We start from the raw sequence: 144,179 nt of genomic DNA, 5'->3' as shown, positions 1-144,179 counted from the left end.
CATAGCTCACACAGGGATCATTCCTGGAACATTTGGAACTGGTGATGAGAGGGAATCACCCTGCTGGTCCTCAAAAGATGTCTCCTACATGAGGCCGCTTCTCCAAGATAAGGAGGTTTAGCTGACCCACCTAATACATAGATATATGCACAGAGAAAGAGGCAAAATGAGGAGGCAAAGCAGTACATTCCAAGCAAGAGAACAGGGCAAAATCCCAGAAAAAGGACTGCAAGAAACAGAAATAAACATTCTACCTGACAAAGAAATCAAGCAAAAGTCATAAAGATTCTCACTGATCTTGGCAGAAGAATAGGTGAGCACAGTGAGAACAACAAGAAAGAATAGGAAAATATAAAAGATAACCAATCAAAAATGAAGAATACAATACTGGAAATTAAAAATTCACTAAAGGGACTCAACAGCAGAGTGAATGATATAGAAGGATTGATCAGCAAGATAGACAAAACACTAGAGTAAATCACCCAAGCTTAAAGGCTAAAAGTGAAAAGAATTAAAAAGAATGAGGAAAGTCTAAGGGAACTCTATCACAACATCAAGCACATTAATATTAGTATTATTGGTCTCCCAGAAGGAGTTGAGAGAGACAAAGGGGCAGAGAATCTATTTGAAAAAAATAACAGCTGCAAACATCCTTTACCTAAGGAAGAAAGCACACATAACACCAGGAAGTACAGGAAGCACATAGATCACCGAACAAGATAAACCCAAAGAGGCCCACACCAAGACATGTTACAATTAAAATGTCCAAAATTAAAGACAAACAGAGAATCCTAAAAGCTGGAAGAGAAAGGCAACAAGTGACATACAAAGGAAACTCCAGAAGTCTATCAGCTGACTTCTCAGTAGAAACATTACAGGCTAGAAGTGAGTGGCATGATATAGTTGAAATGCTGAAAGAAAAAAACCTGCAGCTAAGAATACTCTACCTTGGAAAGTTATCATGCAGAATGTAAGGAAAGAGAAAGAGTTTACCAGACAAGCAAAAACTAAAAGGGGTTATCACCCAGAAACTAGTTTTACCAGAAATTCTAAAGGGACTTGTTTAAGTGGGAAAAGAAGACCACAAAAAGGAATAAGAAAATTACCCCAAAAAGCAATAAAATCACTGGTAAATGCAAAAATACAGTAAAGGTAGCAGATCAACCACCTACGAAGAGAATATTAACGTCAAAAGACAAAAGCACTAAAACTACCTATTTCCAAGATAGGAGGGTAATGGATAAATACAGACAAGATAAGTGGTTAGATATGATATCAAAAACATACAATGTGGGAGGAGAGGAGTAAAAGAGAATAGCTTTTAGAAAGAGGTTAAACTAAAGAGACCATCAACTCAATATAGATTTCTATATATGTAGACTATTATATTTGAAGCCCCTGGTAATCACAAACCAGAAACCTATAATAAATACAAAAATAAGCCAGAGAAAGGAACCCAAAGGTAATAATAAAGAAAGCCATCAAGCCACAAGAGAAGAGAGGAAGAGAAGAAGAAAGGAACAAAGAAGAACTACTAAAAGACCCGGAAGAAAAGTAATGAAATGGCAATAAGTACATATTTATCAATAGCTACTTTAAATGCTAATGACTACATGCTCCAATCAAAAGGCATAGGGTGACCGATTGGATAAAAAAAAAAAAAAGGCCCATATATATGCTGCATAAAAGACACTCACTTCAGACATAAAGACATTCACAAACTGAAAGTGAAGGGATGGAAAAAGATATACCGTGCAAATGGTAAAGAAAGGAAAGCTAGGGTAGCAATATTTATATCAGAAAAAAATAGACTATAAAACGAAAACTGTAACAAGAGCCAAAGAAAGACACTACATAATGATAAAGGGAATAATTCCAAAAGAAGATATAACACTTGTGAATATCTATGCAGATAACACAGGAGCACCTAAATTTATAAAGCAAGTAGTAACGGACACAAAAGGATTGATTGCATATTAGGCTACAAAACAAGTCTCAACAAATTTAAGAACATCGAAATAATATCGTGCAAATTTTCTGACCACAAGTGTATGAAACTGGAAATCAACTATAGGAAGAGAATCAGAAAAGCCACAAAAATGTGGAGATTAAAGAAAATGCTACTGAACAACGACTGGCTCAATGAAGAAATCAAAGGAGAAATAAAAAATTGCCTGGAGACAGATGAAAATGCAAATATGACATCCCAAAGTCTAGGGGATACAACAAAAGCAGTGCTAAGAGGGAAGTTTACAGCAATACAGGACTACTTCAACAAACAAGAAAAATCGAAACTGATGTAACAGTACACCTAAAGGAACTGGAAAAGGAAGAACAAAAAAACCCCTCAAAATCAATGGACGGAAGAAAGTAATAAAAATCAGAACAGAAACAAATGAAACAGAGACTAAAAAATCAATGAAATTAAGAGCTGGTTCTTTGAAAAGATAAAAAAATGGACAAAATTTTAGCTAGACTCACTAAGATAAAAAAAGAGAAGGCTCAAATAAATAAAATCAGAAATGAAAGAGGAGAAATTACAGTGAACAATTCAGAAATACAAAACATTATAAGAGAATACTACGAAAAACTATACACCAACAAATTACACAATCTGGAAGAAATAGACAAATTATTAGAACCATACAACTTCCCAAAACCGAATCAAGCAGCAATAGAGGGGCCGGCCTCATGGCCCAGTGGTTAAATTTGCACGCTTTGCATTGGTGGCCCAGTGTTTTGCCAGTTCAAATCCTGGGTGTGAACATTGGACCACTCATCACGCTATGCTGAGGCAGCATCCTACATGCTACAACTAGGACTCACAACTGAAAGTACACAACTAGGTACCAGGGGGCTTTGGGGAGAAAGAGGAAAAATAAAATCTTTAAAAATAAAAAGGATGAAATAGAGAATTTGAATAGAGCAATCACCAGCAGATATTGAAAAAATAATCAAAAACCTCCCAAAAATATAAGTCCTGGATCAGACACCTTTCCTGGTAAATTCTAACATTCAAATAAGACTTACTACCTATCCTTTTCAAATTCTTCCAAAATTGAAGAGGAGAACCTTCTTAACTCATTCTATGAAACCCACATTATCCTGATATCAAAACCACACAAGGAGAAAACAAAAGAAGAAAAGTACAGGCCAATATCACTGATGAACATTGATGCAAATATCCTCAACCAAATACTAGGAAACCAAATACAACAATACATTAAAAAGATTATATACCATGATCAAGTGGGATTTATTCAAGGGAAACAGGTATGGTTCAAAATCCACAAATCAATCAATGAGACACGCCACATTAACAAAATGAAGAATAAAGATCACATGATCATTTCAATAGATGCAGAGAAAGCATTTGAAAAGATACAGCATCCATTTATGATAAAAACTCTAGATAAAAATGGGTATAGAAGGAAAATAACTCCACATAATAAAGGCCATGTATGACAAACCCCCAGCTAACATGGAAGTCTTAGCCAGAGCATTCAGGGAGAAAAAGAAATAAAAGGGATCCAAATTGAAAGGAAGAGGTTAAACTGTCACTACTTGCAGATGTCATCATTTAATATACAGAACACCCTAACAGATCCTCCAAAAAACTTTTAGAAATAATAAATAAATACAGTCAAGTAACAGGACACAAAATCAACATAGAGAACATCAGTTGTGTTTCTATACACTAACAATGAACCAGCAGAAAGAGAATGAAATATATAGCAATAAACTTAGCCAAAGAGCTGAAAGATCTGTACAGTGAAAACTATAAAACATTGTTGAAAGAAAGTGAAGACAGAAAGAAATGGATAGATATTCTGTGTTCTTGGATTGGAAGAATTAACATAGTTAAAATGTGCTGTACTTTGTAAAGCAATCTATAGATTCAATGCAATCCCTACCAGAGCTCCAACAGCACTTTTCACAGAAACAGAACAAAAAATCCTAAAATTTATATGGAACAACAAAAGTCCCTGAGTAGCCACAGCAATCCTGAGAAAAAAAGAACGAAGTTGGAGTTATCACACTCCCTGAATTCAAAATATACTACAAAGCCATAGTAACCAAAACAGCATGGTACTGGCAAAAAGAACCCCAGACACACAGATCCATAGAACAGAATTGAGAGCCCACAAATAAACCCACACATCTTTGGACAGCTAATATTTGACAAGGAACACAAGAACATACAATGGAGAAAGGAAAATATCTTCAAGAAATAGTGATGGGAAACCTAGATAGCCAATGCAAAAGAATGATTGTAGACTACTGTCTTACACCATACCCAAAAACTAACTCAAAATAGATTAAAGACTTGAATGTAAGACCTTAAACCATGAAATTTCTAGAAGAAATCACATACAGTATGCTCTTCAACATTAGTCTTTGCAGCATATTTTCAAGTACCATGACTGACCAGGCAAGGGAAACAATGGAAAAAGTAAACAAATGAGACTACATCAAACTAAAAACCTTACGTACAGCAAAGAAAACCATCAACAAAATGAAAAGACAACCTAACAACTGGCAAAAGCTATTTGCAAACCATATAACTGATAAGGAGTTAATATCCAAAACATATGACGAACTCATACATCTCAAAAACAAAAAAATCTAACAAGCTGATTAAAAAATTGGCAAAACATCTGAACAGACGTTTCTCTGAAGAAGATATACACATTGCTAACAGGCACCTGAATACATGTTCAACATCATAAACTATCAAGGAAATGCAAATCAAAACTACAATGAGATATCACCTCCCTCCTGTCAGAATGGCTATAATTGACAAGATAGTAAACAATCAGTGTTGGAGAGGATGTGGAGGGAAGGGAACACTCATACACTACGGGTGGGAGTGCAAATTGGTGCAGCCACTATGGAAAACAGTATGGAGATTTCTCAAAAAATTAAGAATAAATCTACCATATGATCCAGCAATTTTACTCCTGGGTATTTATCCAAGGAACGTGAAAACATAAACGCATAATGATACATGCAACATTATATTCATAGCAGCATTATTCACAATAGCCAAAACTTGGAGTCAACCTACGTGCCCATCAAAGAATGAATGGATAAAGAAGATGTGGTATATATACACAGTGGAATACTACTCAGCCATAAGAAATGATGAAATACGGCTATTTGTGACAAGATGGATGGACCTTGGGTATTATAACAAGTGAAAAAAAGAAGAAGAAAGTCAGATTCCATATGCTCTCACTTATAAGTAGAAGATAAAAACAATGATGAACAAACACATAGAAACAGAGATTGGATTGGTGATTACTAGAGGGGAGGGGGGAAGGAGGAGGGCGAAAGGGGTGATTAGGCTCACATGTGAGCTGACGGATTGTAATTAGCCTTTGGGTGATGAACGTGTTGTAATCTACATATAAACCAAAATATATAACGATGTACTCCTGAAATTTATAAAATGAGTTAATTCAATTTTTCCATAAGAACAAAAGAAACCGATTATACAAAATACAGTTACATTTAAAAAAAAATTTTGAAGATGTTAATAAAAGTTCTTCAAAACAAAACTAGTCATAGCAGAAATTTAAACTAAAAAGGGTTAATGTATTAAAAAGAAAAATATTCCACAATGAAGAAGTAAATTCCCAAGCTAATTCTTTGACAAAATCAAACAAATAGATTAAATTAGATAGAAGTTTAATGAAAAGGATCAGAATTTAAAAAATAACAGAAATGCCTAAAATTAGGAATGAGAAAAAATAAGCAAAGATATAAGGAAGTATTCAACTTTGCAAGATAATATTACTTATTATTCCATGTTAAATGTTTGAAAGTCTCTAAGAAACAAATTTATCTCTGGGAAAATATGTGTCCAAAGTTGAATCAGAATGTAGGATAACAGCACAATAATTAAAGAAGAAATTAAATAAACATCAAAATTATCTCCAAAAATGCCCACATGAGACCCTGTGGCAGGAGTATTAGAAGGATCCCTCTTTATGTATTAAAGAAGAAAAGAACGTCCTCCATCAGCAATGTCATTTATCAACACCCTGGAAGATCCAACCAATGCAATAAAAGGAGAAAAAGAAATAAAGCATCTAAGTGTCATTGACCGAAGATGATGGATTGGCTGCAGATAAGGAACTGACAGCTGAAAACATCTTTTGACTGAATATGATTTCAATAAGTCAGTCAATACAAAATAAGTGTGTAAAAATTAGTTACCATTTTAAAGTGGCATTGAGGGGTATGAAGTATATTCACAATGTTTTGCAACCATCACTTCTATCTAGTTTCAAAACATTTTAGTAACTATGGGAACTCTCTGTACCATCTTTGTAACTTTTCTGTAAATCTAAAGTTATTCAAAGATAAAAATTTAAAAAGTGGGTGCAAGAGCAAAAAGACCAGTAGCGTTCATACATACAATTTAATCTCATAGGAAATAGATAACAATCATTTCACATGTTAAGAAAAATTTAAATCTCCCAGAACAGGGATTGGAAACTTGCAAAACACAATAAATGAGAGTGACAAATTTATTAAATATTCCAAATTTTTTTGCAGAACTTCATGTCTTAATGTTTTATATGTGCTATGTTTTATATGCCTTAGCTCATTTTGTTTTTTAGGTGATTAGCTCTGTGCTAACACCTGTTACCGATCTTCCTCTTTTTTAACTTGAGGAAGATTATCCCTGAGCTAACTTCTGTGCCACTCTTCCTCTATTTTGTATGTGGGTTGCTGCTACAGCATGGCTTGACGAGTAGTATAGGTCTGTGCCCAGGATCTAAACCCATGAACCTGGGCCACCAGAGCACAGCAGAGCAGCTGGAAGTTTAACCACTTGGTGGTGGTGCCAACCCCTGCCTTAGCTCATTTTATCATCATCACTATTCTTTTAATTTAACAAATAAATATTGTTTGCTGTAATGTGATGATAATAATTAACATGTATAGGTGCTCACTAGGTAATAGAGACAATTTGAAAACCACCAATGCATTATATCCTTCAATTTCATCCTCATACTAACCTTATGAAGAAGATATCACTATTATCCTCATTTTACTAATATGTATACTGAGACACACATTAAATAAATTAACATCACAAGATATATTAATGGATTTGTGAGTGCTAACTATGCAGAATCCCAGGAAATGCTTCTTGCTTGAATGAATGAATAATATTTTACAGATAAAAGAATACAGGAGCATCTTTGATAGAGGAAAATAGAGGCACTTGTGATGGCTCCTGAAAAATGCCTAAGATGGCTGGGTAAGAAACTCTGGAGAGATGTTGAGGGCTGAGAGAAAGTCAACTCTTATTAGGAAAGTGAGAGGTCCTCAGAATTGGGGTCCAGAAGAGAGAGGAATGAAGCTGAGAGGAAGAGAAATTGAAGGAGACACTGGAATTCAATTTTGTAGAATGTTTAAGTAAATAATTCATCACATTATCCCCATTTGTGCCACCAAAGTCTTTCCTCTAAGAGTTCTGCCTGTCTCAAAATCTTTCTCAAATGGGGAACTCTCATGGCATTGTGAAACCTCTGGTTCCCTGAGTCCTTTCTTCTCTGGGTGATAGATACTCAATTCAGCTCCAAGGAAGGGCAGAGACGTGGCATCAGGCATCTGTTCTCTGAAAGGGCACAGTTTTTTCCCTCTTTCTTGGGATAGTTGAGTTGTAGGTAAGCAGAGTAAGGAGAATATTTGCCATTTCTTTGGCCTCAGAAGTTGAATTCTTAGAAAAATACTCATTAAATCAATTATCCTATTGTTACTCTATCTCTGAGCAATTTGGTTCCCATGAATGAGAAAGCCAAAATAGAAATGAACTTCTTTTTTGCTAGTTTTGTACCCATGGGGGTATTTTGGATGCCAGCTTTGTGTATTCTCTCCACTGGGCCGCTTAGTCATGGTACTCTTTTCTCCATCACTCTGTCCTCCATTGTCCTCTTCCATGAACATTTCCTCAAGATTTGAGACGAATTTCATTGTCTATCAAGGGTGTGAGAATTTTTCAAGGAAAATTTTTCAAGATTATGTGAGTCCCAAGAACCTTGACTTGAAGCTGTGAACAAGGATCTAGACCGCACCTAACTCCCCCAAAAAACATTGCAATGACATTGGCAAAACTTCTATTCTTACTCTTGAAGGTTCAATCTAGAGAAAGTTTCAGGCATGCAGTGAGAAAAGTATGGTGAGAAGTGGATTGGCTGGTTGTGTAGTCAGGAATCTGTGGCTATTTATAGCTTTTTAGTGTCAAAGTCCATTGGATACTCCCCAGTATTCCAGTCCAGAGGGAATGGACTATGTTTATCAACTCACAAGGGAGTGAATTTTATAGCCCAAATCAAACAATATTCAAAGATTTCCAAATAATGAGAACAGTAGGATACTTACAGCATCCCCTTGAGAGACTGTTTTCAGCTTTAAGGGGTAATCAACAGAATGAGACCTTTTCCACTAGAAAGGCAGACTTACTGTGGGATTCACTATGCTCACATCATATTAAACATTGCCCCACCCACCTTATCAATGTTTTATTCCTGGATTAACCTCCCACTTCTCCACCCCACAGTACTGCCACTCCTGGATGATGTGTGGTATGAAGGTATAAGTCTCTACTAAAGCATGCTTCAAGAAAAAGCACTGTGAAATCCATTTTTCAATCCAAAGAAAGAAAAGTATTGTATATATCTCTCAGCACAACATGCAATGACTTCTGTGTGAGAATGACATGGCTAAGTGTCTTCTTTGTCTATGTACTATTTGAATAATTTATTTGTGTTTATTTTATCAGTGTCATGAATTGTGTAACTGATCCAGTCTCCCTTCCTTCTTATGGCCATTATGGAAAATAAAGTCATATCTGAGGCTTCACTTCTGTGTTTGTACAGGGATTTATGGTCCATTAGTATTATGTGTAAAAATATTTGGGAGGAGAGAAAGAGGAGATAAATCAGAGGGTAGAAGCAGGACCATCTCACATAGAGTCTTTTTGGGCACTGGGTATTCTGTGATTTTTATGGTTACTGATATTGGAAGCTATTAAGGCGTTTTTGAGTGGAGGAGTCATTAAACAGACATATTTTTTTAAAAAAATCATTCAGTTGTTAAGTTGAGAATTAACTGTGGGGGTGAGGCATCAAGGGAGAACATTGAAATTAACGGGACGGCTAGTGCAGTCTCCCAGAAAGGATGGTGAGCATATAACTTAGTGCTCAAACTGAATGAAATTTAAGCTGAAAATGTGGAAATGGAAAGAGGATGCTATTAATAATTATTTTGGGACAACAGATATATACCAGCAGAATCCCATGCAAATAGGTCACCTAATCAAGGAAAAATGATGGTGGCTTGGACCAGAGAGGTGGCTGTTGAGGTAGTGGTAGGCAGTTAGATACAGAATGTAGTTTGAAGGTACAGCTGATGGCTTTTGCTGAAGGATTTGATGTGGGGTGATAAAGGAAGAGAGGAGTCAAGGGCCTCTCAAAGTATTTTGGTCTGAGACATGGAATAGTGGAGTTTTGCTATTTACAGAGATAGGAAGCCAGTGAATGAAGCAGGTTTGGGAAATAATTTCTCAGGATTATGGTTTTGTACATGTCAAATTTTATACACATATTAAGCATCCAAGTGGACCTGTCTAGGAAGGAGTTGAGTCAATCAATCTGGAATGATCTTGTATGAAATGATGCAGTTTGGAGTCATTATTTTAAAATATGACTTTATATCTACAAGGCAGCATGAAATTAAGTGAGAACAAATAGGAAAGAGGAGAGGGTTGAGGTCAGAAATATGGAACATTGCAGCACTAAGAACGTGAGACTACGAGGAGGAGCGAGCAAAAGAAAGAGAAGGAGCTTCCAAAAAGGTAGGGGCAAAACCAGGAGAAAGAAATTTTAAAGTAGGAGGGACCAATGGTGTCAAAGGAGCTAAAGTCAAGTAAGATAGAATAGAGGATTGACTGCTGGATTTGGTGATGTGGAGGTCCTTCACAACATCGACAAGACCTTGACAAGAGTTGTTTAGTTGACATGATTGTCAGAGTCGTGATCCAATATACACACCAGGATAGATGTAGAGTGGGCTGATGGCCACTCTGAGTTTATTGTAACCAGTGTTTCAATATATACATAGCTTACAGCTGTTAAAGATACACAGGTGTCCTGGACAATGTAATTAGTGGATGCCAAGAATTCATAGTGATTTCTCAAGAAGCCCTCACTCAGCCTCTGTTTTGATATTATCATGTTTTTGCTGTGCTCTTATATTTTTTCTTGGAGCATGCAAGTCCTCCTAGGCAACGGCCCCTCCTGCTCCCCATATCATGTCTCCATCTGTGCCCCAGGGCGACTGTACCTGGCTTAGGTTGCCTCCCCCTAGAGGTCTTACCCGTCATTGGATAACCGGCCTTCTCACCTCTGAGTCACAGTTTGTTGGCAAGCCTTTCCCAGTGATTATTAACCCTTCCTGGGTCAGGGGTGGCTATATTTCCCCCCTTTTTGTTTTTTAAAGCAAGGAAAGTGTCATGTTGTGCTGAGGCCAGAAGGCCCATCATAACCAATGCTTGCTCTTGTTGCCTTTGTTGTTTTTTCAGGGAGCACAGCAGAGGTAAAACATAAACTATTAACATGAATAATATCAAAATCATACCAGCATTAACAAATATGCATAAATTGATGCCAGAGAACAAATTGGAGGGCTCTAGACAGTGTAACTCATTTTCAATGTCCTGAAATATTCGTTGAGAGAACACCTTATGTACTTCTTCTAACTGTCTCTGTAACCCAGCTTGTAGCCCAGTGATGTCATTGGCCAGAGAGGTATTAAACACACTCTGTAAATGTTTTTTTTTTATTTCTTGCCAAGATGTCAGCAAGCTATTATATGGTAGAGGGGTAACACATTGCATGGTAAACTGCCAGTCACATGTTATTTTCATACGCATATTTAATGCATTTTGCTGCTCTCCCAGCCACTCTACTACTGCCTCTAATGCCTGCAATTGTGACATTAGACCTTTACCACTAGCCGCCTGTGTCTGTAATTCTTGAGTGACATTTACCAAGACAGACTCCACCTTGTGGGCTGTTTGAACACTGCTAACCAAGGCAGCAGTAGCTGTAGCGGCCGATGCAATGATAATCACTGTGTACACAATGAATGCGATTAGCATAGCCAAAAACCACTTAGGGCGAAATTTTCTTATGGACTCAAGGAGGATATGTAGAGCATGCTCTTCGGACCATGTCTGATTTAGAGAAACAGGTAACCAAATATATGCTCTTCTTTTTAACACCATTACATAGGTCACATTCAATGAGGTTACATTATAATGCGTTAAGCAATCAGAATACCACTATGGGGGAGAAATATTAACTACATACATACTAGAAGATTCTTGGATAACAGGGACACTGTTTCCCCATAATAACACATAAGGATGGTTGGTACAAATCATAAAGGTATCAGAAACATTTTCGACCAATGTTAGTAAATAATTGCCAGTTTCATTCTCATACTTGCCATGGGACAAATTGTCATGATATAAAAGGCAACCTGATCCTCCATATTCCTTTGTGAGGTGGCTGTACACTGTCTCATTGTAAGATTGTTGTAAAAGGGGTCCAGATAAGCCACGTTCGCTCCATGTTATAGGTTTCTGACTTGATCTGTTGAAGGCCCAAGTATGATTGTCACTCAAAAGATGTCCATGAGCTCCCTAATCCAGCACATTGGCCCCAAAGATGTTGCCCTGCCTTGGATATGCTGTATGGCAAGGGGACCACTGTATTTAGTAACGTTTGTAATGCCAATGAGTGTTTGGAAGGCAAATTGGGATAGAAGGAACTTGTGTGATATTACTTTTGTCTTCATAAGATGTTGATATAGCAGTAATGTATGTGAGATTGGCTGCCTGTTGTCCTTTCTTAGGTTGGTAATACAAATACATTTGTTCCTGAAAGGTTACACATGTTGTGCTTTTGTTTTGATAAACCATACAAAAAGGTAAATCGTTAGCATGCATCACCAGAGGCTCTTCTCCCTTTTGGTGCAGGCTTGTATGTTGTTGTGGGAGTACCCAGGTTCCTCCTGTCCAACAAGAATCATTAGAGGACAAAGGGGGATCGGTATGCCACTAAGTAACTAGAGTAAAGAGAGGAACATTAGGAATAAAGGCCCAATATGTGAGATTTTCATGCTCTGAAATCACCTCAACATGCATTAGAGAAGAAAAGAGGAAAAAAGAAAAAAAAACTGATTTACTTATCCGTTTGTTCATTTTCCGGTAATTCCAGAGCAGGCCGCGCACGTTTTGATGGAATCCACTCAATGTTTTTATTTGTCAAAACACAAGGAACTCCTCTCTTCCCACAATTAACCATAAAAGGGCCCTCCCAGATATCCGTATAAGGACATTTAATCCACACTTTCCCAAGATTTTGTGTCAAAACAGATGTGTGTAATGCTGGCCTTTGTTGGGCCACATGGTTCTGAGTGTGACCCATATATTTTTCTGTAGCTGATGTGCCATCCTCCGCTAGATTCAAAAAATGTAATGTAAATAAGGTGTGATTGAGAATACCTTGCAGATCATTCTTATAATACTCATTTCCCCCTTTCGTTTTTTGTAAAGCAGCCTTTAGCATTCTATGACATCCCTCAATAATAGCTTGTCCCATAGAATTATAGAGGATGCCAGTTTTATGGATGAAAGTTTAAAACGGAGGTCAAAAGCGGGACTGCATTAGCTACATAAGAGGGATCTGTAAGAATATTCAAAGGAAGAGAAGTAAAGTTGCACAGGGCTAGATACAGAGCTACCAATTCTGCAATTTGAATAGTTGAATGTCCCTGAGAGACTTTGGTCTGCCAGTCATTATTAGCAAACCAACCCATACCGGCTTTTCTGGTTTTTCCGGAGCTATCACTGAAGAGGAGTTTGTGCACAAAAACGAAAGAGTGGATGAGACAGGGATTTAAAAGAAATCTCACCAATATAAGATTGCAAAGCCATTTGTATTTGTGAACTGATCATCATAACATGATCAAATTGGGAAAGTGTGCAAGGTAAAAAAAATGGTCTGAGGGTCAGCACCTCGCAATTGTAAGCACCGTAAACCTCCCCTTTGAGTAACCTCCGCTACTCCATCAAAATGTGTATAGAGTGCCTTAGCTGGTGTGTGGGGCAAGTATATCCATTCCAAGCATTTTATAACCTTGCCCGCTTTTTGAAAGATGATACCAGTAGGACTTTTAGGTGTTTTTATCTCATAAGGGCATAAGGGAATTTCCAGATCAAAGCGATTTAAAAATTGGGTGGTTAGAGCCTTGTTTACTAGGCTTAGTTCTTGTTTTGCCTCAGGGGTAGGAGTGCACATAGAAGAGGGGGAAGAGTCACCATGTAGCAAGGAAAACAAGTGACTCAGAGAATGTGTTGGGATGCCAAGAAAAGGACGTATCCAATTGATATTTCCTAAAAGCTGTTGCAATGTAACTAATGTTAAAGTATTGGGCATGGAAATAGACGGAATGTATGGCTTTACCAGGTGTCTATCAATCATTAATCCTAGAAATTTCCAGGGGGAGGTGAACTGTACCTTATCTTGCACCACAAGCAGGCCTTTGCCTTTTAGCAATTCAATTAATTGTTGGTATGCTGTTAATGATGAATTTTTACTTGGCGCTGCTAATAAAATACCATCCATATAATGGTAAAGTTGTATAGTAGGGTATTTGCTTCAAAAAGTTAATAACATATCTCATACTAATTGTTGGCATATGGTGGGACTGTTTTTCATGCCCTAAGGCAAGACCTTCCACTGATATCTCTGGGGGACCTCTTGATTGTTATAAACTGGGACAGTGCATGTGAACTTTTCCCTATCAGCGGTGCACAAAAGTAGAGAAAAGAAACAGTCTTTAATGTCAATAACAACAATTTGCCAATTCTCAGGTATTAAAGAAGGGTTTGGCAATCCCTTCTGTAAAGCCCCCATAGGTTGCATGACAGCATTAATTACCCTTAAGTCCTGGAGTAATCTCCATTTTTCAGATTTCTTTTTTATCACAAATACTGGGGTGCTTGAGGGTACAATATGGCCTAATTTTAGTTGTTCCTGTACTAGCATCTTTAAAACCTGTAATTTTTCTTTTGGAAGGGGCCACTGATCTATCCATACAGGCGTGGGAGTCTTCCATTGAATAGGTATGGGAGGAATGTTAATAACATCACTGGCCCCTAGGAAAAAGGCTTAGAGATAGTTTCCATTGAGAAAGCAAATCTCGCCCCCATAGGGAGTAAGGAATTGGAAGAATGTAGGGTGTGATTAAGGCAATTCTGTTTTCAGGTCCTCTGACGTTGAGTACATGATCACTTACCTCAGGCATCATAAGTCCCCCTACATCTTGTACAGATGCAGAGGTTTGTCTTTTAGGCCAACGGGGAGGCCAAGTGGATGAGACTATAATGGTTTTATTGACCACAGTATCCAGGAGCCCTTCAAAGGGAATCTCTTGCATATATACTGTAAGAATGGGCCGATTTAATGTTAATAACTGTATCCAAAAAGCATTATCGCCAGTGTGGCCAAAGCCACTGGCTCCCCACTTGGCAGCAGAGGCGTGAATGGGGGTCAAGTAAGGTATTAATATTAATTGAGCTATTCTTGCGAATGCCTCTATCACATAATAACTAGACCAACGGACCATGATCTTTATCTCACCTTGATAGTCAGCATCAATTACCCCAGGAATGATGTTTAAGCCCTTCAAAGCTGAACTAGAGCGTCCCATTCATAACCCAAAATATCCTGATTGTAAAGGTCCCCATACATTGGTAGGAACAAGAAAGGTTTCGTCAGTCCAATCTATGACGACTGTCTCTGAGGCCATGAGATCCACTCCAGCACTTCCTGATGAGGCCGCCAGTAAATCATTCACATAGAATTGGCCTGCTGATTGAGAGCTCCCCAAACTTGATTTTTCGGGGCACTGGGAAGTGTGCCCCATTTTGAGTTTCCCAACGCCAAGTCACGGTTGATTAGATTACCATCTACATCAGTTTTAGAGCGACATTGATTCGCCCAATGGAATCCCCTTTGGCACCTAGGACATGGTTTAGAAGGCGGCTTTTTAATATCAGCTGGCCCCCCTTTACCAGGGATATCTTTTGGACTGTAATTGCATTGTTTTGCACGATCTCCAGGTTTTCCGCACTTAAAACAGGCATTATCAAAAGCACCTTCTGGCAGCTGCAAAAACACTGCCGCCATTACTTTGGCCACATGTCTATGAGTTGCTACTTCCTGACAGGCTCGCAGCATATCCCCTAAAGTATGAGCTCGCCCTTTAAGGTGAGACATAGCAGATTGGCAATCAGCATTAACATTTTCAAAGGCTATTTTCAACAGGATAAATTGAGCCACCTCAGGATGAGCTATTTGTCTCTCAATTCCCTGTTAATAAATTCTATGTCAATAAATTCTATGTATGGCTCGTTTGGCCCTTGTAGGACATTCACAAAGGAATTGGTGGCTCTGTATGCCCGTGAAGGGGGAATTGCCTTCCAGGCTGCTAATGCCACCTCTGAACATTGTCTATGCAACATTCCATCTGCCTCAGCCTGTGCTTGAGGTGTATCATATTGGCCGACCCCCTGTAACATGTCGGCACTGATTGGGAGAGGGGTGTTTAAAGATAGATTATCCATAGATCGGGATACAGATATCTCGTTATACTCAGACCTGAAAAGAGTACATTCATCATGCGACAAAAGAGTCCTTGCGAGCAAAAGCCAATCACATGGTAGCATACAATAACTTGCTCCCAGTGCCTCTATCATCCTGACAGTGAAAGGGGACTTCACTCCATTCTCTCTAATGCTCTTTTTCAGCTCCTTAAACACCTCAAAAGGAAGGGATTCATGTTCTCTTTGCCTATGATTGACCACTATGGGGAAGGTACAGGAAAGAACAACAGGATCTCCACGATTTAATCCTACCTGAAGGCAATTATCAACCACACTATACTGCCTGGAATCAACATACGGGGCTGGTGGAGTACAAGAAGGAGCAGCAGGCAAGACAGGAGGGTTCTTGAAGGCAAAACGCCTCTCTAAAGGAGGGGGGAATGGTAAATCGTTATCATATAAGGGCGTTTGTTCAAAATTTGTCTGAGACTTACTAACGGCCTTTTTAAAAGAGTCTCTTGGCGACAAGCAAGGCGGAGGAGACAGTGGTGATGCCTCCTCAGCTTTGCCTGAAGGGCGTTCGGGTGAAAAGGCTGATTTTTCCTCATCCGATAGATCCAATAAAGGGAACAGCACAGTACGTACTGTTCTCCAAGTCGTTAAGATATGTACATCCCTTAAAAGGCCATGCTCAAGGCGAGACTTTAGTACCTTACCAGCCTTCTCCCACAACTTAATGTCCAAAGTGCCGTCCTCTGGGAAGCAGGGGCAATGTGTAGATGTTGCCAGCAATAGCCTCTGTAACTCGGCGGGAGAAAGCGAAACTGAAATCGCCCTCAGCAGCTGCTGAAGTGTCTTAAAGTATAATTTCTGCTGGTTCATCAATTATTGGCCCATCATTCTCATGGCGGACCACTGAAAGGTGGTTGAAATTCCTCGATATCGTTACTCACCAATAATGCCACCGATCTTGGATCACGTAGGGGTCACCATATGTCGGTGTGCGATCCAATGTACACACCAGGATAGATGCAGAGAGGGCTGATGGCCACTCTGAGTTTATTGTAACCAGTGTTTCAATATATACATAGCTTACAGCTGTTAAACATACACAGGTGTTCTGGACAATGTAATTAGTGGATGCAAGAATTCTTAGTGATTTCTCAAGGAACCCTCCCTTGGCATCTGTTTTGATATTACCATGTTTTTGCTGTGCTCTTATATTTTTATCTCAGACCATGCAAGTCCTCCTAGGCAACGGCCCTTTCTGCTCCTGATATCGTGTATCCATCTGTAGCCCTGGGCGACCATGCCTGGCTTAGGTTGCCTCCCCCTAGAGGTCTTACCCGTCATTGGATAACTGGCCTTCCCACCTCTGAGTCACAGTTTGTTGGCAAGCCTTTTCCAGTGATTATTAACCCTTCCTGGGTCAGGGGCAGCTACAATGATGAGGATGAAAGTCTTATCATCAAGGATTTAAAAGAGAGAGAAGAAAGGGAGGGAAGATAGTGCATTTAGAATACTTTTCTGAGGAGTTTTAATGAAATGGAGAGCAGTTCCTTCAGACTCCAGCAGAGGTAGGCTATGGAAGGCAAAGACTGGAAAGGCTATTTTCTTGGGGCTGGCTGGGGGCTGCTTCTCTGTCTTCCTCTCTCTGATACAAATCGAAAGACCATGACAATGAAGATGGCGAGGAGAAGGAAGACAAAAGCCATGTCCCAGGTCTCATCCCAGTGGAACCCCTTCTTGGCCAGGACCTCCTGCTGTGCACAGAGAGCCTCCTGCCAGGCCCTCTGGTGCAGTTCCTGCTGCAGCTGTTCTCAGTAGTGCACATGGTAGAAGGTGTCAAGTCGAACATGGTGTGGTTGGCTCCCTGGCACGGCCTGAGACAGCCAGGCCGAGAGGCGGGTGGGAGGCACAGGGTGAGCCGGATCACCTGCATACATCCTGGAGGGGTGATTGTCAGGTCCGTGCAGGTCCTCATTACTGAGCTGGCCACAGTCATGCTTGACGTACAGGGTGGCACTGCCCAGTACCCTGTAGGGCCTGGACATACTTGTGAAGCACGAGTATGGGCTGTCACCGGGTAGTAAGCCTTCCCTTCCAGGCACAGACCAAAACCAGGTGTTGTGGTGCTCCATGGCCTGCCGCAACCTCCACATCCACAGCTGGTGGCACATTGGAGTGCTCTTGGCTGCCATTTTGGATGGACTGGGCACTGGTGAGTCTTCAGGGTTTTCTCTATAGAAGATCATATCATCTGCCAATAATGACAATTTTATTTCTTCATTTCCTGTTTGGATACCTTTTATTTCTTTGTCTTGCCTAATTGCTCTGGCTCAGACTTCCAGTATTATGTTGAATAGGAGTGGTGAGAGTGGGCACACTTGTCTTGTTCCTGATCTTACAGGAAAAGCTTTCAACCCTTCACCACTGACTACGCTAGCTGTGCGTTTTTTGTATGTGGCCTTTATTACTTTAAGGTCTGTTCCTTCTATACTCTTTTTGTTGAGGATTTTCATTATAAAAGGATGTTGTATATTGCCAAGTGCTTTTCTGCATCTGTTGAGGTGATTATGTGATTATTATCTTTCATTCTATTACCATGGTGTGTGACTTTTACTGATTTATGTATGTTAAACAATTCTTGAATCCCAGGGATAAATCTCACATGATCATGGTAAATGATCCTTCTAATATTCTGTTGAATTTGGTTTGCTAATATTTTGTTGAAAATGTTTCCATCTGTGTTCATCAGGGATATTGGCCTACAGTTCTTTGTTCTTCTTGTGTCCTTATCTTGCTATGGTATCAGGCTAAATGCTGGCCTCATATAATGACTTGGGATTGTCCCTCCTCTTCAATATTTTGGAAAACTTTGAGAAGGATTGGCATTAATTCTTCTTTACATATTTTCTATATTTCACTAGTGAAACGATCTGGTCCTGGGCTTTTCTGTAATGGGAGGTTTTTGATTACTGATTACATTTTCCTACTTATTATTGGTCTCTTCAGATTTTCTACTTTTTCATGAGTTAGTCAAGGTAGGTTGTATATTTCTAGAAAGTTATTTCTTGTACATTGTCAAATTTCTAGCATATAATTGTTCATAGTAGTCTCTTATGGTCCTACGTATTTCTGTGGTATAGTTATGATGTCTACTCTTTCATTTCCTATGGAATTTATTTGATTTTTCTCTCTCTTTTCTTAGTGTATCTAGAGGTTGGTCAATTTTATCTTTTTAAAAAACAGCTTTTTCTTTTCTTTTTCTGTTGTCTAATTCATTTATTTCTGCTCTGTTCTTTGTTATTTCTTTCCTTCTGCTAACTTTGCACTTAGTTTGTTTTCCTTTTTCTAGTTCCTTGAGATGTAAAATGTAGGTGTTCTTTTGAGCTCCTTCCTGATGTAGGTATTTATCATTATAAACATCCCTCTTAGAATAGCTTTTGCAGTATCACATAGGTTTTGGTATGGTGTACTTCCATGTTGTTCATTTCAATTTATTTTTTGATCTCCCTTTTGATTTCTTCTTTGAGCCATTGGTTGTTCTGGAGCAGGTTATTTGATCTCCACATATTTGTGAATTTTCCAGCTTTCCACCAGTTACTGATTTCTAGTTTTATATCATAGTTATCAGAAAAGATACTTGGTATGATTTCATCTTCTAAAATTCTCCAGGACATTGTTTGTGTCCTTTCATATGATTTCTCCTGGATAATCTTCCTCCATTCCCTTGAGAAGAATGTGTATTCTGGTGCCCTTGGAGGGAGTGCTCTATCTCCATCTCTAGCTCTATCTCTATCCATCTATATATCTGTTTTCTTTATTATTCTCTGACTAGGTTATTTCAAAGTCCCTATCCTCTAACTCACTGCTTCTGTACTGAGTTTGATCTATTCTGCTGTGACACACTTTATTTCATTTTATTCACCGAATTCTTCGGCTGCAAAATTTCCATTTGGTTGCTTTTACTATGTCTATTTCTTTGTTAAATTTCTCATATTGTTCACAAATTGTTTTCCTGATTTCACTGATTTGTCTTTTTGTGTTTTCTTAGCTCATAGACTTTCATCAAAACAGGTATTTTGAATCTTTATCAGCTAGATCACAAAATTCTGAGTCTTTGAATCAGTTACTGGAAGATGTTGTCTTTTGCTGATGACATTTTTCCTTGATTCTACTTGTTTCTTGGAGTTTTGCTTGCTGTTTTCACATTTGAAGTAGCAGAAGCTACTTACCTCCTCAAATCTTTACTAGTTCTCTTCAGCTGGGAGATATTTTTCAGTACTCCTGCTTATATTTGGGATTTTCTCCAACTTTGTATAGATACACTTGCTCCACACTTCTTGCTCCCTCTAATGGCCAAATTCTTAAGCTTGTGTATCTTCTCTGCTTCTTCCACTTCACCAGCGTATCTGCTGGAAAACTCTGTTTTGTTTTCCAGAAGGTGGTGCTACATCTCAAATTGTGGTTTCTCCTTTGCCCAGACATGCTGGCCTGACTTTTTGAGGCATTCTCTGTTTACTAGAGCTGGCTCACACCACCACATTCTGGAGCACAAACAGGAGCTGGCATCAGAGTTGGGGGAAGAGCGAGTATAGCACTTGAGGTGCTGAGGGTGCGCAAGGGCCAGGTGCAAGGTTCCTTGGGTGAGGTTTTCTGAATGGCTTGTGGGTGGGCTTCTTGCTGGAGTTCTGAAAACAGTTAGCAGGAACTGCATCTCATTAATGTCCTTTGATATTTTTGTCCTCCTCTTTCCTGCTCTCCTGCTTCCCTCATATATGAAGGTCATGTGGCAGTACTCTGGGTAGTGCGGGAGAGAAATGGGCTTCTCTATCAGCATTCCTGCACATCTTGGGTAACTGAACACTTACTCACTATTGTCTCTTTCCCCTGTGGGAGAAGTACTACCAGGTAGTTTAGCCCTGTGCTGTGTCACCTTGAGAGAGGACCATTCCTGGAAAAGTTTATCTTACCCTGTACAGTGCATCCAAACTTGTATTTTTTCCCAATAGAGTCCTGGAATCTCTCTTTGGGAAGTCTAGACTTCTGCAAAGGCTCATAACATCCGAAGGTGTCTGCCTAAGCCAGTATTCTCCAGATTTTTCCTGCCATGGCCTAAAGAGAATAGGGATGGTTGGCTGGCTTCTGCTGGTTCTACAGTCCATATCAAAGTCTGTCTATTACCTGATGCACAAGTCGGCAAGACTACCCCTGGATACTTGGCATATGGTGCTAGATCCCACAACTCCCACAGAGGTACCTTTGTTCATGGATGGATGCCAATTTTTAATTCTTAAAAGAAGGAACAAAAAGGAAGTATGTCTTATGCCACTGTGACACTGACATCATTCTAGTTAAATCCTAGTACAATTAAAGCATCATGTAAATACTGTGTATTTGCATTTCTGTACTAACAAACAATTCTCAATATCACAGTGGTAATAAGTTATTTGTGTTAAGAAACAACTCTCAATATCACATTATCACAGTAAGAATGCATTTTCCTTGCTTACATTACATGTGAGCTTCAGGGTGTCTGTGGCTGTGACCCAGCTGTGCTTCTCTCCAACTGTGTCTTCATTTGGAGACCTGGGCTGTGCGAACAGCTGCTATGGCAGATGTGGCTGTTCTTATGACAGAGAGAAAGAAGAAGAGAAGTGGTGGAATCTCACAATGATGCGTTTAGCTTTTTCATAGACACTTATCATGTCATATCCACTCACATTCTGTGAACCAACGCATGTTATGTGTCCAAGCTCAATGACAGCCATGGCTGGAACATACACCCCTACCCCTTGAGACACCATGAAGACCTAGAGCCAAGAGTGGGGATGTAAAGTTCTCCTAAAAGAATGGGGGAGTGAATAAATAATTGTGAAAAATTGAACAATCTATAGTGTGGAGAAAGCCATAGAAGCATTTCATACTTCTGTTGAAATTAAACATTTGTATAATGTGTGTTACAGATTTGCAACAAGGAGGACAACAAGAGTTGGAAGAATAAATTGATTTACCAAAAAAATAACAGTTTTACAGATATTCTCGAGTGGAACATAGGAACATATCTTTTGTCTAATAGCTCTTACTGTGACTATTTGGATCCAGTGTGAGGGGTTCAGAGGGTATGTCCATAGGCACAGAATCATGACCTCTCCAGCACTCTGCTCCCTGCTGAGGGCCCTTGGAGGATGTTCCCCCTCAAGATCTAGACTCTCTGTGTCCCAGGAGCAGGGAAATACTGGACTCACCGCCTGCACCTAGAGACATTTCTGGTATCATAATGAGCTTAGTAAATATGGGACTGGGACACAGTCACAATAGCTGTTGTGGATTGAGCATTAGCTTTGTGCTGGGTAATCTCCTATGAGGTCTAGATTATTTCTAACTTCTCACATCAAATTTATAAGGTTAGGCAGAATTTCCTGAGTTTATAGATAAGGAACTGAAAGGCTAAAAGTTGCATTTTCTCTCATGAGGGGAAATACTCAAGAGGGATGTATAAACCTGTGTATGCAGAAGTTGAAAAACTGAGTCCAACATTTGACCACCCAAGGTCAGACCTGAGGGGAGCAGGAAAACTCTTGGTGGAGAAGGGCTCAAAATACCTATACCTGACTCTAACGCTAGACCACAGCCTTGCTACTCAAAGAGTCATCCACAGACCAAGTCCTGCTGCATCAACATCAAACGGGAGCTAGATACAAATGCAGATTCTCCAGGCCCATATTAGGCCTGCTGAATCAGAATCTGCATTTGGAGAAGATGCCCAAATGATTCATATCCACAGTGAAATTGAAGAAGTACTTATCTAGAATAGTGTTTCTCAACTTTCTCACTATTGACATTTATGGTGGATAATTCTTTGTGACAGAGGCTGTCCTGTGCATGGTGGGATGTTGTGTAACATTCCTGACCTCAGCTGACTTAAGTGCCAGTTGCAGCTGCTTAGATGCAACAACCAAAATATTCTCCAAATACTTCCAGGTACCCCTGGAGGCAAATTGTCTCCTAGTGAGAATAGCTAGGCAAGAGCATTAGGACTGGAAACATCTTGATGGAGTTCCAATCAAAGCCCATCCCTTACTCAGTTCGTAACTTTGAGCAGATAATTTAACCCTCTGAGCCCCATTTCCACAAATTTAGAATGAGGTTCATAATAGCACTGTCCTCAGAGAATGAACTTTTATAAAAATTAAATGAGAATACGTATAAGGTACTAATTTCAGGGCAAAATGCATAAAAAGATCTAAGTGCATGTATTTTAAATTAAAGATTGTCTTTATTGTGCTAAAATACACATAACATAAAATTTACTATCTTAACCATTTTTAAGTGTATAGTTCAGTGGTATTAAATAAATTTGAATTATTATGCAGATAACACCACTACCCATCCCCATAACTCTTTTCATCCTGTGAAACTGAAACTCAATACCTAAATATTTTTTAATTAACAAAATGTTATACAAAGAAGACTAAATGATGTTCTTAATTTAAATGACAAGCATTAAACTCTTAACTGTTTTGGCCCAAGGCAGTAGTACTCATAGTTCTATGTCATAGGAACACAGTTCACCACCTTGTTGAAGAGTAGAATAGCAATTTTCTGGAGATGATCAGGTCACTTTTCTTTCATCAATGTTTTATATTTTTCAACGTACAAGTCTTTCACCCTCTTGCTGAAGTTAAGTATTTTATTCTTTTGGATGCCATTGTAAATAGAACTGTCTTTGTAATTTTCTTTTCACATTTTTCATTGTTTGCATATAGAAATGCAACTGATTTTTGTATGTTACTTTTCTGTCCTGTTACTTTGCTTAATTCATTTATTAGTTCTCTTAGTTTTGTGTGGAATGTGTAGGATTTTCTACATATAAGAACATATCATCTACTTAGAGACATAAATGTATTTCTTTCTTTCCAATTTGATGCTTTTGTTTATTTTTTTAAAATTGCTCTGGCTAGAACTTCTAGTGTTATATTGAGTAGAAGTTTCAAAAGTGGTCATCCTTGTCTTGTTGCTGATCTAATGGAAAAACCATTCAGTGTTTCACCATTGAATACAGTTGGCTCTCCATATCCATGTGTTCTGAATTCATGGATTCAACAAGCCAAGACTTTAAAGGTCTAAAACAGTTGCGTCTGTACTGAACACGTACAGAGTTTTTTTTTTTTTTTTTTTTCTGGTTTGTTATCCCCTAAGCAAAGCAGTATAGCAACTATTTACACGGTATTTAAATTTTATTAGATATTCTAAGTAATCTAGAAATTATTTAAAGTATACAAGAGGATTACACAGCTTATATGCAAATACTACGCTGTTTCATATATGAGACTTCAGTATCCATGCATTTTGGTGTTCACAGGTGTCTTGGAACAAATTTCTCATGAATATAAAGGGTCAACAATATAATATTCTCTGTGAATTTTTCATAAATGGCTTTTAGTATATTGATATAGTTTCCTTCTATTCCTAGTTTTTCAGTGTTTTTATCATGTACCATACACAGATATAAAAATTAATTTCCGGAATGTGGAATGTAAACGATAGCATATCTGCCAAGTACATAGAACCAGGGAATAATACACAAATTTTAGAATTTCTTCTTGTGGGATTTTCAGAGGAAAAGGAATTGTGAACTTTCCTCTTTGGGCTGTTCTTGTTCATGTACATTGTCACCATACTTGTGAACCTGCTAATCATCCTGGCCGTTAGCTCTGGCTCCAACCTCCACACTCTACATGTACTTCTTCCTCTCCAACTTTTTTTTTTATTTCTGCTTTTTCTCCCCAAATCCCCCCATTATATAGTTGTATATTTTAGTTGTGGGTCCTTCTAGTTGTGGTACATGGGACATTGCTTCAACGTGGCCTGATGAGCAGTGCCATGTCTTGGTCCAGGATCCAAACCAGCGAAACCCTGGGCCGCCATACCAGAGCAGGCAAACTTAACCACTCAGCCACGGAGCCAGTTCCCCCAACTTTTCTATTGTAGATGTGTGTTTCACCTTCTTCATTGTCCCGAAGATGGCGATGAATATACAGACACAGAGAAAAGTCATAACTTATGAAAATTGCATCATGCGGATTTATTTTCATGCTTTTTATAGTGTGGGACAACTTTCTACTCACTGTGACAGCCTATGACCAGTTTGTGACTATCACTCCCTGCACTATGTAGTCATCATGAACCCGCAACTCCGGTTCTGGTAATTTGGATTACCAGTGTTCTCTTTTCCATGTTACACAGCTTAATGATGTTGCAGATCTCCTTCTACAGAGACTTGAAAATCTCCACTTTTTTTGTGAAGCTAATCAGGTGGTACAACCTGGTGATGTATTTTTCAGCTGTCCTTCTGGGTGATAGTTCCCTGGCTGGTCTCCTTTACACATCTTTTGGGACAGTTTTCTCTATATGTGGAATATCATCACATCAGGGGAAGTATAAAGCATTTTCCACCCATGCATCTCAGCTCTCAATTGTCTCATTTTGTTGTGTGAGCCTAGGAGTGTACCTTAGCTCTGTTGCCACCCACAGCTCACACTCAAGTGCAATGGCCTCAGTGATGCACACTGTTATCACACCCATCTGAGCCCTTTCATCTACAGTCTGAGGAATAAAGACATAAAGGGAGCTTTAAATGTGTTATTCAAAGAGAAGCCATAAAATGGCCATTTTTCAACAAAGGCCTGTGATTGTAGGACGCAATTGCTCACAGCTAGAAATTGTATTCTTTAATCAGATCATAGAGGAAGAACTTAATCCTTCTACTTATATGCTAGAATTTCAATCTTTAAAATTTTAACTGCTTTATTGGATTTGAATAACTCCCTTTGTTTTTCTGCTTTTTCTGGTAATCAACAATTTTTCCTTTTGTTATTTTCCTAACTTCCCAAAGTTATTCTCAACCTTGGGTCAGAAACAATCTGGAGATTCCCATTTGCTTCTTGTAGTGATGAGTTGTACTAGTTTTATGGAATAAACCACATTTCACTACTCAGGCTATTTATTCAATTTTATTGTAGAAGAATTTCTTAGATCATAGATGTTTTCACTTTTGTGTCCATCATTTCTTTGTATAGCGCTACTTTAACTGTTCTTCCTGATAATGGAGACTTTAACATATTAGTTCGTTTTGTAGGGATCACAGAGGTTTATTATTCTCATTAGCATCCTGATCTCTTATCAGCTTAGCATCCACAGTATCCCTGGCATAAAATAGGCAAAAGTTGCTTATCAAAGACATGCTCTAGGGAGACGTCATCATTGTGGTGACATGAGAGGACCCCTTTGTCTCTACCATTCAATCTACCATGAATAAAATATGCAGAGCCCAATAAAGACTACAGTTCCCAACACACCAAGATGATGGAGAGATCTACACCTTGGTGCATATGAAAGTAGACAGATTTGAGCATGTAGAGAAGACTAAACAGGGAACAGCAGGGCTGATACCCAGGATCCTGCATCTCAGCTGCAGTTGATGAGTCAGCCAGTCCCAGAGAACACAGTGGGCAGCAGTAGAGGCACAGAAGCAACTCTGGCTCCTGGTTGCAGCAGTGTCTATGGCCACAGGGAGCACAGCAACAGCAAAAGTGGAGCCCTGCAATTCTTGTCCCACTAACTACAGCTCAGAGCCTGGTAGCAGCAATGGAGGCATGCACACAACTCTGGCCTCAAAACTGCAGTGGTGCCAGAAGCCAGATGGAGATGGGCAATGGTGGAGATGGAGCCCCATTAACCTGGCTACATTCTCACCCTGCCATGACAGTTGTCCTTCCTACCCAGATTATCTTAGATGTGGTGGTGATGTCGTTTATCACTGGACCTCCAGTGGTGAAGACAGTGACTGCAGTAACACCAGCAACAGCAAGGCATCAGTAACCCTAAGAGACTCAGTCTGTGATAAAGACAGACCTAGTGATACCCTTAGCAGAGGCCTTGGAGAGTGGAAAGTGTGTATTCTCAAGTATAGCCAAAGATAGCTCAGGTAAGAGAAACAAAAACTGGTGCTATTGTGCCACCTGCTGATAAACAAAAAAAAGGCCTGCAATCTCCAATTGGTTGAATAGTTATAATCAAAATAAAGCCTTACCTAAATAAGGAAAGTGTTTGCTATGACAAATGCACTGGCAGAGGAACAACTCAGCAGGCACCACAGAAAGACATGGCAACACATTACAAACATAAAATAACAATTCCCCGGAAATGAAGCATAAATTGATGGAATCATTAACTTTTAGTGAAAACTAAGAAGTAAGCAATTATGAACTGTCTTTTACATTAGCATTCTGTATCTTGGGAAATTTCTAAGTATTTTTTATAATCTCTATAAAAAATGCTATTTCATAGTATAATCTTTTATTTATTTTTATTTTATTTTAACTTTTGGTGCAGGAGATTGGCCCTGAGCTAACCCCTGTTGCCATTCTTCCTCTTTTTTTTTTTTGGCTTGAGGAAGACTGACCCTGAGCTAACATCTGTGCCTATCTTCCTTCTGGCTTGATGTGTGCTGCTAGGTCTGTGCCTGGAAGCCAAACCCATGAATGTCAGGCCACAAAAGCAGAGCACATGAACTTAACCACTATGCTACTGGGCCAGCCACAGTAAAATCTTTTAATAAAGCACATGTTTATTTATATACCCAAACATCTTTTAGTTTCTCTTTCCTAAAATGTCAAAAGTAGATAAACCTAGGTTTAGTAATTAATGTCTAAGATTTTGTCTTTTTTGGAAAGGATATACATATTCAATGAAATTTTTATCACTTAATTTCACCCAGAAAAACTTCAAAGTTTCAAATTACCAAAGAAATTTTGTAAGTTATTTTAAGTACACCTGCCATAAAATATAATTATCACTACAGGTTTATTGGAGTGATGTCAGCATCATGGTGGAGTGAGTTCCCTTTGTCTCTCCCCTCTAAGTGACAACCAAATGGACATCTATTGAGCAACAGAGGATTCCACATACAGCACAACAGGGTGTCTGAGAGATCCATGCAGCTATATATTGGAAGGTGGGTGGACTGGACCCACAGGAAGCAGTGAAACTAGGGGAGTGGCCCCCTCCTCTTCCCTGGTGACAGCAATCCAGGACATGGGTCCTCATGCAGCAGCCAACATGACTGAATGGAGGCAAGGATAGCCCAGCCAGTATGCAAACACCCACAGAATGGTGGCAGCCTGGCCTGTGGGAGCACCCACCGAGCAGTGGCAGCCCTGCCCATGTGAACGGTGAGTGGCCCAACCAGCATAACTATAAGGAGATGGGGCAGGAAAAGAAAAAACAGCCTCCTGCCCCACCGTGGTTGCAGGTGGGGTCTGCAACTAGAAGCATTGGAAACAGCAGCAGAAACAGGTACCCAGCCCCCAGTGGTGGCAATCCTGAAAACAGCTTCACCAGCTGTGGGAGCTGCATACAAGTTCCTGGGTTCCCAGACCCCTGCCAGTGGCAGCAAGACCTGTGAACCCAGCACCTATGAAAGTGGTATGACCAGCACCCTGAAGCAACCTGGGAACATCAGCACTGGTGGTGCACAGGACAGTAGCGTCTGAGCCCATGGAGAGACAGTGGAGGAACACAAGACCCAGGTGATCAGAAACAAAGTAACACCCACTAAGAAAAGTTGATGTGGGGCCAGTCCAGTGGTGCAGCAGTTAATTTTGCATGTACTGCTTCTCAGCGGCCCAGGGTTCAGTGGTTCAGATCCCGGGTGTGGACATGGCACTGCTTGGCAAAAGCCATACTGTGGTAGGCATCTCTCATATAAAGTAGAGGAAGAGGGGCACGGATGTTAGCTCAGGGCCAGTCTTCCTCAGCCAAAAGAGGAGGATTGGCAGTAGTTAGCTTAGGGATAATGTTCCTCAAAACAGAAACAAACAAACAAAAAGTTCATGACTACCCCAAATGTGCTGGTAGAGGATCAATTCATCAAGCACCATGAAGAACTACAGCAACATGGTATCACAGAAGGAACATGACAACTCTCCAAAAATAAACCTGAAGTCACAGAAGATTACAATATAACAGAGAATTCAAAACAGCTGTCACAAAGAAACTCAGTTACTTACAAAAACACACAGCAAGACAGTTCTGTGAGCTCATTAATAAAATTAGTGAACAGAAGGAATACTTCACCAAAGAGATTAAAGCTCTAATAGAAAATACAAACAGAAATTCTGGATATGAAGAACACAATGAGATTTAAAAAATAATGTAGAAAGCATAAAAAAATAGAGCAAACCTTAGGTAGAAACCTAGAAGTGCTTCAGGTAGAGGAGGAGGAGAGAAAACTAAGATGGCTTAAAAAATGAAATTTCTTGCGAAACATCCAGCTCAATTATGAAAAGCAATATAAGGCTTATAGGTCTCTCAGAGGGAGAAGACAGGGAGAAAGGAGCAGAGAGCTTATTCAAAGCAATAATAGCTGAGAACTTCTCAAACATGGGGAAGAAAGTGGACATGAAAGTACATGAAATCAATAGAATTCCTAACTACATAAATGCAAAAAGACTGTCTCCAAGGCATATAATATTTAAACTTTCAAAAGTCAATGATAAAGAAAAAATATTAATGGCAGCAAGAGAGAAGAAAATAACCTACCAATGAACCCCCATCAGGCTAACAGTAGATTTCTCAGCAGAAACCTTACAGGCTAGGAGAGAGTGGAATGATATATTCAAAACACTGAAAGACAAAAACTATCAGCCAAGAATGCTCTATCTGGTGAACTTATCCTTCAGATGTAACAGAGAGATCAAAGCTTTCCCAGATAAGCAAAAGCAGAGGGACATCATTGCCAGTAGACCTGCCTTATAAGAAATGATGAAGAGAGGCCTCCTACCTGAAAGAAAAAGGCAAATGTTTATAAAGCTTTGAGCAAGGAGATAAATAAATAGACAAAGTCAGAAAATTGCAGCTCTCTTTAAGAATAGGTTATCAAAGACTTAATTATAACAGGAAGGACAAAGGGAAAGAAAGCCTCAAAAATAAAAATGAACATCTCCATTTGGTCCCAAACTCAGAACACAAAAAAGACTAATTTGTGACAGCAAAAACATAGAAGAGGAAGAATAAAGGGATAGAACTTGCTTGGGCTAATGCAGAGGCTGTCAGAAAATGGACTATCTTATCTATGAGATATTTTATAAAAACCTCGTGGTAACTGTCAAACAAAAAATTACAGCAGAGTCACAAATCATACATAAAGAGAAAACTGAGAAAACCCTCACAGAAAAATACCAAACTGAAATGTTAGTCAGAAATACAAGGAAAAAGAAACAATGGGAATAGAGAATAACCAGAAAACAAAAGAGAAAATGTCTCTATTAAGCCCCCATCTATTCATAACCACTCTAAACGTGAGTTGAATTCACCAATCAAAAGACACAGAATGGCTGGACAGATTAAAAAACAAGACTCAACAACTTGCTGCTTCCAGGAATCACAATTCCGTTCTAAAGACAAACATAGACTCTGAGGGAAGGAATGGAAAAAGATACTCCAAGCAAATGACAAGCAAAAGAAAGCAAGTGTAGCAATACTCACATCAGACAAAGAAGACTTTAAGATAAAAAAGATAATAAGACACAAAGATTGGCATTATATAATGATAAAAGGAACATTCCACCAAGAAGTCATAACATTTATTAACATATTTGCACCTAACACAGGAGCAACAAATTGCTGACTTAAAGTGAGAAATTGACAGAAAAACAATAATAGCAGGGGACCTTAGCACCCCACTAATGTCAAAGGATAGATCATCCAGATGGAAATTCAACAAGGACACAGTGGCCTTAAGTGAAATGCTAGACCAGACGGTCTTAATAGATATATAGAGAACATTCCATCCAACAACAGAACACAAATTCTTCTCAAGTTCGCATGGAACATTCACAAAGATAAACCATACGTTGTGAAACAAAACAAGCCTCAATAAATGTAAGAAGATGGAAATCATATCAAGCATCTTTTCTGACCACAATGCTGTGAAACTAGAAATCAACTACAAGAAATAAGCTGAGAGGGTCAAAAATATGAGGAAACTGATCAATGTGCTACTGGACAAGTATTGGATCAACAAAGCAATCAAAGGAGATCGAAAAAAATACTGGGCCACCCCTGCTGTCCTAGTGGTTAAATTTTGGTGTGCTCTGCTTTGACAGCCCTGCTTCAGTTCCAGACACAGAACTACACCACTCCTCTGTCAGTAGTCATGCTGTGGTGGCAGCTCACATAGAAGAACTAGAAAGACTGACAACTAGAATGTAAAACTATACACAGGGGGTTTGGGGAGGAAAAAACAAAAAAAGAAAGAGGATGATTGGAAACATATGTTAGCTCAGGGTGAATCAGTCCCAGCCAAAGCAACACAAAAGAAAAAACTGAATAGAGTTAAAAAAGAAAAAAAACCTACAAACAAATGAAATTTAAAACACAGTGTATGGGGCCAGCCCTCTGGCTGTGTGTCATGTGCTCTGCTTTGGCAGCCTAGGGTTTTGCTGGTTTGGATCCTGGGCAAGGACACGGCACCACTCATCAAACCATGCTGAGGCAGCATCCCACCTAGCATACCCAGAGGCACTCACAACTAGAATATACAGCTATGTTCTGGGGGGCTTTGGGCAGAAGGATAAGAAGAAGAAGAAAAATCAAAAGATTGGCAACAGATGTTATCTCAGGTGCCAATATTAAAAAAAAACCACAACATATTAAAACTTATGGTATGCAACCAAAACAGTACTAAGAGGGAAATGTATAGCAATACAGGCCTACTTCAACAAACAAGAAAAATATCAAATAAAATAATTTACCCTATACCTAAAAGAAATGGAAAAAGAAGAAGAAACATAGAGTAAAGTCATTAGAAGGAAGGAATTAATAAAGATCAGAGCAGAAATAAATGAAATAGAGACTAAAAAAAGACAATAAAAAGGATCAGCAAAACTAAGATCTGATCCTTTGAGAACAGAAACAAAATTGACAAACATTTAGCCAGATTCACTAAGAAAAACGGAGAGAAGACTCCGATAGATAAAATCAAAAAAGAAAGAGGAGAAATTACAACAGACAACACAGAAATGCAAAGGATTATCAGAGGATACAATGAAAAGTTATACACCAACAAACTGGATGATAACGTAGAAGAAATGGATAAATTCTTAGCATCATACAACCTCCCAAAACTGAATCAAGAAGACACAGAGAATCTGAATAGATCAAACACAAGTAAAGAGATTGAAAAAGTAATCAAAAACCTCCTCCCCCCAAAAAAGTCCAGGACCAGACTGCTCCCCTGGTGAAGTCTGCCAAATATTGAAATAAGACTTAATACCTATACTTCTTAAATCGTTCCAAAAAATTGAAGAGGAAAGGAAGCTTCCTAACTCATTCTACAAGGCCACCATTATTCTGATCTCAGAACCAGATACAGACAGCATAGAGAAAGAAAATTACAGGCAAATATCACTTTTGAACAAAGATGCAAAACCCTCAACTAAATATTAACAAACCAAATACAACAATATATCAAAAGGATCATCCACTACAATCCAGTGGGATTTATTTCAGATGCACAGAGATGGTTCAACATCCGCAAATCAATCAACGTGTGATACACTATATTACCAACATGAAGGATAAAGAGAACATGATCATCTCCATAGAGGCATAGAAAGCATTTGACACCATCCAACATGCATTTATGATAAAAACTCTCAATAAAATGAGAAGGAAGGTACATCAACATAATAAAGACCACATATGGCAAACCCACAGCCCAACATCATACTCAATGGAGAGAAACCAAAAGTTATTCCTGTGAGAACAGGAACAAGACAAGGACACCCACTCTCACCACTCTTGTTCAACAGAGTTCTGGAAGTTTGAGCCAGAGTAATTAGGCACGAAAAAGAAATAAAATGGATCCAAGTCAGAGAGAAAGTAGTGAAACTCTCTGTATGTGCAGATGACATGACTGTCTATCCAGAAAACCCTAAAAAATCTACCAAATGCCTGCTAGAAATAAACCAACAGATACAGTAAAGTCACAGGATACAAATTGATGTACAAAACTCAATTGCATTTCCACACACTGGTTCCAAACTTGTGGAAATTGACATTAAGAATGTGATCCCAGGGGCTGGCCCAGTGGTGCAACAGTTAAGTTCGCATGTTCCTCTTCAGCGGCCCGGGCTTTGCCAGTTCAGGTTCCTGGTGCGGACATGGCACCACTTGGCAAGCCAAGCCATGCTGTGGTAGGCGTCCCACTTATAAAGTAGAGGAAGATGGGCATGGATGTTAGTTCAGGGCCAGTCTTCCTCAGCAAAAAGAGGAGGATGGGCATAAGATGTTAGCTCAGGGATAATCTTCCTCAAAGAAAAAAACAATAATATGATCCCATTTATAATCATGACAAAAGGAATGAAAGACCAAGGAATAAATTTAACCAAGGAGGTGAGCGACCTGTACACTAGAATCTATGACATTATGGAGAGACATGGAGAAGAAACAAAGATATGGAAAGATATTCCATGTTCATGGATTGAAAGAATAAATATCATTAAGAGTCCTTAGCACCTAAAGCAATCTACAGATTCAATGCCATCCTAATCAGAATCCCAATGACATTCATCACAGAAATGGAACAAAGAATCCTAAAATGTATGTGGACAATGAACGACCACAAGTAGCCAAGATAATCCTGAAGAAAAAGGGAAGAAATTTGGAGGTATCACACGCCCTGAATTCAAATTATACTACAAAACTATAGTAATCAAAACAGCATGATACCAGCAGAAAAACAGACACGCAGATCAACAGAACAGAACCAGGAGCCCAGAAATAAAACCACACATCTATGGACAGCTAATTTTGACAAAGGAGCCAAGGACATGCAATGGAGGAAGGAAAGTTTCTTCGATAAATTGTATTGGGAAAACTGGACAGCCATACACAACAGAATGAAAGCAGACCATCACATGACACCATACACAAAAATTAGCTCAAAATCGATTAAAGGCTTGAGTCTAAGACCTGAAACCATAAAACTCTTTGAAGAAAATATAGGCAGTTCTCATCATTTACAAGGAAGTAGAGAAGGAACTTTTGATACCAGATGTTCGTGAATGACGCACTCCTTGTTACTGATGAGTCCGACTTTCAATTTCCGGTCATGTCCTCCTCCCTTGGATCCATGGGGAGGAGAATCTTTGCTTCCATGGTCACCTTGGGTCGACTTTTTCTTCTGGGAATGCTCTGGCTCTGTGACTTTGCCACTTCTGTGAAAGACTTCTTAATGACTCTGTCGATAGCATGGGGGTCCATCAAACCAGTCTCGGAGGGCCCACGTTTCCAGGAACTATGCTATGTGTGGAGGCTAAAAGAAGGAAAGGATTTCCTTTGACAAGGTCGATCTGCACAGAATTGTCTCCTCTTCAACTTCCCAGCCTCAACCCACAATAAGAACGTCCCTCTCCTTCTAAGATAGGGAGGATATCTCCCATGGTGGGGGGAGGTAGGTTGGTTGATGGGTTGGTGACTGGGCAGGTTGGTCGGTGGGTCATTGATCTCCTGCTTACAGGAAGAAAATAGGAAGGGTCAGCACTCCCTTCTCGTCCCTGCTGTCTGTGGGAGTGAGATTTGGTTTGTTTTTGTTGTTTTCTTTAAAAGTGTCTGTCGGTCTCTCCAAACAACATTTTGGTGTCCTATCCATCTAAGTGTCTGGCCTCCCTCAGGTTTCAGCTTTCCACAGCAGTAGGGACACATTTTTCTGAGGCTCAGGTTCGGGTTCGTGTTAGGATTTAGGGTTCCGGTTCAGGTTCGCGTTAGTGTTCGATTTGGAGTTGGTGTTCGAGGTCAGGTTTAGGGTTTGGGTTCAGGTTTGCGTTCATGTTTGGGTTATGGTTCACATTTGGCTTAGGCTTTGGGGTTAGGGTTGGGGTCGAGTCAGAGTCAGGGTCACGGTAAGGGTCAGGTTGGTGTTGGGGTGAGGATGATGGTCACGGTGAGGGTGAGGGTAGTGTTAGGATTAGGTTTGGGTTGGGGTTAGGGTTCGGGTTTGGGTTAGGAATTAGGGCTTTGGGTTAGGGATGAAGTTAGGGTTAACATTAGGGCCAGGGGCTATGGCCTAGTGTTAGGGTTAGGTGTTGGGCTTATTATTAGGTTTAGAGTTACAGCTAAGGCTTGGGCTAGGGTCTAGGGCCTGGAGTAGGGTTAGGTTTAGGCTGTCAGTATTAAGGTTAGGGTGGGGATTATGGTTAGTGTTATGGGCTTAGGGTTAGTGTTAGAGTTAGCATTTAGGGTTTAATGTTAGGTTTAGGGCTAGGTCCAAGGCTACAGCTAGGGGCTAGGGACTAGGGTCTAGGGTTTAGTGCTGGGTTAAGGTTGGGGTTGCGTTTAGGGTTAGGGTTAGGACTAGGGCTTCAGTTTATGGCTAGTGCTAGGATTAACGTATAAGGGCTAGGGCTGGGGCTAGGGCTAGGTGTTAGGCATTAGGTGATAGGTTTTAGGGCCTTCGGATCTAGAAGTTAGCGTTAGGGTTAGTGTTTAGGCCTAGGCCTGAGGCTTTGAGCTATGGCTATGACTAGGGCTGGGTCTAGGGGTTATGTTTTGGCTTAGGTTAGGGTTAGGTTTTAGGTTAGGGATTAGGATTGGGATTTACAGCTTAGGGTTACAGTTAGGGTTAGGGTTAGGGTTAGGGGTTGTGGCTAGGGCTAGGGCTAGGGGTTAGGTTTAGGGTAGAGGTTAAGATTTGCGTTAGGGTTCAGGGTTACGGTTAGGGTTAGGGTTAGGGCTAGGCTTATTGTTTAGGGTTAGGGTTCTATATAAGGTAAAATTATAACTTTGATATTGTTTCCCCTCCCATTCTAAAGCCCTTCTGTTATGTTCTTTTCTTTCCTAGTCTTTGCCAGTTTTCTCTTCAATTATTTGCCCATGTTGATACCATTATATTATTATTTTTTCTGTCTGTATATGTTAGTTGATGATTTCCATTCAATCTTTTATGTACAGTTATTTAGAAAACAATAATCTTAACCTAATTTAATTTTCTCTGCCATTCTTTCTTCTATCAGTTCTTAGTTTCTTTTAAAAGTAGTTTCTATGTTATGCATATTTACATATTTATACACTTTTCTACAAATGCATAAATAGAACCCTATGCACATCATTGATGATCTTTATGTTTATTTATGCTCTTTATTTTTATTTATGTTTAGTGCATTCCTTTTTTCCACCTTCCCCTCTCTTTTTCCTGCTTATTCAATAACCCTCATGGACATGCCTCCAATCAGCTAACATAATAATGATTCGTTATTTCAAATGCTGTGAAACATCCATGCTGTGGTTGTGCTACTCATGCATTTGGTGATCTTTCATTTTCTTCCTCAATAAATAATTATCATATCACTGCTACAAATCTATTTTCTGATTAAGTTAAAACTTTGCGTTTCAACTCAGGTCACTTTTGCCTGCAAGGAGACGCTAAAGCATGTCTGGGGATATTTTCTGGCTGTCTCACTGGGTAGTGGTGGGTAGAGGCCAAGGATACTGCTAAACATCCTACAATGCACAGGACAGAGCCCATCACAGAGCGTTGCCTGGCACAGAATGCCAGCGATGCTGAGACTGAGACACTGAGTTCAAGAGTATCTACAACTTTAATATTTATAGGTCTCTTCAGATTTCTTCCCAACATTGTAACACTTCACAGTTTTTGTTGTTTTCTCAAACTATTACTCACTTTGAGCAATGATTAATATATTTGATAACCATGTCACTTGCTTAGTACTACTGTATGTCCATGTGTTTTATTCCTATTTTTCTATAGTTAGCTGCATTTCAGATGTGTTAAAAATTATTGTTATTCAATTGACTTTTGATTCAATATTTTTGACTATAAAAAGTTTTAAATTTTACATTGGTAAATGTTTTTTTATTACTTGATTTTCTCACCTTAATTATCATGGTTTTATCCACCTTTAGATTTTAATACTGTTTGATATTTTTTCTAAAATGTACCCTCTACTGGTACACTGGGGTTTTTAATCTCAATTATGTTTTAAAGACATGTAGGAAAAAGAAACTTTTCATTTCCCTCCAGATATTTAACCATTTATGCCAGGTTTTATTCAACAATCCAGCCTTTCCCAACTAAATTGAAATACAACCTACCTATACATTAAATGTCCAATCTACTGAGATGCAATTCCTAAAACATATAACAAATAATGGAACACGTGCAATGATTTCTAGACATTATATATTATATTCCTTATGTTTATGCATTAGACAATTTAATTATTTATCTATGCTGATATCATTAAATTATTGCTATTTTATATCTTATTTCAGTAGTTTTGGATGTTTCACTAAGTTCTGTTTAATACAGTTGCTTTGAAATCACTCTAACTTACTTTTATTGTCCCTGCTATTATTTTTAATTCATAACTTCACATTTACATAAATTTCTTCCTATATAAGTGCACATATTTTTAAATACACTTGTGAAAAAGCAAAGGTGAATGATCGAGGTGAGTCCCTACTCATTTGGTACTTGTGATATGATGTCAAAGACAGATGCAATGACATAAATGTGAGTATGACATAATGTGCTCAGTGATAAGTAATATGAAGAAAGTTATTCAGTGTAAAAGAATGGAATTGTCATGGTGAGTGAAGGAATTTATAGAGTATGGTCTGGGGAGGCCTTTGCATGTTGGATGATGACCATAACAGGACTAGAGTGTGCCCATTGGATTTATGAAAAATGAAATCAATAATCAAAGTACCAGAAAAACAGAGAAAAATTGCCACAAAAAGAAGTGAGAAAGGGGTTTGTCTCATCCACTATCCAGACATATAAAAACCAATTGGTCAAGTATATAGAGAATAGGCAGAGGAAAAACAAGTCTTCTACCACTTGATGTTAAAAATACTAAAATTTATGATACTTTGTATATTTCCTTTTGTGAATAATTGGTTTGTCTTTCATCTATTTTCACTTGGAGTATTAAATCTGTAACGTGTTTCACACCATAAATTTATCACTACTTTTTCCTTTTGGATAAATTTATTTTTTTCTTTTATTATTTTTGCTTGGCCTGAAGGGAGTAATTGAGGTTGGAAAACTGCCAGAATCAAGGATGCTTTTTCTCCTTCACAGTCCATCAGGGACCACGTGAGCTTATTAGATCTTTTCCCCTCCTTGTGTCCAATTCCTTCCTCTCTCCCTCTATGTTTATTGAACAGATTGTTTATGTTTCTTTAAATACAGGGCATAAAATGGACATTCCACTATGGAGCCCAAAGTTTACTTGCGCATGGGACATTTATGATAGTAATAGTGGGTTACCATTTCTAACTTCTTCAGGGGAAAGATACTTGATCAGGACAGCTTGAGTTGTGTCCTCTCATCACTTAATCAGTGAGCGAGGGAGGGAGAAAGACATAGAAATAACACAGATGAGGAGGCCTAGGTCTTCTGTGATGTCTGTGTGTGTGTGTGTGTGTGCAAGCCTTGTGAACTGCGAGAAGTCCTTAGAACAGGGGTACCAGGACTCATATTCCAAAGTGACTCATAACACAGGGGTCATAACTCAGTCAAGAGAAGGGACTAAGGAGAGGAAACTTTTCAAGTCACAGGATGCCTTTGGGACCAGATTAACAAAGTGCAAGGTTTGCATGTGTGAATAGGGGACTCATGTCTAGAAGATTCAGCAGCAGATGGCCACTTGTTCCTCATCATCCTGCGACTCCATCTCATCACTCTCTGCCCTGCTTATTCCTCTAGACACACCAGCTAGTTTTCAACCTTGATTCTCTAAAACAAACATTTTCCTCAGGACCTTTGCAGTGGCAGTTCCTTCTGCCAGGCACATGGTGATGTACTTCGCAGCTGTGCTGCTGGTTGGTGGTCCTTTTGCTAGCATCCTTTCCTCATACTCTAAGATAGTTTTCTTCATATATGGAATCGCATCAGCTCAGGGTAGGTATACAGAATTTTTTACCTGTGCATCTGACCTCCTTAGTCGTCTCCTTATTTTCTTGTACAAGATTAGGAGTGTTCCTCAGCTCTGGTGCTACCCACAGCTCACACCCAATTGCACTGTCCTAATTGATGTACACTGTGGCCACACACATACTGAGCCCCTTCACCTGCAATTGGAAGAACAAAGACATAAAGAGGGCTCTTAAGTCATTCTTAGGGATGGCAGCTATAAAAAAAAGTAACTGTCCTTTGCCTGAAGAAGTATCCTTGATTTCACAGCTAAAAGCCTCCGAGCCAGAAATTGCTTGTCTTTGATCAGATGGCAGAAGTAAAACTTACTTCCTCTATTTTTTCCATAAAAGTCTATTTCTTTGGCTTCAACTTCTTTATACAAGTTAAGCAACTCACTTGTTAAGCTTTTAGTCAGTTTTTTTTATATAGACAGTTTCCCCATTTGTACTTTTTTCCTACTTAACAAAGGTTTTTAGCTTTGTATAGAAATATTTGGAAATGGAGTTACAGCAGCAGAATGGTGGGGTGAGCTGACCCTGGATACTCTCCCCTCCAAAGTACAACCAAAGAACCGGAACAACTGAATTTCAACTAATAACTCTAATACAGAGACAGTCAGAAACCTACAGCAGCATGATGATGAAGGACAGAGAGCCTGCTGCCAGCCTCGGAGGAGCTGGAACAGAGTAAGAGAGAACTTTGTTCCCTTCCCTAGAGAATGGGATCTCTGCCGTACATGAGGGAAGGAGCAGGGGAGGGGCCACGCATCCAGGGATCATCCAGGACTCCCACTGCTGGTCCAGTGGAAACCTGCTGAAGGGGGAAATCTTCTGTGTGCAGGGGCCCCATGAAGTCAGTGCCCCAGGAGACCAGAGAGCGAGAGCTGATCGAAATCCAGATCAGTGCACGAGAGAAAGTGCCCCTCCTCCCACAACCCGTGCTGCACACCTGCCATCGTGCCTGAAGGCAGAAGCCTCAGAACATGCAGCTCTTGACCCACATCTAGTGGCAACAGGCTATAACTGCAATCCAATACTACCATCATGTGCAAAAACCACTCCTCTAACATTCAGCAATTTATAAAACCTCCAGACCAGAAGGAAAACAATAACAACACAGAATTAAGTCCTGAGGACTTGGAAATAGGTAAACTAAGTGAAAATGAGTTCAGAGTAGCTATCATCAAAAAACTCAATGAGGTAAAGGGAAATATAGAGAAACAAGTCAACAAGTTCTGGAGTTACTTCACAAAAGAAATTGAAACTATAAAGAAGAATCAATCAAAAATACTAGAGATGAAAAATACAACATATCATATAAAACAGAATACGGACTACCTGAATGCCTGCAAATCAGCATAATTGAAGATAGGCTAAATGGCTCCAGACAGAGGAAGGAGGAGAACTAAGGATTAAAAAGAATGAGGAAAATATCAGAGAAATAGAGGATTCAATGAGGAGAACGAATTTAAGAATCAGAATTCCTGAGGGCGTGGAAAAGGAAAATGGAGCAGAAAGTGTGCTTAATGAAATTATAGAATAGAACTTCCCAAATCTAGGGATTGAGGGAGAAATGTATGTGGAAGAAGCTTTCAGACCTCCTAGATTTGTCAATGTAAAGAGACCTACCGCAAGGTATATGGTAGTAAAAATGGCAAAAATGAATGACAAAGAAAGAATACTAAGGGCAGCAAGACAGAAGAAAATAACCTATGAAGGAACTCCTATCAGACTTTCAGCAGATTTCTCTACAGCAACCTTGCAAGCTAGGAGAAAATGGAGTGGCATATTCAAAACTTTAAAAGATAAAAATCTTCAGCCAAGAATACTCTATACAGCAAAAATATCCTTCATATATGAGGGGGAAATTCCATCTTTTTCAGACAAACAAAAGTTAAGAGAATTTGTAACCAAAATTCCACTACAAGAAATCCTCAAAAAGGCTCTCATACCTGAGAAAAGAATAAAAGGGAGAAAGGGGTCACAAACCACAGAGTAGGGAGACAAGTAGATAGAACCAGAATAGGATAGCCAATATTCAACTATAGCATTAGGATAAAGGTAAGAAAACCACCAAAGCAAAGATAATCTTATCACTCTAACTACAAACTCATAATACGAGTTGGAATAAGAGATGGAAATAATAATTTAGGAGGGGGAGAGAAAAGGTAGTAAATCAGTCTAGGCCAAGTAATTAAGACACCACCAGAGAATGGACTATATTATACATGAGATTCTAAATACAAACTTCAGGGTAGCCATTAAACTAAAAAAAAGAACAGAGACAAAACATAAATAGGGAAAAATCTACGAAACCCAGCATAAGAAATTGCAGAAGTCAGTGGGTAAGCTAAAACACACAGGATGAGAAATAAAGATAACAGAGGAAAACCAGATAATGAGCAACAAAAGGGCAGCTTTAAGCCCTCATGCATCAATAATCACTTTCAATGTAAACGAATTGAACTCTCCAATAAAAAGACACAGAGTAGCAAAATGGATTGAAGAACAAGAGCCAACAATTTGTTGCCTCCAGGAAACACACCTCAGCCCCAAGGACAATCACAGGCTCAGAGTGAAGGGGTGGAAGCCAATACTTCAAGGTAATATCAAGCAAAAGAAAGCAGGTGTCACAATACTTATATCAGACAAAACGAATTTCAAAATAAGGCAGGTAAAGAGAGACACAGAGGGACAATATATAATGATCAAAGGGACACTTCACCAAGAAGAAATAATGCTTATAAATATCTATGAACCCAAGACAGGAGCAGCAAAGTTCATAAACCAACTATTAACAGACCTAAAGAAAGATGTTAAAAACTGCTCAATAGTATTAGGGTACCTCAACACCCCACTCACATCAATGGACATATCATCAAGACAGAAAATCAACAAGGAAAGAGTGGAGCTAAACGAAAAACTAAAACAATTGGATTTAATAGACATATATAGAACACTTCATCCAAAAACAGCAGAATGCACATTCTTCTCAAGTGCGCATGGAACATTCTCAAGGATAGACCATATGTTGGGAAACAAGGCAAGCCTCTACAAATTTAAACAAATGAAATAATAACAAGCATCTTCTCTGATCATAATGCTATAAGGCTAGAAATTAATTACAAGAAAAAAGCTGAGAATGGCACAAGGATGTGGAGACTAAACAATACGCTACTGCACAAGCAATGGATCATTGAAGAAATTAAAGAAGAAATCAAAAAATACCTGGAGACAAACGAAAATGATAACATGCCATACCAACTCATATGGGATACAGCAAAAGCTGTATTAAGAGGAAAATTCATCACAATACAGACATATCTTAACAAACAAGAAAAATCCCAAAGAAGCAATCTTAAACTACACCTAACTGAATTAGAGAAAGAAGAACAAACAAAGCCCAAAGTCAGTAGAAGGAGAGAGATAATAAAAATCAGAGCAGAAATAAAAGCTATTGAAAGGAAAAAGACAGTAGAAAGGATCAATGAATGAAAGAGCTGGTTCTTTGAGAAGATAAAATTGACAAACCTCTAGACAGACTTACAAAGAAAAAAAGGGAGAAAGCTCAAAGAAACAAAATCAGAAATGAAAGAGGAATGGTCTACTTTCATTCTTTTGCATGTGGTTGTCCAGTTTTCCCAACACCATTTATTGAAGAGACTCTCCTTTCTCTCCAGCGTATGCTCTTGGCTCCCTTGTCAAATATTAGCTGTCCATAAAGGTGTGGGTTTATTTCTGGGCTCTCAATTTTGTTCCATTGATCTGTGTGTCTGTTCTTGTGCCAGTACAATGCTGTTTTGGTTACTATGGCTTTGTAGTATAATTTGAAATTGGGGAGTGTGTTACCTCCAGCTTTATTCTTTTTTCTCAGGAATCCTTTGGCTATTTGGGGTCTTTTGTTGTTCCATATAAATTTTAGGATTCTTTGTTCTATTTCTGTAAAAAAATGTTGTTGCAACTTTGATAAGGATCACGTTGAATCTATAGCTTGCTTTAGGAAGTATGGACATCTTAATGATGTTAATTCATATTTATACACAATGGGCTACTACTCAGCCATAAGAAATGACAAAATCTGGCCATTTGTGACAACATGGATGGACCCTGAGGGTATTATGCTGAGTGAAATAAGTCAGAGGGAGAAAGTCAAATACCATATGATCTCTCTCATAAGTAGAAGATAGAAATGACAAACAAAAAGACACAGCATTGGAGATTGAACTGGGGGTTATCATTGGGGAAGGGAAAAATGGGTGATTAGGCTCACATGTGAGGGGATGCACTATAATTAGTGTTCGAGTGGTGAACATGATGTAATGTACACAGGATTTGAAATATGATGTACATCTGAAAAAAATTTTAAAAACAGTTTAAAAAAGAAAAGAAAAGAAAAAGAAATGAAAGAGGAGAAATAACAACAGACTCCACAGAAGTACAATGGACTATAAGAGAGTACTATGAAAAACTCTATGCCAACAAAATTGATAACCTAGAGGAAATGGAAAAATTCTTATACTCCTACAATTTCCCAAAGCTCACTCAAGAAGAAGCAAACAATTTGAACAGACCAATCGCAAGGAAAGAGATTGAAACAGCAATCAAAAGCATCCCAAAGAATAAAACCCCAGGACCACATGGCTTTCCTGGGGAATTCTACCAAACTTTCAGAGAGGATTTAATAACTATTCTTTTCAAGCTATTCCAAAAAATTAGGGAAGATGGAACACTTCCCAACACTTTCTACGAGGCCAACATCATGCTGATACCAAAGCCTGACAAGGACACAACGAAAAAAGAGAACTGCAGGCCAGTATCGCTGATGAACATAGATGCAAAAATTCTAAACACAATTTTGGCAACCAGAATTCATCAAAAGGATCATATATCATGATGAAGTGGGATTCATACCAGGGGCACAGGCATGGTTCAACATCCGCAAATCAATCAACGTGATGCATCACATCCACAAACTGAGGAATAAAAGCCACATGATCATATCAATAGATGCAGAGAAAGCATTTGACAAGATTAACAGCCATTTATGATAAAAACTCTGAACAAAATGGGCGTAGAAGTGAACTACCTCAACATAACAAAGGCCATATATGACAAACCCACAGCCAACATCATACTCAATGGGCAAAGACTGAGAGCCATGCCCCTGAAATCAGGAATGAGACAAGGATGCCCTCTATCACCACTCTTATTTAACATAGTACTTGAGTTCTGCCAAAGCAATCAGGCAAGAAAAAGGAATAAAAGGAATCCAAACAGGGAAGGAAGAAGTGAAACTCTCGCTGTTTGCAGATGACATGATCTTATATATAGAAAACCCCAAAGAACCCATTGGAAAACTTTTAGAAGTAATCAACAACTACAGCAATGTCACAGGGTATAAAATCAATTTGCATAAATCAGTAGCATTTCTACTTTCTAATAACAAACTAACAGAAAAAGAATTCAAGAATACAATACCATTCACAATCGCTACAAAAAAAATAAAAAACCTTGGGGCAAATTTAACTAAGGAAGTGAACGACCTATACAATGAAAATTATAAGGCTTTTCTGAAAGAATTGGATGACTACATAAAGAGATGGAAAGACATTCCATGTACATGGATTGGAAGAATAAACATAGTTAAAATGTCCATTCTACCTAAAACAATCTACAGATTCAATGCTATCCCAATCAGAATCCCAAAGACATTCTTTACACAATTAGAACAAAGAATCCTAAAATTCATATGGGGCAACAAAAGACCCAGAATTGCTAAAGCAATCCTGAGAAAAAAGAACATAACGGGAGGCATCACCGTCCCAGACTTCAAAATACTACAAAGCTACAGTAATCAAAACAGCATGGTACTGGTACAAAAACAGGTGCACAGATCAATGGAACGGAATTGAAAGCCCAGAAATAAAACTACACATGTGTGGACAGCTTATCTTCAACAAAGGAGCTGAGGGCATACAATGGAGAAAAGAAAGTCTTTTCAACAAATGGTGTTGGGAAAACTGGAAAGCCATATGTAAAAGAATGAAAATTGACCATTCTTTCTCACCATTCAGCAAAATAAACTCTAAATGGATCAAAGACCTAAAGGTGAGACCTGAAACCATAAGGCTTCTAGAAGAAAATGTAGGCAGTACATTCTTTGACATCAGTATTAAAAGGATCTTTTTGGACATCATCTCTTCTCAGACAAGGGAAACAATAGAAAGAATAAACAAATGGGACTTCATCAGACTAAAGAGCTTCTTCAAGGCAAAGGAAAACAGGATCGAAACTAAAAAATAGCCCAGTAACCAGGAAAAAATACTTTCAAATCATATATCCAACAAAGGGTTAATCTCCATACTATATAAAACTCACACAACTCAACAACAAAAGGTCAAACAACCCGATCAAAAAATGGGCTGGAGACATGAACAGACATTTCTCCAAAGAAGATATATGGATGGCCAACAGGCACATGAAAAGATGTTCATCATCGCTGATCATCGGGGAAATGCAAATCAAAACTACACTAAGATATCACCTTACACCCATTAGAATGATAAAAATATCTAAAACTGATAATAAGAAATGTTGGAAAGGTTGTGGAGGAAAAGGAACTCTCATACATTGCTGGTGGTAATGAAAACTGGTGCAACCACTGTGGAAAAAAGTATGGAGATTCCTCAAAAAATTTAAAATAGAACTACCATGTGACCCAGCTATCCCACTACTGGGCATCTATCCAAAGAGCTTGAAGTCAACAATTGCAAACGTCGTATGCACCCCAATGTTTATTGCAACATTATTTACAATAGCCAAGACATGGCAGCAACCTAAGTGCCCATCAACAGATGACTAGATAAAGAAGATGTGGTATATATATATATATACAATGGAATACTACTCAGCCATGAAACAGAACAAAATCATCCCATTTGCAACAACATGGATGGACCTCTAGGGAATTATTTTAAGTGAAATAAGCCAGTTAGAGAAGGACCATCTCTGTATGCCTCTACTCATATGAGGAATTTAAAAATGTAGGCAAAGAGAACAGATTGGTGGCTACCAGGGGAAAGGTGGGGTGAGGGTGGGCACAAAGGGTGAAGGGGTGCACCTACAACACGACTGACAAAAAATAATGTACAACTGAAATTTCACAAGATTGTAACCTATCATTAACTCAATAAAAATTTTTTTAAAAGTTATTAAAACTAAATAAAATTAAAAATTGAGTCCCTCAAAAACAAACAAACAAACAAATAAATAAAAAGAAATATTTGGAAATTCCCATCTCTTTCTTAGGAATTATCACTAACTTAACTGGTTATCCTGAAAATGTAGACTTTAGCATATAGTGTGTTTTACAGATAGTCATTGACTTTTATTCTCCTCATTAGGATCCTGTTGTCTTATACAGCTCTGTGTCCACTGCACCTACCACGGGGACTGGCAAAATGAGTACCAAACACATGTCTAAGTGGAGTATACACAGAAACACAAATTTGAATAAATAGATTGTCTTAATTTGGTCTTTGAATCAAAGTAAAGCTTAAATACAAGAAAGTAAGATTTTAAATTATACTTTGTATTACTAAGTAAAATATTTCTTATTCTAGCTATAGATCTACACATTGAAGTGTGGAAGATGGAAGTCCTTGAACAAGCAGCTTTTTCACTGGGATGAAGGATTGGTTGGTGTGTTTAACTTTTTTCTATTACATTTTCCTGTTTATTTTGAAAACTTTCAGTGCTGGCTACAAGTAATACCCTTCCCATGTCTCAGAATAAAATAAAAATTTTGTTAAAACCACTAAATAAGCAGTAAATAACAACATCAATATGACCCATTGTAGAGTATACATTTGTCCTCATGATCAAAGAATAACTCACTAGAGACTGTGAATTCCTGTCCAGCCATGTGATTCAGAGTCAGAAGTTTTAAACAAACTTGCATGTCTATTCAACCTCTCCTGCTTACCTGGAAGGAAACCTCAATGGAGTCAAATTTTAATACATTTATCTAAAATAATCTTCAGTAGCAGAGTAATCATGAATATTATCTTCAAATATCAGAACATAAGCCTATACTGAGAAGAAGCAGATTATTATAGTTGCCCTTAGTTCTGTTTACTCTTATTTTTGTATCAGTGAGCTATTGCTGCATAAGAAGGCATCCTCATAGCAAATAGTAATATAGCGCCTTTATTGTTGAATGAGATGGTATGTTAGGGAGCTATTCTGATCTCTGCTGGTTCCTTTTGAGTCTACATTCAGCTGTGACTCTCTACAATGTGTTTCTAAAGCTCACCAATTATGTGTGCATCTGTATTGCATTTTATTCTTCAACCAATATATGATAGTTTGCTGCATTTATATATGTAGGTTAATCTTACAGTTTACGAAAAAATAGTTTATAAAATAAAAATTGACAAGGTAGTTTCATTGTTCTTATATTTGTATATGACACTGTGCTTTCTTCCCAACTGTAAGAGATATGTCCCAGGTGGGACTCAAGCTAGCTGTATTCTAGATCTATTCCTGAGTCATGAACCATTAGAATTCTTTCACTCTACTTTATTGCAGTATGATTATATAAAATAAACTACAATTGTATATATATTTATAATATATAATATTTGTGTATATTACTTATATATTTATATACTTATATGCATTTATATTCAAATAATTTTATGGTTTTATAATTATACTATATATATATTATTAATATATATGTTTATATATATGTCCTCATCTTCCTCAAGTTGCAATGGGGTTATATCCTGATAACCCCATTTTAAGTTGAAAATATAATAAGTCAAAAATGCATTTAATACACCTAATCTACCAAACATCATAGCTTAGCCTAGCCTACTTAAATGTGCTCAGCACACTTACATTAGCCTATGGTTGGGCACAGTCTTCTAACACAATGCCTATTTTACAATAAAATGTTGAGTGTCATATGTAATGTATTGAATACTATACTGAAAGTGAAAAACAGAATGGCTGTGTGGGTACAGAATGGTTGTAATTGTTTTAGATGTGTACCCTCATGATCACATGGCTGAGTGGGAGCTGCAGCTCACTGTCACTACCCAGCACCATGCACAACTCTAGCTCAGGAAAAGATCAAAATTCAAAATTTGAAGTAAGGTTTCTAATGAATGCATATCGCTTTCACATTATCATACAGCCAAAAAATCATGTCAAACCGTAAGTTGGGGACTGTCCGAATACACATGCATGCACATGCACACACACATATGGACTCACTTGTAATCTCATCTTTTTGGTTGAAAGGAAACTTGAGAGAAAATAGGAAAGGACAGAACGGAAAAATGAACACTTGAATTAACATAAAATTGACAGAATGTAGAAATTTTTGCACAAAGATTCAAAATACAGTGAATGACCCTAAATTTAATCATGGAATTAATTTTCCTAACTTAATGCCTCAAAATCCTCAGTCACAAATACATTTAAGTTTAGCAATGGGAAATTCTCAGTACCAACTAAGGGAGACATATATCTTCAAATTAACATTAATTTTCTTTTCTTATTTAAAGTGGGGTTTCAACAGAAAATGCCTTTATCTAAGAGAAGTTAACTAAATGAATTGAGAGGCTTAAGTTCATTTTCCTCAAACAAAATTTTATTCAATTATAGTCTGATTTAGATTCTCATTGCTGCTGTAACAAATTACCATGCTAGTGGCTTAAAGCAATCATATAAATACCTTAAAGTTCTGGAGGTTATAAGGCTGAAATGGGTCTCATTGGGCTAAAATCAAGATGTATTCATGGCTGGGTTCCTCTTGCAACCTCCAAGGGAGAATGAACTTCCTTTCTTATTCTGTCTGTGACCATCTGCATTCCTTGGCTCATGGCCTTTCTTTGAACTTCAAAGGCAAAAGCAGTGCATCTTCAAAAATCTCTCTGACTCCAATTCTCCTTCCTTTGTCTTCCACATTTAGAGCATCAGTGTGCTTACATTAGTCCAACTAGATAATCTAAGCTATGCTTCTGATTTCAGGGTAAATGATTAGTAACTTTATGACATCTGATATCTTAATTCCTCCTGCTATGTAAACTAACATTCTCAACATTGCTTGAGATTAAGAGAGGACATATTTTGAGGGCCTTATTCTGCCTAGTGCAAAGTCATTTTCAGATATATATTATTTAATATCCTTGAAGAACCTTCATATTTAAGAGAATTGAATGCAAAATTCATCTTCACCTGTAAAGTGAGTGAAAAACTTTTCTTTCAAAATTACATGGGAAGAAGACTTTTGGTGTAGAGGCCCTAAAACTACCAACACCTGACTCTAACACAGGACCGCAGCCTTGCTGTCCTGGGAGGTTGGAATTGGCCACCCCAAAATATGTCTCTTTGGCACGAGGGTTATAGTGGGCAAGTCACTTTTAAAAACTGCAGACATGAGAGAAACTCTAAAAAGTAGAAGTGACCTTTTGTAAGAGACATTTTCTATTGTAAGGGAAATCTCCATCTGTAAAGGTGTATCCCTCACTGTACCAGAAAGAAGCAGGATAACCTTATCTCTAGAAACTCTTATCAATGAAGAAGGCAAGGACTTAAATCTGCATAATACATAATAGCCTTACTCTTGTTTACCATACTTTTCTGGTAATCTCCCCTAACCGACTCTGCCCACCACCAACATCTTCTTTTATCTTTAGCTGAAGGTGGTATTTAAGATGAAACCTCCACCATTTTGGTGAGTTACTCAGTTTTTCTGGGTCTCTCCCATGCATACATGTTATAAAGCTTTATTTAATTTTCTCCTATTATTCTGTCTCATGTGAATTTAATTTGTTGACCAGCCAGAAGGACCCAGAGGGTAGAGGAAGTGTCTTCCGCCCCCCCACAGTATTCAAACTGTGTTCCACAGGACCAGGACACCACCTGGGAGCTTGTTAGAAATGCAGAGTTTCTGGGCCCACTGGAGACCTGATGAATTTGCATTTGAATTATAAACTTTGTTGGATTGTATGCACATAATTTGGAGAAGTGATGATCTAGAGTAGGTTTTCTCACTTTCTCACTGTTGACATTTGGTTCTATATAGATATTCATACTGGGTATCATCCTGTGGATTAGAGGAGTTGAGCAGTATCCCTTCAGATATTGCCAGATATCCCCAGGGGCAAAATCATCTCAGATTGAGAAACCCTGTTCCAGAGTTTGAGAACTGGAAGCATTCCAGAATTCCAATCAAGAATTCCAGAATTCCAATCAAGGCTCCACCCAGTACCCTGCTTATAAATGTGATATTGTGATTTGTAATCAGAAATATATATATATTTGATCTTCATCCTATTTCTGGTTCAGAGCTCCTAAAATTCATGGAATTTCCTTCATGATGAGAGCCATAAGAGTGTCTTTTCTTATGTTAGTGAGGTGACCTTTGGACTGCACATAAAGATAGAGGCTGGTTGCCAGAAGAACCACTATGTGGTTAGCAGGTTGAAATTTAAGTCCTGTCCCCTAACCTCCTGGGATGAAGGAGGGGCTAGAGATTAAATTCAATCACCAATGGCCGATGATTTAATCAATCATGCCTGTGTGATAAAACTTTCATGAAAACCCATGAGGAAAGTATAGGGGAAGAAGATAATTCCTCTACCCTCTGGGTCCTTCTGGCTGGTCTAAGAATTAAATTAACGTGAGACAGAATAACAGGAGAAAAATTAATGTTTAACAACACATATATCTGTGAGAAACCCAGGAAAGCTAAGCAACCCACAGAACAGCCAAAGCTGCCACCATTAAATATCATTTTCACCTAAAGACAAAGCAGGATGTTGGGGGAGGGGTAGTCAGTTATGGGACATTACCAGAAAAGCACAGTAAACAAGATTAAGGTGATTATGCAGATTTAAGTTCTTGTCTTCTTTTGATAAGAGTTTCTAGGCATAAGGTTATCCCCCCCTTCCTGGTACAGAGAGGGAGACACCTTTACAAATGGAGATTTTCGTTACAAATGTAAATGTCTCAGGGCTGGCCCCATGGCCGAGTGGTTAAGTTTGGGTGCTCCACTGCAGGCAGCCCAGTGTTTCGTTGGTTCGAATCCTGGGCGTGGACATGGCACTGCTCATCAGACCACGCTGAGGCAGTGTCCCACATGCCACAACTAGAAGGACCCACAACGAAGAATATACAACTATGTACCGGGGGGCTTTGGGGAGAAAAAGGAAAAAATAAAATCTTTAAAAAAAATGTAAATGTCTCTTACAAAGGATAACTTCTATTGGGTTTTCAGAGCTTCTACCATGTCTGCAGTTTCTTAAAAGTAACCAGCCCCCAGCCCCATTGCCTGGTGGTTAAGTTCAGCACACTTCCAATTTGGCAGCCCTGGTTCATGGGTTCAGATCCTGGGCATGAACCTACACCACTTGTCAATCATGCTGTGGTGGTGACCCACACATAAAGTAGAGGAAGATTGGCACATATGTTAGCTCAGGGCTAATCTTTCTCAGCAAAAAAAAAAGTAACCACCCCCAAATTATCCTCATGCCAAGGAGACACATCTTGAGGTGGCAAATTATGCTCCCCTACAAAGGTGTTTAGGGACTTTTCAGATTGGTGGGCACATGGGGGTTTGGTTGAGGGGTGCACTAGAAAGTGCATGGAAGCCCCACATCCTTTCCTCGTGCTGTGCTGTATGCATCTCTTCCATCAGGCTGTTCCTGAGCTATATCCTGTTATAATAATCTGGTAATCTAGTAAGTAAAATGTTTCTCTGAGATCTGTGAGCCACTCTAACAAATTAATTGAGTTCAAGGAGGGGTCAAGGGAACCTTTGAATTATAGCCAATTGGTCAGGAGCACAGGTAACAACCTGGACTTGAGATTGGCATCTGAAGTTGGGGGCAGTCTGTGGGACTGAGCTCTTATCCTGTGGAATCTCACACTATCTCCAGGTGGACAGTGTCAGAACTGAGTTGAATTGTAGAACACCCAGCTGGTGTTGGAGAATTGGTTGGCTGTTTGGGGAAAATCCACACACATTTGAATTGGGTTGAATCTGCCCAGGTATTTTGAGTTTCCTGTACCTAGATGTCCATATCTCTTCCCAGATTTGGGATTTTCAGCTATTATTTCTTTAAATAAGTTTTCTGCCTGTTTCTCTTTCTCTTCTCCTTCTGGGATTTCCATACTGCAGTTATTGTTTTTCTTATTGGTAACCCACAACTCACACAGGTTTTCTTTACTCTCATTATCATTTTTTTCCTCTGACAGGATAATTTCAAGAGATTTGCCTTCAAGTTCACAGATTCTTTATTCTGGTTGATCAAGCTGGTTGTTGAAGTTCTCTATTCTATTTTTGAAATTTCAATCATTGTATTCTTCAGCTCCTTAATTTCCGTTTGGGTTTTATCATGATTTCTAACTCTTTGTTCAATTCCCTGACTCAGGACCCAGGATAAGGGGCAGAGAGCAGCAGCAGCACACTCCTCATGATGGAGAGTCAAAGCCATAACTTAGGACCCAGAAGTGGGTCACAGAGCTGCAGCAGATGGTGCTGGTGAGAGGGTCAAAGCTCCAACTCAGGACCCAGGGGGCAAGGCACAGAGCAGGAGCAACACTGGTGATGGTGGGTTAAACCCCTGACTTAGAGTCCAGGGCAGAGGGCAGTGCAGCAGCAGCTCTAGTCCTTATAGATGACAAGGCACTGTTGGTCCCAATGCCAGACAGTGGGTTGCAGCAGTGACTTAGGCCTCAGGCAGAGGTCTCACCAAAGTGACAGTTTCAGCCTTGGGAAGGAGATACAGCAGTGGGATCCACAGGCAACTCCTTGAGCTGGGCTCAGTTTTGGTAAAGACTGTGGGGTCTTTCGTCTCAAAAACTTCAGATGACCGTGAAAGAGATGAGGACTGCTGGGGTCTTCCTGTTTTCTTTTTATTCATGAGTTAACATCTTGCTATGGGGAACTCTTTTGAAACCAAATTTCTCTGGACTAAATGATGTTGTGATGTAGGAAAAATGCTTCCTACACTTTGCTCTGTGGCCATCTTTGTTTTTTTCAACTCTTCAGGGTTTCTGCTGCCTCTTTTATTGAAGTTCAGAGCATTGAAAAGAAAAAATAGGAATAAATTTAACCAAGAAAGTGAAATATCTGTACACTGAATAGTTTAAGATGTGCATGAAATAAATTGAATACACAAATAAATGGAGCAATATCATATGTTTATGGACCAGAAGGATTAATTTTGTTCAAACATCCATGTTTCTCAAAGACATCCATAGATTCAACGCAAATGTCTACCAAAATTCCAAGGGCACTTTTCACAGAAATAAAAAATCAATTCTAAATTTTATATGGAATCATAAATAAACTTGAATAGCCAAAGAAATCCTGAGAACGAAGAACAAAGATGGAGACATGACACTTCCTGATTTCAAACTATGTTACAAAGCTGTAGTAATCAGAACCATATGGTATTGGCATACAAACAGACACATAGACTAATGGAACAGAATTAAGAGCCCATGAAGAATCCCCTGCATTTATAGCCAATTAATATTTGATGAGAGAGCTAAGAATACTCAATGGGGAAATGATAGTTTCTTTAATAATGCTGCAGGGAAAACTGGATATTCACATATGAAAGAATTAAATAGTTCCCCTAACTTATACCACTTACAAAATAAACTTGAAATGGATTAATGACTTAGATGTAAGACCTGAAAGAGTAAAACACCTAGAAAACTACATAGGGAAATAGCCTCTTGGCATTGGTCTTGGAAATGACTTTTTGGATGTGACACCAAAAGCACAGGCAACAAAAGCAAAAATAAACAAGTGGGGCTACCTCATGCCAGAAAGCTTCTGCACAGTAAAAAAAGCCTTCAACAATATAAAAATGCAACCTACACAATGGGAGAAAATATATGGGCACCATATAACTGATGAGTGGTAATCATCCAAAATATATAAGGAACTCATACAAGTCAAAGACCAAAAAAAATCAATAGTCTGAATGAAAATGGGCAGAGGACTTAGACATTTTCTGAAAGAAGATAAATAACCAACAGATACAGGAAAAGGTGTTCAACCTCACTTCTCATCAGGGAGATGCAAGTCAAGACCACAACGAGATTCCTCTCACACCTGTTAGGAATTCAGTTATCAAAATGGCAAAAGATCGGGCCAGCCCTGTGGCCTGGTGGTTGTGTTCAGTGTGTTCTGCTTCAGTGGCCCAGGTTTACATGTTTGGGTCCCTGGTGTGGACCTAGACCCACACATCAGTCATGCTGTGGTGGCAACCCACAGACAAAATAGAGGAAGATTGGCACAGATATTAGCTCAGGGACAATCTTCCTCAGCAAAAAACAAAAACAAACAAACAAACAAAAGACAAAAGATAAATGCTGTGAAGATATGCAGAAAAGAGAACACTGGTACACTGTTGATAGGAATGTAAATCTGTATAGCCACTATGGAAAACAGTATGGAGGATTCTCAAAAAATCAAACATAGAGCTGCATGCAATCCAGCAATGTCACTTCTGGATATACATCCAAAGGAAAGAAAATCACTATCTCAAAGAGATGTCTGCACCCACTCCATGTTCATTGCAACATTATTTACAATAGCCAAGACATGGAAACAGCCTAAGTCTCCACCAACAAGTGAATGGATAAAGAAAATGTGATGTATATATAAGATTATTATCTTATCATATATATATATGAGATTATTCAGCAATAAAGGAGAATAAAATCCTTTCTTTTGCAACAACATGGATAACGTGAATAGAACTTGAGGGCATTATAATAAATAAGTCACAGAGAGAAAGACAAAACTTTATGATATCTCTTATATGTGGTATCTAAAAATGTCAAACTCATAGAACCAAAGAGTAAATAGATTGTCACCTAGGACAGCGGCCTGAGGGGAACGTGGAGATGTTGGTCAAAGGGTACAAACTTCCAGTTATAAAATGTATAAGTTCTGTAGATCTAATGTGAAGCACAGTGACTATAGTTAACAATACTGCGTTATATACTTGAAAATTGCTAAGCAAGTATATCTTAAATGTTCTCGGTACAAAAAAATATAATTATATAAACTGCTGGATATATTAATTAATTTTATTGGGGTAATAATTATGCAATATATATGTATAGCAAACCATACTTTAAAATTATAAATTTATAATTTTATACTTTAAAATTATACTTTTACTTTAAAGTGTACTTTAAAATTATAAAATGTTATATGTCAATTATGTCTCAGTAAAGCTGGGAAATTTTATTTGTAGTCTAAAAGGCAGTCAGTGGGGAGGTACAGCCTACCTGTGAGAATGGAGAAGTGAATAAATTATTGTGAAAAATAAATTAAATTCTATATAGGGCAGACAGGCACACAAATATTTAACACTTTTTTTTTTACAAAAAACATTTATTAATTATATGCTATAGACTTGCAACAGGAGGATACAAAGAGTTGGTGGAATAATTTGATTCACCAAGAAACAGCTGCTTTGCAGATATTCCCAAGTGGAACATAGCAAGATAATAAAGCATCTTGAAGAGTCTAAAATTCTTACTGTGTCCATTTGAAGCCTATAGGGAGGCTCAAGGATGATGCCCCTGAGTACAACAGGGCATAGAATGGTGACCTCTCAAGCACTTTTCTCTGTGGGCAGGGCCCTGGGAGAAGATCCCCCTTCAAGGCCACTGTTCACTGTCTCCCAGGAGTAGGGCAAATGTTGGGCTCACTTCCTGTCCCTAGAGATTCTTTGACATCACAATGAGCTTAGTAAACACAGAACTGGGACATAGTCACAACGACAGCTGTAGATTGAGCATCTGCTGTGGGCCAGGTAATTTCCCATTAGTTCTAAATTATTACCAGCTTTGCACACTAAATCCATAGCATAGGTGGAATTCCCTATTTATAGGTAAGGAATCAAAAGCCTAAGGAGTCATTTCCTGTCATGAGGGAAATACTCAAGGAGCACACGTAAACTCGAGTGTACAGAAGCTGGGCTACTGAGTCCATCATTTGATGACCTGAGGTGAGACCTGAGGTGGGTGGAGGAGTCTTGGTGGAGAAGGCCTCATAATACCTACATCTCACTCTGACACTGGACCACAGCCCTGACACTCAAAGACAAGTTCACAGACCAGGACCTGCAGCATCCACCTGACTAAGAGTGAGTTGCAGATTCAGACTCTCTTGGCCTGTCTTACACCTGCGGATTCAGAATCTGCTCATGAAGATGATCCCCAAGTGACTCCTACACACAATGATGCTGGAGAAGTTCTGGTCTAGAACTTTCCCTCCTCCCACTGTTGACATCTGTGCTGCATAATTATTTTTGATGGGCTGTCCTGTGCATAGTAGCACGTGTAGCAGCATCACTTGCCTCAACCCACTAGGAGGCAGAAGCACCTCCCACGTTGGTTGTGACAACCAAAAATTTCTCCAGACATTGCTACATGTTCCTTGGAGGCAAAATCACCCCATCTGAGACCTACGGATATCAAGTATGAGAAGTGGAAATATCTTGAGGGAGTTCCAATCAAAGCTTATCCTCTACTCAGTTCATAACTTTGGACAGATCACATAATCCGACTGAGTCCCATTTCTGCAGATGTAAACTGAGGTTCGTCAAAGTACTGATCACATACAATGGACTTTTGTAAAAATTAAATGAGACAATCCATGTAAGATTGTGAGCTCAGTTCATGGTGTATAAAAATATCTAAATATATTTTAAAATCTACAAACATTTTAAAGAGAAGAAATAAATGAGAGCTTTTAAGTAGAGTTACAAGCATGGATCTTCTAGTTGATTTGCCACAAGCATCGTGAAGCCAAGGATTATAGTTCCCATGGTTTTGTAGCAAAGAAACACACCTCTCTTCGTGGTTGAAGAAGGGAATACCAATTTTCTGGAAATATCAGGAGATGTTCCTGCCACAAGTCAATACTTGGGAGGTCCATGGTACTTAGTCAAGACAGGTTCCTCACTTGCAAAATTGGAAAAAAATGTTAACTCAAAGTTAGCATAAGGTGCAAGGAGCTTAAAACTCTGGAAGACAGTTGAGTTCATGAGAAGGAGTAATGCCAATGCATTCACCTGACTTCTCACCCGGTCTTCTGTGAACAGAGTATCAGCGAGGAACATTTTCCTTCTTTCCAGACCAGTCTCAAGGGGAAATGATGTGTTCAGAGGTGGGAGCAACGACAGAAACAGCACCTAATGAGGAGAAAGAGAAAGTGGTAGATATCTCCTCTGCTGCAATCCTTCAGGGTGGGCAACCTGGAGCTGAGCAGGACATGGTTGTTACTTTTGGATTCCTAAGTCCAGCAAGGGGACCAATGCTTCATTCCTGTCTGCTGTCCAGAAGGCAACAGAGCTTCAGTCTCCATCATCACCCATCCAGGGAGGAATTTGGGCTTCCACATGGACACTTTCCTCTCAGAGACTCTATCCAGGTGAGACTGAGAACCCAGTAGGTTCTTCAGGAGCGGTTCAGAGAAAATGGACGTGGAGAACTTTTACCTGAGCTCACCTGAGAGCTTGACCAGGCTAGCCCAGAGTGGAGAGATTGTCATGTTCATTTGTCAAATAGTCTAATCAATTTACTTAATATGTTAAAAAGAGAAGTGTCTGTCGGACTCATCAACACAAGGGTCATTTTCGACAAATAAGGAATGGGATGGAAGTCTACTTGGATAAGATTGAGGAAGGAATGGGAGGCATAAAGTGGCTCTAATACAGTTAGAACATATCCAGGGTGTTTTGCAGGTAAAGGGAGTAAGAAAATACAGTATTAGGTGTGGACATGTGTACAATGAACTGAAGGCATTTTTTCTAACTTTTTAAGATGGGATGCATTTGAGCACATTCTGTATTTATTAGAAAGAGCTGTGGAGTTAGATAACACCTTGCAGGAGCAGTTCTTGAGTCATACATTTCACAGTATCATCTCTCATGTTGGGTATTCACATGAAAAAAATCATATTTAACATGAAAAAAGGGTTTGTTAATGACTCTACTTTGCTATACTTCACTACCTGAAGGTGGGGAAGCAATGGGGACATTTGCCAGGTAGAAGAAAAAATCAGCCAAATCTAGTTACCAGTGATATCCACTCATTTAGTAACAGGAGGAAACTATGCTAAGCTTCTTACATATATCAACCGAATTTGTTTACCACCATGGGAGGACGGACACAAGTATCCCTGCTATTTGAGCGAGCATGTTAACATCTAGAATGGAACTGCTGTCCCTCCAAGTTCAAACAGCTAAAATGTGGTAAATCTGAAGTTCAAAACTCAGTTTTCTGATTCAAAAGTTTTGCATTTAAAATCATTCAGAAAAGTGTTTTATGACAGGGTTCTTTCTTGTATAGCTACATTGTGTTTTGCTGCTTTATTTGTTATTGTTATACTGGGCATCAAGGGGCTATAACTGGGGCTGAAATGCTGCCTGAGTCCAGGAAGCTTTCTCGTCATCACAATCTCTCAGGGACCCCCTGAGCTTATGTGTTCTTTTCTTTCCTCTCTCTGTTTTTTGAATGGCTTTCTAAATTTTCTTTAAATATAGAGCACACAATGGTCACATTAAAATGGAGATCCATGTTGACATGTCCATGGGAAGCTTACCAACCTGAATTTGGGTACTATGTCAACATTTTTAGGGTGTCGATGAAAATAATCCATAACCAATCTATAAATGAAAATTTGGGAGAGTTCATTCTGAGCTAAAATCTGAGGACCATGGCCCAGGGCCTTTCTTCCTTCAGGAAGAAAGGGCACCAAAGAAGTGAAGTATACAGAGTGGTTATATACCCCCCAAAGAGGATGCTTTACATGTGATTGAAATGTCCCTCCCACAATAGTCACAAGATTGCCCTGTCAGCACAGCGCTTGATGGACACAGCAGGTAGTGGGTCTGCTATCTACGTGGACATGCAGCAGGAAGCAAGTCTGTTGTCTGGAGCTGGGTGGTCACAGGTGAGTGCAGCAATCAGTTCCTAGCCTAAGGAAAGATGCTTAATCCTTAAGGAAATGCCAATGTTGGGAGGGGGAGGGAAGCTGCACCTTTATCTCAAGGGCCTTTGTTCTTGCCATAGGGAATATCTAAAGCAGATATACAATGCCTGGTCAACGGCCAAGGTCAGGACCTTTTGGAAAAACAAGGTCAGGCCAAATTAGGTTTACACCAAATGCTTTCCTCATATACTCCAATATATCCTATTACTTGCCATTTCTACTTTTCAAGGGTAATTTGGTGTTGACAACTTGCCTTATATCATTTCCTTCCTATTTATTGTGGTTGGAAGTGAGAAAAGTCAGGGAGTAACACAGCCGCATTAGGCCATAGTGTGCTGTGTGTGAGTGTGTGTGTACTTTGTGGGGTGTGAGCAGTTCTCTGGACAGTGATACCTAAGCTCGTGACCCTTAAAAGACAGACACCACAATGTCAACCAGAAGATGGAGATAAAGAGGAGATCCACTTCTATCAATAGGATTCCTTTGAAACAAAATTACAAATGTGCAACACGTGATCGAGGGACTCCCTGTGTCCTGAAGTTTCAGCTCCAGCAGGGAGACCACCTCATTCCTCAACGTTCTCTGACACCACCTCTCATTCTCTCAGTCTTGTCCATTCCCCTCAACACTCTGGCTTCCTTTTGAGCCTTGAATATCTGAAACAAGTGCCATCCTTGGGGCCTGTGCACTGACTCTGTCCTCAACAGGGCGCAGGCTGCCCCCAGATAACCTAGCTTCTCCTGCTCTGTCTACCAGGACTCTGGTCAAATTTTACCTTGTTTTTCAGGTCTTCCTGAACTCCCAATAAAATATCGCATCTTCATTCATCCTATTTTATACCTGCTTTTTTAATAGCACCTGTCACTATCTGACGTGATGTATATAAATATTTTTTCTAGTTTATGTTCTTTCTCCATCATTGGATGTTAGGAAGTTTTGTTTCTTAGCATTCTATAATCTTACCTGGAAGATTGTCCGTAGTCAACATAAATTCCTCAAATGCATGAAAGAATTTTGCATTAAAGCTGTATAATATGTGACCCCTTGGGGTAAAGGCTGAACGTGAGACAGGAATTCCTAATCACAGATATCTGGGGAGATCCCTTAAAGGCAATCTGCTCAACACAAATATATGTGTAGAAATTTATCCTGTTATTTTTTTCTTTCCTAGTTGTGACCACCACCACATGGAAGCAGGAAATGACACACAAATTTCAGAATTTCTCAGTCTGGGATTATCAAAGGAAGCAGAACTGAAGCCTCTCATATTTGGGTTTTTCCTCTCCATGTACCTGATCACCGTGTTTGGAAATCTGCTCATCATCTTGGCTGTCAGCTCAGACTCCCACCTCCACACACCCATGTACTTCTTCCTCTCCAACCTGTCCTTTTTGGGCATCTGTTTCACCTCCACCACCATCCCAAAGATGCTCCTGAACATCCAGACTCAGAGCAAAGTTATAACCTATGAAGGCTGCATCACCCAGATGTATTTTTTCATGCTGTTTGTAGTGTTGGACACCTTCCTTCTGACAGTAATGGCCTATGACCACTTCGTAGCCATCTGCTACCCCCTGCACTACCCAGTCATCATGAACCCAGTTCTCTGTGCACTGCTGCTTCTAGTGTCCTGGATCATGAGTGCCCTGAATTCCCTGTTACAGAGTTTAATGCTTTTGTGGCTTTCTTTCTGTACAGACTTGGAAATCCCCCACTTCTTCTGTGAAATCAAACAAGTGATCCAACTTGCCTGTTCTGACACCATTCTCAATGACACAGTGATGTGTTTTTCAGCAGTGCTGCTGGGTGGTGGTTCCCTGGCTGGTATCCTTTACTCATACTGTAAGATAGTTTCCTCCATATGTGGAATTTCATCAGCTCAGAGGAAGTTTAAAGCATTTTCCACCTGTGCTTCTCACCTCTCCATTGTCTCTTTATTTTATTGTACAAGCTTAGGCATATACCTCAGCTCTGCTGCTACCCACAGCTCACACTCCAGTGCAACAGCCTCAATGATGTACACTGTGGTCACCCCCATGCTGAACCCCTTCATCTACAGTCTGAGGAACAAAGAGATAAAGAAGGCTCTGAAAAGATTCTTTGGGATAGCAGCTGCAAAAGGGTTAATTGTCCTGGGGCTGAAGAAGATTATGTAATTGCAGGGCTCAAAGCATTAGAGCCAGAAATTGCTATTCTTTGATCAGATTGTGGAAATAGCACTTGTTCCTTCTATCTATTGCCTGATATTTCCATTTCTTTGATTTCAACTTCCCTATACAATTTAAGTAAGTCACTTGATTAAGCTTTCTGCTTTGTCTGATATATGGACAGTTTTCCATTTTTCTACTTCCCTAATTTCTCCAAGTTTTTCCCAAACTTTGATGAAAAATATTTGGAAATTTCCATTTCTTCCATGAGACAAATTAGATTTCTTAAAAATATTTTTTTTCTGGGGGCCAAGTGGTTAAGTTTGCACGCTCTTCTGTGGCTGCCCAGGGTTTCGCCAGTTCGGATCCTGGGAGCGGACATGGCACTGCTCATCAGGCCACGTTGAGGCGGCGTCCCACATGCCACAACTAGAAGGACCTGCAACTAAGATATACAACTATGTATGGGGGGGATTTGGGGAGATAAATCAGAAAAAAAAAAAGAAAGAAGATTGGCAACAGGTGTTAGCTCAGGTGCCAATCTTAAAAAAATATTTTTTTCTGAAATGACATCTATCTTCCTAAGTACTGTTTTACTATATTTTTCTGAAAGAAAGGTCATAAATTGTATTGCTCACATGGGAAAACCTACTCTTGTCAACTAAAGCCATTATATAATTTTATTGCAGAGTAAAACCTGAAAACAAAGTTTCCACTTTGGATCCATCATTCTTCTCTACATCACAACTCTATTCTTCCTGCTAATTTCAAATTTAAGACACCACTGAGGTTTATAATGCGTCTCATAGTGTTATTTTCTTATTCATCCTGTGTCCCCGATGCCTACCTGTCACTGACAAAAACTGATTATCAAATACATACCTCCCAATCGCATCTCTATTGAAAGACAGATTTGAATAAATAGATTGGCTTAATATGGTCTTAGCATCAGAGATGATCTTAAATATGGGGAAGCAAAATTTTAAACCACACATTTTGTTACCACAAAAAATTTTTCCAGTTGCCATACATCTACTCATGGAAGTATGGAATATTGGTGTCCACATGTGAGTGGGTTTATGCATTGGAGTGAATGTTTGGTTGGTATATTTTATTTTTTTTTACTGAATTATTTTTTTGCTTCAAAAATTTCAGTGGTGCCTACAATTGTGACTCCTCTATTGCTCTAAAATATCTCTCCTTTTCTAAATTTTGTCATAACTACTAAAAAGGTCCTGAATAAGCACCATTAAATTCATCCTTGCTTATCTCCTCCATGCTCAGGAATCTTCAATCTTATGACCAAAGGGTGGTTCACAAGAGAGCTTGAATTCCTGCCCTGTCATGTGATTTAGGGTCACCAATTTTTCTGCACAAACAAACATGTCCTTTCAACCTCTCCAACTTATCTGGAACCCCAGTATAGCCATTTGTTAATACAGCTACCTGAAATAAACGTGAATAACAATAATCATGAAGGCTGCCTCCACTATCAGCCCAAATGCCAAAGTAAAAGGCAACAGATTATGACAACTTCTCTCATTGCTGTTAGCTTTGCTGATTGTATCAGTTAGATATCGCTGCTTAACAAGATGTTTTAAATCAAATTGTTTATTGTAATGCCTTTATTATTAAATGGAATTACATTGTGGTGAGTTGTTCTGATCATTGTTCAGATGCCCGTGAGTCTGTGGTCAGCTGTGAGTTTCTATATTGTGTTTCTGTAGCTCAGCCATGATGTCATGTGAGGCTGTAGTAAAAATTCTATCTTGAACCAATTTATATCTGTTTACTCTCTATATGTAGGTTAATCTAGTTAACAAAGGTGAATTGCCTAGTTTAATCCACTGCTTTTATATACATATATGACACTTTGCTTTCTACCCAGATAGAAGGTGTATCTCCCCTCTGCCCTGTTCGTGTGCCTCAGCTCCCTGTGCTCTAGATCCTACCTGGAGACGTACATCATTAGAATTTTTCTTTCAATTAATTTATTGGAGTAAAATTTCATGTAATATATTGCACATATTAAAATGTAAAATTCTAAATTAAGGAAACTGTAAAAAATTAAGAAGACTTACAGCATGGATTCATTTATATCTAATTTAAGAAAATGCACAAAACCTTTAATTGCTTCCTTATGTAAATGTTAAAAATCAAATCTCCATGAGCCTCAGTTTCCTTATTTCTGACAGTAACATGGGATAATAAACCTAATTCAGATGGATATTGTGAGAAATTAATGAAATGTGTGGAAACACTTTGTTGAGTCCAAGAACAAGTTCATGGGCAAGGAATTGTGTAAGTATATGTATATTTATATATAATTTTCTTTCAATTAAACACGCTTGCACACATATATACACACAGAGAATCATTCATAATCCCATCTGTAACATTGAAAGGAAATTTGAGAAATAATTGGAGAGGATAGAAATGAAAAGAATGAATGGTTGATCTATAATAAAAATAAAGTAATGTAGAAATTAAGATACAAGGATTTAAAGTAGAATAGGTGACCTTAATATTTTGTTTTCTAACATCCCCAACACTTAGGTTGTTTCCTTATCTTGACTGTTGTAAATAATGATAATGATTTTATTTTATTCAAAATAATACCCAGAAGTGGAATCGCTGGATCATATGGTAGTTTTGTTTTAATTTTCTGAGGTATCTCTGTACTGTTTTCCATAGTGGTTGTGCCAATTTACATTCCTACCAACAGTGCACAAGGGTTCCCTTTTCTCCACATCCTCTCCAACACTTATCTCTTGTCTTTTTGATGACAGTCATCTAACAGGTCTGAGGTTATATTTGATTGTGGTTTTGAATTGCATTTTCCTGTTAACTAGTCATTTTGAGCACATTTTTATGTACCTGTTGGCCTTTTGTATGTCTTTTTGGAAAAGTATCTATTCAGATCCTCTGCCTATTTTTAAAACAGAATTGTTTGGATTTTTTCTATTGCATTGTATTCCCTCTGTATTTGGGATATTAACTTTTAATCTGATATATGGTTTGCAAATACTGTTACCCATTCTATAGGTTGGCTTTCCGTTGTGTTGACGGTTTCCTTTTCTGTTCAGAACCCTTTAGTTTGATGTAGTCTCACTTGTTTCCTTTTGCATTTGTTGCCTTTGCTTCTGGTGTAAAATAAAAAAAACATCGCCAAGACTGATGTCAAGGGGCTCACCTTCTATGTTTTCTTCTAGGAGTTATATGTATTTAGGTTTTACTTTTCAGTCTTTAATCCATTTTGAGTTCATTTTGTGTATAGTCTAAGACAGTGGTCTAGTTTCATTCTTTTCCATGTGCCTGTCTTGTTTTTCCTACACTATTTATTGAAGAGACTGTCCTTTCTGCATTATACATTCTTGGCTCCTTTGTCATGAATTAATTGACCACTTATGCATGGATTTATTTCTGGTCTCTCTATTCGGTTTCATTGATCTATGTGCATGTTTTTATGCTGATTCTATACTGTTTTGATTAATATAGCTTTGTAACTTAGCTTGAAATCAGGGAGTGTGATGCCTCCAGCTTTATTCTTGTTTCTGGAAATTGCTTTGACTATTTGGAGTCTTTTGTGGTTCCATACAATTTTAGAATTGTTTATGCAAAAAATGCCCTTGGACTTTTTAGAAAGATTGCTTTTAAAGTGCTTTGAGTTGTATGGACATGTTAACAATATGAATTCTGTCATTTGTGAGCACAGGATGTCTTTCCAATTATTTCTGTCTTCAATTTCTTTCAACAATGTCTTATAGCTTTCAGGGCATGGGTCTTTCACCTCCTTGGTTAAATTTATTCCTAGGTGTTTTATTTTTTATGCAATTGTAAATGGGATTATTTTCTTAATTTCTCTTTCTTATAGCTCATTGTTAGTGTGTAGAAATGCAACAGATTTCTGTATATTAATTGTGAATCCTACAACTTTGCTGAATTTGCTCATTTCTTTTAACAGTTTTGGGTGGAGCCTTTAGGGTTTTCTATGTATAATATTATGCCATCTGAAAATAGAGACAGTTTTACTTCTTCCTTTCTGATTTGAGTGTCTTTTGTCTCTTTGTATTACCTAAAAGTTCCGGCTAATACTTCCAGTAGTATGTTGAATAAAAGTAGTGAGAGTGGGCATCCTTGTCTTGTTCCCGATCTCAGAGAAATAATTTTCTGGTTTCACTATTGAGTATGATGTTAGCCATGGGCTTGTCGTATATGGTCTTTACCATGTTGAAGCACATTTTCTCTATGCCCACTTTGTTGAGAGTTTTTTTCATAAATGGATGTTGAATTTGTCAAATGCTTGTTCTGCATCTATTGAGATGATCACTGATTTTATCTTCCATTTTGTTAATGTACTGTATCATATTGATTGATTTGCTGGTGAGCTTCATTTTAATAATGAATTACTTGTGATAGTGACGCCTGAACTCAAAGTCAGGTCCACTTTTACACTTATGCAATGTGGAATTCTTTGTACCAGCTAACTGGGCATAATCTCCAAATTGACGTTAAAGTTTTTCTTCTACATAAGGTGGGATTTCAACACAAAATGCCGTTATCCTAGGGAAGCTAAATAAATGAATTGAGAGGCTGGTATTTGGTTTTCTCAAAAAAAAAATACTGTCTGTATTACATTCCCATTGCTGTTTTAACAATTACCACATTAGGGGTTTAAATAAAATGACTTTATATTCCTATCATTCAAGAGGTCAGAAGTCTGAAATGAGTCTCAATGGGCTGAAATCAAGAGTCTGCAGGGCCAGATTCCTTCTGGAGGCTTCAAGAGAGAATCTGATAAGTTTCCTATTCCCAATTCTAAAAGACTCATGCATTTCTTGGTTAACTGCTCTTGCCCCATCTTCAAAATCAGCAGTGTAGCATCTTCAAATCTCTCTCAGATTCCAACTCCCCTGTCTTTCTCTTCCACATTCAGAGGACCATGGCTGTTGCATTAGTCCCAGATGCATATGCTTGGCCAAACTTCTTATCTTAAGATCAGCTGATTAGCAGCCTTATTACATCTGCTACCTTCATCCATCCTTACTATAAAAATATAACATATTTAAGGGTTCTGAGGATTAGGATGCAGACAGCATTTGAAGACTTTTACTTGGCCTACAATAAAGTCTTTTTCAGAAATATATTATTTGGTGTCTCTCAAGGGCCCTTATATAAAAAAATCAAACAAAATCCTCTTTAGAAGTATATCATTTGATGTCATTAAGGAGTCTCTATACAAAGTAATTTAACATAGAGTTTATATAGTCTATGGGATGAGTGAATACACTATTCTTCTCATATTACATGCAAAGACAATTCTGGCTCAGAAGACCCAAAACTACCTACACCTGACTCTAATATGGGACCACAGCCTTGCTACTCAAAGACTGGTCCCCATACCAAAATCTGTAGCATCAACACCGCCCAGGGGTTTGTTAGAATTTCAGAATATGTGGACCTATCATGATCTGCTAATTCAGAATTTTCATTTAAATTTGAATCCTCAGTGATTCATATGCACTTTGGAGTTGGAGAAGTGGTGTTCAAGACATGGTTTTCTCACATTCTCATGTTCACATATGTGGCAGGATAATTATTTGTGTTGGGTGCTGTCATGGGCACTATCATATTTAGCATCACTTCAAATATTGCCAAATATCCTCAGGGGCAAATTCATCTTTTAATGGGGATTACTGGCACAGAATTTGAAAACTGGCAGCATCCTGATAGAATACAATCAAACCCCTTTCCTTTCTGGACTATAACTTTGGGCAGGTCACTAAACTTCTTCAAGCTCCGCTTCTGCAAGGGAGAATGGAATTCATATTAGTACTACCTCACAGAGTTGACTTTCATAAAATTAAATCCAACAGACAACGCCTACAAGGTACTAAACTCAGGTTATATTGCATAAAAATATGTAAATGTATCTCATAATTAATGAACATTTTATAATGAGGGCCTAAATCACATCTCTTAACTTGTGACATTAATATAAAATTCCTTTTGTCTTGGCAAACTGTCATGAAGCTAAAGAGTATAACCCCCAAGATTTCATGTTAAAAGAGTAAAGTTACCTGCCCTCCATTCCTGAAGAGGAGAGTAGTAATTTTTAGAGGTATCAGGGTTGTGCCCCCACCACAAGTCAAAGCTCTGAGACCCCAGGGACCTAGTGAAGACATATCTTCAATGCTAGACTTTGGAGAAAACTTTAACTCAGGGTTGTGATGAGGTTTGGGGGGTTCTAAAGCTCTGGAAACAGAGAGTTAATGGAAAATGAGTAATAAAAACTAAATTCACCTGCCTTATTACATAGTCTCCTAGGAACAGAGAAGAAAATTCCATTCTGTCCAGACCATTGCCCCACAGGGAAGTCATCTACTTAGAGGTTGGAATAACAAGAAGAAAACATGCTTAATGAGCTAGCAGGTATAGGGAGCTGCAAAAACATCCTCTGCTGCAGTCCCTTGGCACATGAATCTTTGGTTGGACAGAACACGGTTGTTCCTTTTGGAATCCTAAATCTGACTGGGAGACCAATGCTTGGCTCCTTCCTGTTGTTTTGTCTGGGAACAGAGCTTCGATCTCCATTGTCAACAATCCAGAAGAAATTTTGACTTTGGCAGGGAGACCTTCCTCTCAGAATCCCCATGCTGGTCAGTACAAATGCCCAATGGACACTGCAGGACAGGATCAGGTGAAATGGAAGCCAAGAACTTGTAGCAGAGGTCACCTGAGAACCAGCCATGCCTGTGACAGATAGGCCAGATCTCTGTGGTTGTTTGCTGGCTTTATTAATAAATCGATATATATATATATATTTATGATGCTGAAAAGAAAAAATAACATTGTACTCAGAAATGCAAATGTCAATGTTGACAATTAAATGGCGTTGATGGATGTCCAATGAAAGTAGGCTTTGGGAGGCATAGATGTTTCCTGCAAAAGTAGAACCTAAGTCCAAGGATCTTATTAATTAGCAGGAGTAGACAAATAGAGTATTAGCTGTGGAGGGACATACAGTGAAGTGAGAGTATTTCTTTTCATTTTAAACTGGAGCATGTTAGACTGTTTCCATATTGATGAAAAAGATCCAACCAAGGAATATTTGAAAGTACATCCTTGCAACAATGGTGGATGAGACACATAGATCAGGGTATCTTCTCTTACTCTGAGTATTCACGCAAAAAAAATGATGCATTTAATAGGTGAAATAGTGTATACGAATGCGGTTTACTTTGCAAATATTTCATCAGCGTGAGGCTCAATATATTTGTGGGTTTGTTAGCCATTTAGTTTCTCCTTTACAAATTGCCTCAGTGAGTCCTGTGCTTTTGGATAGTGGTGTCAGAATGTTTTTATTCCTTTTTCTTGATTGAATTCTTTAAAGAATTGGACTTTCTTTACACATTTAGTTCTTTTATGTATGCACGGATGTATTTGTGAGGAATGTATGACAGTTTATAATTTTTGTCTGCTCAAATCTATCAGTCAGTCTTATAATGTTCCCTCCATTGCATTTTTGCTACCTATTTAAAAGTTCCAACCCCAATCAAGGTGAGAGATCTTTAAATGTTTTCCCAGGCTGATAGTATGAAAGAGATTTCTTGTTTGCTTAAACTGTTACTCCATGTGAACAAAGATCCGTATATTTGATCATGATATCATTTGTCTATTATTACTATATGTCCATATATTGTATGCCTGTTTTTCTACAGTTAGCTGCACTTCAATTGTATTTTACAAACTATTGTTTTTCAGCTGACTTTTTGTTGGATATTTTTGACCACAAAAATGTTTTAAATTTTACATGGTTAAATATGTCTTTCTTCTTACTTCTAATTTTCTCACCTTAATTATGATAGCTTTGCCCCCCTTTAGATTTTGTATGTAGTTTTTTATATCTTCAACTAAAGTGTCATGTCTACACTGGGGACTTTAATCTCTCTGATTTTCTAAAGATGTGTGAGGTAATGAACCACTACATTTTCTTCCAGACATTTAGCCATGTATGTCAACTTTTATTGAATAATCCAGCCTTTCCCAAGTAAATTGAAATACAACCTTCTCATATGCTAAATGTCCGTATCTAGTGAGACCTAATTCTTGATTCATTCAAAAAATAATAGCGGAATGTCTGCTATGTGCCGGAAGGTTCTAGGTACATATCATGCTATAGTCTCTTACGTCAAAGTCTTTGCTAATTTCATTATCAATCCATGTTGATGCTTGTCATTTACTGCTGTTGTATATCATGTTTCAGTTATGTTTTGATACTCCATTCAATTTTGCTTAATACAACTGTATCTCTTTGCTGACTTTTCTCTTGGGTTGTTCAATTGTAAGGTGTTTTTATGGACCATTTACTTTTACTCTTTTATCATTTTTGCTGGGTAACAAGAGATACAACTGGGTGGAATGCCACCAGAACCAAGGAAGATTTTCCTCACTCACAGTATCTCAGGACCACCTGGGCTTATCGGATCATTTTTACCCTACACATCCATTTCAATTCTTCCCTCTCTCTCTCAAACACACACATACACACACAGGGATTTTATGTTTTTTACATCAGGGCAGAAAATGGCCATACCAATATGGAGTTCCAAGTTTATCTTACATGGGAGGCTCACAAACTGAAATTTCTGGGTAACATTTATGTACTCTTTAGGGGTTAACATAATATTATCTAGATAATTTGTGTCATATCTTCTCTTAGCTTAATCAGTGTGACTGCTGGGGAGAAAGACATGGAAGTAACACAGCCCAGGACACGGTGTGCTGTGGGTGGGTGTGTGTCCACTCTCACCTTCATTCCTGCTTTCATTTTCATCAGCGTACGTGTCACCATCTGATATTTTATATATTTTTTTAATTTGCTGATATTCTCTCACCAGCACTGGACTGTAGAAGCTAATTTTTTTGGCGTTCTGTGCTCATTGACTAGACAGGGCCTGGAACATGGTTGACACTAAGAGATATTCCTCAAATGCAGGAACTAATTTGTCATTAAAACTATGGAACACTTGACCTCTTGGGGAAAAGGCTGATTTTGGCTCAAAATACCTAATCAGAGATGAAACAAGGGATTCCTTGAAGGGGACCATATCCATACATACAACATTGAAGTTAATTTCCTGACTGCCAAAGGCCAATAGAATTATTTAACTATGTGAGTAGTGCCAGTGTGTTAAAAATTAACCACCTTATTTTCTTCTTTCCTGTTGGTCACCTGCACCTATAGAAACATGGAACAATACAGGAATTTCAGAATTTCTTCTTCTGGAATTGTTAGAGAATCGAGAACTGCAGCCACTCATATTTGAGCTTTTCCTCTCCTTGCATGTGACCACTGTGTTTGGAAACCTGCTCATCATCCTGGCCATCACTCAGACGCCCACCTCCAGACACCCATGTACATCTCCATCTCCAACCTGTCCTTAGTGGGCATCTGTTCCACCTCCACCACCATCCCAAAGATGCTCCTGAACATCCAGACTCAGAGAAAAGGCCTAACCTATGCAGGATGCATCATCCAGATATATTTTTTTATACTCTTTGCGGGATTGGACATCTTTATCCTGACTGTGATGGCCTATGACCAGTTTGTGGCCATCTGCCACCCCCTGAACTACGTGGTCATCACGAACCCCCATCTCTGTGCACTGCTGGTTCTGGTGTCCTGGATCATAAGAGTCCTGCATTCCTTGTTATAGAGCTTAACGGTGTTGCAGCTGTCCTTCTGTACAGATGTGGAAATTCCTCACTCTTTTTGTGAACTCAATCAGGTGGTCGAACTTGCCTGTTCACATGCTTTTCTTAGTAACACAGTGGTGTGTTTTGGAGCTGTGCTGTGAGGTGGTAGTCCCTTTCTTGAGATCCTTTACTCATGCTTTGAGATATTTTTTTTTCAATATGAGGAATCTCATCAGCTCAAGGAAGTATAAAGCATTTTCCACCTGTGCTTCTCACCTCTCAGTTGTCTCCTTATTTTATTGTATGGACCTAGGTATGTACCTCAGCTCTGCTGCAATCCACAGCTCACAATCAAGTGCCACAGCCTCAGTGATGTACACTGTGCTCACACAGATGCTGAGCTCCTTCAGCTACAGTATGAGGAAGAAAGACATAAAGAGGGCTCTGAAATCATTCTTTGGGTTGGCAGCTGTAAAGGGAACAAGTGTCGTAGTGTTTAAGAAGTGCCCTTGATTTCAGAACTCAAAGCTCAGAGCCAGAAATTGTGATTTGTATTAGATTGTGGAAGTAGAATATGCCACCTCCAGTTTCTCCTGGAATTTTCATTTCTTTGATTCCAACTTCTCTGTACAATTTATGTAACTCACCTTATTAAGCTTATGACCTCTCTGATATTCAAGAGGTATTCCCTTTGTTGTTTTCCTGCTCTCCCAACGTTATTCCCAACCTTTGATGTGAAATTTTTGGAAATTCCCACTTATCTGAGGGAGTACATGGATCTCTTAAAATTAATTTCTTCTCAATTGAAATATATAATACTGATTTTTCCTCTTTTGTTTGACTAAGAGAACAGTCATGAGTTGTTCTACTCCTATGGAAAAAGACTGTTCTTGACAACCACAGGTATTTATATAAGTTTATAGCAGAGGAAAATCTGAGATAACTGTTTTTCACTCTTGTGAACATCATTCCTTTGTATATCTACCTCAATTGTTCTTCCTGATAGCAGACTTTAAGATGCTGTTTTTATAGCTGATCATGTGTTTTTTTCCTACTCATTAGGATCCTCTTCTGTTATTCAGCTCGGTGTTCACCATGCCTACCATAGACACTGGTGAAAATTGATTAAAAATGTCTCCAAGTGGGAGCTACATGGAAAGACAAATATGAATAAATAAATTTCCCTTGAGTCAGAGTTGACCTTAGGTATGATGAAGCAAAATATGATAACATACATTTGTTACTAGGCAAGAGGGCCCAATGCCTGATGCACATAAAAAGCCAATATAGCACATCATCAGCTTTTCAGAGAAGAGAAAGCTTTATTGCAAGGTGCACCAGCAAGGATACAGGAGGCAAGACTCTCAAATCAGTCTTGCCTGTCCAAAGTTTGGGGTAAAGTTTAAGGGATTAGAGGGGCTGGCAGGTACGCAGAAGCACTGGCAGGATGAGTTTTGATTGGCAGCTTAAAATGTTCTCTTCTGCATGTGCTTCTGGCTGACCAGCTGCTCAAGAAATGCAGCGTTAGTATTATGTGGTTAAGATGGATCAGTTATGGGAGGCAACCAGGAAAGGCAAAGCAAACACGTATAAAGTTGTTATATATGTAAATTTTCTTATAAGTATAGATTTCCCCTATGAAAGGGTAACTTCAATTAGGTTTTCAGAGCTTCCCCCATGTCTGCTGTTTCTTAATAATCATGAGCTCAAAATAATCCTAATGCCAAAGAGGCACATTTTGTGGTGGCAAAATCTGTTCCTGGCCTGTGGTCACACATTTATTACTGTGCAAAAGAAGTAATGCATATCTGTGTGTATTTATATACATTTCTCTTTCAAATAATTACACACACATACATATATGTACATGAGCACAGAATCATTTATAATGTTGAAAGAAACTTTTAGTGTAAGTTGGAGGGTAAAGAAATGAAAAGAACGAACATTTAAATCAACATGAAATTCCAAGAATGTAGAAATTTAAACACAAAGATTTAAAGTAGAATGGGTGATCCTAATTTTAACAATAAAGAATTTTCCCGGGGCTGGCCCAAGCGGTTAAGTTCTCTTGCTGTCCTTCTGCGGCCCAGGGTTTCACCATTTCAGATCCTGGGCATGGACTGCTCATCAACTGCTCGTCAAGCCATGCTGAGGTGGCATTCCACATAGCTGAGCCAGAATGACCTACATCTGGAATATGCAACAATGTGCTGGGGAGCTTTGAGGAGAAGGAAAAAGAAGGGAGATTGACAATAGATGTTAGCTTCAGGCTAATCTTTAAAAAAATTAATTAATTAATTAATTAAATTAAACAGATTTTTCTTTTCTTAATGCCTGAAAGTCAGAACCACATTTACACTTACGCAATGGGAAATTCACTGTATCAGCTAATGGAGCCAAATATCTCCACACTAACTCTAATTGGTTTTTCTTCTATTAAGGTAAGATTGCAACATGAAATACCTCTACCCAAGGTAATATAAATGAATGAACTGAGAGGCTTAAACTCAGTTCCCACAAACGAAATGTTATTGGGTAAATCTCTGAGTTAGACTCCTACTGCTGCTATAAGAAGGTACCACCTTAGGCTTAAAAAACACAATTTTTCTCCCTAAAGTTCTAGAGATCAGAAGTCAAAATGGGTCTCATTGGGATTAAATCAAGAAGTCTGCCAGGCTGGGATCCATCTGGAAACTCCAGGAAAGAACACGTTTCCTTCTTAATTCACTTCCTAGTGCACCTGCATTCCTTGGCTCATCCCCTTTCTCTGTGTACAAAGCCAGCAGCAGAGCATTTTCAAATGCCTCTCTGACTCCAATTTAAGTCCTCTCTTTCCATATTTAGAGGACCATAATGGTTGTATTACATTAACCTGCACAATTCACTCTAATCTTTTAAACTTAAAATCAATGGTTAGAAAACAATTCATTTGATCATTATTTCCCTTTGCTCTGTAAAATAACATCTTCAAAACTTCTTGGGTTAGGATGTGGACATCTTTTGAGGCCCTTCTTCTGCCTCCTACAAAGACTTTTTCAGATGTATATTATTTGATGACACTCAAGCAACCTTATATTATAAAGGAATCAAACAGAATTTATCACAGCCTCTACAATGAGTGAAACAGTTTTCTTTCAAAATTACATACAAGGCATTTTTTTGGCAGAGAAAACCTAAAACTGTCTACTCATGAAATTAAGATAGAAATACATCTTGCTATTCCAAGTAAGATCCACAGACCAGGAGCTGCAGCACCAACACCACCTGGGAGCTTGTTACAAATGCAGAGTCCTCGAGACCACCTGCTGAATCAGAGTTTGCATTTGAACTAAAATTACTGATGATTTTTAAGCACAATGAAGTTAGATGAGTGCTGGTATAGGATTATTCCTCGCCCCCTCACTGTTGACATTTGGGGCTTGATAAGGATTTGTGTTGGGCTCTGTCCAGAGCATTATGAGTGTTTGTCAGGATCCCTTCACTCATCATTGAATATTCCCATGGGCAAAATTATCTCTGTCTCAGAGTTTGAGAACTGGAAGCATCCTAACAGAATTCCAGTCAAGCCTCCAATGTGTATTCAGTTTACCTTTGAGTAGAACATTAAATCCCTCTGAGCCTCATTCCTGAGAATGGAATGCATGATAGTACTACCTCACAGAATGGGCTTTTCTAAAGATTAAACTGGGCGATCCCTACAATGTGCTAAGCTAGGTTACGGTGCATAAAATATCTAAATATATCTTCTATAATTAAAATCTTTTATAGAAAGGGAATCAAAGATGGCTTTTAACTTGAGATAGAACATTCTTAATAGTTTTGGCAAGAGTGTCAGAATCCAAGGAGTGTAGTGTCCAAAGTTTTATATTAAAGAAACAAAGTTGTCCCTCTCATAAAGAGGGGAATAATAATATTTTAAGGATATTATAGGTTTTGTTCTTACCACCAGTCAATATGTTGATGATCCAATACTTTGATGAGTAGGGAGTTAGACTGATGAGTAGGGAGTTAGAGTCCTCAGTCTTAGACTTCAGAGAAAACAGGGTTGGGATAAGGTGCTGGGAGTTTACCTCTGGAAGGCAGCTGATTCAATGGAGAAGGAGTAATAACAACTGAGTTTACCTGGCTTAGAACCTGGTCTCCTGGGAACAGAGAAACTGCAGGAAAAATTCCTTTCTGCCCAGATCAGCATCCCACAGGGACATCATGTGCTTGGAGGTTGGAGTAACAAGAGGAAAATGTGCCTAATGAGCAGACATAGGGAGCTGTAAATATCTCCTCTGCTCAGTCCCTCAGGGTTTGCAGTTTGGGTTGTAGGAGTCATGGTTGTTTCTTTTGCACTCCTGAGTCTGGTTCTGGACCAATGCTTGACCCCTTCCTGCTGTTTTGTCTGGGTGAGAGCTTCAATCCCCATCATTAACCATCCAGAGAGGAATTCAGACTTCCACATGGAAACCATGCTCTCAGAGATCCCATCCAGGTGAGTCTGAGGGCCCAATAGACACTGCAGGAGAGGATAAAAGAGAATGGAGGCCAAAAACGTTTACCTGAGGTCACCTGAGAGCCAGTCCAGCATAGCCCAGAGCCTAGAGGTCACTGTGTTTGCTTGCCTGCTTGATTAGTATATCAATGTGTTTTTATGAGGCTAAAAAGAGAAGTGAACATTGAAATCAGTAACGCAAGGTTCAGTGATGCCAATTATGTGATAGTAGTGGAAGTCCAACCTGAAGAGGAAACAAGAGGCATAAAGTGCCTCCAGTAAAAGTAGAGCTTAAGTCCAAGGATCTTATCAACTAACTGGAGTAGAGAAACACGATGTTAGACATGTAGGGATTTAAAGTGAAGTGAGCGCATTTTAAAAAGAATTTTGAGATGGGGCATATTTGCCTATGTTTCTGTATTGATGAAGAAGATCCAGAACAAAGAATGTTTGCAAAAACATCCTTATAACAGCAGTACGTGAGACACACATTTCCCAGTATCTTCTCTCTCTCTGGGTATTCACATGAAAAAAAAATTTTAATAGTTCAAAATCAGTGTGCTAACCAGTTTTACTTTGCAATTATTTCATTACCTGTGATGTAGAACATATATGTGTCTTTGTTAGTCATTTATTTTCTTACGGCAAATTATCCATGTGAGTCCTTTGCTTTTATATCTTGGGATGAGGTACTTTTATTCTTGGTTTTTATTGAATTCTTTCAACAAAGAATTGGAATATTTTTTCACACATTGGCTGCTGGCCATCTAGTTCTTTTATGTATTTATAGATGTGCTTGGAGGGGAATTGTGAGTGTATATAAATTTTGTGTGGTCAGATCTATCAGTGAGTCATAATACATTTGTTCCATTGCTTTTCATCATTTTCTGAAAGAATTCAGCTGTCACTTTATCATTCTTCACTTGCAACTCATTGCTTTAGACAGAAATGATAGTGAAAGATCTGCATCATTAATGCTAATACACCAAAGTTTATACATTTTCCAATAAGTTTTCACATGTCTGTTATTCCTTATTGCTCCTTTTGACCTTTTGTGATTAGATCTATTTCTGAAAGTTGCCTCATCTTCAGCCATCATCTGGAAGGCATTTTTATTTACACTTGACTGAAGATCACCCATAAAAGATATGGATGTATCCTTATATAAAATGGAATTGTAACTGAGATACTGCTTCCTCCCCACATTTTAAAAGCCTTCTGTTATACTTTTATTTCTAAGACTTTTGCAGTTTAATTTTATGTTAGTGACCATGTTACTGTCATTAAATTATCACTATTTCATGTCTTTATATGTTAACTGTAGATTTTCATTCAATTTTGTTACATACAGTTGTCTTTTGAAACCACTATACTTAACCTAATTTCATTCTCTGACACTTTGTTCCTTAAGTTCTTAATTTCCTTTATAAGTTCAGTTCCTATATTATGCACACATATATATTCATACACTTTTAGATAAAGGCATGAGTAGAATCCTATGCACTTTGTAAATACTCCTTTTGTTTTAGTTCAGTATGTTTTTCTACCTTTTGTCCCTTTTTCTTCTTACTCACTAGTACCTCATGGACTTGCCTCTGATCAGCTACTATGATGTTGGTTCACGATTTCAGTGGCTGCAGAATATTTCATAGTATTGTTTTCAGCTATGAACATAGGTTCTTTATGCACCACACAAGAGCAGTTGAATAAAAACTGGAACACCAGCCTTATGGCAAGGAAAGGGTTTTTATTTTTGGTGATGTCAGCCTGAAGACAAGAGTGAGCCCTCAAATTCCTCTGGTCTCCCTGAAAGATGGGAGGCAAGGGGTTCTGAAGGTTTCAAGGAATGTGGCTGCTTGTAGGGAAGGGGAACCTGTGGTCTTGCTGGTCAGAGCTTTCCCACCAGCCTGCCTGTGGCCCTGGGTCACTGCTTGTGGAAAGGAGGAGGAGGAGATAACAGAATCTGCAGGTAGCTATCCTTGGTTGTCTGCCTCCTTGGTGGATGGTGGATTCTGGTGCCAGAAGCCCAGGAGTAAGCAGGGAAAGGGGATGAGTGCTTTGCTTTTAACCCCATATATGCTGGGTTTAATGTAGGGGAACTGATATCAGGGCCAGAATCAGTATGACTATGCTTCTCACTCACACTTTTGATAACCTTCATATTTTTTCTGACTCAATTGCTATTATATCAATGCTAGAAAAATATGTTGAAATTATGAAGTTCAAATGGTGATTGAACCAGGGGTGATTTGGTCCCCCAGGGTACACTGAGCAATGTTGGGAGCTTTTTGTCTGTCATGCTGGGGAGGATGGGCGGAGGTCAAGGATGCTCTAAACATCCTATAATTCACAGGACAGACCCCATCACAAACAGTGATCTGGCCCAGAATGCCAATTGTCCTGATGTTGTAAAACCTTGAGTTAAAGAATATCTGTCTTTTTAATATTTATAGCTGCATTGAGAATGTTTCCCAACATTAACCTAAAAGTAAAGAACCAAATGAGAGGAAGAGAGGTGTTTATTTGGGATCACAGGAGCACAGATTTAGGTAGAAACTCAAATAGTGTCCCCCTGGGGAGTAAAAATCAGGGCTTTTGAAGGCAAATAAGGGAGGGTTGCCTTACAAAGCATGCTAACTATAGTTGGTGGCAGAAAGCAAGCTAAGTTATCGAAGTACAATTGATTGCAAAGGCTGCCTAGAGGGAGGCAAAAGTCCTCACTGTAATGAGCTGCCTTCTTCTCAGAACTTTTGGTTCCTGGCTCAGTTTGTAAGTTCATGCTCTGTCTGACGAGGGCATGCATAAGACCCAGTTCCTTAATGGCTTCTGGCTCCATTTTAAACCCCTTAGACACGTGGCTCCATTTTGTTTCATATTTCACATCCAACACCTTGTAGCAGTTCACATTTCTGCCAGCAAAATTAGAGAAGAGCCCTTTGCTACTAGTTCATAAGTTCTCACCCTATCAATGTGACAGCTCTTTAAGGTTTTTCCCAGGATGATGGGAGTTAAAGAGGTTTCTTCTTGCTTTATTCAACTATAAACTGAGTTTAAGCAAAGATTTATATATTTGGTCACTATTTTCACTTACCTGTTATTACTATATGCCCATTTGTCTATTCTTATCAGCTTTTCAAGTAATTTTTACAAATTATTGTTTTTCAGTTGTGTTGGGGGCATATTTGGACCATGAAAAAATTTTAATTTTATTTAGTTAAACATATATGTTTTCTTACTTCTGAGTTTCTTAACTTAATTAAGATAGTTTTGACCACCCATATATTTTATGTCATTTCTAGAGGCTCATCTAAAATGCTTGGGTTACTCTTACATTGAGGTATAACCTCTCCAATTTTTTGTAAGATATTTGAGTGAGGGGAGAAACCTAATTTTCTGAAAGATAGATAGCCATTTATGCCAGCTTTCATCAACAGTTCAACCTTTCCAAATTAAAATAGAACCTTGCCATATACTTGTCCATATATAATGTGACCTAACTCCTGATTCATTTGACAAATAATAGCTGAGCATCTGCTACATGCCAGAACATTCTAGAAACATTTTATATTGTATTATGTCTAGGTCCTTGCCAATTTAATTACTAATTCATATTAATATCATTAAATTATTTTTTGTCATTTATTCAGTTAGTGTTTGATGCTTCATTTAATTTTATTTATTGCTGTTGTTTTCTAACTATACTGTTTAACATGGTTTTATTCCCCTTGTCATTTTTTTAATTTCCTGACTTTTCATTTTCCTAAATTAATTTCTATATAAATGAAAACATCTTTGTGAAAACACAAAGCTAAACAAGCATGTGAAGGCCCTACTTGTTGGATCTTGTATTATAATCGAGAAGACAGAGGTCAATGAAAACATTTGTGTATGACATAGTGTCCTCAGGTATAAATCTGATGATGAAAGTTATTCAGTGTGAGAGGATTGATTGCCATGATGTGTGCACAATCTATAGAGTATGGTCTGGGAGGGCCTTTGCATGTTGGACAAAGACCATAAACAGCAATAGAGTGTGCTCACTGGTTTTGTCAAATAAGAGATCAAAGCCCAAGAATAACAAAGAAAAATGCCACACTAGAAAGGTGAGAAAGGGGCTTGCCACATCCCCTACTGGATGACATAAAAACCAATTAGTCAAATAAATAGGGCATGGGTACAAAAATAACAAGTCTTATACTGTTTCATATAAAAAATGCCCAGCTTTCATTGTATTTTGTATATTCCCTTTTGTGAGCTTTTGGGTTGTTTCCTTTGCTTTTTTTCTCTTGGCGTCTTCCACATGTAGGGTATTTGATACGACACACTACTTTTGTGTTTTAGATATACCTAATTTTGTTCTTTTATTATTTTTCCTGGGCATAAAAGGAATAGAACAGGGCATAAAGTGTCACCAGAACCAAAGGAGCTTTTCTGCGTCGTAGTCTCTCAGGGACCATTTGATCTTATTAGGTCTTTACTACTTCTCATGTCCATTTCATTTCTCTCTCTGTACAAATAGATAAACATATACGCATGTATACACACATATGTGTGTGTGCCTTTTGGAATGTGAGCAGTCCTCATTGCAAGGGTACCTGAGCTCATACTCCAAGGAGACTCTTATGATACAGAGGCCAGAACTCAGTCAACAGACGATAATAAAGAAAGGATTCATTTAATCCTACAAGACACCTTTGCAGCCAGATGAATAAAGTGCAAGTCGTACATAGTGTGGATGAGGGACGTCCTGTGACTTGAAGTTTCAACAGCAGCACGGAGGCCACCCCATTCCTCAACGTTCTCCGACACCATTTCTCATCATTCTCTCTCTGTTCATTCTCCTTGACACACTGGCTTCATTTTTTTGGACTTGAATTTCTGAATCAAGCATCTGCCTCAGGGCCTTCACAATGGCCGTTCCCCCTGCCAGGCACACACTTCCCAGATATGCTCCTGGCTCCTGAACCCTCTCCCTTGAAGTCTCTTTTCAAATGTCACCTTGTTTGCAGACCTTGCCTGAACACCTATAAAAACAATAGCACTTGCTTCACTTTCTCCTTATACCTGCTTTTGTCTTATTCACAGCACCTGTTGCCATCTGATATGTTACATAATTTTTTATTTGCTTATATTATTTCTCCATGACTTAATGTGAGGAAGTTTTCTCTTTCAGCACCTTATACTCATTTCCAAGGCAGTGCTGGGAACTTTGGTGACACTCAATACATATTCCCAAAATGAGTAAAAGAGTTTCTCATTAAAACTGTGGAATACATGACATCAAGGGGGGAAGCTGAGAGGGAGACAAATTTCCTAATTAAAGATGGTGCAAGAAATTCCCTAAAGCAGACTGAATCTATACACAAAATATTGAATTTTTTTTTGTTTTTATTGAGACATATTTGGCATGTAACATTGTATACATTTAAGATATGCAACATGTTGATGTGATACATTCATATATTGTAATATGATTGCCATTGTAGCTATAGTGAGTACTTCTATCATGCCACACAATTATCATTTCTTTGTTGTATTGGGAACAACCAAGATCTACTCTCTTAGCAAGTTTCATAATTGTAAACAATATTGCTGTCTATATTTAATACCCTGTGCATTAGAACTCCAGGACTTGTTGCAAGTTTGCACCCCTAAACAACATCTCCCCAATTCCCCAAGCCCTGGTCCTCGGGAACTATCATTTACTCCCTATTTTTGTTAGTTTGGCTTTTCTGGATTCCATATGCATGTGATATCATACACTTTACTCATGCATTGCTTAACAACAAAGATGTGTTCTGAGAATGTATCGTTAGGTGATTTCATCATTGTTTGACCATCATGGAGTGTACTCACCCAAACCTAGTTGGTATAGCCTACCTCACATCTAGGCTATATGGTACTGATCTTATGGGACCACCATCATACATGTGGTCTGTTGTTGACTGAAACATCATTATGCAGTGCATGACTGTATTTGTCTTTCTCTGTCTGGCCTCAGGATCCATCAGTGTTGCTGTGAATAGCAGGATTTTCCTCTTTCTCATGGCTGAATAATATTCCATTGAGTATAATTTCTATATATTCATCCATTGATGAACACTTAGGTTGTTTCCATATCCTGGCATGGTGAATTATGCTCCAATAGATATGGGAATACATATTTCTCTTTGATATCCTACTTTTATTTCCTTTGGGTATGTACACAGAAGTGGGATTGCTGGATCACGTTAATTCTATTTTTAGGTTTTTGAGGAACTTCCATATTGTTTTTGCATAGTTCCTAAACCAATTTGCATTCCCTCTAAACAGTAAACAAATGTTTCGTTTTCTACCTATGCTTGTCAAAACTTACCACTCGTCTTTTTATGGTAGCCATTCTGATAGGTATGAGGTGTATCTCATTATGAATTTGTATTGCATTTCTCTGATTATTAGTGATGCTGAGTATCTTTTCATGTACCTGTTGGCCATTTGGATATCTTCTTTGGAAAAATGTCTATTCAGTTCCTCTACCCAGTTTTTTAATTGGACTGTTTGCTTTTTGGTAATTGAGTTGTATGAGTTTTTTAATATATTTTAGACATTAATCTCTTATCCAATATATGGTTTGCAAATATTTTCTCCCATTCTGTGGGTCGTTTTTTATTTTGTTGATTTTTTTCCTTTGCTTGTGCAAAAGCTTTTAAGTTCAGTGTAATCTCACTTGTTGATGTTTGCTTTTGTTATTTCTGTTTTTGGTGTCATATACAGAAAATCATTGTCAAGACCAATGTCAAGGAGCTTCTTCCCTACATTTTCTTCTATGAGTTTAATGGTATCAGGTCTTATGTTTAAATGTTTGATCCATTTTCAGTTAATTTTTGGGAGTAGTGTTAGAGGTCCAATTTCATTTTTATTACATGTATTTTTCCAGTTTCAAACACTATTTGTTGAAGAGACTCTCCTTTACTCTTGGGTCCCTCATTGAATAGTAGTTGGCTGTGTATGTGGGGTTTTTTCCTGGGATCTCTATCCTGTTCCATTGGTCTGTGTGTCAATTTTTGTGCCAAAAGAATACTTTAAAATTTCTATAGCTTTTTAATATAGTTTGAACTCAGGAAGTGTGATGCCTCCAGCTTTGTTATTCTTACTCAGGATTGCTTTGGCTATTTCAGCATCTTTTGTGATGCCATACAAGTTTTAGGATTGTTACTTCTATTTCTGTGAAGAAAGACAATAAAATTTTATTACTTGTTACATTGAACCTATAGATGGCTATGGGTAGTATGAACATTTCAACAATACTAAATCTTCCAATTCATGAATACAGGATGTCTTTTCATTCATTTAGTTTTCTTTGATTTCTTTCAATAAAGTCTTGTAGATTTTTGTTGTGTAGATCTTTCACTTCCTTGGCTAAATTTATTCTTTGGTATTTAATTGTTTTTGAGTCTATAATGAATGGGATAGGTTTTTTTTTCAGATATTCCATTATTAGCGTATAAAAATACAACTGATTTTTCTATGTTGAATTTATAGCTGCAGCTTTACAAAATTCATTGATTTGTTCTAATAGATTTTTGGTTGAGTCTTGGGATTCTTGACATAAAAAATTACATCATTTTTAAAGTGACACTTTTACTTCTTTCTTTCTGATTTGGATGACATATTTCTTTGTCTTGCCTAATGGCTTTAGCAGGGGCTTCCAAAACTATATTAAATCAAGATTGTGAGAGTGGTATCTTTGTTGTGTTCCCAATCTTAGAAGAAAAGATTTCAGACTTTCACTTTTGGGTATAATGTTAGCCATGGGTTTGTCATATATGGTCTTTATCACATTGATGGTTTTTGAATTTATTTTGCTAATAATCTGTTGATAATTTTTGTATCTATATTCATCAGGGATACAGGTATATAGATGTCTTTTCTTTTACTGTCCTTATCTGGCTTTGGCATCAGGGAAATGTTGGCCCCATAGAATAAGCTTGGGAGCGGTCCCTCCTCTTCAATTTTTTGAGAGTGTTCAAGAAGGATTGGCAATAATTCTATTTAAATGTTTGGTAGAACTTGCCAATGAGGCTGTTTGGTCCTGGAGTTTTTTGTTTTGGGAGATTTTTGACTACTGATTCAATCTCGTTGTTCATTATTAGTTTGTTCTGATTTTTTATTTCTTCTTGTCAGTCTTAGTAGGTTGTAGGTTTCAAGGAATTTATCCATTTCTTCCAGGTTATCTAATATTTTGGCATATGATTGTTCATAGTAGTCTCTTGTATCCTATGTATTTATATAGTATTTATATAGTATCAGTTGTAAGGTCTCCTCTTTCAATCTAATTTTATTTGAGTCTTCTCCCTTTTTTTCTTACTTATTCTGACTAAAGATTGATGAATTTTGTTTATTTTGATGAAAAAACAACACTTAGGTTGATCCTTTCTGTTCCTTACTGGTCTCTATTTTCTTTATGAAATTAATTTCTTGACTAAAAAATATAAATTGTAGCATTTCAACTATGTGAGTAATGTTTGTTTGTTGAAAATTAATCAGATTGTTATTTTCTCTTCCCTGGTAGTCATACACTACATGGAGCCAAGGAAAATTACAGGAGTTTCACAATTTCTTCTTCTGGGACCTTCAGAAGAACACAAATTGCAGACCCTTGTATTTGAGCATTTCCTCTCCATGTACTTGATCACTGTGTTTTGAAACCTGCTCATCATCCTGGCCATAAGCTCTGACTCCCACATCCACATGCCCTTGTACTTTTTCCTCTGAAAATTGTCCTTTGTAGACATCTGTTTTACCACTAACACCATCCCAAATATTCTGTAAAACATCCAGGCACCAGAGAAAAGTTACAACCTTGGAGGATGCATCACCTGGATGTGTTTTTTCTTACTCCTTGCAGAGTTGGATGATTTTCTCCTGACTGTTATGGCTATGACTGTTACCCAGCCATCTTCTGCCTCCTGCACTACGTGGTCATTTTGGAGCACCAGCTTTGTGGAATTCTGGTTCTGGTATGCTAGTGCATCAGTGTCTTTTTTGCATTCCTTAAGACAAAGCTTACTTGTGTTGTGTTGTGTTGTGTTACAAAGTTACTTCTGTAGAGACTTGGAAATACCCCACTATTTCTGTGAACTCAAACAGTTGGTCCAACTTGCCTGTTCTGACAGCTTTGTTAATGAACTGGGTATGTATTTTTCAGCTGGGCTACTGTGTGGTGGTTCCCTGAGTGAGATCATTGACTCATACTTTGAAATAATTTCCCCTATACATGGAATGAGATCAGATTAAGGAAAGTACTAAGCATTTTGCACCTATGTGTCTCACTTCTCAGTTGTCTCCTTATTTTATTGTATGGGCCTAGGAATGGACTTTTCTTCAGCTGCTAACCACAGCTCACACTCAACTTCAACCCACAGTGATGTACACCATGGTCACATCCATGCTTAACCCATTCATCTGCAGTCTGAGGAACAAAGATGTAAACAGTGCTCTGAAATATTTTTGAGGATAGTGGCTATAAAAGGACTAATTGTCCTGGGGCTGTCCTGATGGTTCAGTGGTTAAGTTCATGTGCTCTGCTTCAGTGGCCCAGGGTTTGCCAGTTCAGATCCCAGGTGCTGACCTATGCACTGCTCATCAAGCCATTCTGTGGCAGGTGTCCCACATATAAAATAGAGGAAGATGGGCACAGATGTTAGCTCAGGGTGAGCCTTCTTCAGCAAAAAAAAAAAAAAAGAAAAGAAAGAAAGAAAGAAAGAAAAGAGAAGAAGAGAGAAGGATTGGCAGCAGATGATAGCTCAGGGCTAGTCTTCCTCAAGGAAAAAAAAGGACCAATTGTCCTGGCCTAAATAAGGGCCCGGGATTATAGGCTTCAAATTCTTGTACCTAGAAATTGGGATTCTTTTTAAAAGATTGTAGACATTAAACTTATGCGTATTCATTATTTCCAGGAATTTCCATTTATTTGACACAACTTCTCTATACAATTTGTGTATTTCACTTTACTAACCTTTGTGATCTCTCAAATATCTAACTGTTTTTCCCTTTATCTTTTATTTTTGCAAAAAGGTTTTATTTATTTCTGTCTATTATATTTCATAATAAAGATTCAAATTCTAGTTGGAAAATAAGAACATATTTCTTTCTCATTGAAAAGATTTGTCAAAAAGTATTGTAAAATTCTTGTTTTTATTGTTGTAATATTGGTTTATAACATTATATAAATTTAGGAGTACATTGTTATATTTATTTATGTATTTATTTGAGGAAAACTGGCCCTGAGCTAACGTCTGTGCCCATCTTCCTCTTCTTCAAACGTGGGATGCCTGTCACAGCTTGGCTTGACAAGCAATGTGTATGTCCACACATGGGATCTGAACCCCGGGCCACAGAGTGGAGCACACAAACCTAAATGCTGCACTACCAGGTTGGCCCAAGTGTACATCATTATATTTTACTTCTATGTAGACTACATTGTGTTCACGACCAAAATTCTAGTTGCCATCCATCACTGTACAAGTGTTCCCCTTTACCTCTTTTGCCCTCCCCCAACCTCCTTTCCCCACAGGTAACCAATCTGTTCCCTACATACAAGTGTTTGTTGGTTGTTGTTTTATCTTCACATATGAATGAAATCATACAGTATTGGTCTTTCTCTGTCCGAAATTTTTCTTAGCATAATGCCCTAAAATGTCTATCCATGTTGTCACAAATGGCAAGATTTATTCTTTTTCATGACTGAGTAGTATCCCATTGTATATATATATACCACATCTTTTCTTTCCATTCATCTGTCAGTGGGCACTTAGATTGTTTACATAGCTTTTCTATTTTAAATATGTCACAATTAACATGGGGGTGCATATATCTTTCTGAATTAGTGTTTTAGTGTTCTTTGGATAAATACACAGAAGTGGAATAGCTGGATCCTATGGTAGTTCTATTTTTAATTTTTTGAGGAAGCTTCATACTGTTTTCCATGGTGGCTGCACCGATTTACATTACCAACAGCAGTGTACAAGCATTGCCTTTTCTCCACATCCTTTCCAACACTTGTTATTTGTTGTCTTGTTAATGATAGCCCTTCTGATTGGGATGTGGTGATATCTCATTATGGTTTTGATTTGCAATTCCCTAGTGATGTTGAACATCTTTCATGTGCTGGTTGGCCATCTGTATATCTTCTTTAGAAAAATGCTCAGATTCTCTGCCCATTTCTTTCTTTTTTTTTCCCCCTAAGGATTGGCCCCTGGGCTAACAACTGTTGCCAATTTTTTCTGCTCTATTTCCCAACCCCCCCCCCCGCCCCAAACCCGTACATAGTTGTATATCCTAGTTGCATGTCCTTCCAGTTGTGGGATGTGGGATGCCGCCTCAACGTGGCCTGATGAGCAGTGCCATGTCAGCGCCCAGCATCCGAACCCTGGGCCGCCGTAGTGGAGCACGCGAACTTAACCACTCGGCCATGGAGCCAGCCCCTCTGCCCATTTCTTAATTGGGTTGTTTGGTTTAATTGTAGTTGAGATGTATGAGCGTTTATATACTTTGGATATCAAGTCCTCATCAGATATGTGATTTGAAAATATCTTTCTCCGAATTGATAGGCTGTCTTTTGATTTTGTTGATGCTATTCTTTGCTGTGCAGAGGCTTTTTAGTTTGATGTAGTCACATTTGTTTATATTTTCTTTCATTTCCCTTCCCTGAGGAGACAGATCTAAAGCGATACTGCTAAGACTCATGTCAAAGAGCATAGGATCTATGTTTTCTTCTAGGATTTTTATGGTTTCGGGTCTTACATTCAAATCTGTAATCCACTTTGAGTAATTTTTGTGTATGGTATAAGATAGTGGTCTACTTTCACTCTTTGCATGTGGCTGTCCAGTTTTTCCAATACCACTTATTGAAGAGACTGTTCTGTCTCCATTATATGTTCTTGGATTCTTTGTCTAAAATTAGCTGTCCATAAATGTGTGGGTTTGTTTCTGGGTTCTCAGTTCTGTTTCTTTTATCTGTGTGTTTGATTTCTGCCAGTATCATTCTGTTTTGACTACTACATCTTTGTAGTATACTTTGAAATCAGGGAGGTGAGACCTCCAGATTTATTCCTTTTTCTCAGGATTGCTTTGGTTATTTGAGGTTGTTCATGTTCCACATAAATTTTAGGATTCTTTGTTCTATTTATAAGAAAAAATGTCACTGGGACTTTAATAGGGATTGTATTAAGTATGGAGATTGCTTTAGGTAGTGTGCACATTTTAACTATGTTAATTCTTCCAACCCATGAGCCTAAAATATCTTTCCATTTCTTCGTGTCTTCTTCACTTTCTTTCAACAAGTTCTTATCATTTTCAGTGTGCAGGTCTTTCACTTCCTTTGCTAAATATATTCCAAATATTTGGTTCTTTTTGTTGTAAATGGGATTGTATTCTTAATTTCTCTTTCTGCTAGTTCATTGTTAGTGTAAAATCAAAACTCATTTTTGTACGTTGATTTTATACCCTGAAACTTTACCTGTTTATAATTTCTAATAGTTTCTTGGTGGATTCTTTAGGGTTTTCTATATATAAAATCATGTCATCTGCAAATAATGACAGTTTTACTTTTTTGTTTCCAGTGTGGACCCCTTTTACTTCATTTTCTTGTCTAATTGCTCTGGCTAGGATTTCCAACACTATGCTGAATAAAAGTGGTACAGTGGGAATTCTTGTCGTGTTCCTGTTCTTAGGGACATAGCTTTCAGGTTTTCACCATTGAGTATAATGTTGGCTTTGGCTTTTTTGTATTTGGCATTTATTATGCTGGGGTACTTTCTTTCTATATCCATTTTATTGAGGTTTTCATCATAAATGGATGCTGAATCTTGTCAAATGTTCTCTCTGCATCTATTGAGATGATCATGTAATTTTTATTGTTTATCTTGTTAATGTGATGTATCACATTGATTATTTTTTGGATGTTGAGCTATCCTGCATCCCTGGAATAAATCCCACTTGATTGTGGCATATGATCTTTTTAAAGTATTGTTGCATTTGATTTGTTAATATTTTGATGAGGATTTTTGCATGTATGTTCATCAGTGATATTGGCCTATTTTCCTTTTCTGTGTTGTCCTTGTCTGGTTTTGGTATCAGGGTAACGTTGTCCTTGTAAAATGAGTTATGAAGAGACCCATCTTCTTCAATTTTTTTGAATAGTTTGAGAAGGATAGGTTTTAAGTCTTCTTTGAGTGTTTAGTAGAGTTAATCAGAGAAGCTATCTGGTCTTGGTCTTTTGTTTTAAGGTTTTTGATTATTGTTTCAATCTTCTTACTAGTGATCAATATTTTTTCAGACTCCCTGTTTCTTCTTGATTCAGTTTTGGGAGGTTGTATGATTCTAAGAATGTATCCATTTCCTCTAGGTTACGCAATTTGTCGATATATAGCTTTTCATGGTATTCTCTTATAATCTTTCATATTTCTCTGGTATCCATCATAATTTCTCCTCTTTGAGTTCTTACTATATTTACTTGAGCTTGCTCTCTTTTACTCTTAGTTAATCTAGTCAATGGTTTATCAATTTTGCTTATCTTTTCAGAAAACCAGCTCTTAGTTTGATTGATGTTTTGTATTTTCTTTTTAGTCTATTTCATTTATTTGCAGTCTGACTTTTAATATTTCCTTTATCCTGCTGACTTAGGGCTTTCTTTGTTCTTCTTTTTCTAGTTCTTTTAGGTGTAATGTTTATTTGAGATTTTTCTTGTTTGTTGAGGTAGGGCTGTACTGCTATGAACTTCCCTCTTAGTACTTCTTTTGCTGCATCTTATAGATTTTGGTATCAAATATTTTAATTTTCATTTGCCTTCAGGTATTTTTTATTTGTCCTTTGATTTGTTTATTGATCTAGTAGTTGATCAGTAGCACATTGTTTAGTCTCCAAATATTTGTGACTTTTTCACAAATGTAGTTGATTTCTAGTTTCGTTCTATCGTTGTTGGAAAGATGCTTGATATGATTTCAATCTTAAATTTGTTGAGACTTGTTTTGCTTCTCAACATGTGGTATGTCTTTGAGAAGGTTTCATGTGCACTTGACAAAAATCTGTATTCTGCTGTTTTTGGATGGAATGGTCTATATATTTATCAAGTCCACCTGGTCTAATGTTTCATTTGAGGCCAATGTCTTCTTGGTGATGCTTCTTCTAGATAATTTATCTATTGATGTAAGTGGGATGTTAAATTCCCCTAGTATCATTGTGTTGCTGTCAATTTCTCCCTTCAGGTCTGTTAATAGTTGCTTTATATAATTTGGTGATCGTATGTTAGGTGCATATATATTAATAAATGGTATGTCTTCTTGGTGGATTTTCTCTTTTGTCACTATTTAATGCCCATCTTTGTCTCTTCTCATCTTTTTTGGCTTGACATCATTTTTGTCAGATATAAGTAGGTCAGCACTGCTTTCTTTTGTCTGCCATTTGCTTGGAGTATCATCTTCCATCCCTTACTTTAAGCCTATGTTTTTCTTTAGAGCTGAGATGATTCTGCTGGAGGCAGCATATGTTAGCTCTTGTTTTTCAATCCATCCAGTCACTCCATTTCATATTTAGAATGATTATTGATATATGAGGACATAATGCTGCCATTTTATCTTGTTTTCTGGTTGCTCTGTATTTCCATTGTTTGCTTTCCCTTGTGTTTCTGTCTTGTATTTCAGTTTTCTGGTTTTCCGTGATGTGTTTCTCAGTTGTCTCTTTTTTCATGTTTTGTGTCTCTGCTCTGAATTTTTATATTGTGGTTACCATGAGGTTTGTATAAAAGCTCTCACGGATAAGATAGCCCTTTTTTTGCTGATAGCATCTCATCTTCATTTGCCTATGCAGGTTCTGTCCTTTGCCTCTTCCTTTTCTTTGTTTTTGTTGACACAAATTATGCGTTTATTTTTTTGAGGAAGATTAGCCCTGAGATAACTACTGCCAATCCTCCTCTTTTTTTGCTGAGGAAGACTGGCCCTGAGCTAACATCCATGCCCATCTTCCTCTACTTTATACATGGGACACCTATCACAGCATGGCTTGCCAAGCAGTGCCATGTCCGCACTCAGGATACGAACTGGTGAACCCTGGGCCACAGAGAAGCAGAATGTGCACACTTAACTGCTGCATCACCAGGCCAGCCCCTGTTATCCGTTTTTATATTGTGAGTTAATTATGAAATTAAAGTGATTATAGTTGTATTTAATGCTTCCTTTTTCTTTAGTCTTTGTTATAATTAAGTGTTTATTAATCCATTCTGACATAGAGTTGAAATTTTATGATTTTGTTTATCATCTTGCTCAAAGTTTCATATACCTTTGCATTTTTTGTTTCAGGTAGGAGAGCTCTTTTCATGATTTCTTGTAAGACAAGTCTAGTCGTGATGAACCCCCTCAGCTTTTGTTCTTCTAGCAAAGCCTTTATTTCTCCTTCATATATGAAAGGTAACTTTACTGCATAGAGTATTCTTGGCTGAAAGGTTTTATCTTTCAATATTGTGAATATATCATTCCACTCTCTCCTGGTCTCTAGAGTTTCTTATGAGATGTCTGCTGATAGCCTAATGGCAGTTCCCTTGTGTGTTATGGTTTTTTTTCCACCTGGATGCCTTTAATAGTCTTTTTTTTTTATCATTTACCTTTGACAATTTTAATATAACATGTCCTGGAGAAATCCTTCTTGCATTGGGATAATTTAGTATTCTTTTAACTTCATGGATTTGTATATCTAGTTCCTTCCCAATATAGGAGAAGTTCTCAGCTGTTATATCATTTAAAACACTCTCTTCCTCTTCTCTCTCTTCTCCTTCTGGGTTCCCCCTTATCCTTATGTTGCCTTTTCTAATTGAGTCAGAGAATTCTCATAGAATTTCTACGTTATTTTAAAATCTTAGTTCTCACTCCTCTTCTACCTGCATTACCTCTGGATTTCCATCTTCGAGGTCACTGATTCTCTCTTCCATGTGATCTGCTCTATTGCTACTTTTTTCTAATGCATTCTTCCTCTCATTTATTGACTTCTTCAGCTCCATAATTTCTATTTAGTTCTTTTTGCTTCAATCTCTTTAGTAAAGTATTTCTTTTGTTCATTAATTTTATTCTTGAACTTAATGAACTGCTTTTGAGTTTTGTCATAGCATATTGAGATTCTTTTTTTTTTTTTTTTGAGGAAGATTAGCCCTGAGCTAACTGCTGCCAATCCTCCTCTTATTGCTGAGGAAGACTGGCCCTCAGCTAACATCCATGACCATCTTCCTCTACTTTATACGTGGGATGCCTACCACAGCATGGTTTTTGCCAAGTGGTGCCATGTCTGCACCCGGGATCCAAACCGGCAAACCCCAGGCTTCCAGAAAACGTAACATGTGAACTTAACTGCTGCCCCACTGGGCCAGGCCCCACATGTTGAGATTCTTCATGACATTTTTTGAATTATTCCTCAGTTAGTTCACACTCTTCCATGAATTTATGTTTGGTTTGTGGAAGATTTTTATTTTATTTTTGTGATTCTGTGTTACCATGGCTTATTGTGGCACTTAATGAATTATTCCTCTGCCAGCACATTTGCTGTAGCAAACACTTTTCTTAGTTAGGTAAGACTTTTTTTTTAAATTCTAACTCTTCAAACATTTGGATAATACAGCTCTTTCTCTTTCTTTTCACCAAGTGGCTTGATAGCACTAGTTTTTGTTTTCTCTTACCTGTATTTCCTCTGGATAGTTTTAAAGATCAGCATTTTCCACTCTCCATTGCCTCTATTAAGGATGTTGCTAGTACTGTCATCTTCACAGGCTGCACCTTTGGGGATCATGGATGTCTTGCTGTTGCCTCTGTCACTGTAGCTGTTGTCTTCAGTGCCAAGGCTGCAGACATGAATATTGTCTTTCTCACATCCAAGATCCTCTGCATCAGAAGCACTGTTTCCATTGCATGGAAAAGGAAATTTTTGGGAGGGAGCTTGGACCATGGGACTCCACCTCCAATGTTGCCTTTTTCCTTGTGGCTGCAGGTGATACCACCATTGGGAGGACAGATTTGTATGCCTGCCTCCATTGCTGCTACCAGGCTCTGGGCTGCAGTTGGAGGCCCAGGATTGTGAGGTTCTTCCTTGCTGCTGCTGTGCTCCCTGTGACCATAGGCACCAGTGCAATCAAGAGGGTTGACTCACTTGTGCATCTTTTCTACTGTCCACTGTGTTTTCTGGGCCTGAGGGTGGCTGGCTCAGCCACTGTGGCAAAAACCCAGGATCCTGGGCACCACCTCTGCTGTGCCACCGTTTATCCTCCTCTGTGTGCTCCAATCAAGCCACCTTCACATGTATCTGTGTATGGATCTCTGGCATCCTGACGTGTTGGACAATGTAACTTTTTTTGACTCTGGATGTTTTACTCACTGTAGATTGAAGGGGAGAGACAAAGGGATCCTTTCACACCACCATTGTGATGACATCTCCCTAGAGCATGTTTTTGATAAGCAATTTTTGCCTCACAACTCTGCACCAGGGATACTCTGGATGCTGAGCTGATAAGAGAACAGGATCTTAATGAAAACAATGACACCCCACCACCAGCTATGAAACAAACTATATGTTAATGTCTACATTATCAGGAAGATCAGTTAAGGTAGTGATATAGAAAAGAACGGTAGACATAAAAGTGAAAAAAACTGTGGTCTCAGAATTTCCTATACAACACAATTATATAAATATCCTAAGCTGTGAAATTTAATTTATCCCATAAAACAAGTACAACTCATCACTGAAAGAAGCAAATGAGAATCTCCAAATTGTTTCTGATCCAAGATTGGGAATAACCTTGAGAAATTAGGAAAACAACAAAAGGAAAAATTGTTGGATATTGGAGGGAGCAGAAAGGTTGATAAAGTGAGTTATTTAAATTCAATAAAGTGGTTAAAATTTAAAACATTAAAATTCCAGCATATGAATAGGTTTAATTTCTTTCGTGATCTGATTGAAGAATCACAATTTCTGGCTGTTAGGCATAGAGCCCTAGAATCCCAGGCATTTCTTGAAAAGTGGCATTTTATTGCTTTACCCTGAAGAGCACATTCAGAGCTTCCTTTATGTCTTTGTTCCTCAGACTATAGACAAAGGGCTTCAGCATGGGGGTGACCATGGCCTACATCACTGAGGCTGTGGCACTTGACTGTGAGCTGTGGGTAGCAGCAGAGCTGAGGTACACACCTAGGCTTGTACAATAAAATAGGGAGACAACTGCGAGGTGAGATGCACATGCAGAAAATGTTCTATACTTCCCCTGAGCTGATGCGATTCCACATATGGAAAAAATTATCTTAGAGTCAGAGCAAAGGACACCAGCCCGGGAACCACCACCCAACAGGACTGTTGCAAAATACATCACCGTGTCATTAAGAATGGTGTCAGAACAGACAAGTTGGACCACCTAGTTAAGGTCACAAAACAAGTGGGGGATTTTCAAGTCTCTGCAGAAGGGCAGTTGTGACGCCATCAAGCAGTGTAACATGGAAAGCAGGACACTGATATTCCATGTTACCAGAACCAGCAGTCCACAGAGCTGAAGGTTCACAATGACCATATAGTGCAGGGAATGGCAAATGGCCAGAAACCAGTTGTAGGCTATCACAGTCAGGAGGAAACTGTCCAACCCCACAAAGAGTATGAAAAAGTATGTCTGCATGATACAGATTTCTAAGTTATGACTTTTCCCTGTGTCTGTATACTCACCAGCACCTTTGGAGTAGAGGTGGAGGTGATCCATGTTCTACATTGGACAGGTTGGAGAGGAAGAAGCACATGGGAGGGTGTAGAGATGAGAGTCATAGCTAATGGCCAGGATGATGAGCAGGTTCCTGAGTATGCTTACCAGGTACATGGGCAAGAAAAGTCCTAAGAATAAAGGTTGCAATTCTGTTTCCTATGAAAATCTCAGAAGAATCTCTGAATTTTGTGGATCATTTCCTCGTTCCATGTAATTGATGTGACTACTAAAACAAGAGAAAATGAACATGACACAATCATGCATTACTGAAGTGGCAGAGAAGCTATTATTTATATCTGACAGTGAAGAAATTAATGTTTATATTTCTGTATGAAACATAATAAGAACACTAGAAAGCTAGAGATAGAAGGAAACTACCTCAACATACTAAAGCTGTTTATGAAAAACCCACAGTGAACATTATGCAGTCATCCCTTGGTATTCATGGGAAATTGGTTGACCCATATGGATACCAAAACCCACAGATGTTCAAGTCCAATACATAAAATAGCATTGTCTTTGCATATAATCTAATCACATCCTCCCATATACTTTAAATAATCTTTAGCTTACACAATGCAAATATTGTTATACTGTATTGTTTAGGGGTTTATGAAGAGAAAAAATCTGTACATGTTCAGGACAGATGCAACTATAATAGATCCTTCAATCTATGGTTGTTTGAATCCACAAATGCAGAACCTACAGATACTGAGGGCCAACTCTACTCAATTGGGAAACACTGAACATCTCTTTGTAAGTTCAGAAACTTGACAAGGATGCCCACTTTTGGAACTTTTATTCAAAATAATATTGGAAGGTCTGCCCAGAGAAGTTAAGGAAAGAAAAAGAAGGCCAACAGGCACATGAAAAGATGTTTACCATCACTAATTATCAGGGAAATGCAAATCAAAACTACAATAAGATATTACCTCATGCCCATCAGAATGGCTACAATTAACAAGACAAGAAATGACAAGCGTTGGAAAAGATGTGGAGAAAAAGGAACCCTCATACACTGCTGGTGGGAATGCAAACTGGTGCAGTCACTATGGAAAACAGCATGGCAATTACTCAAAAAATTAAGAATAGAAACCACTTGATTATTTATTAACATGAAAACATGAATGCAAAAAGATATTTTCACCTTATGTTCATTGCAGCATTATTCACAATAGCCAAGATTTGAAAACAACCTAAGTGCCCCTCTGTGTATGAATGGATATAGAAGATGTGGTTTATATACACAAAGGAATACTACTTAGTCATAAAAAGATGAAATATTGCCATTTGTGAAAACATGGATGGTCTTTGACTGTATTATGCTCAATGAAATAATTCAGATCAACAAAGTCAAATACATATGATTTCACTCATAAGTGGAAAATGAAAACAATACCAAACAAACACATAGATACAGAGATTAGATTGATGGTTACCAGTGGGACAGGGGGAGAGAGGACGTCAAAATTGGTAACGGGGCACCTGTGTATGAAGATGCATGGTAATTAGTCTTTGGGTGGTGGACATGGTATAGTTTATGCAGAAATCAAAATATAATAATGTACACTTGATATTCATATAATGTTATAAATCAATGTTACTGCAATAAAAAAATTGGTAAACCCACATTAAACAATAGCTATCACTAACCAAAAAGAAAGAAAGAAAGAAAGAAAGAAAGAAAAAGAAAGAAAGAAAAAGAAGAGGCATGGAAATTGGAAAGGAAGAAATAAATTTTTGTCTGTATGCAGATGATGTGATATATGTAGAAAATTCTAAACATTTCACAAAAATACTAATAGAACTAATAAATTAATTCAGCAAAGTGACAGGATAAAAAGTCAAAACACAAAAAATGTTTCATTACTGTATACTAACAATGAACAATCTGAAAAGGAAATTATGGAAACAGTTTCATTTATAATGGTATTCAAAAGAATAAAATACTAGGAATTAACTTAAGCAAGGATGTGAAAGACCTGAACAATGACAATTATAATACATTGATGAAAGAAATTGAAGAAGGCATAAATAAATGGAAACACACATCATGTTCATGAATTGGAAGACAATATTGTTAAAACGTCAATACTGCCCAAAGCAATCTAAAGGTTCAATCCAATCCCTGTTGAAATCCCAATGATGCTTTTTGCTGAAATAGAAAAATCTATCCTACAATTCATATGGAACCTAAACAAACCCCAAAGAACCAAAATAACCTTGAGGATGAAGAACAACACTGGAGACGCACATTTCTTGATTTCAAAACTTATGCAGGGCTACACTGATCAAAATAGTGTGATACTGGCATAAAGACAGTTTATAAGCCAATGGACCAGAATAGAGAGCCCAGAAATAAACCCTGACATATATGGTCAAGTGATTATTGACATGAGTGCCTAGATCATTCAATAGGGAGAGGAGAGACTTTTCAACAAATGGTGCTGGGAAAACTGGATATCCACATACAGAAGAATAAAATTGGACACTTGCCTAACACAATATACAATACTAACTCCAAATGGAGTGAACATCTAAAGGTAAGACCTAAAATTATGAAAATCTTAGAAGAAAACACAGGGCAAAAACTTCAGGACATTCGATTTGTCAATGATTGCATGGAGATGACACCAATGGCAGAGGTAGCAAAAGAAAAAAAAGGGCACGTTAGACTTCATGAAAATTTAAAAAATATGCAAAAAATGACACTATTAACATGATAAAAAGACAACACATGGAATGGGAAAAATGTTTGTAAATCATATATCTGATCAGGGATTAAAATCCAGAATATGTAGAGAACTCATAAAACTTATAAAAAGAGAAAAAAACACAAAACAACCCAATCTAAAAATGGGAAATAACTTGAATAGACATTTTTCCTAAGTAGGTATACAAATAGCCAATAAGCACATGAAAAAGTACTCAACATCACTAATCATTAGGAAAATGCAAATTGAAACTACAATGAGAAACCACCTCATACCTGTTAGGATGACTACTATCAAAAGAACAGAAAACAAGTGTTGGTGAGAATGCAGAGAAAATGGAACCCTTGTACACTCTTGGTAGGAATGAAAAATGGTACTATCATTGTGGAAAACAATATGCTGGTTCCTCAAAAAATTAAAAGTACAATTACTGTATGATCCACCAAATTCATTTCTGGATATATATCCAAAAGTATTGAAAGCAGGGCCTTGAACAGATATTTGTACATCCATGTTCATAACAGCATTATTCACGATAGATAAAACATGGATGCAACCCAAGAGTCCATTGACAGATGAATGGATAAGCAAAATGTGGTATCTACATACAATGGAATATTATTCAGGCTTAAAAAGGAAGGACATTCTGACATGTGATACAATGTGGATGAACTTTTAGGGCATTATGCTAAGAGAAATTAGCCAGTCACAAAAGGACAAATACTGTATGCTTCCTCTTATATGAGTTGCTTAGATTAGTCAAAATCATGGTGTTAGAAAGTAAAATGGTGGGTGCCATAAGTTGAGGAGAGGTTAAAATGGAGAGTTATTGTTTAATGAGTATAGAGTTTCAGTTTTACAAAAGGAGAAGAGTTTTAAAGATGGATGGTGGTGATGGGCACCAAACATTATGAAAGTATTTAATACCAGTAAACTGTACACTTGATGGTATATTTTATTTCATATGTATTTTACTGCAGTAAAAAGAATTGAATAGATAGAAAAATTTATCCAAAAGAGATAAGCAGTGACATTTTTATGGTGTCAACACCTTATAGATTGAACACATGAAGAGAAAAATGAGCAAAAGAAATAAACTAAAACCAACAATTGACAAAAGGAACCATACAAAGTATAACAAAAGTTGAGGGTTTTTTTCTTCTTTTTTGTTTTTGTTGGTTTTGCTGAGGAACACTAGCCCTGAGCTAACATCTGTTGCCAATCTCCCTCTTTTTTTGCTTCAGGAAGATTAGCACTGAGCTAACAACCATGCCAATCCTCCTACACTTTTTATATGTGGGTTGCTATCACTGCATGGCTGATAAATGGTGTAGGTCTGCACCTGGGATCTGAACCCATGAACTCGGGCTACCAAAGAAGAATGTGCCAAACTTAACCACTACACCGTGAAGCTGGCCTCAGTTGAATGTTTATTATGTGAAACAGAATATTTTTTTCCTATGCCTATTCCTTATTTATTTTGACCATATTTATTTGGATTTCATGTGATCCAATATGGGATGAGGCAATCCCCTTTTGCACCATTCTTGCATAACATCTTTTCTTTGTTATTTTTGGGCTTTTGTTTTTTATCTCTTTCTGATGAGTACAATGATTCCTTGAAGATTCAAGGAAACATGTCATCACCAAAAGATAAGGATATTCTTCAATAACAACTCCAAGGCACGAAATTTTGTGAAGCAGCTGATAAAGAATTCAAAATAGATGTTTTGAGAAAATTCAATGAGCTAAGAAAACACAGACAGACAATTCAGTGCATGAGGAAAACTATGTACGAACAAAATGAGAAGTTGAACAAAGAAATGGAAATCATTAAAAGGACCAATAGAAATTTTGGAGCTGAAGACTTTAGTGAATGAAATTAAAAATAATATGTAGAAGATCACAGCAGAATATACCAAACAGAATATAGAATTAGTAAGTTAGAGGATAAGACTTTGAAATAACAGACTCAGAGGAGAACAAAGAAAACAGCTATTTATAGAACATTCCCTCCAACAGCATCAGAATACACAGTCTTCTCAAGGACACACAGTGCACTCTCCAGGAGAGACCCTATGAGACACCACAAAAAGATTCTTAGCAAATTTAAGAAGACAAAATCATACCAGGTATCTTTTCTGGCAACTATGGCATGAAACTAGAAATCAATAATAGGAGGAAAGCTGGAAAATCCACAAATATGTGGAGATTAAATATGTTCCAGAACAACCAATGAGGCAAAGAAGAAATTAAAAAGAAAATCAAGATATAAATTTAAATGAACAAACAATGGAAGTAACATACATGCCAAACCTATAGGGTACTGCAAGAGCAACTCTAAGAGGGCAGTTTATAGGGATATACGCCTACATTAAGAAAGAACTGAAGGGGAGTGATGCCAGCATCATGGCAGAGTGAGATGTTCCCTTTGTCTCATCCCTCTAACTTAAAACTAAATGCACATCTATTACCCAAGACAGGATTCCCTACACAGCACAACAGGATGCCTGAGAGATCCACACAGCTATACATCTGAGGGTGGGTGGACTTGGAACCCAGGAAGTAGGAGAAATAAGAGAGTGGACACCTTCCCCTCCCCAGAGGCAGCAATCCATTTGATGGATCCTCACACAGCAGCTGGCATGATTGTGAGTGGAGGCAGGGGGAGCACAGCCCACATGTGAATATTTTCAGAGTGGTGGCCTGGCCTCTGGGTGAATCCACCTGTCCCAATGTCTCTGCCTGTGTGAATGCTCCCTGCCAAGAGGCTGTGGGTCAGCTCTTGTGAAGGTATCTTGCCAGTCGAGCACAGCATCCCAGCTGGACCTGACCATTGAGTGCAGTAGCCCAGCCAGACCCACCTACCTAGAACAGTGTCCAGTCTATTCAAGGTGCCCCACCCAAGTGAGAAGAGCCTGCCCACAGAGTGCAGCAGCCCCACCTACATGAATGCAACCTGCCCATTCAGCACACCAAGCACAGCAGCCCGGCTGGACCCACACACCAAATGCAGTGACATGGCCTATGTTATGGCATCCCACCCCTGTAACTGCCACCCACTTCCAAGCACAGCAGCCTGGCTGTGACCCACTTGCACAGCACAGTGGCCCCACCCATGTGAGCAAGATCCAGCAAGTGCTGTAGCCAGCATGTCCAAGTAGGGTGACCCAAATGGCCCAATTGTGAGCAGGCTGGTGAGGAACAGAGCCTTTGCCCCCACCCCCAAGCAGTGACAGGTGGAATTTATGACCAGATACCACCACAAATGTACCAGCACTGGATACATTCATCAAACACTGTGAAGAACTACAGTAACACCACAGAGCAAAAGGAAAATGACAGCTCTCCTGAAACCAAACCTGAAGTAACAGAAGATTACAGTTTAAATGACAGAAAATTCAAAATAGCTGTCATAAAGAAACTCAGTGGGTTACAAGAAACTCAGAAAGACAGGTCAATGTGCTCAGGAATAAAATTAATGAACAGAAGGAATACTTCACCAAAGAGATTGAAGTCCTTACAAAAAACAATACAGAAATTCCAGATATGAAGAACAAGAACAACAAACATAATAATGTAGAAAGCATAAAAAATAAAGCAGATCTTATGGAGGAAAGAATTAGTGACCTGGAAGATAAAAATCTAGAAATGCTTCAGTTGGATAGTGAGAGAAATTTAAGATATTTTTTAAAAATAAAGAAATTCTTTGAGAAATATCCAACTCAGTTAGGAAAAGTAACAAAGATTATAGGTATCCCAGAGAGAAAAGAGAGGGAGAAAGGAGCAGAGAGCTTGTTCAAAGAAATAATAGTTGAGAACTTCCCAAACCTAGGAAAGAAACTGGTTATACAAGTACATGAAGCCAACATAACTCCTAATTATATCAATGCAAAAACACCTCCAAGGCATACAATATTAAAAGTGGCAAAAGTGAATGACACAGAAAAAATATTAAGAGCAGCAAGGCAGAAGAAAATAACCTACAAAGGAACCCCTCTTAGGCTTTCAGTGGATTTCTCTGTGGGAATCTTACAGGCTAAGAGATAATGGAATGATATATTCAAAATAATGAAAGACAAAAACTGTCATCCAAGAGTACTCTTTCCAAAAAAATTATCCTCTAGATATGATGGAGAAGTATAAGCTTTCCTAAATAAAAGCAAAGGTGAAGGTGTTCATCACCATGAGAGGTGCTTCACAAGAGACCGTGATGGGAGCTGTCCTACCTAAAACAAAAAGGCAAAGGTTTACAAACCTTGGAGCAAGGAGATAAATAGACACAAAAATCAGAAAGTTGCAGCTCTCTATCAGAATAGGTTAACAAGCAATTATAAAATAATAGATAAAGGGAAAGAAAGCATCAAAAATAACCATAAACACTTATATTTAGTCACAAACTCACAAATATAAAAATATAACCATAAACACTTTTATTTAGTCACAACACCAAAGAATAATTTGTGACAACAAGACATATATCGGGAAGAAAGGGATGGGACCTGCATAGGCTAATGCAGATAAGAGGATGTCAGAAAATGAGCTATCTCACCTATGAGATCTTTTATACAAAACTCATGGTAACCACGAGAGAAAAGATCAGAGCAGAGTGACCAATAATGACTAAAGAGAAAACTGAGAAAACCATCACACTAAAGTGGTAGTCAGAAATACAAGGGAAAAGAAAAATGAAAATAGATAAAATGGCAGTATTAAGCCCTAATATATCAATAAACCCTCTAAATGTAAGTGGATTGAATTCACCAATCAAAAGACACAGAGTGGCAGGATAGGTTAAAATACAAGACCTAAGAATATTCTTCTAAGGAAACACAACTCAGCTCTAAAGACAAATGCAGGCTAAGAGTGAAGGGATGGAAGGTGATACTCCAAGCAACTGGCAAGCAAAAGAAAGCAGGTGTAGCCATACTTATATCAGACAAAGTAGACTTCAAGATAAAAATGATGATAGACAAAGATGGGCATTATGTAACGATAAAAGGAACATTCCATTAAGAGAACACAGCACTTTTTTATTTAAAGATTGGCACCTGAGCTAGCAACTGTCGCCAAACTTCCTTTTTTTCTGCTTTTTTCTCCCCAAATCCCCCCAGTACACCATTGTATATTTTAGTTGTGGGTCCGTCCAGTTGTGGCATGTGGGACGCCACCTCAACGTCATCTAATGAGCAGTGCCATGTCCACGCCCAGGATCCAAACCCTGGGCTGCCGAGGCAGAGCATGCGGGCTCAACAACTCGTCCAGAGGACCACTTCCAGGACACAGCACTTTAATATATATGCACCTAACACAGGAGCACCACAGTATATAGATCAACTCTTAACAGACCTAAATGGAGAAATTGACAGCAACACAACAATAGTAGGAGACTTTAAAACCCCACTGACATCAATGGATAGGTCGTCCAGACAGAAAGTCAATAAGGAAACTGTAGCCTTAAATGAAGGACTAGACAAGATGGGCTTAATAGAGGTATATAGAGCATTCCATCCCAAAACACCAGAATACACATTTTTCTCAATGGACATGGAACATGTTCAAAGATAGACCATATGTTGGGAAACAAGGCAAGCCTCAATAAGTTTAAAAAGATTGAATTCATATCAAGCATCTTTTCCATTCACAATGATATGAAACCAGAAATTAACTATAAAAAAGCTGGAAAAGTCACAAATATGTGTAGACTAAACAACATCCTACTGAACAACCATTGGATGAATGAAGAAAACAAAGGAGAAATAAAAAATACCTGGAGACAATTGAAAATGAAAACACAACATACCAAGTCTTATGGGATGCAGCAAGCAGTTCTAAGAGGGACATTCATAGCAATACAGGCCCCACTTAGCAAAAAAGAAAAATCTCAAGTAAGTTATCTTAAACTATATGTAAAAGAAAGAGAAAAACAAGGACAAGTAAAGCCCAAAGTCAGCTGAATGTGGGAAATAAAAATTAGAACAGAAACGAATGAAATACAGATTATACAGACTAAAAAAACAGTTGAAAGGATCAGTGAAACTAAGAGCTGGTTCTTTGAGAAGATAACAAAAATTGACAAGCCCTTAGTGAGACTCACTAAGAAAAAAAGAGAGAAACCTCAAATAAACAAAATTAGAAATGAAAGAGTAGAAATTACAACTGATAGCACAGAAATACAATGAATAATAAGAGAATACTATGAAAAACATATACCCCAAATTGGATAACCTAGAAGAAATGACTAAATTCTTACTATCATACAACCTCTCAAAACTGAATCGATAAGAAATAGAGAATCTGAATAGACCAATCAGAAATAAAGAGATTGAAATGGTAGTAAAAAAACTCCCAAAAATCAAAAGTCCGGGCGCCTGCCTGGTGGCATAGTAATTAAGTTTGTGAACTCCAAATTGGCAGCCTGGGGTTCGTGGGTTCAGGTCTGGGGTGCAGACCTACATGCCACTCATCAAACCTTGCTGTGGCAGCATCCCACATACAAAACAGAGGAAGACTGACACAGATGTTAGCTCAGGGAAAATCTTCCTGAAGCAAAAAGAGGAAGATTGGCAACAGACCTTAGCTCAGGGCCAATCTTTCTCAATCAAAACTGCCACAGCAACAAAAGTCCAGGACCAGATTGCTTCTCTGGAGAATTCTACGAAACACTCAAAGAAGACGTAATACCTATCCTTCTCAAACTATTCTGAAAAACTGAAGAAGATAGGAGGCTTCCTAACTCCTTCTACCTAGCCAACAACACCCTGATGCCAAAAGCAGACAGGGACAACACAAAAGAGGAAAACTACAGGCCAATATCACTGGCGAACATAGATGTATTTGAAATTAAGCCAATTTCACAATGTGTTGATAAACACAGATTTATTACACATTTTAATAAAGAGCAGAATGAATTATTGCTCTTTACCCCTCTTTTATTTTATTTTTTTAAATTCAGGAAGACTTTATTTTGTTTTATGATCTTTCTGAGCAAGACTATCTCTCCAAAAAATCTGGGAAACTACATATACCATTTCCTGTTTTTTTAAAAAAAGTTATTTGTTTCTTTTCAGACGTACATCATAATATATTTCAAATTCTTTGTAGATTACATCATGTTCACCAACCAAAAACTAATTATAGTCCATCCTCTCACATGTGAGCTTAATCATCCCTTTTGCCCTCCCTCCTCCCCGCTTCCCCTATGGTAACCGCCAATCAAATCTCCAATGCTACGTGTTTGTTTGTCATTGTTTTTATCTTCTACTTATGAGTGAGATCATATGGTATTTGACTGTCTCCCTCTGACTTATTTCACTCTGCATAATACCCTCAAGGTCCATCCATGTTGTCACAGATGCCCAGATTTCATCGTTTCTTATGGCTGAGTAATGATCCGTTGTGTATAAATACCACATCTTTATCCATGCGTCCCTTAATGGGCACCTAGATTGCTTCCAAGTCTTGGCCATTGTCTTTAATGGTGCAATGAACATAGGGGTACAAGTATCTTTATGCCTTTGGGTTTTCAAGTTCTTTGGATAAATACCCATCAGTGGGATAGCTGGATCATATGGTAGATCTGTACTTAATTTTCTGAGGAAGCTCCATACTGCTTTCCATAGTGGCTGCACCTGTTTGCACTCCAACCAGCAGTGAATAAGGGTTCCCTTCTCTCCAAACCCTCTCCAACGTTTGTTGTTTCCTGTCTTGTTAATTATAGCCATTCTGACTGCAGTGAGGTGATACCTCATTGCAGTTTTGATTTGCATTTCCCTGATAGCTGATGATGTTGAGCATGTTTTCATATGCCTGTTGGCCATCCGTATATCTTCTTTGGAGAAATCTCTGTTCAGATCTTTTTCCCATTTTGTAATTGGGTTGTTTTTTTTTTGTTGTTCTTGAGCTGTATGAGTTCTTTGTATATTTTGTATATTAACTCCTTATCTGATATAAGGTTTGCAAATATCTTCTCCCAATTTTTAGGTTGCCGTTTCACTTTGTTGATGGTTTCCTTTGCTGTGCAGAAGCTGTTTAGTTTGATGTAGTTCGATTTGTTCATTTTTTCTTTTGTTTCCCTTGCCCGGTCAGACATGATACTTGACAATATGCTGCTAAAACCGATGGCAAAGAGCATACTGCCTATGTTTAAATCTAGAAGTTTCATGGTTTGGGGTCTTATATTCAAGTCTTTAATCCATTTTGAGTTGATTTTTGTGCATGGTGTAAGGGAATGGTCTACTTTCATTCATAAATGTGTGGGTTTATTTCTGGGCTCTTGATTCTATTCCATTGATCTGTGTGTCTGTTATTGTATCAGTACCATGCTGTTTTGGTTACTATGGCTTTATAGTACATTTTGAAATCAGAGAGTGTGATACCTCCAGCTTTGCTCCTTTTTCTCAGGAATCCTTTGTCTATTCGGGTCTTTTGTTGTTCCATATAAATTTTAGGATTCTTTGGTCTATTTCCGTGAAAAATGTTGTTGGAACTTTGATAGGGATTGCTTTGAATATATAGATTGCTTTAGGAAGTATCAACATTTTAACGAATTTAATTCTTCCAATCCCAGAGTATGGAATATCTTTCCATTTCTTTGTGTCTTTGATTTCTTTCAACAATGTTTTATGGTTTTCGGTGTACAGATCTTTCACCTCTTTGGTTAAGTTTATTGCTAGGTATTTTATACTTTTTATTGCAATTGTAAATGCGATTGTATTCTTAATTTCTCTTTATGTTAATTCATTGTTAGTGTATAGAAATACAACCAATTTTTGTATGTTGATTTTGTATCCTGTGACTTGACTGTATTCATTTATTGTTTCTAAAAGTTTTTTTAGTGGGTTCTTCAGGATTTTCTACACATAAAATCATGTCCTCTGCAAAGAGTGACAGTTTCACTTCTTCTTTTCCAATATGGATCCCTTTTATTTCTTTTCCTTGCCTGATTGCTCTGGCTGGGACATCCAATACTATGTTAAATAAGAGTGGTGACAGTGGGCATCCTTGTCTGGTTCCTGTTCCTAGAGGGATAGCTTTCAGTTTTTCTGCATTGAGAATGATATTTGCTGTGGGTTTGTCATATATGGCCTTTATTATGTTGAGATATTTTCCTTCTATACTCATTTTATTTGGAGTTTTTTTAAGATTTTATTTTTTTCTCCCCAAGGCCCCCAAGTACATAGTTGTGTATTTTTAATTGTGGGTTCCTCTAGTTGTGGCATGTGGGATGCTGCTTCAGCATGGCTGATGAGTGGTGCCATGTCCATGCCCAGGAGTCGAATGGGCAAAACTCCAGGCCGCCGAAGCAGAGAGCATGAGCTTAACAATTCGGCCACGGGGCAAGCCCCTAGAGTTTTTTTTGTTTGGTTGTTTATCATAAATGGATGCTGTATCTTCTCAAATGCTTTCTCTGCACGTATTGAGATGATCATGTGATTTTTATTCTTTATTTTGTTAATGTGGTGTATCACTTTGATAAATTTGCAGATGTTGAACCATCTCTGCATCCCTGGAATGAAACCCACTTGATCATGATGTATGATCTTTTTAATGTGTTGTTGTGTTCGATTTGCTAGTATTTTGTTGAGGACTTTTGTATCGATGTTCATTGGTGATATTGGCCTATAATTTTCTTTTTTGTGTTGTCCTTGTCTGGTTTCAGTATCAGGATAATGTTGGCTTTGTAGAATGAGTTAGGAAGCCTCTCCTCCTCTTGAATTTTTTGGAAGAGTTTGAGAAGGATAGCTAATGTCTTCTTTGAATGTTTGGTAGAATTCACCAGGGAAGCCATCTGGTCCTTGGCTTTTAGTTTTGGGGAGGATTTTGATCGCTGTTTCAATCTCCTTACTGGTGATTGGTCTATTCAAATTCTCTACTTCTTCTTGGTCCAGTTTTGGAAGGGTGTAGGTGTCTAAGAATTTACCAATTTCTTCTAGATTATCCAATTTGTTGATGAAAGTTTTTCATAATATTGTCTTCTCTTTTGTATTTCTAAGGTGTCCATTGTAATTTCTCCTCTTTCATTTCTGATTTTATTTATTTGAGCCTTCTCTCCTTTTTTCTTGGTGAGTATAGCTAAGGGTTCATCAATTTTGTTTATCTTTTCAAAGAACAAGCTCTTGGTTTCATTAATTTTTTCTATTGATTTTTTAGTCTCTATTTCATTTATTTCTGCTCTGAGTTTTATTAGTTCCTTCCTTCTCTCGATTTGGGGCTTTGTTTGTTCTTCTTTTTTCCAGTACCTTTAGATGCTCTTTTAGATTGTTTATTTGGGATTTTTATTGTTTGTTGAGGTAGGCCTGAATTGCTATAAGCTTCCCTCTTAGAACTGCTTTGTTGTATCCTAAGATTTTGGCATGTCATATTTTCATTTTCCTTTGTCTCCAGGAGTTTTTTGATTTCTCCTTTGATTTCTTCATTGACTCAATGGTTGTTCAGTAGCATTTTGTTTAATCTCCACATTTTTGTGGCTTTTCTGGTTTTCTTCCTGTAGTTGATTCCTAGTTTCATACCTTTGTGGTCAGAAAAGATGCATGGCATTTCAATTTTCTTAAATTTATTGAGACTTGTTTTGTGGCCTAATATGTGATCAATCCTGGACAGTGTTCCATGTGCATTTGAAAAGAATGTGTATTCTGTGGCTTTTGGATGCGATGTTGCATATATATCTACTAAGCCCATCTGGTCTAATGTGTCATTTAAGTCCAGTGTTTCCTTGTTGATATTCTGTTTGGATGATCTATCCATTGGTATAAGTGGAATGTTAAAGTCCCCTACTATTATTGTGTTACTGTCTATTTCTGCTTTTATGTCTATTAATACTTGCTTTATATATTTAGGTTCTCCTTTGTTGGGTGCATAGATATTTACAAGTGTTACATTTTCTTGTTGGATTGTTCCCTTTATCATTATGTAGTGCCCGTCTTTGTCTCTTGTTACAGTTTTTGTTTTAAAGCCTATTTTGTCTGATATAAGTATTGCTACCCCTGCTTTCTTTTCTTTGCCACTTGCATGAGATATCTTTTTCTATCCTTTCACTTTCAGTTTGTGAGTGTCTTTAGGTCTGAAGTGTGTCTCTTGTATTCAGCTTATACATGGGTGTTGTTTTTTTATGCAATTGGCCACCCTATTGCATTTAACTGGAGCATTTAGTCCAATGACGTTTAAAGTAGCTATTGATAAATATGTATTTATTGCCATTTTGTCACTTTTTTCTGAGTGTTTTAGTAGTTCTTCTCTGGTCCTTTCTTTTTCTCTTGCTCTCTTCCCTTGTGATTTGATGGTTATCTTTAGTAATATGTTTGATTTCTTATTTGTGATTATCATGAGCTCTTATTCAATATCCTATGTATATAACAGTCTATATTGAGTTGATAGACTCTTTAGCTTGACCTCTTTCTAAAAGCTCTGCTTTTTCACTCCCCCCCTCCAAGATTTTATGTTTTGGAAATAATAATATAGTCTCTCGTTTAATGTGTGTTTATCCATTACCCTCTTATCATTGAAATAGGTGATTTTAGTGCATTTGTCTTTTAACCTTCATATTATCTTCACAGGTAGTTGATCTGCTACCTTTTACTATATTTTCACCTTTATAAGTGATTTTATTGCCTGTGTTATTTTTTTTGTTCTTTGAGATTTTTTTTTTATCTCTACTTGTGATCATTCTTTCCCACTTAAATAAGTCCCTTCAGTATTTCTTGTAGAATTGGTTTCTTGGTGATAAACTCCTTTAATTTTTTTCTTGTCTAGGAAGCTCTTTATCTCTCCTTCCATTCTGAATGAGAACCTTGATGGATAGAGTATTCTTGGCTGTAGGTTTTTTTCCTTTTAGCACTTTAAATATGTCATGCCATTCTCTTCTTTCCTATAGGGTCTCAGCTGAGAAATCCTCTGATAGCCTTATGGGCTTCCCTTTGTATGTCACTTGTGGCCTTTCTCTTGCTGCTTTTAGGATTCTCTCTTTATCTTCTATTTTGGACATTTTCATTATAATAGGTCTTGGTGTGGGCCTCTCTGGGCTTATCTTCTTTGGAGCTCTGTGTGTTTCCTGTGCTTGGATGTCTGTTTCCTTCCTAAGGTAAGGAAAATGTCATCTATTATTTCTACAAATAAATTTTCTGCCCCTTTGTCTCTCTCTTCTCCTTCTGGGACATCTATAATGAGGATGTTAATGTGCTTGATATTGTCCCAGAGTTCCCTTAGACTGTTCTCATTCTGTCTAATTCTCTTCTCTTTTTCCTGTTCAGCTTGGGTGATTTCCTCTAGTCTTTTGTCTAGCTCGCTGATCTGTTCTTCTGCATCCTCTACTCTCTTATTGAGTCCTTCTAGTGACTTTTTCATTTCTAGTATTGTATTCTTCATTTCTGATTGGTTCTTTTTTATATTTTACAATTCTTTGCTGATGAGCTCACTGTGTTCGTCCAGTCTTCTCCCAATATCTGTAAGCATCCTTATGATATTTTGTTTGAACTCTTTGTTGAATAGATTGCTTATTTCTGTTTCATTTAGTCTGTTTTCTGGGGTTTTGTCCTGTTCCCTTGTTTGGAAAGTATTCCTTTGTCACCTCATTATGCCTCTTTCTCTGTGCTTATTTCTATGTATTAGGTGAGTTGGCTATGCCTCCTGATCTTGGAGAAGGCGCCTTATGTATGAGATGCCTTATGAGGCTCAGCAGTGTGCTTCCCTCTTGTCACCAGTCTAAATGATCCAGGACTGACCCCTTTGTGGGCTACTTGTGTCCTTCTGTTGTGGCAGGGTTACTCTTACTGCAGGTACCCAGGGAATCTAGTCTTTCCTTTCCTGGCCAGCTGTTTGTAAATCTGATTTGGGAAGCCTCAGCACCGTTGGCTACAAACTCTATCAGCACACTCCTAATTGGGTTGGTACCCAGTGTAGCTGGTTGCTAGGCTCAGGGGCTTACAGATGCTATAGGCCTCAAGCCTACAAGGCTGTTGTCAGTTCTCATAGGAGTATAGCTGTGTGGGGCTGGCCTTAGGTACAGGAGCACTCAATTGTTTCAGCCTTTGGAAGGTGGAGCTGATTCTTTTTATGGCTATTTGTGAAGCACTGGTCTTCTATCTGCTGATAAGCCTCACCCACAACAGGATCCCACCCAAGGTCAACACAGTCCTGGTCCATGCACATTTCCCAACCCCCTGGACTGTACCCCAATGCCCCACTGCAGAGGCCTCCACCTCTCCACCAATGCCCCCCCAGAGTTCACCTCCTCCTCACACAGGCCCTGTCCCACAGAGGTGGACATACTTGCCTGCCTGTAAAGGATAAAGACACCCAGTCTATGCAGGCTGACAAGTAGCCTGAGGGCTTGCTGCTAGGTGGGGCCAATCCCTAGGGAGGGCTGCCTGTCCTGGCTGAACTGGATTAAATCTCTGCTCTAGTGTGTGTGGCAGAACCCTGGGCTAACAGGCCAAGGGAAGAAACTCAATGGCCCCCACCCCAACTGGGGTCTGTGTTAGCCCACCACAACCAGGTCAGAACAATTGCCCCCACCAATGTCTCAATTCTCTGGAAAGTTACCTCCTCTCACCAAGATGCCCCCAGTGTCCCCCAGGTAAGTCTTATTTCACCAAAGGACTGTCAGCACTCTCTCTGGTGATTTTAGGTTGCTGCAGTGACTGAGTTTGTCCATGGGCCCTTTAAGACCCGGGTCTTTTTGGCTTTCAGCCAATAGCTTTTCTGGGGGGTATCCCTGCTGCAGCTAATAACCAGTGAAGCCAGAAAGTAAGACCCTCACCTCAGTTGGGCTGAATCTGAAGGATGCTTATAGCAGTATCGCCCCTGCTCCAGACCTCACTCCTCCAGGGAATGCTGTGTACCTTAGGGTGTCTCCTGCCTGGCCAGCTGAGAAGCTCTGCTGCTCCCAAAGATGGTTATTTTCCTCTCCAGCAGGAATTTCTGCCTCTTCTGCCTTAGTCAGGACTGTCCCTTATGGTGGAGGTTCTTTTTATCCAGTTTTCAGTTTTCTCTCCAGGGTAATTTTTCAAAAAATAGTTGTAACCTGGTTGTATTCATGGGAGGAGATGAGTTCAGAGTCTGCTTATGCTGCCATCTTGACGAGATCTCTACTCCAGTATATCTTATCATTTTTCATTTATTCATCACATACAATTTAATCATTGAGCAACTTATAAACAACAACCACAACAAAAGAAATGGAGCAAAGCATCTGCTGGCTTTTCAATGTGAAGCAGCTTGTGAAACATGTCATATAGCTGATGTGATAAAAAAAGTTCATGACTTTAGCTCAGGTTGTCTACGAAGACATCATATGTATCATGTTTCATAAGTTCATTGTAGAGGATACTAACAAAATGATGTCTGAAGGAATTGGTCAATGAATGGGTCTAGATTGTACAATTTTGAGCAGAATTTAGGAGAATTTTAATTTCAAATAAACTGTGAAGTATAGTAATTTTAGCTCTGGACATTTTAGCTATTTGTAGCTCCAATTGTCAGAGTTTTATTATAACTATTATTATTATTAGTGTTATTTTGAGGAAACTCAAAGAAAGAGTTGTAAAAGAGTGATAGAGGAAATCAGGGAAAATACAATTAACACAGTTAAGTCAAGAGAAAAGCTGGTTAACACTGCCACTGGTGAATAAACCAAACAAACTGAGGACTGATGGCATAAACAATAAAGATGTGATGACACCAACAAAGTTGTTAAGTGATTCAGAAACAAAGGATGAAAATTTACAAAATTAGTTGTAAAAACTGGATTAAATAAGAAAAAGAAAAATTATTAATTTAGCGGAAAAAAAGTTAAATTAGTATTAAGAGATATTGTACCATAATTTTGCTGTTTCATTTTGATTTTCAGCTAGCAGAATCAAAAAAGTTTTGAAAGGTGAAAACAGGAGAAGATAATAAGGGAATATCAGGGGTAGCTTCAAGAGTCTCTAAGGAAACATGAATACTTGGCTTATTCATTCTCTCTTTAAAAAGAGAGGTGAATGACTAGAAAAATAACGAAATATAAAATTTTAATAGAAAAATTTCACTGAGGAGTAGATTCAGTGTGGGGAAATGTATCAGGCAATGACGTTGTGATCAATTTGAGATATTAAAGTAGGTATAGTTCCAAATGATATTAATATTTTATGTCAGGGACAGAAGATAATTTTGACACTTATGCATAAAAGTTTAGCTCTAAAAACAAAGTCACTTTTCCATTTCCAGATTTTTTAATATCATCTGAAATTTAAACAAAAATGTAAGGCTAGAAAATGACCAAAAGATTTCATTCTAATTACCCACTGTTCAACAACATGACCACCAAAATTCCTTTCAAACACAACTATATTCATGTAATCTGTCTATAGTTACGTCTACCAACGTGACTATGATAACATTGCCTTGGAATTGGAAATGTATAGAACTATATGTTGAACATTTATATGTTGTTTATGAACAATTAGGTTGTGATTGTCACTCCATTACTACAGAAGGAATAAGAAGAAGGTCATGTAGGCTAATGGAGGACCACTGAATTTTCCTTCAAAAATATTAGAGACATCAATAGAGTTTAGAATTAGATAGAGGTCAAGACAAAAAATAGTTAAGAAACATTTCCCTAATGTGATTCTTCACATGCTCGTGACTTCTCTCCTTACTTCCCAGGTACAACTTGTGCCTTCCACAGATCCGAGTTCCATCATGATGATGGAATTTCTCCTCATGGAGTTTTCCGATGTATGGGAACTACAGGTGGTGCATGCTTCTCTCTGATGTATTTGTTAACTCTAATGGGTAACATTCTCATTATTACCTTCACCACTTTTGACAGAAGTCTTCACACACCCATGTACTTCTTCCTTAGGAATCTGTCCATCTTGGCTGCATGCTACATTTCTGTAATTTCTCTTAATTCACTCATCAATTCCCTGCTTGACAGCAAGACAATTTCAAAGGTGAGATGTGTAGCTCAGTTCTTTCTAGTTGTTTTCTTTGTATATGTGGAGCTTCTGTCCTCACCATCATGGCCCATGACCACCATGTGGCTGTCAGTCCCTCCACTACCCTGTGACCATGCACCCTCAATTCTGCATCCAGATGACAGTGGCTTCCATACTCAGTGCCTCTGCCTATGCAGAGGTGCATGCTGTCAACACATTCTGGCTGCTCTTCCATCAGTCCAATGTTATTTGTTAGTTTTTCTGTGGCATCTGCTTTCTACAAAAGCTTTTCTGCTCTGACACCTTTAGCCATGAGATGGTGATTGCTGTCTCTGGTCTTGGAATTCATGGTGGCTGTCTTTATATTTATCATCAGGTCTTACATTCACATATTTTCTATTGTGCTCAAGTGTCCAAGTAAAGCACACAGAACAAAGGCCATTTCTACTTGTGTCCCTCACATCCTCCTGGTGTCTATCTCCCTCAGCTCAGGCTTTTACATATACCTATGCCACCTGCAACCTCTGCCACATTGAGGACATAGTCCTTTCTCTTTTTTACTCCATAATCCCCCCATTCTTAAACCGTATTATCTACAGCCTTAGAATTAAACAAATAAAATGTATCATCAAGAAAATCATGAAAAAGACTGTCTTATTCATGATATGTATAGGAAATTACTGAGGCTCACCCTAAATTAGCCAGCCATGGTCGTCTAATGGTCAAGATTTGGTACAGTCAGCACTGTGGCCTGGGTTCATTTCCCAGTCAGGGAGCCACACCACCCACCTGTCAGTTGCCATAGTGTTGTTGATGCATGTTGCTGTGATGCTGAAAGCTATGCAACTGACATTTCCAATACCAGCAGGGTCACCCATGCTGGATGGATTTCAGTGGAGCTTCTTGATTAAGACAGACTAGGAAGAAGGACCTGACCCCCCACTGGCAATAAAATTGGCCATGGAAACCCTATAAATAGCAGAAGAACATTGTCTGATATGGCACCAGAAGGTGAGAGGATGGTGCAAAAAGACCAAGAAGGGTTTTCTCTGCTGTATGTAGGGTCAATAGGAGTCAGAATCTACTGTATGGAACTAATAATGACACTCTAAATTATTGAGTGAAATCCAAGTCTTCAGTGATAAGTGCTTGAGATTATATAGATATAACTGATATAAATTTAATGAATAATTAAAATAATCATATATTGAAATATTTTCTTTCTGAAGATTTTGGATTATCTGACTATACCACTGGGTAAAAGATCTGATATTATGCATAAGAGATCCTCATTCATGCTTTGACAAGGTAAGAGCTCTCACTAAAAATTTCAGTTTTAAAAAGCCAAAAAGGTTACCTTTAGAAATATTTTATGTTAAATTTCTGTTCTATATTTATCTACTGTTCAAATATTTAAAAACTTAGAATTAAAAGTGTCAATTAATCTTGAAAAGCCAAATTTGATATTATAGAAAGAATAAAAATATTGTTCCTTATTCATTAAAAAATAAATATGAAAATTATCTGTTCTTTAGAATATCATAAAATATGAATGAAAGGTATGCTGTGAAAGGAAAAGTGCATTTCTTGGTTTGATTCCTATTTTCTTATTTGTTGTAAAAGAATGTGTTCTTTCATTATCACACCATGGTTTCATGGGTGTGCACACATGTCCAACCTCATCAACTTGTATACACTAAGTATGTGCAATTTTGTATATATCAGCTATATCTCATTAAGAAAAAAAGAAATATGTAAGTTTGTTAAGATTACTTAGTTTAGATATATAGTCACATTTTTTTTCCTACCATTATCTATTGCAATACAACACTTCATCTTTTAACCTCTCTTACTTTTGGTTCTTTTTGGTGTCAATTATGTTTATTGAATATATATCTTTTATCACAGAAGTGACAATGACTCAAAAATATGTATGAAAATTAGTGAAATTGAATTATACCTAATAAAATCTGAAAATAAATTATCAAAAATCTACTAAGAAAGGGAAAAAAGTAGAAGTAGTTTCTATAAGTAAGAAAACATTAATATTCCATGAAGATTCACAAAATTTGAAAAATATTAAAAGAGGCAATACTTTCCAAGAAATATTATAAGGTGGACAGTATTTGATACTTAAACTATACAAGAAGATTTCAAAAAATATTTGAAGTTTCTTAATTTAATTAAAAAATAATGAACACTAATAAAAATTTACAAATAAAATACAACTGTTTAATAGAAAGTAAACAAATAAAATAAAAAATTGTGTGTGAGTCATCCATGAATGAAGTTTCCAAGAGAAAACTTTTCTTTTCCAAGTACCTGATGCTGGGCAACAATGACCCCAAAACTTTGTGGCTCAAACAATACTATATTTTATGATCTCATAATTTCTGAGTCAGGAATCCAGGAAGAACTCATCTGGGAGGTCCCAGTGCAGAGTACCTCCTGTGGCCAGGTGGTGACAGGCACTGGAACAGCAGGCTTCTGCAGCAGTTGGAGGATGCCTGGGAATCTCTCGGTCTCTCTCTCTCTCTCTGCAGGTGGCTAGATTGCTCCCATCATAAAAGCTTCAGGGAAGTAGATTTTACAGAGAGGCTGAAATATCCAAGATCAAGTATTACTGAAGGAACAAAGTGGAATACACAATATATTATGACATGGCCTCAAACATCATAGAACATCATTTCTGGCACATTCTTGTTCAAAGCAATTTTAAAGGCCTGCCCGATGCAAGTGTAGGGAGACGTACATTTTACCTCTTGAGGGGGAAGCAGTAAGTTTCTAGAAAGGCTGTGACTGGGAGATATAGCTGTACCGATTTTTAGAAAACCTAATCTACCACAGTTCACGGCTGAATATTTCCTACTGCAAAGCAAAATATACTCATTCCTCTGTCAAAACCCACCCCCCTCAAATAAAACCTCAGCACCAGCCTCATCAGTGTAGAGTTCTAGGATCTCTTCATATAAATAAAATCCAGGGAGAAATGCCACATCTCAGGCACAGCTGCTTGTGTCAGCTCTAGTGTCATCTTTTTATCTGATGACTTGTGAACTAAAGAGAAAATTACCTGCCCTCTCACACATGCTATTTAATGACAGGACAGGCATTGGTCACAGCCAAAGACACATCTGTTCAACAATGGTGAAAAAAGAAGGCATGAAGCCCTCACTGGTCATGGCAATTCTGAAGTCCAGCTAGACACATGCCTCTTAGTTGAGGCTCAGTGTTGTGGTCCAGGAATACTTCTCAACAGCCTGTGGCTTCCCTCTCTGAGTTCTTGGGTCTTTCCTCTCTGTCTTTACTTCTTTTGAATAAATAAACTGACTTTTCAACAGAGCAGAATTTTCAGTCAGATTCCCACAACAGTCAAGTGTCTAAAAGCCTCTCTTCATTGTATAATGTCTCTGTTCCTGCACAGAACAGGAGTCCTCAAGACCACTTTTAGTTATGACATCAACTGCAAGTTTGAGGGTCCTTGAAACCATGCTCAGGTTCAATACTTTGCCGTAAATAGTCGCAGAATTCAGAAAAACCATTATCCTGTGGTTATGTTTGATTACAGTAAAAGGGATCTAGGTTAAAATCAGACAAAGGAGGAGTGGCATACAGCGGGTCCAGGAGAGAGCAGGCACCAGCTTCCAGTTGTCCCCTCCTGATGGAGTCATCCAGTTCTTCTTACTTACTTCTCCCAGTATTGATGTGTGGCCACATGCACAGAATATTGTAACCAAGCAAGCCTATCTGAAACTTCATGACAAGAATTTTAATTTGGGTTCAATCACATCAATAACAATAAATGCATATGTGGCTTAACTTGGTCTCAAGCCCCTCTTGAGGTCACAATGACACTGCGTGGTGCAGGGCTTCCCACCTTAAGTCACAGTGTTGACACAGACTATCTCATGTGGCCCAAAGGCCCCAGGAAAAGAAAGAAAATTTTCAGACAGTACATTTGAAAGGCTTAGAGGTTCCCTTCCAGGAGCTGAGGGCAAAGGGCAAACCTGTCTTCAGCAAACGCTAATGCATTGCTGCACAGGTCCCTTTAGTCCATGCTGGCCAGAAAATATATGTTTAAAGCTCTGTGGGTTTTCTATGAATTTTGTCGGCATTTACTCCATTAGAGAGAACCACAAGTATCAATCTCTTCAAGGTAAGCTTTTAGGTACCTTGAGATCACTATGAGTCAACTGTGGGACAGACCTCCTAAGGTCTTAGAAGCCTCATCATGTACCACAGAAAATCTGTGGGTTATGCCCTTAAGATTTTGGAAAGCCTTCTGCCTATGTGCTGTGCGTTATATGAGTTATTTCCTTAGGTTTTTACGGGGTCTTAATAAGATAATTTATATTCCCATCTTGGATTTGATATTTGGCCTGGGCTTTTTCTTAATTACAGGAATCCTTTGCCATCTGAAGAGGCTGGAAATGGTAATTTTATTTCTTAACCCAGCAAGTCTTGACTCCTTTAAATTTGAAAGTTTATTCTTTAGCTCATTTTCTCCTTTCTCCTTTTGTAGTAGACGATAAGGAAAGGTCAAATGGCAATATTCTGCCTGGGAAACTTGTTATATTATCATGCTAATTATGTATATTTTCTATATTCCCCTTTACCATGGATAACAAAATATTGACACCTTATATCACTGTATAAAATGAGTCCCCTTCCCTTGAGCTTTAATAACATTTCCCTTACTTTTCCTTAAGTCCTCATTGACAGACCCCTTGAGTACCTGTAAGCCTATGCTAGCATACTTCTTGAGGCCATTTAGGCTTCTGCTAACAGTCTCTTCCAGATCTTTCCAACTTTTACCAATGCATATTTTTAGTTTATTTTTATTGTATCACTCGATTTCTGGTAATAAAGCCTATTCTGGTTAATAATGCTGTGTAATAAATAAAACCACTTATGTTTATGGATTCTATTGTTCAGTAAATCAGACAGGGCATAGTGGGGAAGGGGTTCTCTCTGTTCTTAAATATCTAGGAAGATTCTGTGGCTGGGAGCTGGAATCAACTGGAAGTATCTTTACTCAGATGTCTGACAGCTGATGTGGCTGTCACCTTGGACATCAGCTGGAGCTGTTGGCCAAAGCACCTATCCTTGATTTCTCCCTGTGGCCTGGATCTTTTCAGAACCTGGTGGCCTAAGGGCAGACTCTTTACATGATTGCTAAAATGTTTCATGAATGGCCATTCCAGTGAGTGAAGCAGAAAGTGTATTGCCTTTTATGACCTAGCATTGGGAGTTATGCAGTGTGTTTTACTGGTTCAAACACAAAACTTTGACAAATTTTAAGGAGAGAAGTTGTAAAATGGCACAGATTTTAATACTCTGTGGAAAATTCAACATAACTTACAAATTAAAATAGGTTACATATACTTTGAAATGAAATAATAAGAAAAACACTTAAACATTTAAAATGTAGTCTTATAAAGAGATATTATACCATTTGATACATATATTAGAAGAAAGAATAAGGCAAATATTAATGACTAATAATCTACATAAAGAATTTAGGCAAAGAATACCCAATGCAGCACATAAAAGGAAAAAGAATAAAAAAGGTCAGAGAAAATGATAATATGATAGAAAGCAGCAGTACACAAAATAAAAATATTTTAGGAAGGTGAGGCAGCATTATTCACAATAGTCACTACTTGGAAACAACCCAAGTTCCCAACAATGGATGAATGGATAAAGAAGATGTGGTATATATATACAATGAGATACTACTTAGCCATGAAAAAAGATAAAATTGTGACATTTCTGACAACACTGATAGTCTTTGAGGGTATTATGCTAGGTGAAATAAGTCAGACAGAAAGACAAATACTGTATGATTTCACTCTTATGTAGAGGATAAACAAGCAAACACATACATAAGGAGAGCAGATTGATGGTTAACAGAGGGGAAGGGGACGATGGGAGAACAAAAGGGGTAAAAGGGCACATATGCATGGTAATGGATAGAAACTAGACTTTTGGTGGTGAACACAATGGCATCTATACACAAGCTGAAATATAAAAAAAGTACACCTGAAATTTACATGTGTTATAAACCAATGTGACCTCAGTAAAATAATTTAAAAAAAAGAAAACATGAAAATTATTGACATTTTATAAAGAATTGAATATAAATGTTGGACATCTGGGTGAGTGAAGGGTCAATGAATAGGATCTTTTTGAAAAAATTTGTATTTTGAAAAAGAGGCAATCTCTGAGAATGCTTACATTCCTTTAGTTTTGTACAACATTTTAGGATAATTAAAATGCAGAAAAGTTTAGAATAACAAGTATTTTATTAACCTCTCCCTGCATTCATAAATATTAATATTATATTATATTTGTTTTCTATTGATTGACTAAAGACATATTAATTAATAAATATTAATAAAATGATAAATCTATTTGTTTTTCACCAAGTGACTGTCCCATCTTCCTCCAAAATTTCATTATTTGGTGTGCTCTATTCAAGTCCTTACTAATACTTTTAAATACATGTATGTCTTACCAAAAAGTATATAAAATTGCTGCAGGTTTAATTTCTTTTTTTAAGATTTTATTTTTTTTCTTTTTCTCCCCAAAGTCCCCTGGTACATAGTTGTATATTCTTCGTTGTGGGTCCTTCTAGTTGTGGCATGTGGGACGCTGCCTCAGCGTGGTTTGATGAGCAGTGCCATGTCCGCGCCCAGGATTCGAACCAACGAAACACCGGGCCATCTGCAGCGGAGCGCACGAACTTAACCACTCGGCTACGGGGCCAGCCCCAACTGCTGCAGGTTTAATTTTAAGAAAATAGAAATGGTTTCATTTTATAAGAATTCTTATCTATTTTACCACATTCACTTAGGTTTTTGTTCATGACATCATCCAGGTTGACTTTAGAGCTCTATTATGGATTTAAGTGAAGATGTACTTGGAAAGAAAATATGTTTTTAAAGATTATTATTAATGTATAAAGTCCAAAACCAATATACCATGTATGTTAACATTGTGTGAGTGGCAGTAAAGAGAAAATCTTCACAGTACCATAAACTGCAGCTCTTGTCTTCTTAGGAAAGGTATACAATTAAGTGAATTATCAAATCAACAAGGACACAAGAAAATGTGCACGAATCTTCTGTAAAGAAAGGCAATGATAAAAATTCAAAATATAACAATAACAAAAAAATTGAAGAAAAACTCTATATATTATAAAACAGGAAAAAAGAGTGATAAAAAATAAAAGAATGGGAAATAAATTGAAATATGTGAAAATGATAGAAAAAATCCCAATTTCTACTACTAATTGCATAATTCACAAATTAAAAGCAGAAATATGCAAACAATTTAAAAAACAATAGCTATATTTGCAAAAGAAAACTCTAAAAAATAGGAAAGTTAGAAGTTCTATAAAGAACGGAAACACATACACTAGGAAACTATGAATCAAATAGTTTAACAATTTGAATTTCTGACAAGTGGGATTTGCTCCTGTGAGGCAAGGATGGTTTACTATCAGAAAATCCATTAGCGTAAGTTGCTATATTACTGGAGGAAATGAAGAATGTTATATGATTTTCAAAGCAGAAAAATCAAAAGGAATTTAATAATGTTCAGTGCATATTTAACATAGTAAGTCTGAAAACACCAGTAATAGAATGGAAATTACTTAATTTACCAAAGATTATATACAAACTAAAATATATTAACTGTATGATTGGGATTAAGATGGTAATGATCACTGCACAACAGTTTAACATTGTAATGGATGTCCTTGGTAACAGGGAAAGAAAACAAAGTAAAGACAAATATGAGATTTAAGATTCAGAAAACAGTTGGTTTTTAGAGAAATGATCATCTCACTAGAAAAATCAAAAAAATCAACAGACACTCTATTAACCTGAGAAGGTAGTTTATCAAGATCAGCCTACAAAATTACTGAACATTCTCTCCATGCCAGCAGTGATGACTTATAAAAAGTAAAATGCCATTTACAATAAAAAGATAAGTATAGGATATAGATAAATTAATGTAATTTAGAATACAAAAAATCCTCTATGGATAAAATAAATGACATGCAAGATGATTGGAAAAATAGCAATTCTGTGTTGAAGGATGGGACCACAATATTATAACAATGTTAAGTATATTCAACACAATTTTTGAAAATATTTAGTTATCATAATAAAATACAAAAAGACTATTGGGATACAGTTGATTTCAAAATCCAACTTAGGATATATAGAAACTTAGTATCTGATAAAGGAGGAACTGCATATTAAAAGGACATAAACTACTGTTACCTGGTAGGGAGAAAACTTTCACAGTATATAGAGAAAAATAAATTTATATTTCTATTTAAACATACATAGAAATTAGACTCGATTGATTTAAGACTTGAGTGATATTATATTATAGAATTGTTTGAACATAATATAAAATAATATATTTCTAATAAGGAAGAATGGATGGTTTTTTGACAATCAAAGATAAAATAAATATTTAATTAATTCAACTTAAGAATATTTGTCTAGTAAAGGACATCATGGCCAAGGTGAGCACACTGATACAGACTGAAAGAAGATAATTTACATGCCTAAAACAAACAAACCAATAAAATCTAAAATAAGAAATCACCTTTGAAGAGACCCCAGTTTAATTACAAATCAGGGAAATAAAAATTAGACATCAATGAAATATCACTTTGTATTAGAATAGGAAAGTTTCACAAGCTGAATAATATTAGTGCAAAACGTGGGCAGGTAAGAATATTCTAAACTGCATTTTGAAACATGGCCTGATATTAGCATCTTGGGAGCAATCTACTGGTATGCAGTTAATTTATATTTGCATATAAAATATCTCTCAGCAATTGTGCCCATGGATGTTTATACAAAATGAATTCCTGGAAATATCCAGAATAATGAAAACGATCCAAATAACTTAAAAATTGCTTTTAGTTATGAGTAACAAGTTGCCTAACATATGTGATTTTATCACAAAATTATTTGCTTTTTTAAACAAAATAGCCTAGGTTTAAGCAATTGAGATGGAAGATAAAATTTAGGCAATGCTTAAGTCTTAAGAAAATAGAAGTGTAAAACAAGAGATATCTTCAATGACACAAATATTTGTTTTTAAGCCATAGAATTAACAACTAGGTAATACTGTAATATATAAATGGATTCAATTAATGACTTGAAACAGATATTCCATGTATGGGAATTTTGTAAATGATAAATAGCATTGTAAATCAGTGTAGAAAGGATGTAACTCAAGACACGATTCTGTGAAAACTGGAAATCTATATGAAAAAATACAATATTATATTCCTATCTTTTTGCTTTGATGAGAGATAACAATGATTTTAATGCAATTTATTGAAGAGGAAATATGAATGGCCAGGAAATACTGGAGACAACTATCCAAATCAGTAGGGAAAATGCATATTACTGTAAGAATGAAAAACAATTTCTTACAAACAGGTTCACAGAAGATTAAAAAAATCAAATGATTTTGATGAAAGAAGATGCTCTTTCTGTTTACAAAGCTATGAGAATATAAAATAGTCCAAGCATTCTTGCATGCAACTGGGCATTTCTTTGCAAAAACCAAATATATTTCCCTTCTAGAATATTGTTCCTATCCTTCATAACTCCCAGGTAGAGAACATCATTAACAATAAGGAGGGTGACTTAGAAGTTGAAGCAGATACTAAAAATGAAGTGGATTAATGAGGAGATAATGATTCTGAATTGAGCATGGTGAATATGAGATGAGGAAGGATTATCAAAAATATATAAATAGCAAGCATTTGGTAGCATCTAGAATTCAGAAAAAAATGAGTGAAGACATATAGATCCAGTCATCATAATTATGAACCAAAGAGGAGGAGGACACATCTAAAGATCTTGGGATATCAGATTATTCCAAGGAGGAAAAATTAACAAAATGTATGGTATTTGGAGATAGTGACAAGACAATCAGTACTGGAATCTGGAAAGAATAACCACAAGTGACAAGTTTCCAAAAAAGAATAAATTAGAAGTGTGCTGAAACCGCAAGTCAAATGATTCCCAGAAGGAAACCACTTGAATTGTCAGTTTGAAAATAATTGGTGCATTTGAACAGAGCTTGATTTAATGGTAATAATGCCCAAAGCACAATGAGTGTTTCTCTTCATTTTATTTTAAAATGAGAAATCCAACTGCCTGTTTGTCGTGTAAACTTTTGGATTTAATAGTGAAATACTAATTCAAAATGACAAAAGGTGAAAAGAAAAAAGTGAAAACTGAGTCATTAATATATGACTGAGCCAGGAGATACATGGGAAACAAATATTAACAGTTTATACCATTAATCTAGAAAGTGACAGAATTTTATTTTAATCTTAAATATGAATAAGATTCACATTTTCAAGATGGTAAATTAATCTTATATAAATTGGAATGAAGAAAGATGCATGTGTCTTGGAATTTAAAGGAGAAATATGATTTGGACAGGCAACGGACTGTGGAAGAGGGAAGATACTCCAAGGAGAGAAACCTCCTGAGAAGAGACCTAAGCTCAGATTTGTGTGTTGTCTCTTCGATCCATAAGTAGAAACGCAGTTTGTATTGAGAAACAGAGAACAGATGGCTTCAGTACCTTCTGCAATCCTCAAAACAAGATCAGTGAGGACATGAAAGTCTGTTCTGCAGCAAATTTGAACCAGTGAACCCTTTTGAGAAGGAGAGTGATGCAATCCAATGATGCTTTGGGAAAAACCCAAAAGTAGTGTTAGATCATGAAAGAGGAGAAAATTAGTTTTATCCATAATGTCAGGAAGTGAAAATGCAAATAAAAAGATTTTTTTAAAAAGTACTGATGAGCTTTTTCAAAAGGCATTCACAATCCTTTCTGTGAGAAGAGGTTTGAAGTTTCTGTCAGGAGCCAAGGACAGTTTTTGCATGCCATTTTATCTATAACATAGAGCCTAGCTTTTGTGTCTGTATTTGGATGTGGGAATGTGACATCCATTGGCAGAATGCAGCACACTCAGGGCAGACACTTGGGCTCAGTGAGCCCAATCTGCATTCAGTCAACTCCCTCTTGCCTCATTTTTCTCTTCCTTATTTCTTAGTCCTCTCAGTTTATCTTCAACTCCAAGACTTTTTCCTTCATTATTTGCTGCTTTTCAATATTACGTGGCTGTGTCTGGCTTTACTCAGACAACATGATTCTCCTCCTCTCTTCTGTCCACCCCACTATTTTCAATTTCCATTTTGACCTGTAAATATAAGTGTAAAAGAAACATAAGTTACCTGTTTAACTACAGCTGTGTTGTATGTTTATAAAGTCAGCAATGTGTCAAACCATGGCTCTTTATTTCATACTTTGAAGATTTGATGAGAATTCATGATATTAATAAGCTTGTGAGGAAATTATTACATGACACATAACAGTGAAATAATGTGCACTGTCTCTTAAAAGCATACCTCTAACACCTCTACCAAGCCATCATGCACTCTCTCTCTCTCTCCCTATATACATATATATATATATTTGAATACATAAAAATAAATGTATTATTCCTAATATCGTATTACTGACTAAGGCTTTGCATACATATGTTTCACTTGGGGGAGACTGAGTTGATTGGGTTTGGAAATAAAGGCCTTGACGACCATGAAAGATTCTTCATGCCAGTTTCCTGTGATAGGGCAGTAAAGGAAATGAGAGTTTGTGACATTAGTTTTGAGAAAAAGTGAGCTGATAAAATATAACATAATAAAATATTGTATTCATGTATCTTCATATTCGTGTCCAATTTTAAGAAACAACAAATCATAAAAAAAGAAAAATATATAGTCTCCACCTCTCTGCTTACTAAAGTTAAATATTGCATTTCTCTGTTGAGAAATAACAATTCAAAACTGTGAGTCTTAAATTTATCAAAATCTTCCTGACAGTAATAGAGACCAGTTAGTCTTGATTTGTTCTACTGTCCCACACTGTGATTCTTTAGGAGAGTTCTGATACAGACTAAATGAAGAGATGATTTTCCTTATGTGGACAGAGAGTGAAGAGGTATAGTGTTAAAATATACCAGTTTTTTAGTGCACAAGGGTTGTAAAATGGAGCCATGAGAAAATCTTAGATGGCAAATGAGACCTAATTATAGAGTCAGCTCCAGTCATTTGTTAATAATGGAGACACAGCAGCACAGCAGGAAATGATTACAGTGCTCCATTAAACAATTTATCTTCTATAAGCTGCTCCAGCAAATTCTATTTGGAGGTTTGGACACAGAATGAACTGCAGGATGTCAGTAACCTTTCAGTTCCTAGATGATCCCAGCTATGTGAGTAGGATCGAGGCTTAAAGCAGTATATGGCTCCAGTTAGGCAAAAAGCTAAATAAGAATACAAATAAATACAGATCAAAGAAATATACGGTCCATGGAGTTCCTCAGGCTGCAAAGCTTTCTCAGCACTCCTGATCTCCTAATTTAAAAACTAGTTAATTATGGGGGCTGGTCCCATGGCTTAGTGGTTGTTTCATACACTCTGCTTCAGTGTCCCGGTTTGCAGGTTCAGATCCCAGCCACGGAACTATACCACTCATCAGCCATGTTGTGGCAGAGACCCAAAAATAAAATAGAGGAAGATTGGCACAGATGTTAGGTCAGGGCTGATCTTTCTCAAGCAAAGGAAAAAAAGGAGGAAGATAGGCAACAGATGTCAGCTCAGGGCTAATGTTCCTCAGTGAAAACACACAAAAAAATAATTAATTATGTAATATAAGTCCAACTTGAAAAAGTTGATTAGTCTGATATTCTGTGTATAATTCAAGGATGTGGCACAATTGCTTGAAACTTTATTTTGTAGAAGAAAAAAATGTCAAATGTTTAGAAGGTGACGACGTAAGTAATCAATAAGCGTGAAAAAATCATAAGCATTTTGCAATCTTAATTATTGCCTCTAGGTTTTTGGGTTTTTTTAGGGGTGGCATATAATGTAGTGTTGCACAAGGATGAATGACAGACTAAGCTTTTAGAAGGTTTTAAATGGGAATTGTGTGCAGAAAGAATGAAAAAAGTAAAGATTCTTTAAAAAAATTAAGTGACGTGTTGTAGTTATCCACACAATAAGGACTGGGTTTCTAGACAAGCATTCTAAATATGAGAAACATTTCTAAGAGAATTTGGAATATACTAAGACTTTAGGACGTGGTGAATATCTATTAGAATTGTTGAGTTGTTAGATTCATGCAATAGATGAATAACGCTCAGATAGAGTTTAGAAGGATATAAAGGTGAAAGAGACAGGACAGCCCTGCCATTTGTTCACAGGTTAGTGGGGGGCCATTTAGAATAACAATTTATTACACTGGAATATGGTAAATAGAAATAGAGAGGTGTGTTTTAAACTTTATATATAGTCTTCTAGTTATTTAGAATGCCAGGAGAAATGAATTTTTTAAAATAATTATGGTAAGAAGTAATTAGCAGGTTAGAGATGTCAGCAAACATTAGAGTGACAGAAAGCAGATAGAAATCAGTGGATGAATAAATAAAAGTCCCCGCACAAATACATGAATAAAAGAGGAAGCTGACAAGAAATATTTTCCATGTAAGGGCTCAGATTGCCTTGAAATCTCCTGGGAAGAATGGATGAGAATGAAAAGTGTAGCTTTGAGAGGGACATTAAGTGAAAGACTTTTACTGAAAAAGATGCAGACCTGACCCCCACCATCCCTTTCTTTCCTACCTCCGCATACAGTGCAGTCAGAAAGGAGACATTTACTAGAAACAAAAATATCCAAAGATCTGTTGGAGCTACATTGGTCAGACTGCCTGGAGGTATTATGGCTTCTAGTGTAATATAAGCAGCCCGGGAAAGCTTTTCTTCTTTTGGCACTTGTTGCCTCCAGATCAACAATCTGTTTCTACAGCCACATCATAAAGTTTGCTCATTCATCCAGGCCAGCACACTGAGTTGTGTGAAGTCCTAAAGCAACCACCCCCTTTGCAGGAGAGGGTTAGAGAAGAAAGGACAATATCTGAACCACAAAAGAAAAAACACCAGCATTTCCTTTAACAAATGTCTTGATTCACTAAGTATCTAATGAATGTGACTCACTAAATCTGTCTTGATGGAATTTACGTCCTAATGAGGAGAGTCAGACAAAAAGCAGAAAAACTAGTATAGTCTTAGATGAGAGAAATGCCAAGTAGAAAAAAAAGGCAAGGTAGGTAGCTTATGTAGAGAGAGGCCACGAAGCTCTATGAAGTGGAAAGCATTTGAATAAGAGCCTGAAAGCAGTGAGGGACTTGGTCTAAGGCACAGAGGGTGGTCAGAGGGAACAGCCAGTGCAAACACCCTGGATTAGAGCATTTGAATGTGTTCCAGAGATGAAGAGGCTAGTATGGCTGGAGGGGAGCTGAGCCAATGAGTTGGTAGGTGCAGAGGTCAGGAGTATAATGGGTTCCATTTCTGTGCACATAAAATAGAACGAACTCCAGGATGTACATGAAATCAAGAACAGGCAAAACATAAGCCTTTTAGATAGATATTAAAATATAGGTTATGTCTAGGGCAGGATGGACTGTGAAAGGATATGAGGAAATCCTTTGGAAATGTTCCATATTTTTATTTGCGTGATAGTTGCATAGGTTTAGCCATTTATAAAATTTTATCCATGGTACGTTGAAGATGAATTCACTCAACACTCTTTTCAATATATATGTTTCACTACCATAAGAACTATATACAAATGTCAGGAGACAACAGTATAATATTGCCAAATTATACTTGATAATTACTTGATTATTGATATAACTTGGTTGCATGATAACATGTTCATTACACTTTAATTAGCTTTAAATCTATTATAATGGAGCATTTTAAATGGTATTAGGCTAATATGCTTGCTTTTGCTATAGAGTGGTACAAAACAGGTAAGAAATAGCATTATAATGTCATGCTTTAAATCAGAGTTTTTGTAAACTAAAATGCACAATTTTAATCCATTTGGCAGAACCACAAGGAAATTTTTATTTCCCAAAAGTTAAAACCAAAATATCAGGCACACTTCTCTGAATTGCTCCCAGAAGAGGAAAAGCTCATGCAAAGGGATAGAAAGGAAGCCAATGCCTTGATCAATGAAGAGAGTGACAAGAGAAAAAAAGAGAAATAGGTGAAAAAATAGAAAATTAAAAATATGCTACTGTGTAGAAGAGTCTTGCTAAGGGAGTGGAAGAGATTAATTTTATATAAATTAGAATAATCTAAAATAAATCCCTCCAATAGTATTTATTTAAAAATATTTCTATGGTACACAGTGTATTTCAGGTAATGTTCACACATTATAAGTGTGATCTCATTTAGTCTTAACACGCTGCACTATATATATTAACAAATACCAGAAATTACACACTATAAAAATAAGGCTTGGAGAAATTAATTGTCTAAAGTTACACAGCCAAAATAGCCTGTTCCAGATGTTTGAGCTATGTTCTTGCATTCTCTTCTAGTTTGCTTCTCCGGTAAAATGGCCAATCCAACAATGTCTCATGGATTCACCTGGTCTTAAGAGATAGAATAAAGGATGGACATATTGGTGAGGAACTACTTCCACCACACCTCACCGTTATTAGCAATATGTATTATTTAATGAACTTCTGATTGATGAGTTCTCAATGTCTTTTGTTTATCTGGCATTTGACTAATCTTATCCCACTTTCACTAAAACATGCTTCCCTCTGCACCTTGGTAGACGGAATTTTTATTAGAATCATAGTGTGATATGCTAAGTTCCGTGGAAAATGCCATTGATTTCCAAGGAATTCATGAGTCTTCTGATGACTCAGCGTATTTCTGAAGGGATTATCCATGGTACATATTTGAGCTGACTGGTTGCTAAAATTAGACTATATGCATTTTTGGAACTTTCTTATGTCTGTTAGGTTCATGTTTTAGATTTAAAGTCACATCAAGCTAAAAATAAGGTTTAATATTCTTAGTCTAGAATTTTAAAAAAATCACATCCAGAGAAAGAACTTTTTTTTTGAGGAAGTTTAACCCTGAGTTAACATCTGCTGCCAATCCTCCTCTTTTTGCTGAAGAAGGCTGGCCCTGAGCTAACTTCCATGTCCATCTTCCTCTACTTTACATGTGGGACACCTACCGCAGCAAGGCTTGCCAAGTGGTACCACGTCCAGACCCGGGATCTGAACTGGCGAACCCTGGGCCGCCAAAGCAGGATGTGCGAAATTAACTGCTGCATCATGAGACCAGCCCCAAGAGAAATAACTTTTTATGTGTAGACAATATCATAAAGAGTGGTGATCTAGGCTGGAAGTCCTTGACATTTCCATAACACAATCCCAGCCATTTCTCACATGTTGTATTTTCCACAGTGAATATATTTATCGTGGCATGGGAGAATCAGAATTCCAACTCTGAGTTCATCCTGCTGGGAATTTTCAGTCACAGACCCAGCTGCATCTTTCTCTTCTCTCTGGTCTTGGTCATCTTCACAGTGGCCTTCATGGGAAACACTGCCATGGTTCTCCTCATCTACCTGGACACTCGGCTCCACACTCCCATGAACTTCCTCCTCAGCCAACTGTCCCTCATGGACCTCACGCTCATCTGCACCACTGTACCCAAGATGATCTTCAACTACTTGTCTGGCAAGAAGTGCATCTCTCTGGCCAGTTTTGTGGTGCCCAGATATTCTTCTCTGTGTCCCTGCTTGGAGCTGATTGTTTCCTGTTGGCTGCAATGTCCTATGACTGTTATCTTCTCATTTGCCACCCATTACAATACTCAAATCTCACAAGCCAGAAAGTCTGTGGTAATCTGGTTGTTTCTTCCTGGATTTTTGGCTTTCTTGATGGCATAATTCTCATTGCATTTGCATTGTCCTTCTCATATTGTGGTGCCTGGCAAATACCCATTTTTTCTGTGATTTCCCTGTCCTTCTCACTTTCTCATGCAGTAACACATTGCTATTTGAAAGAATATTTATTTGCTGTGTTATTATGCTTCTCTTCCCTGTAGCAGTCATCATTGCTTCCTGTGTTCACGTTATTCTGGCTGTCATTTGCATGGGATCTGGGCAGGGTTGCCGCAAAGCTTTCACCACCTGTTCCTCCCACCTCATGGTGGTGGGAATGTACTATGGAGCTGGTATGTTCATATACGTGCAACCTGTTTCTGATCATTCCCCCATGCAGGAAAAGATGGTGTCTGTCTTCTTTGCTATTCTTACACCCATGGTGAATCCCCTCATCTACAGCCTCTACAGCAAGAAAGCGGCCAGAGCATTCATAGAGGTGTTAGGGAAGGGCAAGTCTGGAGATAAAATTGCATAATTAACTTTTTCTACATTTTTTGCTTTATTCTTCAATTTAGATATTTAACTCATGTAATTCAGCACAGAATATTTACCCATATTTGTATCAATAGATTTATAGGCAAGTGTACAAGATGTAGAAAGTGAAAAACTGTCTCTGTGCTTGCTTGTTCAAATAATATATTTCTTTTGTTATGGAAATTTGAAGTATGTCTACAAGTAAATATTTGTTGCAACACAATATGCGTAACTGTATAGTTTGTTTTATACCATACTAGCTAAAAAATGAGAGGTATTTACTCATCATAATACCACATAGTACCATAATGCCACAGAGCATTTATAAACATTCTGTGGTTTTTAACATATAATAGTTTTATCTTTGGCCAATCAAAGAATTCTGAGGAGTTTAATATCATATCTCAAATTGGTCAACTTGTAAAAATGAATGATCAAGTTAATTATATTGAAAGTTATAGCTATATATATGAGATTGTTATAAAAATTAATAAAATTTATCCAGTAGATAACACAGGTATTAGACTGGTGGTTAGGCTTATTGAGCCTATCTTGTAATGAACACCATCCTCCTTCAGGATATCAGAGTTTTGGGAACCCCCATTTATTTCGTTTTTCTACAGACATCAGCCTTCTACATGGGAGACTGAAATGTGAACAAGAATCCTGAAAGTTTGGATTTTTCATCCTTAGACATCTTGACCCTTATGTGGGTCATGTACTGTATTGCACGTAAAAGTGATCAATTTTGTAAAAAAAAAAAAATCTAGGTTTTATGAAGTCTAGATATTTTCTATATATCATGTGAGACATCATTATAGGTATTGTTGTAATGATATTTATATAAAATTTAATGCAATTCTGAAGAATCTTGTGTTTTTATGAGAAACAATCACTATGCCTTAAACTGTTGTTTTAAAACTCCGTTGTAACATCCCCACTATATTATTTCCTTCACTGAATATCACATTAATACAAGCTTAGCAGCTCTAAATAACAACTATTTATTACCTCATAGTATATATGAATAAGAATTTTGGTGTGACTAATCTGTGGTATTCTGCTTAAGGTATCACAAGGTGGCAATCCATGTGCTGGCTCGGGGCACAGTTTCACCTGAGGCTCAGGGTCATATTCCAAGCTCATGTAGTCATTGAAATAATTTATTTCTTGTACCTGAGTAACTCATGCTAGCCTGCTTCTTCAAGGCCAGCAGGAGAGTCTCTCTGACCTCAGGGACGGCCTAAGGGAGGAGCTGGTGATGTCAGCATGATGACAGAGTGAAGTTTCCAGGGACTCCCTCCCCTCCAACATACAACGAAAAGGGGCATCCACACTCCAAAAGATCACTTCCTAACACAACAGAAAAAAAATGACAGAGAGACACAGAGCCACACAATGGATGAAGAGCAGAGAGGCTGGAGCCCCTGTCGGATGAGCTGGAACAGGGTAAGAGGGAACTTCGCCCCTCAACTAAAGACTGTGATCCATGACCATGGGAGGTTCTGTGAGGGAAGGAATGGGGGAAGTGATGCTCATTTGCAGGATCACCAAGGACTCACTAGTGCCCTTGCAGCCTAGAGGGAAGCCCTCTAATGGGGCAAAAGCTTTTGCAGGGGGGGTGACATCGTTAAGCCAACACCTGAGGAGACCAGATAGTGAAAGTGAGAAAGCCCTGAGAGCACACCGGAAAAAGTGCCCCTCCCGCAACCTGCCCAGTGCCTGGTATCTCGGCTGAAGGTGGCGGGCTCAGAATACCCAGCTTTCAACCCCCATCCAGAGGCAATACTCAGTAACTGAAACCAAATAATATCAGAATGCAAAAGACCCAACCTATCTCCTCTAATGACATCAGACAGTATATCAAATCTCCAGACCAGAAAGAAAATGACAAGCACTCAGAATTCAGTCCTGAGGACACAGGAATATGTAACCTAAATGAGAATGAATTCAAAATGGCTATCATCAAAAAACTCAAGTTGGTAGAGGTATTAAGGCCACTCCATCAAGAAGAAATAACACTTAAAAATATCTATGCACCCAACACAGTAGCAACAAAGTTCATAAAGCAACTATTAACAAACCTAAAAGAAGATATTAATAATAACAAATAATAGTAGGGGAAATCAACACTCCACTCACATCAATGGATAGATCATCCAGACTGAAAATCAACAAGGAGACAGTGAAATTAAATGAAAAGCTAGACAAGATGGACTTAATAGACATATATAGAACACTCCATCCAAAAACAGCAGACACATTCTTCTCAAGTGTGGAAAGTACATTCTCAAGGATAGACCATACGTTGGGAAATAAGGCAAGCCTCGACAAATTTAAGAGGATTGAAATAATAACAAGCATCTTGTCCTATCATAATGCTATAAAGCTAGAAATTAATTACAAGAAAAAAGCTGAGAAAGGGACGAAGATGTGGAGACTAAACAATATGCTATTGAAGAAGCAGTGAATCATTGAACAAATTAAAGGAGGGAAGGCCTAAGTCCTCTTTTGAAGGTCTACCCTCTGGTTAAGTCAGGCCATTGCAGGACAATCTCTCCTGGATTACTTACAGCCGACTAACTGGAATCTTCATGACATCTTCACAATCACTTAACTCTTGCCTTATGGAATATCCTAATCGTGGAAGCAATGCCAGGGGATATAGACCATGGGAACAGCTCAGGATTCTTTCTACCACACACACTCAGATAACTTACAGATTCCCTATCTATGAAAGACATAAAAATGCAACTGCAATAACTTTTCCTGTCAATAATGTGAGAAAATATTAGTGATGTCTTAATGATTGACTGAATTATTTCACCTTTTGATATTCTTTTATGGACTGTCGGGTCAAAGGGCTGGTAGTGAGGGCAAAAGGCTAAGAGGGGGAACGTACCAGCTGTTGAGTCTGAATAGGCAAATGTGTCTTCAAGTTTTTCCTCTTCCCACCCTTAAGGAGGTCTTGGTAGAGCCGTCTGAAGAGGACCTCTGCCCAAGACCTCAGATAAAGAGGCCCAGCAGCGAGGGTTCCACCAGAGCTAGGAGAGCAAATGTGTAAGAACATGACCAACCAATGGGTCCTAGTCCTTGGCTGCAGCTCCCTACTGAGTCTGTAATGCGTTGGATGTGCACCAGGTCTGCAGTGGGAAGGTCAGATTTTTTCTCTTTAATGTATTTAATGTGTACATTTTCCTTCAAATGCATATTGACCATCATTAAAGAAATATTTGATATCAAATATTGTTTACTAATTTTGGAGTTAGTGGAAGATAGGACAGAAAAGGGGTGTCCTCTCTATTGTGAATTGGGAAAATATTCAGGGTGGTCATCCCAGAGTACCATGTACCACCTCATTTTTTCCACTAATGATTAAAAACAAATATGCTAAGAAAAACAGAATATAATCAATAGCCATACATGTTCCTAAAACTACAGAAAGTTAAAATTTAGTGTATTCAGAGCAACCCTTCAAAGTGTGATAGGGATATGAGGTTGAGGCTCCATTATAGTAAAGTCATCATGAGCACTCCACCTGACTCTCACCCATCGTGTATATTCCTAATTCAAACAGCATTTAAAGACCACATTATTGTGTCTCAATTTATCTTGCAAAACGTGGATGCAATCTGTGGAGAAATAAGAACTTGCTATTCTTGGTGGAATTCTAAGTTACTAAAATCGATCAGGAAAGTAATTTAGCCTTACTCATTCAGACATGTAATCTTTTTGTAGCTTTGAACGAACAGTTTCCTGGGTAAAATCTTATCTTAAATAATGAGTAATCACATCTTTATACACAAGTAAGTAAAGGAGAAAAAGTATACATAATATATATGACCAATTGTAGAAAAAAGGGTTAATTAAATAAGTTCCCTACTTTTTCATCAATTTCATGTTTGCATGTAATTCATAACTCCTAAATAATCAAATCTGTGTATGTGACAGTGCAGTAATTGGTTCTAATTCTGTTTTCATTTAGAAAGTATAGACTTCTCAAGACAGTTCATGGTCAGTCCAGTTATCACCAGATATTAGGCACTATTTCCTCAAAACTCTTATCAACAGCTTTTTCACCTGCATATGTAAGGAATAAAAGGTATGATAGGACCACGGTTTTGTTTCTAATGACTTCCTCACTTTGATTATAGTGGAAAATCACATTTTATTGTATCAGGAAAATTCTGTTTTCTCACCTTTAAACATATACATTAGAAGCATTTAAGTATAAACTCCCTCCTCTAGTTACACATCAGCTGAGATGGTTTCTGCTCATATAATTGGTTTTCCTACCTCACTTCCTTTCTTTTTATTTCCCTCACTCCTTTCCTTCTTCCATCCCTTCTTTCTTTACTTAGTCACTCATTTCCAAACTTTCTTTACTTCTATATCTGTCATCTCCTAATAGCAACCTCTTTAAATCTTTCTTCTTTTTATAGCAACTCTATTTGTTCTTTCCTGGTCTTCAGTCCAAAAATGTATATCTCCCTCCTACCCAATGATTGTCTTTTAGCTGACTTTCTCACATTCACAGTAAACTTTACCCATTTTTACCTTTATATCTTTGTTCATGCTGTCAAAGGGATTCTCGTGTAGAAGAACATGCACAGATGTTTAGAAGTATATTTATGGTTAAATAGTAAAATACCCTGAAATTGGTCTAATAATTAACTTGTGAGGGCTTATTGGAGGCTTTGGGCCAGGCAGTGATGCATGGAGGGAAGTGGCATAGAAAGAGCCTAGTAGTGATTTTCAAGAGAGTCATTGTCCAGAGCTGGCATACTCTATAGATGCAAGAGGCAGTAATATTCTGTTGGTGGGGAAAATTTTTAAATAACAAGGAGGATATTGACTGCAAGGTAAAGGTAGCATAGAGGAAGAAGAAGTGCATAATGATAATGGGAACAATCCAGAAAGAGGATATAATACTTGTAAACATATATGCACCCAACATCAGAGCACCTAAACATACAAAGCAATTATTAACAGATAAAAGGAGAAATAGACAGTAACATAATAATAGTAGAGGGCTTTAACACTCCAATTACACCAATGGATACATCATCTAAACAGAAGATCAAGAAGAAACATTGACCTTAAATGACACATTAGACCAGATGGACTTAGTAGATATATACAGATCATTACATCCCAAACAACAGAATATACATTCTTTTCAATTGCAAATAGTACATTCTTCAGGATTGATCACATATTAGGACACAAAATAAGCCTTAATAAATCTAAGAATATTGAAATAATATAAACAAATTTTTTGACCACAAAGGTAAGAAACTAGAAATCAACTACAGGAAGAAAATGGAAAAGTCACAAACATGTGGAGATTAAACAAAATGCTACTGAACAATGACTGGGTCAATGAAGAAATCAAGGGAGAAATAAAAAATTCCTGGAGATGAATGAAAATAAAATTACAACATGCCAAAATTTATGGGATACAGCAAAAGCAGTGCCAAGAGCAAAGTTCATAGCAATTCAGGCTTACTTCAATGAACAAGAAAAATTCCATATAAATAGTGAAACAGCATACCTAAAGCAACTGGAAATAGAAGAACAAACAAAACCTCAAAGCAGTAGAGGGAAGGAAATAATAAAATTGAGCAGAAATAAATGAAATAGTGACTTAAAAATAATTTTAAAAATCAATGAAACTAATAGCTTGTTCTTTAAAGAGATAAACAGAATTCACAAAACTGTAGCTAGACGCAACAAGAACAAAAGAGAGAAGGCACAAATAAATGAAATCAGAAATGAAAGAAGAGAAATTACAATGGACACCTCAGAAATACAAAAGAATCTAAGGGAAAACTATGAAACACTATATGACAACAAATGGGATAATCTAGAAGAAATGGATAAATTCTTACAATCATACAACCTTCCACAACTAAATCAAGAAGAAATAGAGAATTTGAATAGACCAACCACCAGTAAGGAGATCAATACAGTAATCAAAAACCTCCCAAAAATAGAAATTCAGGACCAGACAGCTCCCCTGGTGAATTTTACCAAACATTCAAAGAAGACTTAATACCTATCCTTCTCAAACACTTCCAAAAATTTGAAGAGGAGGGAAGGATTCCTACCTCATTCTATGATGCCAGCATTACCTTGACACCAAAACCAGACAAGGACAATACAGAAAAGAAAATTACAAGCCAATATCAGTGATGAACATTGATGTAAAAATTGTCAACAAAATACTAGCAAATCAAATACAACAATGCATTAAATAGATGACACACCATGATCAAGTGGGATTCACTCCAAGAATGCAAGGATGGTTCAACATCCACAAATCAATCATTGTGATACACTACATTAACAAATTGAAGAATAAATATCACATGATCACCTCAATAGACACAGAGAAAGCATTTGACAAAAAATACAGCATCCATTTATGATAAAAAGTCTGAAAAAAGTGTATAGAAGGAAAATATTTGAACATAATCAAGACCATATATGACAGACCGACAGCTAATGTCATTCTCAATGGAGAAAGACTGAAAGCTATCTCTCTAAGTACAGGAACCAGGCAAAGATGCCCACTTTTGGCATTCTTATTTAATATAGTATTGGAAGTCCTAGCAAGAGCAATCAGGCAATAAAAAGAAATAAAAGGGATTCTAATTGCAAAGGAAGGATTGAAATTTTACTGTTTGCAGGTGACATGATTTTACATATAGAAAATCCTAAAGAATCCACCAAAAAAATTTTAGAAATAATAAACAAATGCAGTAAAGTTGCAGGATAGAAAATCAACATACAAAAATCAGTTGCATTTCTATACACTAACAACAAAGTACCCGAAAAAGAAATTAAGAACACAATCCAATTTACAATTGGACAAAAGCAATCAAATACCCAGGATTAAATTTAACTAATGAACTGAAAGAGCTATGCACTGAAAAATATAAAACATTGCTGAAAAAAATGAAGACACAAAGAAATGGAAAGATATTCCATGCTATTGGATTGGAAGAATTAACATGGTTGAAAATTCCATACATACTAAAGCAATCTACAGATTCAATGCAATTCCTTTCAAAGTTTCAAGGACATTTTTCACAGAAATAGAACAAAGATTCCTAAAATTTATATGGAACGACAAAACACTCCAAATACTAAAGGAATCCTGAGAAAAAATAACAAAGATGAAGGTATGACGCTCTCTGATTTCAAAATGTACTACAAAGTTATAGGAACCATAACAGTATGGTAGTAGCACAAAAATAGGCACATGGATCAATGGAACAGAATTGAAAGCCAAGAAATAAACCTACACATCTATTTACAGCTAATCTTTGACAAAGGAGCCAAGACCATACAATGGAGAAAAGGAAGTCTCTTCAATAAATGATGTTGTGAAAACTAGACAGCCACATGTAAAAGAATGAAAATTGATCATTATCTTACACCATACACAAAAATTAACTCAAAATGAATTAAAGACTTGAATTTAAGACCTGAAACCATAAAACTTCTAGATAAAACATAGGCAGTACACTTTTCCACATTGGGCTTAGCAGCATATTTTCGAATACCATGTGTGACCAGGAAAGGGAAACAATAGAAAAAATAAACAAATGGGACTATATCAAACTAAAGGGCTCCCTCTAGCAAAGGAAACCATCAAGAAACTGAAGAGACAACATAACAATTGAGAAAAGATATTTGAAAACCATATGTGTGAAAAAGGGTTAATATCCAAACTATATAAAGAACTCATACATTTCAACATCAAAAAGCTAACGATCCAATTAAAAACGGGCAAAAGATATGAACAGACATTTTTCAAAAGAAGATATTCAGCTCCAAAAGGCATGTGAGAAGATGTTCAACATCACTAATTATAGGGAAACACAAATGAATACTACAATTAGATATCACTTTACAGCCATCAGAATAGCTATAATTAAGAAGACAAGAAATAACAAGTGTTGAGGATGTGGAGCAAAGGGCACTCTCATACACTGCTGGTGGGTATGCACACCAGTGCCGTCACTATGGAAAATAGTATGGAGATTCCTCAAAAAATTAAGAACTACTATATGATCCAGCTATTCCACTGCTGGGTATTTATCCAAAGATCATGAAAACACGAATGCATAAAGATATATGCACCCCATCTTCATTGTGGCATTATTCGCCAAGACTTGGAAACAATCTAAGTGCCCGTCAAGGGCTGAATGGATAAATAGGATGTGATGTATATACACAATGGAATGCTACTTAGCCATAAAAAAAGATGAAATCTTGCCATTTATGACAACATGGATGGACCTACAGGGTATTATGCTAAGCAAAATAAGTCAGAGGGAGAAAGTCAAATGCCATATGATCTCACTCATAAATAGAAGACAGCAACAACAACAACAAACACATAGAGACAGAGATTGGATGGGTGGTTACCAGAGGGGAAAGGAGGAGGGAGGAGAGTAAAAGGGGTGACTGGGCAAACATGTATGGTGATTGATGGTAATTAGTCTTTGAATGGTAAAAATAAGGTAACCTATTTCAAATTTTTTGGATAAATACCCAGTAGTGGGATAGCTGGATTGTATGGTATTTCTACTTTTAATTTTTTGAGAACTCTCCATACAGTTCTCCATAGTGGCTGCACCAGTTTGCATTCTCACCAGCAGTGGATGAGCATTCCATTTTCTCCACATCTTCTCCAACATTTGTGGTTTTTTTGTCTTGGTCATTATAGCTACTCTGAACAGTGTAAGGTGATATCTCATTGTAGTTTTGACTTGCATTTCCCTACTAATTAGTGATGTTGAGCATCTTTTCGTGTGTCTGTTGGCCATCTGACTATCTTCCTTGGAAAAATGTCTATTCATTTCCTCTGCCCATTTTTTGATCGGGTTGTTTTTTGTTGTTGTTGTTGGGTTGTATGTGTTCTTTATACGTTTTGGAGATCAACTCCTTGTCTGATAAATGATTTTCACTCATATGTGGAAGATAACAAATATCTGGATAAAGAGAACAGATTAGTGCTTACCAGAGGGGAAGGAGGTTTGGGGGTCGGTGAAAGGGACAAAGGGGTACATATATATGGTGACGGATAAAAATTAGACTATTGGGGGTGACAACAATGAAGTGTATGCAGGAATTGATAAACAATAACGTATGCCCCAAATTATGCCATGTTATAAACCATTATAATCTTAATAAAATTACTTAAAAATAAATTAAAACATAAGATAAAAATAATGTAATTTACACAGAAATCCAAATTTTATGATGCACATCTGAAACTTATAGAATGCTCTTAACCAATATTACCTCAATTAAAAAAAATGTTAAAAGAAGTTCTTCAGAGACAAGGAGAACTGTATAGATCAGAAACCTGGATCTACGTAAAGAAAGGAAGAGCATAGGAGAAGGTATAAATGAAAGCAAAATAAAAATTTTATTTTTCTTAGTCTTAATTGATCTAATATAACATTTTGTTCAAAATAATAAAAACGACAATGAATTTGATGATTATAGATGACGCATAAGTGAAATGCATGACAGCAAAGATACAAGAATGGGGAGGAAGAATTGAGAATACTTAACTATTATATGGTATGTGCAGAACCAGTGAAAAGGTATAATGTTAATTAAAGTGGACTTAGATTAGTTGTAATTGCATATCACAAACTTTAGCACAACTATTAAAAAAGTAAAACAAAATTATAAATGACATGCTTGAAAAAAGAGAAAATAGAATCACATATAATATTCAATTAAAAACACCAAAGTTAGAAAAAGAGTGCAAGACAGAAATAAGACAAAGGAACAAGGACAACAAGTAGAAAAGAGTAAGATGTAAGTAGATGTTAACTCAAATGTGTCAATAATCAATTTAAATCTCAGTGGTCTAAATACACCAATTAAAAGACAGTGATTGTCAGAGTGCATCAAAAATCAGACCCAACTCTGTGTTGTCTACAAGAAACCCACTTTAAATATAAAGACATGAATAAACTAAAATTATTATGTTTTAAATATTTATTTGTTTTTTTTATTGAGGTAATATTGATTTGTAGCATTACATAAATTTCAGGTGTACAGAGGGTGTACAGGTGAACAGAAGTGATTATATTTTGATTTCATCTATAGACTACATCATGTTCACCACCAAAAGTCTAGTTTCCACCTGCCTCAGTACACTTGTGTCCCTTTACCCTATACGCCCTCCTACCAACCCATTCCCCTATGGTAACTACCAATCTATTCTCCATATCTTTGTTTGTTTGTATGTCTTCCAAGTATGGGTGAAATCATACAATTAAAAGGGATGGAGAAAGATATACTATGCTAACAATAGTATAAAAGAATAGTGGGGAAACTATATTAATTTTGGGCAGATCAGACATCAGAGCATGGGAGAATTATCAGGAAAAAAGAGTGGCATTACATAATGATAAAGTGGTCAATTCTACAAGAACATATAACAATCCTTAGTGTTTACACACCTAACAAAGTATCAAAATATATGAGGCAAATGCTGACAGAATGCAGGGTAAATAGATGAATATACTATTTTAGTTGGAGACTTCAACTTTCTCTATTAGAAATGAACAGACCTGGTAGGCAGAACAATTAGTAAGGGCATAGTTAAACACAAAAGCATTATCAATCAATTGTGTATTATTGAGATCTATAGAATACTTCATCCAACAATAGCAGGGTGCACAACCTTTTTCAAGCTCATATGGAATATTCACCAAGATAGACCACATTCAGAGCCATATAGCACATAGATTCAGAAAACACAAATTATACAATTTATACTTTCAGACCACAATAGAAATAAATTAGAAACCAATAAGAGAAATAAAGTTGAAAAATTCCCAATATGTGGAGACTAAACACAACGTGTAAATAACACATGATTCAAAGAAGAGATCTCAAGATAAATTTAAAAAATAGTTTGAACTAAATGAAAATAAAGACACAATTTATCAAAATTTGTGCAATGCAGTAATAGTGTTCTTAAGGGGGACTTTTAACATTTAACATACATATTAGAAAAGAAAAAAGATCTAAAATTAATAACCTAAGCTTCCACCTTAGGAAACTAGAAAAAGAAGGGCAAATTAAAGTCAAAGTAATCAAAAGAAAAAATAGAGCAAAACCAATGTAGTTAAAAATAGGAAATAGAGAAAATCAACACAACCTAGAGCTGATTCTTTTAAAAGATCAATAAAAGTGATAAGACTCCAGCTAGACTAACTAAGAAAAAAAAAGTATGAGAAGGAACACATGATACTGATACGACAATGAAGAGGGAGCATCACTGTGGATACAATGCATATTAAAAAGGCAAGAAAGGAATACCATTACAACTCTATGCCAAGAAATTTGATAATCTAGATGAAATGGGCCGTTTTTTAAAATTTCATGTTTTGCCAAAGCTCACAAAAAATAATTAAACAAGCTGAATAGGCCTAGTTAAATAATTTGAGTCAATAATTAATAGGTTTCCCAAATAGAAAGCGACAAACCCAGATGGGCTCAATGGAGAACTCTCCCAACACTTAAGGAAGAATTACGCCCATTCTCTTCAATTACCTCCAGGAGATAGGAGCAGAGGGAATACTCCCTAACTCACTCTATGAGCCAGCATTATCCTAGTACCAAAACCAGACAAATATACTACAAGAAATTAAAACTATTGACCAATAACTCTCATGAACGTTTTTGCAAAAATTCTCAACTAAATATTTTCAAATTCATTTCATCAATGTATAAACTAAATTATATACTAGGACCAGTGGGATTTACTTCAGACATGCAAGGCTGGTTGAACATTCAAAAATAAGTAAATATAGCTTATCACATCAACAAACAAAAGAAAAAGAACATGATCATATCAATATATGCAGAAAAATTATCTGATATAACTGAACGTCTATTCTATATAAAAACTCTCAACAAACTAGGAATACCAAGGATTTCCTCAATTTGATAAAGAACATCTATAAAATACCTACAACTAAATCATACTTATTGATGAGAAACTGTAATCATTTCTGTTAAGGTCAGGAATAAGGATGCTCCCTCTCTTCACTTTCACTCAACATTGTGCTGGAGTTCAGGAAAATAAGAGAAGAAAAATAAAAAGTACACAGATTGGGGAAAAAAACCTCTTGGAACTACTAAGTGACTATAACAAGTTTGCAAAATTGAAGCTTGCTATTCAAAAGTTCATTGTTTTTCTACATACTAGCATTGAATAATTGTAATTCAAAATTAAAACACATTGCCATTTACATTAGCACTACCAAGAATGAAATATTTAGGCCTAAATCTAAGGTCTATATAAAAATTATATAGGAAATTCTGATGAAAGATACAAAATAAAAAAACTAAAAAATAGAGAGAATTCATGTTCATGAGCAGGAAGATTCAATATTGTCAAGATGTTCCTCTTTTTTTAAATCAAATTACAGATTCAATGCAATCCCTATCAAAATCCCTGTAAATTATTTTGTGTATATCAATAAAGTGTTACTAAAGTTTACATAGAAAACAAAGAATCTAGAAAAGTTAACAAAATATTGTAGGAGAAGAACAAAGTTGGATGACTGACACTAGCAAGATTCAAGATGCACTATGAAACTACACTAACCAAGACAGTGTAATACTGGAGAAAGAGATTAATCAATGGAGCATAATACAGAGTCCAGAAATAGACCCTCACAAATACAGTCAACTGATTTTTGACAAAGGAACAAAGTCAATAGAATGAACAAAGATAGTTTTCTTAACAAACGGTTCTGCAACAAGTGCATATTCACATGCTGAAAAGTGTATCTAGACACAGATCCAACACCCTTCACAAAAATTAACACAAATGATCATAGACCTAAATGTAAAACACAAGGCTATAAAACTTCAAAAAGATAAAATAGGCGGTAATTTGGATGACCTTGGGTATGATGATAATCTTTTAGATAAAAAATCGAATGGACAGTTCATATAAGAAATTGATAAACTGGAGTTCATTAAACTTAAAAGCTGCTCTGTGAAAGGCGCTATCAAGAGAAGGAGAAGACAGCCAAAGCTGGGAGAAAATATTGGTAAAATACCTGTCTGAAAAGTGACTGTTATCCAAAACGTATGGAATTCTTAATGCTCAACAATAAGGAAATCAACAACCTCATTAAAAAATAAGCAAACTATCTGAACAGACACTTCACTAAAGAAGATGTACAGATGGAAAATGAAGGTATGAAAAGAACTCAACATCATATCTCATTAGGGAATTGCAAATTAAACCTAAGATGAGATGCTACTGCATGCCTGTTAGAGTAACCAAATCCAGAACACTAACACGACCAAATTATGGGTAAGATATGGATTAACAGGAACTCTCATCCAATGCTGGTGGAATGTAAAAGTGGTACAACCAATTGGAAGAAAATCTGATAATTTCTTACTTAGCTAAACATTCTTTTACCGTGCAACCCACCAACTGAGCTCTTTGGTATTAATCTCAATGAGTTGAAAACTTTTGTCCACTTTGTTTTATCCTTCAAAACCCACACAACAAACAGAATAACATTACCCACAAAATCACCACCATTATGAATTTCTGAGAGTAGTTAGGGACTTTTCCATTTTATTTTTCCCTTAGATGTTTTCCACTGAGGGTATATAGGCAAATTATTATGTTTCAAGTCACTTGAATCAGCTCTTTAGCTACCTTATAATAATATCTTGATATATTTCAATTTGTTATATTTTTCTGAAAGATTTTTAACTTATTTTTTAAAAAATTAGAAGTAGTAGTGTCAAGAGATAGAATTAGAGAAAACAGCAAAAAAGCTTTACAGAAACTGAAAAAACAAGTAACCATTCTTAGAGAATACAAACCATAGCAAGTGCCATTAAATAAAGTCAGTACAGACAATAATATATTGAAATGGACAAGGGAATTTAGAAACTGACACAATAAAGATATCTTTTTAAAAAAAAATATATTGTGAAAATCTTCCACTAACAGACTATGAAACCTTAGATAAAATGATTTAGTTACCAAAAGTGACTCAAAAAGTATGAAAATGTATGAAATGGTTATACATATAATGTAATCCTAAAGTAAATTATCATTAAAAATCTACTTAAAAGGGAAGAACATAGAACAAGATGTTTCTGCAGGTATAGGCAAGTTACTATTCTACAGACATTTACAAAACTTCAAATAGCATTCAGAGGCAGCAGCTGCCAAGGAATTTCATCATGCTAGACAACGTTTGATATCTAAACTGTAAAGATTAATCTCAATTGTCAATAATAATTTAACAAGTAATCAAAATATATACAAATAAAATCTAAC

At 37.4% G+C, this 144,179-nt stretch overlaps 1 protein-coding gene and 4 pseudogenes across 2 annotated transcripts; 4 read left to right on the top strand and 1 right to left on the bottom strand.

Moving 5' to 3' along the window:
* The first annotated feature begins 22,191 nt into the window (after nt 1-22,191).
* Nucleotides 22,192-25,363, top strand: LOC138923031 (olfactory receptor-like protein OLF4; annotated as a pseudogene).
* Nucleotides 25,364-55,521: 30,158 nt separating this feature from the next.
* LOC138923040 (olfactory receptor 7A17-like) lies at nt 55,522-65,516 on the top strand. Of its 2 annotated transcripts, XM_070259552.1 has the most exons (3): nt 55,530-57,185; nt 58,595-58,709; nt 59,920-65,516. In XM_070259552.1, the coding sequence occupies exon 3, from the start codon at nt 59,936-59,938 to the stop codon at nt 60,902-60,904; it is 969 nt and encodes a 322-aa protein (XP_070115653.1). In that variant the 5' UTR covers nt 55,530-57,185; nt 58,595-58,709; nt 59,920-59,935; the 3' UTR covers nt 60,905-65,516. The 2 variants fall into 2 exon arrangements, with proteins under 2 accessions (XP_070115652.1, XP_070115653.1); XM_070259551.1 differs by lacking the exon at nt 58,595-58,709 and having other exon boundaries at nt 55,522-57,185; nt 59,920-60,980.
* Nucleotides 65,517-69,031: 3,515 nt separating this feature from the next.
* Nucleotides 69,032-71,107, top strand: LOC138923030 (olfactory receptor-like protein OLF4; annotated as a pseudogene).
* A 20,662-nt stretch (nt 71,108-91,769) lies between these two features.
* Nucleotides 91,770-93,877, bottom strand: LOC138923029 (olfactory receptor 1571-like; annotated as a pseudogene).
* A 33,483-nt stretch (nt 93,878-127,360) lies between these two features.
* On the top strand, nt 127,361-129,815 carry LOC138923028 (olfactory receptor 2M3-like; annotated as a pseudogene).
* The last annotated feature ends 14,364 nt before the right edge of the window (nt 129,816-144,179 follow it).

The sequence above is a fragment of the Equus caballus genome, unplaced genomic scaffold, assembly GCF_041296265.1.
Source record: "Equus caballus isolate H_3958 breed thoroughbred unplaced genomic scaffold, TB-T2T haplotype2-0000440, whole genome shotgun sequence".
Lineage (NCBI taxonomy): Eukaryota > Metazoa > Chordata > Mammalia > Perissodactyla > Equidae > Equus > Equus caballus.
This window is presented reverse-complemented; position numbering and strand designations above follow the sequence as displayed.

Bases quoted from the DNA above. Each gene is read 5' to 3' on its own strand.
- LOC138923040 (XM_070259551.1), top strand. From the start codon at position 57,154: ATGGACACTTTCCTCTCAGAGACTCTATCCAG. The intron at 57,186-59,919 runs GTGAGACTGAGA...TTTCTTTCCTAG, and splicing joins CTCTCAGAGACTCTATCCAG to TTGTGACCACCACCACATGG.